A 144179-nucleotide genomic window follows, 5' to 3' on the forward strand; every position below is an offset into this window, starting at 1 on the left:
AAATAAATCCACAACAGAATGGCTTCAAAAAAAAGAAAATCCCCCTTTTGGAGTGGCCCAGTCAAGGCCCAGACCTTAACCCAATAGAGATGCTGTGGAATGACCTCAAGAGAGCCGTTCACACCAGACATCCTAAGAATGTGGCTGAGCTGAAGCAGTTCTGTGAGGAGGAATGGTCTAAAATTCCTTCAGCAATGTTTTGCAGGTCTAATACGCATTTACCGTAAACGCTTGGTTGAGGTTATTGCTGCCAAAAAAGGATCAACCAGTTATTAAATCCAAGGGTTCACTTACCTTTTCCACAGCATGTGAATGCTTAATAGGATGTGTTCAGTGAAGACATATAATTATAATTGTTGGTGTGTTGTTAGCTTAAGCACATTGTTTTTGTCTTTACTTGTGACTTTGATGAAGACAAGATCACATTTTATGACCAATTAATGCAGAAAACCAGCTAACTCCAAAGAGTTCAGAAACTTTTTCTTGTGACTCTATCTATCTATCCATCCATCCATCCATCCATCCATGTCAGGTAAGATAAGGTAAAGGGACAGGGATCTGTCCAGGTGTCCAGTTTTTGTCTAGGTATCAAGTCTAGGCAAGTCTATATACTGTATACTGTAAGAATGAATAATTAATAATTTCTTAGCAATGATAATTGCTATTGCTCATATAATTCAGGATCTGGCACTGTCTGTGTAGGCCTGTATAACCACCGCAGTTTATTCATTAAATATGCCATTGGTATTAGTTGGAGGGTGCACTGATTTTCAGAGTGTAGTAAAGTAAACCACAAACAAAGAGCTTGAGAAAGAATGCTTTGGTCAGTTTAACTCAGCCTCACCTTAAGCTTACTGCCAAAATCACTGAAGGAGAAATTGCGCAAATTAAGTGTTTATTGCATCCTTTTTGTTTGGATGCCATTTGTTTACTCAAATTAAACAAATATAAATATGTACTCTTTATATTAGATTTTGACATTTGAATAATAGTTAACCAAATGTTGACACAAAACAAGTCTATATGTAGCAGGCACAAAAATATACAGGCATACTATAGCACACAAGACATACTGTGTAGGCCTCTGATTACATGTTGTCTATAGATCGGATCAATTTTAAAATGTGACCACGTTATGTAGTAAAGCTAAAGGTTAGGTCGCAGACCTTTGATGAATAACATCTCTATGACAAAGGGTTTCATTCAGATGACAAGATATGGTCATCTATTGACTACATGGTAGAGACAATGATGATTTTTGACCAGTTCCAGTAATTTTAAATGCCTTTTAAATGGCAGTACACATTGATTCAATTTTGGAAAGATGTCAAAGTGTCAAAAATGCATAGTTTAACTGGCTGCTTTATGGCTCTCAATTAATGTAAAGTCCAATAGTCAGCACTGATTGTATGTATTTTAAGTGTGAATAACATTTTGTTAGTTCTTTTGAACACAGGCCTAGGCCTAGAATTGTAAAATTCCTGTATTGCCATGAAAAAAACAAAACAAAATCACACTGTTTTAAACTTACACAGTGAATACAGTGGAGATTATCACCAGAAGCAAGACTCTCAGATTGTACAGCTAGTATCCAAATACTGAACACAACTAATTGATTTCAACTACAGTTCTTCTCCTCTGACATGATGATAATGTCTCAAAACAGTGTACATGACAAGAATGCTTAACCTTTGAGACCCAGAGTCAGGACCCAGGATGTCCACCAATAATTAGTGGCATGCCCTTTCTGTACTGAGAGGTCAGTGGCCTCCCATCGATTGAGAGGAGCTGGTGATTATAGCAGTGTGTGGGAGAGAGATTTCACCAGGCCAGGCATGCGTCTCTGTTGGCCTCGCAACCTCGACCTACTGTCCCAAACAGGAATGTTAATTAGCAGTGTCCACCAGAGGGGGTGACCATGTTCTGACACAGAGGACGTCTACAGAGGGTCCAGTGTAGTCAGCAGAAATAGAACCATTGAGACTTTACAGGACTTTTACAGCCAACTATTAGATATGTCAGAATCCATGATAACTGGGAGATGATTGCATTGGGAGTTCAAATAGTTCACCAAAAAAATAAAATGTCTTTATTTATTCACTTGTATTGTGAATTTATTCATTCATTTATTTATTCACTATGATTTTTAGTGTAACACAAAAAGTAGAATTCATAAATAATCTTCTCACACCCTTTTTTCTGTACAATGTCAGTTTATAGTGACCATGGCTGTCAAGCTCTAAAAAAAAAAAAAAAAAACAGAAATGGAGTACATATCGGGATTATTATAGTTTATATTTTTTAATTAGTTTTTATTTTCAAGTAGTCATTCCAATTTAGTTTAGTTTTTGTTAGTTTGCACTCTTTAACTGTTAGTTTTAGCTACAGCATTTACTATCACTTAAGTATGCTTAATGTCATTACATTTCTTAGTCTTGTGTTAACACTATCTAGTAGCATTTTCATGTCTACTGAAGGCGGATTGTAAATGTTTAAAATTGTATAATAATCTGTGTATCAAAAAATGAAAATTAATTTGAGGTCATTTTTAATTTTATTTTAGACTGTTTTGGAGTTATGAAAAAGTTTTTTTCCAGCCATGTTTGTTCCTATTTTTATTTCAGTTAACAAATTCAGTTTTCATTTTGTTTAAATAACACTGGTACATATGACTCATGCACTATATTCCAAGTGTTCTGAAGCTTTGTGTTGGGAACAGACTGATATTTAAGTTGTCCTTCACTGATAATCTTCCCCTCTGCCAAAGCTCTGAACTCATATTTGCATCAGTGTCAGATTCAAAAATAGCTTTTAAACTCAACACTCCATGTTTAATGTCACTGCTGCTAAATGTCATTGTTTCTCACATGTCATAACCAAATGAATATATAAAATGAAGAATTACATTAGAGAGCTGCAATGGAGGGGAAGATTTTCAGCCAATAACGACTTAAATTTCAGTCTGTTCCTCAAATATAGCTATTGTATGGCTTTAGAAGACTTGGAATATAGCTCATAAGTTGTATGGACTAGTTTTATTGTGTGGTCACTATGAACTTGCGTTAAATGGAAAAGAACTGTGAGAAGATTCTTCAAAAATTCTCCTTTTGGGGGCCTGGGTAGCTCAGCGAGTATTGACGCTGACTACCACCCCTGGAGTCACGAGTTCGAATCCAGGGCATGCTGAGTGACTCCAGCCATGTCTCCTAAGCAACCAAATTGGCTAGGGAGAGTAGAGTCACATGGGGTAACCTCCTCGTGGTCGCCATAATGTGTGGTTCTCGCTCTCGGTGGGGTGCGTGGCAAGTTGTGCGTGGATGTCGCGGAGAATAGCATGGGCCTTCACACGCGCTACGTCTCTGCAGTAACGTGCTCAACGAGCCACTTGATAAGATGCACGGATTCACGGTCTCAGACGCAGAGGCAACTGAGATTTGTCCTCCGCCACCTGGATTGAGGCGAGTCAGTACGCCACCACAAGGACTTAAGAGTGCATTGGGAATTGGGCATTCCAAATTGGAAAAAAAAAGAAAAAAGAAATTATTTTTGTATTTCATGGAGAATATCACAGCATGGGTTTGAAATTACATAAAGTTGAGTTAATAATGTGGGGTGAACTATTTCTTTAACTGTAAATGTTGTTCAGTCCAGCTCCAGACTGAATAAGCTGTGAGTTTGTGCTTGATTTGCACCTGATAAGACCATTGTGACCGGGGGCAGAGTGGCACATACTTCATGCATGTTTGCCTCTCTGTTTCCCGGGCCACACACACTCTTGGTTCTTGAGAGGTTCTTGGCTGGTTAAACTGTGATCCCCGCTCCTGTTAGTCTCACGTGGTTGCCTGTGATGCACACACATTTTTCACACGCTTTGCTCGGAGCTGGACACAGCAGATGCTGTAGTGAGTGGAACAGATAGAGAAAAATATAGTCAATTTAATGCTGTTTAGTGCCCTCTAAAAAACATTATGCTAAATTTGATTAAAAATAAATGTTTTTATTTAATGTTATGATAACAAAATATCATTGCAGAATGCATAGTTTCAAATACTATTATACAGTAGGCATTCAGTATACTGTGCATACTGTGCAGTGTGCTGTACGCTAGTGTTCCATTTGGAACATGGTCTATTAATGGCTAAAGATGGGTGATCCTGTACTTGTATGTGCTACTTTACCACCCAGTGCCCCCTGCTGGCTGGGTTCAGGCGGTAGATATAATGCAATCTACAAGTAATCCATAATAATTCGTTTCCAACCCATACCAACAAGCATAATAATATAACAATCAATTATATGTAAAATTAAGTACAATAATCTTGGTTTATGAAAAATAACATTCATATCAGTAAACAGATGATTACAAAAAGAATACAAACGTCTAGAATAAACAGGAACAAGGTGATACAAATGTGCAATTTATATGATTCAGAGCAAGCATGTAAATATTGATGGGAAACTTTAACTTTAAACTTCAAACTGCTATGTGAGAAAGCAGATGTTTGTTTGCACATGCAATCTGTTAAATATACAATTCAGTGTATAAACTAGAAAATTGGGGAGAGAAATTAAAATTAAACTATTTAGATGCTATTTCATGTGTATATAAATATTTGTCAAAAATATGAATATATATAATCTATTTATAGAAGCTGATACAACATTGTCAGTGATAAACAAGTGACTTTCTCATGGAGGGTTTGGTTACATACAGAATGTATAATATGTTTTTAAATTCATGTACACAACCAACACACATTTGACAGTATAATGTTAAATGTCATGCAAACACCCATGAGATTATCATTGCAAAGTTACAAAAGATGTTCCATGTTTAAAATCTTCTGTAATGATTAAAATACCTGAAATGTCCACTACAAAAAATAATAAACAGTGTTTGACAAGTTCTTAGTCATATATACTGTACATTTACTGTATATATGTTCAAAACTATATAGACACCTGTGTGTCTATATAGACTTGTTGCGCATTTAAAGGAATTTTCAGGGGGAACAATACAAATGAAGCTTAATCAACAGCATTTATGGCATAATTTTAAATACCACAAAAAAATTATTTAGACTCGACCTCATTGTTTAAAAAATACAAATTGCGGTTACGGTAAGGCACTTACAATGGAAGTGAATGGGGCCAGTGCATAAAAGTTACAGTAAACACCATTTCAAAAGTATAGCCACAAGAAACAAACATTATACCTGTTAACATGATATTAGTGTGATAAAATCCCTTACTAATCCAATCTGTGTAAAGTTCAATCCAATATTACAAATTTGTTGTCATGCGGACGTACCGTTGGTTAACCCTGTAATCTACTAAATGCCATAACGCTGGTAAATCCCTGATTTTACCTCACTAAAATCATGTTAACACACCTAATGTTTACATCTTGTGGCTATATTTTTGAAATGATGTATATTTTAATGTTTATGGACTGGTCCCATTCACTTCCATTGTAAGCGCCTTACTGAAACCGTTTTTTTTTTTTTTTATGAATAAGGGATGAGTCAAAATAATTGTTTATGGTAATCAACATTATGCCACAAATGTTGTTAATTGAGTTTAAATGGTTTTGAACACAGAAAACTCCCATTGGCATTAATAGGGAGTTGGTCCTCCATTGTATTCTATAGCATTAAGATTAGTCTTCAGCCAAACCTGTTAATTAGAACGGGATGTCCACATACTTTTGGACTTGTAGTGTATGTAATATAATATTCATGATGCTTTGTGCTTTCTAGCTGCCAGACGACAGCAACAGGTCTGGTTCTTTGCTGTTGTCTGGGTTATTGATGCGTCCCCAACCGGCTGACATCTGAGCCAAATGAGCAGCTCGGAGACTGGCCGGAGACAGTGGCGTTTCAGCGAGGCCTGGTTTCTTGGGTGGGATCGGGGGTGGGTTCCCTCTCTCAGCTCTGGGAATAGTTGGAGACATCATCCCAGAATGGGCCAGGGTGCGGTAATCTGTGCCGAAAGGGGAGCTGTTGGGGGCGGCTGGTTTGCTGGAACCCTGCTGAGTGCTGAAACGACTCAGGGCTTGAGTGACCGTGCTGCGGGCGGCCTGTTTAGAAGAAGCACTGTCTGGTGAAGCTACATTGGCTGCAATGGGAGAGAGGTCACACGCACTAGATGGAGGAGATGGTAAGGCTTGGGTATCAGGATCAGATGTACCTTGGAATTTGTGACGTGCTGCGTGGAAACGTTGGTTGATGCCTGCTTGGTATGCAGCTTGTAGACAGGGCATGTCTGGAGAGATGGCTTGATTTTCTGGTACATTCTCCTTTCTTTGCCTCTCAACATACCGATCTTCTTCTGCTGGAACATGGTGTCCATTCATCTTTGGTTGTGTTTTGTTTGATTTCTCCACAGTTGTCTCAAATGCTCCGTTGCTCATCATTCTCCTCAACTTCTCCAATTCTTCCATTAGCTCCTTGCAACGTGCTTCCTCCTTTCGTAATCTCAGCCCAAGCTGCTCTCTTTCAGTGTCAAACTCGGCCAATAGCTCCTCTCTCCTGGCCTCCATTTGCATAGCCCGCCTCTTTTCTTCCTCTAGCTCCACCCTCAGAGTCTGGCTGGCCACTCGTTCGCGTTCAAGACGATGGCTGAGTTCATTGGCGCGCTGGGACTCCTCGTGTGCGCGGGAGCCGGAGCGTTTGCATTCCCGACTCAGTGCCGTCATGAGCTGTTTATGCTGGACACACTCGTCTTCTAACTGATCGTGTAGCCGTTTGTTCTCCCTCTCCATTCGAGACGTCTTCACCTTCTCAAACTCCAACTAAAGACAAACATAAATTAACGAACCAACTGGAAAAGTTTGAACATGTATTCAGTGACATGAGAAATTATGCTAAGGTCTATTTAAGTATGTAAACTAGAATTTTTCATGGCTTATTTAGCTTAAAATAGTAAGTTATATATCATATTTATCAGTCTCCACACGCTTTTAAAGGGATAGTTCACCCAAAAATGAAAATTCTGTCAACATTTACTTATCCTCATGTTGTTCCAAACCTGTATGACTGTACTTTCTTCCGTGGAAGTCAAAAGATGTTAGGCAGCATGCTTTTTGTCCATACAATGAAAGTGAATAGTGACTGAGGCTAACATTCCAACTTATTTCTCATTTTGTTCTAAAAAAAAAAAAGTAAGTCATACGTGTTTGGAACAATGTAAGGGTGAGTAATCAACGACAGAATTTTCATTTTTAGGTAAACTATACCTTTAAAGGGAGGTACACTTAAAAAAATTATATGAAGATTTTTCGCAATTCAATTTCACAATAAATTTCCATCAAATTAAATTGAGTAATCTTAGGTAGAAACCCCTGATGTTACATTTTACTTTGTAAACGACAATGAGAGTTTTTTGAAAATATTTTTTCCTTGCCATTGTATGAATCATTTTATGTAAAAAAAATAAAAAAAATTCAATACACGCATGAAGTGTTACATTAAATATGTAACCTAAATATGTTAAATATTTACCAACCACTGAGTTGTTGATGACCTTAAATCAAAACAAAAATGTTTTAGATATTTTCATTGGGGTCTAAACAACTTTTGTTGCAAGTTCAAATTTGTTCATATCTAATAAAATTATACCTAATTTGCAAATTTTAAAAGTCACAATACAAAAAATCTTGCTTTATGTCTATTAAAGCAAATGAAAATTTGAGCTCATTCCCCTTCAGTATCTCTGCTATGAAAATGAATACCTGATATACAGGTTTGGGGAGTAACGGAATACATGTAACGGGATTATGTATTTAAAATACAAAATATAAGTAACTGTATTCCACTACAGTTACAATTTAAATCATTTGTAATTAGAATACAGTTACATTCAAAAAGTATTTTGATTACTGAAGAGATTACTTTGCATTTTATTGTCATTTGTTTCATTTAATATTTAGTCCTTTCAGATGGAAAACATTTATACATATAAATGATGCGATCCAAAGTGCATTTGAGCAGCGGTGAAACACTTTCTTATGATGTGTTACATTCATACGAGCAGACAGAGAAGTACGTTTGAAGTAAATTTGGAGCAGAAGAAATAGAAAGAAACCTTGTGTAAACGCTAAGCTAAAATGCTATTTCTAGCCATTTTACATGCACGTTACCAGGCAAGATCATATTTTTTTATCAAGAAAATTCACGTTGGAGCATAATTTCTTTTTTCTAATTTCTAATTTTTGTATTGTTTTTCCTGTAAAAATATCTAAAAATCCTTAAAACAAGATCAATTTGATTTATCTTGTTTTAGAAACAACACTGCATAAGATATTTAGGTTTTTCAGAGAATGTATTTTTAACGTGTATTTTGTCTTACTGTACTGGCAGAGTTTTTAGAGTCAAAACAAGTGAAAAAATCTACCAGTGCTGAAGAAGTAATCCAAAGTATTTAGAATACATAACTGACCTTGAGTAATCTAAAAAAATACGTTACAAATTATATTTTACAGCATGTATTCTGTAATCTGTAGTGGAATACATTTCAAAAGTAACCCTCCCAACCCTGCTGATATAAAGTCTTAAAAGATGTCAACATGCAGTTCTCTGTACCTGCTGCAAGAGGCGCTCTCTCTCCTTCTCCAAGATATAAGTGACATCATCTCCTTCCGCAGTATCTTCAGCATGCCTTCTCTTCTCCTCTTCCAGATCAGCAATAACCTGATACAACCACAAGGGGGCAACGGAATAAGATATACAGGAGTGGCCAAAAATATTGGCACCCTTTGTAAATATGAGAAAAGAAGGCTGTGAAAAAAAATATGCATTGTTTATCCCTTTGACCTTTCATTCAAAAAAACTGAAGTAAACCAATTGAAACGGGGTAAATATTTCATTATTAAATACATATTTTTCTCCAAAATGCATTGGCCATAATTATTGGCACCCTTTTATTCAATTCTTTTTGCAGCCTCCCTTTGCCAAGATAACAGCTCTGAGTCTTCTCTTATAATGCCTAATGAGGTTGGAGAACACCTGGCAAGGGATCTGAGACCATTTCTTCAAACAGAATCTCTACAAATCCTTCAAATTCAGAGGTCTATGTTGGTGGACTCTCCTCTTCAGTTCACCCCACACATTTTCTATGGGGTTCGGGTCAGGGGACTGGGATGGCCATGGCAGAACCTTGATTTTGTGGTCAGTGAACCATTTTTGTGTTGATTTTGATGTTTGATTTGGATCATTGTCCTGCTGGAAGTTCCAACCAGGGCCCATTTTAAGCTTTCTGGCAGAGGCAGCCAGGTTTTTATTTTTTATCTGTTGGTATTTGATAGAGTCCGTGATGCCATGTATCCGAACAAGATGTCCAGGACCTCTGGCGGAAAAACAGTCCCACAAAATTAAAGATCCAGCACCACATTTAACCGTGGGCATTGGGTGGTACTTCATCTATGTGTGCTCCAAACCCATCTCTGGTGTTTGTTGCCAAAAAGCTCTTTTTTTTTTTTTGTTTCATCGGACCATAGAACCTGGTCACATTTGAAGTTCCAGTAGTGTCTGGCAAACTGAAGACGCCTGAGTTTGTTGTTGGATGAGAGCAGAGGCTTTTTTTCTTGAAACCATCCCAAACAACTTGTGGTGATGTAGATGACGTCTGATATTTTTATGTTTATTTTTTTTTAGACTTTCTGACCCCAAGTCCCAACAAATTTCTGCAATTCTCCAGCTGTGATCCCTGGAGATTCTTTGGCCACTTGAACCATCCTCCTCACCGTGCGTGGAGACAATATAGACACACGTCCTTTTCCAGGCCGATTCTGAAGATCTCCAGTTGATTGAAACTTGTTAATAATTGCGCTGATGGTGGAAATTTTCAATGCTTTGGCTATTTTCTTATAGCCACTTCCCATTTTGTGAAGCTCAACAACGTTTTGCCACACATCAGAACAATTTTCTTTAGTCTAACCCACTGTGATTGATGATTAAGGGAATTTGGCCTGTGTGTTACCTTATATTTATATCCCTGTGAAACAGGAAGTCATGACTGAACAATTTCATGTTTCTAGTCACCCTGGTGCACTAAAACATGTAAAATATGAAGGGGAATATACTTCAGATATATTTTACTCATAAGAATTTCTAGGGGCACCAATAATTGTGACCAACGTGTTTTGGAGAAAAATATTTATTTAATAATGAGATATTTCCCCTCTTTCAATTGTTCTACTTCAATTAAAGGTTAGATTTTTGTAAATTTTTTGAATGAAAGATCAAAAGGATAAACAAGGCAGATTTTTTTTCACAGCCTTCTTTTTTCATATTTACCATGGGTGCCAATATTTTAGGCCACAACTGTAGAGACAGCATTAGCCCGCAAAGTGATCCAATCTCACCTTGACCTGCTACGCTGTGCTAAATCCAATTTAAATATTGAATGAGACCAGTGTCAGTATTTGGTGTGATTGGTAATCTGCAGGACTGTGAACATGGCTCACTCTTAACAAAATTAAATAGGAAAATATTAGGGATATAATAAAATATAGATATATCGATTATTGATTGACACGTTATTTTATCTATTTATTTATTTATTTTAAAAAAAATCTTTTTTTGAGGCATCAATATATTAAAATTAGCCGACATTTAAATTTGAAGCCTAATTTGCATGCTTTCCAATTCACATTTCACCTTCTGTTTAACAGTCTGGCATAACAGTGTTGGAAGACCACAAAGGGGTGATATAACATTTACTGTTGTGGGTAGGAAAAGCACAGCCCATCACACACACTGTATTTTAGAGCTCCTAGACACACACAGAACGAGCTGATGTGGTGCAGCAGATGGCAGTCCAAAGTTACGAAGGTTTTTGTACTTCTTCAAGAATTAACTCATGTTGATGAGTTTGCAGGTTAGTGTATGAAACTGTGCAAACTGCACGATTACAAATGGCACCGTTTATTATGCAATTTCTCTGCATGTAGACGTGAATAGTTAGTTTATTCAAGCTGTCAAACCACAAAACGACATACTTGTAAATTAAAATACATTGTGTAGGCTATATAAATGATACATATGCACAATATATCATCCAACAATGGCTCGAGTAAATAATCTTTGTACTTTGATAATGATTTGGACTCCGTGGCACTGCAAAATTTGGCACTGAGCATTGGTGGTGTGTGCGCACCTTTGTAGAAAATAATTGTTACAGATTTTAGAATGCGCCATGTCATCTGCCAGACACGTCCGCTGTGCGACCCCCTTTAAGTTACACTGCCACTCACACTTTACCAAAGTTGTGTTGAGAAAATGTTTGAAAATACAAAGACTATTGTGCAACAATCAGCCCTATTTATATCTCAAAATACAGGTAATGTGGGACAACTTGTAATGGGAACACTTACGTTTTTATATATCATATTTCTTTTTTCTCTGTATAGTTGATATCTTTAGCTATTTAAAATTGTATTGTTTGAGGGGCTAAGTTTGGAATCATATTTTAAAACAACAACAATGGCAAATGATCAGAAAGTGTCCCACTTTACCTGTATTCACCCTATATATCTTCCTGTATATACTCACCCTTCTGTGTCTGCTCTCTACAGCTGCCAACTGTTTCAGCATTTTCTCCTGCATCCTTCTGCAGTGTCCAACCACAAGCTTTAGCACCGCCAAAGGATCTGAGTGAGCCGTGGCCCCACATACCCCGTCTCGTCTCTGGGAGGAACCTCCATCGTCTCCCCTGCCCTGGCCGGAGCTCTGGAGAACCTCGCTGTCTCTCTGCAGGGCCAGAAATGGATCGCTCAGGTTGTATTTGCAATATCGCTCCCACATGTAAGAATCTCTGCGCTGGGCCTATAGCGAGGGAGACAGAAGTAGAAGTTTTTCATATTAAAATGTAAACGTGAGCACTTTTCCAAAACTTTGTGACCAACTTTGCTATCTTCTATTGCCTTCGGAGGAAATAAATTATAACCTCAACCTCAAGTGACTGATTTAAAATGCTCTACATAGGCAACAACTTTGCACAACATGCAAATAGCATTCTTTGTGTGAAGTGCATAAGAGACTCGATTCGACAACTAATTCTGATAAAGTTTGACGTTAGCATGTTGTTAAGCTAACAATAGGATACTGTAAGCTAAGGGACCGTTCAGAACAAACACTAAGAGTGCCTACACACTAGAGTAAATGCTGCATCAGAGAACGCTGCGAATGCATTGATTTCAAAGGGGATGGTGCACTGGAAGGATGGACATGGAAAACGCAAGGGTTTCCGATAGTGAAGCTCAGTCATGCGACCAAAAGTTGAGAACATTTCAACTTTTGCTGCAACGCACTCTGGTGTAGGCATCCGTTGAACAATGAGAATCTCGGAGAGGCGGGACTAACTGTGCTGTGAAATAGAAAAACATTGAGGACAAGCTCAAACATGTGGTGAATTCATTTCCTGTCCTCTATTATCTTTCTCTGTCAGGCTAAAAAGATAGTAATTGTGGAGAGAGAGAGCCTGGAGAACAGTTACAATGCTTACTGGTACATTGTCAAAAATATATATTTTAAATAGCCATCTCTATCCGTGACCATCTCTACCCTCTGTTGTGCATGCCATCCAAATGGACCTTTCACAGTCCCATGCATCCAACGTTCTGTGCTTTCCCTAGTGTGTAAGCGCCCTAAAATATAGATGCAGCGAATATAAATATAAAAGAACGCAGGTGTCTTGAGACACATTTTTAAAAAATGAAGTTCTTTTTATGGTGTCTAAAAAATGTGCCTCTCCTGCGAAACGCACTGAAAAAACAGCAACATGGACGCAAACTTGCGTTCGTTGTGAATGGCCCCTAATGAGCATGAAAATATTGGGTCTATTTATAATTTGATTAAGTTATTTATAATATCAAATATAATCATCAAAAATAGGTATATTTGATGATATACAAGTATATTTTAAATCTATTTCTCTTGGCTCTTTCCACCGTTTTGGATGAAATTTTCAACGGAGCTTTTCGGAGTGCATTCTCTGCGAAAGATACATGCTATTCTGCCTAAGAATTTGGCCGAAACAATGCATCTTAAATGGCAGCATTATGCTGCTACCTACCATTTGGAACAGCCTTTGTGTCTAGAGTGCGCTAATGATGCCCTTAAATGCTGCATAGATAGGCAGCTCAGTAGGTTTTGAAGCAGAGCTTTGGCATTTAATTTTTTTGTATGCAACTAGTGAACTTAATTAGAAGTCTTTAGGAAACATATTTCAACATCAATATGAACATTTTCAGAGAATACTGACAGCTTTCAAGGAAACCTTTGATTTCCAGTTATCCAAAATCTGTTAACTAGATATTAAAAGGAATTTGTGACTTTGTGAGTTTTGTAGCTTCAGTTAAAACAATAACTCTTACAGTCCTTCCAAAGAAGTTTTCATTTCTCTCCCTTACACACAGACACACTCACTCCATACTTGCTTTCGAAACAGGACATGAGATGATACAGAGCATACGACCCTGCCAAAAGCAACATAAACCATTCTCTGAGGCTCAGTATATGACTCTGTTAAGTTCCTGTTATTTGTTGTTTTAAGTGTGGGTTAAGCCAGAAGTCCATATAGGGTTCAAACAATCATTGCAGTCTAGGTAGGGTCAATGGAGGGAATTGGACACCAAAATAAAGTTTCAGCTGAAGTACTTTAATACCTTCCGAAATGATTCTGAACTAAAAAGGCTAATTTTACTCAAAGAAAACAAAGACGAGTGAGCAAATGTGTTGCACATCCAAGAGAAATCTGTGACAGCTATAAAGAGGCTTACCATGCAAGATCCAAGTAAAGTTGACAATGTTGAACCAAGAGCAAAAAAAATAATTTCACATTTTCAGAAAATGTGGTTAGTGCTTACGTATGCAAAAGTTGCTTCCATGATGCTAGAGTGTTGTGGATGGCTGTCAGGGCATTGCTATGAGGTTGCTAAGGTGTTCTGGATCATTGCTAAGTGGATGCTTACTAGCACAAGTCATATGAGCCCACACCCAAGTTTCTAAAATATTATTTCCTAGATATAGCTTTGGTCCCTCCTTCAATGCAAGTCTATGGGATTTTTAGTTTGGGTTTGGGGTTAAACTTAGAAGAAATCGTAATAACATTCATTCATTGTTTATTTTTCTCTATGGAAGTAAATGTCATATGTTTTTGTACGAGCCAACTCTTTTCTTTTCATCTCACCATCTCATACTTTTATTACAAATTATCATGGGACCGGGTTTGCAAACCTCTCCTGAACAACCTGAATGATCCGAGTCATCATTCATGAATGTAGCGCAAATGCTGCGGAGCATGTTACATGCTTAAATTGAATATGTAGTTTAAGGGATTTGTTCAAATCCATAACTCCATGTATGAGCAATAGCAATTGTGATGCTTGTCCTTAGCAAACACCACTAGTTACAAACTTATAAAAAGCTTTCATCAAGATTATATCTTTTGGTTGAAACAAAAGGAGAGGTTTAAGCTAAAACTTGTAGAAAAAGGAGGAATTAAATACTACACCTCATTCATGACATGGTAGGTTTCATGATTCCAGCTGAAAGCTGTGAGAGTTAGAGCTGTTGAAAAATGACTAGACGGCAGGAGGAGGGGCAAATGCACGCAGATGGATATACACTCACTGAGCACTTTTAGGAATACCTTTACACCTACTTATTCATGCACACAAATCTATAGATTTTTCTACAGCATTTCTGTGCATATATATATATATATATATATACACACACACACACACACACACACACACACACAATACACACACACACTCACTTAGCACTTTATTAGGAACACCTGTACACCTACAAGATATCAAAATGTTTTTCTTTATTAGTTCATATGTGCAAATGTACAAAATCAAAGTGCTAAGAAAACACAAACGTTTCTGTCCCAACAGACCCTCTTTAGTGCTCGTCTTGTAACATTTAGTCAATAAAAGACTAAATTTTACAAGAAAATGTTGAGTCTTCTTTTTATTATGCATTTTTATATTTATTATTTGCAAGCGTGTTACACATTATTGACCAATGTGCAAAATTTCCTTAATGTGTGTGACATCATTTTTACCAGTCATTAAGAGAGGTGGATGACTTCTATTTTCAGAGTGTAACTTAATCATTAATGACAGAGGCCAAATTTTGCCTTGTACTTACATTATCAGTATCAAGGGTTAACAAGAGTTAAGTTAGTGGCCTTATGCAACAACACGGATGTTGTCACATGCTTTAATGGGTTTTGCCATTAACAAGTTGGTCTGGCCATTGAACAAAGTCGACACAAAAATATGGCATGGCATTGAGATTTCACGGTCATCACTGAAGCATCTCACCATAAACTGGAAAGAAATAAACACAGTTCATTACATAAATTCCCTGTTTTTGAAAACATCCTGTAAATTGAAAAATATCAAAAGTTAGGCAAGGCGTTTCTGAAGATATGCATCTACGAGCATTTCCAAATAAGTAAGATAAGCATGTTTTTAAAAAGCTTTTTGATCTAAATTTATAGGAAAGTCGAAAGAGAAACAGAAAAAGTGGGGGGAAAGAGGGGAAATGGATTGGTACATGATGCAGTCTGGACTCAAACCTGCAACCTTTTGAGCAGAACAGATCTCTATGTGTAATAGTTACTTGCACGACCCACTCCACCACCTTCAAAAGAAAAATGCTTTCAATGATTTCAGTAGAAAGTTTGTAATATTAAAACGTTTCCCACCGAATCCCTTAACTACGTCTTTTTGTAAATTCCCCTAGTTCACATGGAATAATAACAAACTCAGCTCGAACTCCCAGCATTAGATGTCTACACTGGAGAATCAGACCTGAAAGTCAGTTTACTTAGTCTAGTCCTAAATGAAATATACACTGATGAATCACCTAATACACTCAGTGTTTAAATATTTAAACTACAGTGTGTTGTTAAAGATAAAAGGACTTGAATGAACTTTATTCAAGATAATTGCTCATAAATTGAAGGTAATTTGAGCTCCAAATAAACAACAACTTTACTGCATGTAAAATCTTTTGTCCCACTAGTTAATGGAAGTCAGCTTTCCATTCTAAATTTATGTTGCTTCAGTTGTTACATCCTTATTTTCCTAATAAGTGTGTGTGTGCGTGTTAGTCTAAAAGCTTGAGCAATTATGAGAGCCTTGGGAAGATTAACCCTACTAATTAGTTAAGTCAGCCAGTCTGGTGCCTTGAAACAACATCAATGTGTGTGTGAGTGTGTCTCTATCTGATAGAACAAGATAATTTTCTTAGTGAAGACACTGAGGTTAAGGAGACCAGGGGGATAAATGTAAACAACACACTGACAATGGTGACAATACTACTGGTATCAGTTACCTACACTTCTAACACCCATTATAGCTTTAAAGGGTTAGTTCACCCAAAAGATGAAAATTCTCTCATTTACTCCTCCTCATGCCATCCCAGATTTATGACTTTCTTTCTTCTGAACAAATGAATATTTTTTGAAGACTATTTCAACTCTGTATGTCCATATAAAGTGGCGGTCGCACTACACGTCACACTACACTTCGCACTCCATTCACTCCCATTTAAACACATCCGAACACGGGAGACCGGAAACGCAAGATCATGTAAAGAAATTTCGTACAACATTGCAAACCAAAGTTTAAGCTTGTTGAACCGTGAATTCGTATGACGAGAGAATGCATGACCAATAGAAGATGGAAACATCATATGCTGACCCCTTAGCTCAATACAAAGAATGCATATTTTAAAGCTGCATATTTTATTGTTGCAGGAAAGTGTGTAGACAATATATTTTATTTTGTTTATAATTTATTAATATTTTTTTTGTTTGTTATTTAGCTACACCAGAAGTCCTCCCGCATGACATAATATCCTGGTCCATTGCGTTGTACGAAAAAAATTTGCATGCTCAAGGCCTAGTGTGACCACCCTTTAATACAAGTGAATGGTGACCAAACTTTGAAGCTCCAAAACACTAAGTCAGAATAAAATTAATCCATAAGACTCCAGTGGTTAAATCCTTATCTTCAAGAAATATGATAAGTGTGGGCGAGAAACAGATCAATATTAAAGTCTTTTTTTACAATAAATCTCCACCTTTGACCAGTCCCGACCAGTAGGTGGCGATATGCATGAAGGATGTGAATTGCCAAAAAACAAAAGAAGAATGTGAAAGTGAAAGTGGAGATTTATGGTTAAAAAAAAGAATTTAAGGGGGCCTGGGTAGCTCAGCGAGGATTGACACTGACTACCACCCCTGGAGTCGTGAGTTCGAATCCAGGGTGTGCCGAGTGACTCCAGCCAGGTCTCCTAAGCAACGAATTGGCCCGGTTGCTAGGGAGGGTAGTCACATGGGGCAACCTCCTCATGGTCGCTATAATGTGTGGCTCTCGGTGGGGTGCGTGGTGAGTTGTGTGTGGATGCCACAGAGAATAGCATGAAGCCTCAACTGCGCTACGTCTCCGCAGTAACGCACTCAACAAGACACGTGATAAGATGCGTGGATTGATGGTCTCAGATGCGGAGGTAACTGGGATTCGTCCTCTGTCACCCGGATTGAGGCGAGTCACTACACCACCACGAGGACTTAGAGCGCATTGGGAATTGGGCATTCCAAATTGGGGAGACATTTTTTTTTCACATTCACATTCCTCTTTTGTTTTTGGTGTTTGCATTCTTCGTGCATATCGCCACCTACTTGGCAGAGAGGAGAATTTATGGTAAACTTAAATATTAAATTAAATATTGATAAATATTGATCTGTTTCTCATCCACACCTATCATATCACTTCTGAAGATATGGATTTAACCACTGGAGTCTTATGGATTACGTTTATGCTCACTTATATGCTTTTTGGACCTTCAAAGTTCTGGCCACCCTTCACTTGCATTGTATGGACCTACAGAGCTGAGATATTCTTCTAAGAAAGTCATACACATCTGGGATGGCATGCTGGTGAGTAAATGATCAGAACATTTTCATTTTTGGGTGAACTATCTCTCTTTAATTTGTGTAAATCATGGGCCTTGCTATTAATAAACATTCTTTGACTGGAAACCTGTAAGGAATTTCGCTGGTCATGGAACTTAAAGTTTATTTACATGTAAGTCATGAAACGCAAAAAGTAAAGTTTTCCTTCAAAAGTCAACAGCTGCTAAGGGGCATTAAAAAAGTATGGAAACGATTATTCGAGCAAAACACTGTTTAGTTCCACTGCCTTTTTTCAGAGCAAGCACCAAAAGCAAATAATGAATGGTATTTGTAAGTATGATTTAAGCATGCCTACTGACCATAGGGTACACACCAAAAACTGAGTTATAAAGAGATTGGGGGCTGTTGTGATGTGGCATTTGCTCTCCTGTTTTTTCATTTTTTCTTTGGACTGAATGTGATGGGAAAATAATAAGTAATATGTGTGAGGGTCAGGTTTTGTCTACAATGTGGGAACCAAATGTCCCCACAAGGATAGTAAAACCTGAAATCACCTACATTGTCGAAAATGGCTTCATAAACGTACTAAATAATATATTAATGAAAATCTAAAAATCCAGAAAGCTTTCTGTGATGGTTAGGTTTATGAGAAAGAAAATACCATTAGAGTACCCACCATTATAGAAAAACAAGTGCAGCTATAGTTTATGGACAAATTTGATAGAAAGAGAGAGAGAGAGAGAGCAGAAATGTCATGCTTTAATGACCTCATTCAGAGCAGGCAATGAGTGACAGATTTTAATCCAAGCATGCCAGAACATTGCCCCTAAAAACCATAACGATTTTTAGATGAAATATACAGTTGGGTTAAATATCTATAAGCTATCTACTTAGGAAGTCACTTAAATCACTTAAAAGTGGTTTTAAAAGAATGATTTATACCTCTAAAATCTAAATCTACTTTGTGAGACACACACACAGCATCAGTGCAATGCTTTCAAAATCAGGAATGCAGGAGATAATATCTGTGCAGCCTTCCATAAAGCTACACCACAAAAAAAAAAAACAACAAGCTGTAGAGCACAGATGCCGAGTTTTATTGCCACGCTAACATGATCAGATGAACCAATGGCACTATAATAAAGTTTAAAGCTGACTCTAGACCAAAGAAAATGTGAGGAATAATGTTTTACATGTTTGCGTAAGGCTTTCCAGAGAACAAACAACATTCAAAGTGGATTTCAGAATAAAACCAGGCTTGATCGGAGACCAGGGAACTGGCCTTTGTACCGATGCTGATAATAAGCTCCAAAGGGAAGTTGTCTTGCTTACCGTCTGTCTGATACAGAGCCATCCCTAAAGCCAAAAAAATAGAATCAACTTAAAGGAATACCTATCGTTTGAAAATGAAAACACACGTTGTTCGAAAACCGTATAACTTTTTTTCTTCTTTAAAGCATAAATGAAGGTATGACATGAGGATGAATAAATTAAGACAGATACCATGGTAACATGTACAAAAACTATGGAAATACTATTGTACCATGTACAAAAAACATGGTAATGCCATGGTACTTGTCCGAAAATTATGGTATTACTATGATACCATCTCCAAAAAACATGATATTACCATGGTACATGTCCAAAATCAGTATTACCATGGTACATGCTCAAAAAGCATGGTATTACCATGGTACACGTCCAAAAACTATGAAAGTACAATGATACCACGTAAAAAAAAAATTTTTTTTTTAAAAACATATTACGATGGTACACATCCATCAAAACAGTACTACCATGGTACCATGTCAAAAAACATGGTAATACTATGATACCATCTCCAAAAACAAGGGGTGGCACGGTGGGTAGCACTGTCGCCTCACAGCAAGTTCCCTGGTTCGAAGGTCTCATCCAGGGCCTTTCTGTGTGGAGTCTCCCCGTGTTTGCGTGGGTTTCCTCCGGTTGCTCCGGTTTCCCCCACAGTCCAAAAACATGTAGGTTAAGTGAATTGGAGGTGTGAATGTGTGTATTAGCCCTGTGATGAACTAACCAACTGTTTCCCTGTGGCCCGAGACAGCTGGGATAGGCTCCAGCACTACCCACAACACTATATAGGCTTTAGAAGATGGATGGATGGATGGATGGATGATCAAAAACAGTATTACCATTGTACCATTTACCATGTACCATTATCCCCCCCCCCCCAAAAAAGATGGTGTTACCGTGGTACCATGTTAAAAAAGAAAATTATTACCATGGTACATGTCCAAAAAAAGAGAATTACCATGGTACCATATCCAGAAAAACATAGTATTACCATGGTACATGTCCAAAAACAATGGTATTACTATGATATCATGTCCAAAAAAAAAACATAGTTTTACCATGGTAAACATCCAAATACAGAATTACCATGGTACCATGTTCAAAAAACATGATAATAACCATGGTACATGTCCAAACAAACTATGGTTTTATTATGACACCATGTCCAAAAAACATGGTACTACATTGGTACACAACCAAAAAAAGAGTATTACTATGGTACCATACCTAGAAAAACATGGTATTACCACGGCACATGTTGAAAAACTATGGTATTACCATTGTGCATGTCCAAAAACAATGGTTTTACTATGATACAATCTCCAAAAAACATGGTATTACCATAGTACATGTCCAAAAACAGTATTATCATGGTACCATGTACAAAAAAACATGGTGTTTCCATGGTACATGTCCAAAACCATTGATATTACTATGATACCATGTCTAAAAAACATGGTATTACCATGGTACATGTCCAAAAACAGTATTACCATGGTACCATGTCCAAAAAACATGGTATTACGATGGTACATGTCCAAAAACAGTATTACTATGGTACCATATCCAAAAAACATGGTATTACCATGGTACATGACCAAAAACAAAAGGATTACTATTATACCATGTCCAAAAAACATGGTATTACCATGGGACATGTCCAAAAACTATGATATTACTATGATACCATCTCCAAAAAAAAACATGGTATTATTATGGTACATGTCCAAAAACAATGGTATTGCTATGATACCATCTCCAAGAAACATGGTATTACCATGGTACCATGTACAAAAAACATTGTATTACCATGGCACACGTCCAAAAACTATGGTATTACTATGAAACAATGTAAAAAAAAAAAAAAAAAAAAAGTATTACTATGGTATAATGTACCAAAAAAATGTTATTTCCATGGTACATGTCCAAAATCAGTTTTACCATGATACCATGTCCAAAAAAAAACATGGTACAGACCTTTTTCACATTCCAGGTTTTGGAACACGGAAGTAAACGTTTGCAGGGTAAACTTCAACAGTGGTGAATTGGAGTGAATGGGAGACCACAGCAAATATTATTTTCACTTACCCATTTGCTCCAAGAGCAAAAGAAAAAATCCACTATTACGTTTGAATGACTTTCCAGAAGAGGAAAAAATAGAGAGCGGTGGATTAAGCTAGTCAGATGGGAGAAGATGCCAAATTTACAGTCACTCTCTCAGCAGCTGTAATCAAAACCCCCTTGCAGCTGTGGTAATTCGTTTTTTAAAACTAATTCCAGGGTAATATAACACAAAATATAAATGTTATAAAATGTACACTCAATATTTAAAAAATTGAAAATATAAAAAAATTAGCAAGATTTATCAGTGTAAATAAGGCGGAAACATGTTATCACAGTCTATGAAAAAGGTCTATTGCCATAGTACATGTCCAAAAACAGTATTAACATGGTACAATGTCCAAAAAACATGGTATTATCATGGTACATGTCCAAAAATTGTGATATTACGATGATACATCTCCAAAAAAAATAACATGGTATTACCAACCAAAAACAATGGTATTATCATGCTACTATCGCCAAGAAACATGGTATTACCATGATACCATCTCCAAAACAAAAAAACATGGTATTATTATGGTACATGTCAAAAAACAATGGTATTGCTTTGATACTGTCTCCAAGAAACATAGTATTACCATGTTACATGTCCAAAAACTATGGTATTACTATGATACCATCTCCAAAAAAAAATAAAAAATAAAAATAAAACATGGTATTACCATGGTACATGTCCAAAAACAATGGTATTGCTATGACACCATCTCCAAAAAAACAAAACACACAGTATTACCATGGTACATGTCCAAAAACAGTATTACCATAGTACATGTCCAAAAACAGTATTAACATGGTACAATGTCCAAAAAACATGATATTACCACGGTACGTGTCCAAAAATTATGATATTAGGATGATACATCTCCAAAAAAAATAACATGGTATTACCATCCAAAAACAATGGTATTATTATGATACTATCTCCAAGAAACATGGTATTACCATGATACCATCTCCAAAACAAAAAAACATGGTATTATTATGGTACATGTCCAAAAACAATGGTATTGCTATGATACCATCTCCAAAAAAGAACATGGTATTACCATGGTACATGTCCAAAAACAGATTTACCATGATACCATGTCCAAAAAAACATGGTATAGACCTTTTTCACATTCCAGGTTTTGGAACGTGATAGTAAACGTTTGCAGGGTAAACTTCGACAGCGGTGAATGGGAGTGAATGGGAGACCACAGCAAATATTATTTTCACTTACCCATTTGCTCCAAGAGCAAAAGAAAAAATCCACTATTATGTTTGAATGACTTTCCAGAAGAGGAAAAAAATAGAGAGCGGTGGATTAAGACAGTCAGATGGGAGAAGATGCCAAATTTACAGTCACTCTCTCAGCAGCTGTAATCAAAACCCCCTTGCAGCTGTGGTAATTAGTTTTTTTTAAACTAATTCCAGAGTAATATAACACAAAATATAATGTTATAAAATGTACACTCAATATTTAAAAAATTGAAAATATAAAAAAATTAGCAAGATTTACACTGATAAATAATGCGGAAACGCGTTATCACAGTCTATGAAAAAGGTCTATTACCATGGTACATGTCCAAAAATTATGATAATACGATGATACATCTAAAAAAACAATAATAAAAAAAAAACATTGTATTACCATCCAAAAACAATGGTATTATTATGATACTATCTCCAAGAAACATGGTATTACCATGATACATGTCCAAAAACTATGGTATTACTATGATACCATCTCCAAAAAAACAAAACCTATAGTATTACCATAGTACATGTCCAAAAACAATATTACCATGGCACCATGTACAAAAAACACTGTATTATCATAGCACATGTCCAAAAACTATGGTATTACTATGATACATGTCCAAAAAACAGTATTACTATGGTACCTTGTCCAAAAAACATTGTTTTACACTATGATACTATTTACAGAAAAAAACATGTATTACCATGGCAAATGTACAAACAAAAGTATCACATTTGATAAACAGAAAAAAAAAAAAAAAATAAAATCCATTGTAACACCATGGAAATTTCTTGCATGTATAGCACATTTGGTTGGCTGATTTGTTCAGGTGATTTTAAAGATCTTTCATCTGGCCGTGGTGTACAGAAGTTTCATCCAGGCTGCTGTTACTGCTGTAAGCTGCGTTTGAAAGCCTGGCATCCACCAGTGTGGGATGGGGCCCAGTGACAGTGCTGGAATGTAGTAGGAGTCCCACGGTTAAAATAAAGAAATACAAATTAAAGAGAAAAGGGCTTGACAAAAAAAAAAAAAAAAAAAAAAAAAGGCAAATAATAGTCAGTCTGGTGTAATTAAAGCCCTAGAATGTAGCAAAGTTGGGAATGTAGCAGATAGCAAGACACTAAACTTCAAAAGTACGACAAACCGAGTTTACTTGTATATTTCACTAATGGATTGTTTGGCAATCCAGCATTTAACTGAAAGTAGGTTATTCAGGACTTTACCAATACAAGGACTTTTTTAATACAAGGACTACTCTCATGAAGTCTAAAGAAACAAATACATTTATAGTTTTTACATTTCTCTAAATAAACTGAGCTTTGCCACAGATTAACTGTACATGGAGACTTCTTAGTGTTGAGGTCTAAAGTATTTTAATGTGCTAGTGTGCACAATTGATCTAAGAGGCAGACAGACATCTGGATTTCATTGAGAGATACAGCTACAATGTCTTTCTAGTGTGCAGTGTGGAGCACTGAACCTGTTTAACAGCAAACTAGTCATTATACATCTGTTGAAGCAAGTATTGATAAAATGTCTCATTCACAAGCATTAAAGTGACATAAACAGTACAGGAGTGTATGCCCAGCCTAACAGGGAACATTCCAACAAATTTAATAATGTTACGTAAAGGTTAGGAACAAACGTTGTTAAAATAATGTTAATGGAACATTATTATTACGTTATTAGTGTAGGGCTTTACTGGTTGTTTAGATCAGTGTTACTATCAGAAATAATAAAATTATTTCTTTAGTTATTAATTAATATTTTAATTAATTAATTGAATCTAACTCATTAAAACCTCATATGGGGCTCCAGTAAATGTAGTGCGCCACGTTTAGGAGCGGGTTTGGTTATTAGCAATAATTAATAATTATCAAAGATTATTAAAATCAACAGAACATTGATGAGAATCAATGTTAGCTTTTTTAATCCTTTAAAATCAATAATTATCAAAGATAATCGTTAATTGTTAACATCGATGAAACATTAATTAAAATTAACACTAGCTTATTGATCATTCAAATTCAACAATCATCAAAGATAATTATCAATTATCAAAAATCACTAGAATATTAATAAGGATTAACATTGACGGGGCACCACCCTGGAATCAGGGACTAATCACCAGATAGTAAAACAGTCTCAATATTAGATTGTTTTCTTAGGAAAATCGACATCCGAAGAATATCGATTTTCGGGAAAAAAAAACAATGAATGAAGGTTTGAATCCAAGCACTGACATCCCGTCAGCATGACACAGGCGTATGCAAAACAAACCAAAACACTTCTCTTTGTAATATAAACAAAGTTTATTTATGCAGTAATATCAATTAATAATTAATACAATGCAGTCAATAAACTTCCGACATACAACTACAAACTAAACAGTGATATGATTAGATATGGAAATAAAAATAATCCTATAACACATAAGATGTGTGTGTGTGCGTGTGTGTGTGTGTGTGTGTCAGTGTGGTTAGTACAAAAGAGAGAGAGAGAGAGAGAGAAAGAATAAAGTGACGGCCCTAAAGCCGATTTCCCGATCGTGGGAGAGAAAGCAGCTGTTAGTTTATCGCTCAGAGACGCGGTGGACGGCTCATAAAATTCCCACGTTCTTTGACTCTTTAATGGATAAACTCAGTTTGCCAGTCTCACCCACAATGGCGAAAATGCACAACAGTCCAATTTGGTTGGACCACAATACAGCAAAACAAATTCGTGATAATTAATACCCTGAGTATTAATAATGAGCGGACATGGCGGTCTGTAAACTGTACAAGCAAAAACCTTGAAACACAAGAATAACATGCTATAATATTCTATCTCTGCCCAGACGTAAACCTCTTACTTGAATCACATGAGGATGCAGAATGTGTGTTCATCCGTCCTTTAACTCCGACCCGGTTCCTTGAGGCTTGGGTGATGTCGGGAGGCCGTTTCCTCGCTCTGTCGGCGGGCGGTACGGCTGTTGATTCTCGGTGGGCTGGCGGAGAAATCAGAAATGTCGACTTGATTGACGATGGAAAAGAAATCTTTAATCTCTTCACTTCTGCAGGCAAACGGATGAAGATGCGGATTGCTCGGCGGTCTCCTTCGGATCCGTTAGAGTGTTCGGTTGAACACAGAGTAATCTCAACTCATCCAGCGAGATGGAGATTGTATGGCCACAGTTTCAAGTCGGACGTTACTTCCTTGTGCCACGAGGCTGCACCTGAGAGCAGCGATGAGCTGCGTCTATACACTGTGAACAAAGTTGCTGGAAGCAAATCCTGGAAGCATTTCAGAGGTATTTCTACTCCTGATGATGTCATGGTTTGAGGGACGTTCTGTTGTGTGCCTCATCCAATAGGAGTTGAGAGTTCGATCCTTTAGTGAGCAAGGCTTCATGGGATTTGTAGTCTGTTTTGGACTCCCTGTGTTTGATTTTGGCGCAATTTTTATCAGTAAGATTTACGACTTGGTATGTGGGGGCTTGAGTTAGGTTTTTACGACTGTGTTAGGCCTGCCTTTGCCTTCTATCTGAATACATGAGGCCCAACATTAGTATTCGATATACTTCACAATGTTAGGAAAAAACTTTCACAACTGTTCATACGTCCTTTAAAAAAAATGTTTGTTGCGATTTTATGAGATTAAACTCTGATAAAAAAAGTTGGCAAATTACATTTTCAGAAAGTTTTAACATTTTCAGGAATATTATGCTAACCTTAAAAACAATGTTCTAGTCATGTTGGAATGTTTCGGATTAGTCTAAATTATTTTTTACGGTAATCAACATTATGCCACAAATGCTGTTATTTGAGCTTAACTTGTATTGAACATGGAACATTTCTTTAAGAAATCAAGACATTTTGTGTTCTCACAACCACAATGTAACATTTGGGAAAAAAATTAAGAACATAAATCTGTAAACTGGGTCATGTCCTCAAAAATCACACTTGTTGCAGATTATTGTTTTTCCATTCATTTATTTGTCCTTTTTGTACCATAAATGTATTTAATTTGAATGTTTTCCCATCTAATGTATGCTTTTAAATTAAACTAAATTGACAACTACAAGGTTATGGATTAAAAAAAAAAAAAAAAATCTATATTACTGTCAATATCAAAAAAATCAATATTACTTTTAATAATAAAAGTCTATTACTATTTTTGGCACTCATTCAAGTGGCTTTATCAGTTGAGTATGCAGTAGGATAATGGGAATTCTCAAGAGATTTATTCTCATCATATACCACAAGATCATAAGACCCGCCAATAATGGAGGGAGTTGCCTTCCTAATGGTGTAAATTGGGACTGATGTATGTGTTGGGCAGCTGCATGGGTAAAGTTGCATCAAGAGCACTGTAAGTAGCTCAAACATCTTGAATAAATAAACAAGTCCAGATGCTCCTGAATAAAATGTACATGACACAGGAATGATCCATTTTGTTTCAGTTGTTTGTACTCCGTGTATTGACTGGGGTAGGTTTCTTTTATGTGGTGTGTCAAAACTGTTATGGAGGCAGTTTAGTATTCTTGACAGTTCAGTTGAACAATGCTACAAATTGCTCATATAATGGTACATGAGAAACCAGGATATTAGCACAAGTGTCTGCCCATTTTTTTAGCGGCCTTGGTTCCAGATTGAAGTATTTTTCCCATTCATTTTCTCCAGTAAAATAAATTCTTCAATAAACAGTTCTGAGCCATGAACAAAACCAATCGATTCAAAGATCACAATATTACAAACTTTGATTAGAAGCAAAAAATAAATATGAAATTCTAAAATATTTTTTTTTAAAAAGACAGGTACAAGTGTATGTACTTCAATTCTTTTATGAGCCAATACACTACTTATCCCATGAGGCATTGCAAATGACAAAACTTAAACGATGCTGAAAATGTGAAATGTCGAAACTACAAAAATGTTAAAATATAAACCTACTGACTTACAGTTATTGATTAAAAGTATAAAAACAATATGTTATATGTTTATTGCAATTATTCAGATATATAAATAAAATATGTAAGTAGTCTGAGAGCTTAGGATTATGGGTAGTGTAGTTTTTCAATATAGCCCACTGACTTACTGATGCTAATTGAAAGTGAATATAATCAGTGGCTGAAATTTCACTGCATCCAAGTTACATCGCCTTATATTGATTTCAAAGAAGTATTTAAAGCTAATTAAAGGAATAGTTCACCCAAAAAAGAAAATTTGCTGATACTCACCCTCCAGCCATCCAAGATGTATCCGAGTTTCTTTCTTCATCAAAACAGAATTTAAGACTTTTAGGATTTCATTTCAGGCCTCCTCCTCTAAACAATGCAAGTGAATGGACTGTCAAAAAAATGGAGTACAAAATGCATATTAAGGGTGCATCAAAATAATCCACATGACTCCAGTTGACAAATAAAGGTCTTCTGAACCCAAATGATTGATTCTTTTTAGAAACAAAACAATACTTATATACTTTTTAACTACAAATGTTCGCTTCCGTACATCTCTGTGACACGCGCTCATGAGAGGAATGACGTAAGCTCGTTGGTAAGGTCACAGGTCACATGGAGGAGGAGTAAGGAAGCGTGTCATTGTTTACATTGGGGTTTTTTTCATTATTATTTGGAATTTTTTTTTTTGTTTTTTTATTGTTTTGGACTGTTTTGGCTTGTGAACTGCACAAGTTTCTCTTGTAAACAATAACGTGCATCCTGACTCCTCCTCCACATGACTCGTGACCTTACCAACGAGCTTACGTCATCCCTCATAAGCGCACGTCACAGAGAAGTATGGAAGTGAACATTTGTAGTTAAAAAGTATATAAGTATTGTTTTGTTTCTAAAAATAATCAAGCGTTTGCATTCAGAAGAACTTGATTTATCGACTGGAGTCGTGTGGATTATTTTGATGCACCTTAAATATTAATTTGTCAAAAAATGGAGGACATTCACTTGCATTGTTTAGAGGAGGAGGCCTGAAATGAAATCCTAAAAGTCTTAAATTCTGTTTTGATGAAGAAAGAAACTCAGATACATCTTGGATGGCCTGAGGGTGAGTAAATTATCAGCAAATTTTCATTTTTGGGTGAACTATTCCTTTAAGCTGCAAATGAACCATAGTTTACAAGTATAGCTTTGTACTGCTGCCTGTAAAGGAATTATAAAGAAATATTGGACTAACCCTGAGTGCTTGTATGACAAAGTCTCTGGCCTCCAGCTCCCCTTCAAGCACACTGAAGAGTAGCAGCACATCTCTCTTACTTAAAGCCTCCACGTTCAGTCTCGACTCCTGTAAAGATCATGCAAAACAGAACACTGAGCAAATCAGTGGGCAGAAGATCTAGAAGTAGCGTTTCACCAACACAGAGGTTAAGTTAGTTAAAAGAAACCAGATTTACAGTGCTTATTTATAAAAATCGCGATCAGGGATTCTAATGACCGTAATGGAATCCTATACATTTCGAACAAACAAACTATACACAACATTAAGGGTAAAGTTATGAAACAGGCAGTCATGCATCAATCTTCATTTCTAGTGCAGACCAAACGACTAGTTTGCTGTATAATGGTGTTTTAAAGATGTGCTTGTCTTGATTATACAATGTGCTGCTTATTTAATGTACAGTAATGAACTGAATGCATAAATTTGAAGTCAGTGGTGTAGTCGGGGCCATACGCACATATACGGCATATGCGTACTTTTTTCCCAGGGCTGTTTGCGTATAACAACTTCTAAGGATCAATATTTGCGTATACTCTCGGTATACCCACTAGTTTTGCTGCTTCAGACATCCATAATCTACTGTTTTTAGTTTCCCTTTAACTGTATTGGATGCTGTTTTGTGAAACTGGAGATTCTTTGTTGTAATTGGCGCATTATCACTTGAATTCTACCATTCCCCGCCCCTGACAACCATTGTCACCAGCATCATCAACTCAAGGAATTCATGCCAGTGAGTGGAGAGACAGAGAGTCACCCTCACGCTGAAGCAGTATCAGGTCAAATTAATTAAAGAAATATGCCAAACGTCCTGTAAAATAATCCATATGCAATAATGTTTGTCCCGTATTTTAGCGTCACATACCCAAACTGCTGAGAATATTTCACAAATTGAGAGAAATGGACCTGAAACACACACACCTTTCACATTAGTTGTGTGAGATATCGGATGTTGCTTTGCACGGATGCTACACACTTGACAGAAACAGCTGGGAAAAAGATTAGTGACAATCAGCGCATGTCTTCTGTCGTGTTTTCTGTCAGAAGCAAGATAATTTTGTCGAAGTCATATATTCGAGTGCATGTTAATTGTTTCCCACCACTGGGATTTTAAAACACCAGAAAAAGCACCTATTCATGACATGCCATTACATTTTATTGCATATGTCAGAGCTCGTTCTGGAAGAGAGAGAGAGAGATAAGAAAAACTGCATAAGTGCATTAATTCAAAATAAAAGTACAGTTTTTTTTAGCTTTGAGTTATTTGAAGTTTATAACTCCATTGATTTATTTATGTTTTCCTTTATTTTGTGGTGTTAGTCATATGTGGTCAAGCATAACATGTCTACCCTATTATGGGAATATATATGGGAAATTAATATAATTTTAAAATTTCAATATACAGTATTTATGTTAACAGAAATACAATCATAATTATTAGTTTACAAATATGTTTCCTAGATATCAATCACAGATCATGTAGTGACTCATTTATCCACTGAATGTCCACCCTGTTATTGTCCACGCTGATGCTGCCCATTTAACTGGATGTACATCTTAATTTTTGAGTAATTTAGCTTGACCAGTATGACTAATACAGTCTTTAATATGTCCCTGTAATGATGAAACATAAAGAAACTTGTAAAAGTATGTTTTATTTTTCAAAGGTTTCAAAGCTGGAATGTCACCGAATTGTAGGAATGACCTATTGATGATTTGTACAGAGTTGCAGTTCCGCAGCTCTCTTTACCCAGATTACGCAGTCTACAGTAATAGTAAAGTACAATCTATAGTAACAGACAATACCTCAACCCCCCAAGACATAGTTTGTTGTTCAACCAAAATCCTAATAGTAATCAGAAAAAATTAAGATTTGGTGCATTAAGTCAGACTTTTAATTATAAGCAAGCCCGAAACACACCAGTGACTTTTATTTAGAAACTATAGAGAAGTCAGAAGTTTACATACACTTAGGTTGAAGTCATTAAAACTAATGTTTTAACCACTCCACAGATTTAATATTAGCAAACTAGTTTTGGCAAGTTGTTTAGGACATCTGCTTTGTGTATGACACAAGTGATTTTTCCAACAACTGTTTACAGACAGATTGTTTCACATTTAATTGACTATATCAAAGCTCCAGTGGGACAGAAGTTTACATACACCAAGTTAACTGTGCCTTTAAGCAGCTTGGAAAATTCCAGAAAATTATGTCAAGCCTTTAGACAATTAGCTTCCGATAGGAGGCGTACTTAATTGGAGGTGTACCTGTAGATGTATTTTAAGGCCTGCCTTCAAACTCAGTGCCTCTTTGCCTGACATCATGGGAAAATCAAAAGAAATCAGACAAAAATTTGTGGACCTATACAAGTCTGGTTCATCCTTGGGAGCAATTTCCAAACACCTGAAGGTACCACGTTCATCTGTACAAACATTAGTTTGCAAGTATAAACACCATGGAACCACACAGCCATCATACCGCTCAGGAAGGAGATGCATTCTGTCTCCTAAAGATGAACATAGTTTGGTGCGAAAAGTGCAAATCAATCCCAGAACAGCAGCAATGGACCTTGTGAAGATGCTGGAGGAAACAGGTAGACAAGTATCTATATCCACAGTAAAACGAGTCCTATACCAACATAACCTGAAAGGCTGCTCAGCAAGGAAGAAGCCACTGCTCCAAAACCACAATACAAAATCCAGACTACAGTTTGCAAGTGCACATGGGGACAAAGATCTTACTTTTTGGAGAAATTTCCTCTGGTCTGATGAGACAAAATTTTTACTTTTTGCCCATAATGACCATTGTTCTGTTTGGAGGAAAAAGGGTGAGGCTTGCAAGCTGAAGAACACCATCCCAACCGCGAAGCATGGGGGTCATGTTGTGGGGGTGCTTTGCTGCAGGAGGGTCTGGTGCATTTCACAAAATAGATAGAATCATGAAGAAGGAAAATGATGTGGATATATTGAAGCAACATCTCAAGACATCAGCCAGGAAGTTAAAGCTCGGTTGCAAATGGATCTTCCAAATGGACAATGACTCCAAGCGTACATCCAAAGTTGTGGCAAAATGGCTTAAGGACAAGTCAAGGTATTGGAGTAGCCATCACAATAGCCCTGACCTCAATCTGATAGAAAATTTGTGGGCAGAACTGAAAAAACGTGTGCGAGCAAGGAAGCCTACAAACCTGACTCAGTTACACCAGTTCTATCTGGAGGAATGGGCCAAAATTCCAGTAACTTATTGTGAGAAGCTTGTGGAAGGCTACCTAAAATATTTGACCCAAGTTAAACAATTTAAAGGCAATACTACCAAATACTAACAAATTGTATGTAAAATTCTGACCCACTGGGAATGTGATGAAAGAAATAAAAGCTGAAATAAATCATTCTCTCTCCTATTATTCTGACATTTCACATTCTTAAAATAAAGTAGTGGTCCTAACTGACCTAAGACAGGGAATGTTTTCTTCGATAAAATGTCAGAAATTGTGAAAAACTGAGTTTACGTGTATTTGGCTAAGGTGTATGTAAACTTCTGATTTCAACTGTATATTTAATTATTTACCAAATGAATCTTTTTTTGCCTATATATTCACCAGATGAAGGGTTTTGTATATGTATATATTTCACCTGATAAGGTTTAATGAGGAATAAAGTTTATTATTATTCACAAGATATGAAGTTGGAGACATAACGTATTTACTGACGGGGGACGTTTTCATGTAGTCACATTTTTCTTTGCATGCCCTCGCTTAGATTTAAAACGGTTGATTGTCTAATCAAAATAACATATACATTAAAGTTAGAATAAAAATATGGATGAATATTGTAAATGATGAAAGATTTGGACACAGCAAATCTCAACGATGTCAGTGATTGTTTATATTTCACCTCTAGAGGCCACTGTTGTACTGCAGAACCAAGCTGTGTAGAATCTGAGGAACACGGAGAAATAAAATAAATAAATATCTGCAACTATCAGCAGAGATATTCACCAATAATTAAAAACGCAACTACAGGCACTGATTAATGGGTAAAACCAATATATCTGTCTGCCTCCACACACAAAGCTATTATATGCCTTTAGAAGACTTGGAATATAGCACACAAGTTGTATGAACTACTTTTTTGATTGTTGTTTGCTCATTTTGGAGCTTGATAGTATAAATCAAATCACCACTTTTGGTGTATGGAAAAGAGCACCTCAGACATTTTGCAAAATATCTCCCTTTGTGTTCGAAATCCAAACATCGAAATGTGTAAACCTATCTGGTTGGTTTTCTTTCTGTGCAGTTCAAAGGAAAAAGGCAGATGGAATTTTCTATTTTTTTATTATTATTTTTTTTTGGGGGGGGGGGGGGGGGGGATTTTTCTCCTTTTTCTCCCAATTTGGAATGCCCAATTCCCAGTGCGCTTTTAAGTCCTCGTGGTCGCGTAGTGATTCGCCTCAGTCTGGGTGGCGGAGGACGAATCCCAGTTGCCTCCATGTCTGAGACCGTCAACCCGCGCATCTTATCACGTGGCTTGTTGAGCGTGTTGCCACGGAGACACAGTGCGTGTGGAGGCTTCACGCCATCCACTGCGGCAACCACGCTCAACTCACCACGTGCCCCACCGAGAATGAACCACATTATAGTGATCACGAGGAGGTTACCCCATGTGACTCTACCCTCCCTAGCAACCGGGCCAGTTTGGTTGCTTAGGAGACCTGGCTGGAGTCACTCAGCATGCCCTGAGATTCGAACTAGCGAACTCCGGGGTGATAGCCAGCGTCTTTACCACTGAGCTACCCAGGCCCCACCCCCCTTTTATTCTTATGAATATGAGTCAAAGCATTTGTCATAACATCAAAGCTAAAACAGCATTCTGTGATTTTTCTAAGTGCTGCCTATCAATAGACAGCTTGAGAAAGAGGCTTGTTGGATTGACTTAAATTCCATTCCTAGAAGTCACTTCTAAGTACTCTAAATAGTAAATGTGCACAGAAAACCTTAAACACATCAAATTTCACTTTCCCATATAACTGCGCACACCATGAATGTGTTGACCCAGAGCTGCAAATCTCAACTAAAATAATCTTATGAAACCGAACTTAGCTCTCTTCGCTCTGACCCCACTTTTCTTTTAACGGTGCCTTTAGTTCACGTAGAGATTTGTGCGGTCAGCCAAAGTTTCCACATCATGAAGTCATGAGGACTCGACTCAAGATTGTTATATAACATGCACAGAGACAGAAGACTTCCAGCTACTGTGCTCCAGCTGCAGTTTGTGTCTCGCTTCCACGTCAGAGTTCCCATAAATCACATTACTGTGCTGTACACATCACTTCTACCGAGCATTAACCCACATTAATTAAGACCGTGCCTTTCATCTGTGTCACATGTGCAAACTTCTGTCAAATTTGTTCATCTGACGCAATAAGTATGAATGAAAGCTTTCATGGTTTGTGGTTTACCCATTCAAATAGTGCTAATTTAAAGTGTGCTCCATGCCATACTTCATAGATGTGCTAATTTCATAACTTCACTTTGGCTTTCATAAATCCAAAATAAATTATAAGGTGCATTAGTAGGTACTTTCAACTAAACAATAATGAAATAGATCAAATGTGAAAAAGACTACAAGGTTGGCTGATTTCACATATGTTGTCTCCGTAGCTATCGATACAATGCACCTTATAAAATGTACTTTAAATCATAAAAAGCCATCTTTATCACTTACAAATGAAACATTGTAAATATAACATGACAATATGTCTTTCTTAACAGAATGTTTCATTTGCTGTATTGCCAGTTACACTTGTCTTACTAAACTGCATATTACAGTGGGATAGGAGAAAGTATTTTAACAGAAAATTACCACTTCAGCTTTAAAGATGAATTTATCCTACTAAAATGTAGGATTTAGTATGAACCATTTTGTACATGCGAGGGAAAAAGTAACAGAAACACAATCAAAACACTCTTAAGAGTTTTTTTTATTTTTATAAATCTGTGTTCCTTTCTTTAAGTGCACTTGAGAATTATCCGATGTGTTCTTTACGGTTGACTAATTTGGCATTTCCTTTTTAATGGTGCCCATGCTTCTCTGAATTAAAGGGTGCTTTTGCATTGAACATCAGCCCAAATGCCTCCTTAATTATTCAAAAATGTTCTGAAAGTGCAGTCTTTAAGTCCATGCTTACCCCACATGTCAAAGGGTAATTCACTGAATCCTCAAGCTCCTTGAGAGCTACAAGTTGTCAAAGATGTGTGACTCTATATAATGTAATGTACACTTGCATGGCCCTGTCATGAATTTCAGTTCTTTTAGAAATAAATACTAATAATTCTTAATTTCTAAATTATATAGTATATGTATATATGTGTGCGTATGTATATATATATATATATATATATATATATATATATATATATATATATATATATACACATACATACAATTTAAACTGTCATACTATCATACTAAAGTTCTTTGGAGGAGTGTGTTGACATTTTTCCTAAAAACCTAGTGAGCTGCCTACCTAGACAGCATTTTGGGGCATCATTTGTGCTGACTGGGGACGCATCTGATGCACGAAAATGCTGTCTAGGCAGACAACTCACTATGATTTGAGACAGAGCTTAAAACAAACCTGCAAAACTGTCAAACAAAAAGTTGTTCATTTCGCAAAGAAACTAAAAGGCAGACATTTTTCACGGTAAACAATTAGAGGTTTCGATTATTACAATAAAATATTCTTCTTCGTACAAATCCCCAGTAGAAAATCCCGTCCAATTAGCATTGGCACACTTGTTTACTTGCTTGTGCAGTTGCCTGTATAACTGTTGGCTATTTAAAACTCACAATCTCTTTCAACTATCCAAACTATTCATACAATCTGCATCCTGTTCGTGTACAAATACTTTCTTCTCCTCTCGTGCTTTTAGTCTTCACCTTTCTCTCTATATTCAGGGGAAAATTATTTACCAATATGTTTTATAGATGAAAATTCTTACCGTTGTGGGTGCCATACCAGGTCTGATCGGTTTCCAATATCGCTCATCGAGCAGTACCGTTGTTGAAGATGTGCTTTACCAAAATTCAGCTGCTATGAGGGAACGCGAACGGACATCTTCAACACCCAATGAGGTGAAAGTGTTACCGCACTCTAGCCAATGAGAAGCTAGATAGAGCGGCAGTGGGCGGGACTGAGTAGAAAAAGTTTATAAAATAGGATTCTTTGTGCAGAAGCTACTCAGCCAGCCCCCCTCCCTCAGCTCGCATCACGGCATAATTATTGCACTTTTTTTTTGGACCGATTTTCGTGAAACTCAAAATGTATTGCACTAAGGCCGAGTTATCTAGACAACCAGTAGAAAAAGTCATTTTTAAACGCTGGAAATGTGTAGACAGTCAACTTTCAAGGCTGACCATATTTGGCTTTGAGATAAGCATCCAGAACAGGAGAGGATAAATTAACACAGAAGCTTTGGAGCGTGTCGGGCGAGAAATGCAAGTATGCCACCTCGTGGTGTCTTCTTTGTATCTCTTTCAGTTATTTTTGAAACGTAAGATTTACAGGTGTCCCCAAAAAAGTATTTGGACACTTACAGTAAGCCACATTTTTTAATGTAGGCACGCCATTGCATTAGATAATAAAAATGGTACACCAAGTTGCATTCATTTTAAAGATAGCACAAGCATAGCTGTAAAGCACAAAATAAGTTTGTTAGGTTTTAAATGATAAAATAGACACACTGTTCAATATTAAAGGGATAGTTTACCAAAAATTAAAATTCTCTCATCATTTACTCACCCTCATGCCATCCCAGATGTGTATGACTTAATTTCTTCTGCTGAACACAAATGAAGATTTTTAGCAGAATATCTCAGCTCTGTAGGTCCTTACAATGCAAGTGAATGGTGATCATGCATTTGAAGCTCCAAAGAGATAAAGTCAGCATAACTGTAATCCATCAGACTCCAGTGGTTTGATCAATGTCTTCTGAAGCGATCCAGTTGGTTTTGGGTGAGAACAGACCAAAATATAACTCCTTTTTCACTGAGCTGAGATATTCTTCTAACAATCTTTGTGTTCTGCAGAAGAAAGTCATACACATCTTAGATGGCATGAGAGTGAGTAAATAAGATAATTTTAACTTTTGGGTAAACTAACTCTTAAGGATTAGGGCCATATCTGGTTGTCAAACGAAATGGCAAAAATTGATAGAAAAGTAACATTAGTTCTGAGAAAAGCTCTTGCATCATCTGTTTGCAGATTCCAATTGATTTGATATTTTTTCTATGCAGTGACAATACATTTTTATGTGCCTTAAAAAAATGTTAACAAAAACCCTTCATTAAAAAAATTTATATTACAAATTTCATTCTTCTGATAAATACAGGCATTTCACAAAGCATTGTACTAAACTTACAAAACACAATCCATGATCACAATCCTCTCTAGTAACAAACAATGAAAAGCCAGGCACAGATAAAACTTTACATATCATCATTCCCAATATCCATGTTAAATACAACTTAATATGCATCTCAAAACCAGGGTTTTCAGAAATGAGTGTCTGTACTAACACGCAACAAGAATTTTAAACTGAGTCACTTCCTACAGGTCATTTAGGTTTTCAGGTTCAAAGTTCTGTGCTTCAGCATTCAAGTCTTCTCAAAGGAAATGCGACAGTGAAATAGCACCAGTTTGTTGCGGTTCAGCTATGTTACAAATACTCGCACATGAAGGTAAGAATAATTTACTTGAACATTTATACAGAAGCATCTGGCATGTACAATAAGACAAAATCATACCTACAAAACAACAACAATCATATACTGTACAGTTCATATTGTCTGTGTCAAGCTGTGGGCTTGGTTCTGTTTGGGATGCAGCATTGTTATACCCACAAAATCCAAAGTTTTCTTCTGGGTTCCAGTAAACGTAGTTCTGGCATGTCACTTTTTTATTTCATAATTTATTTAATCCCAAATCACCGATCCATTGCGCTTACGGAATACATGAACCTACCATTTGGTAAAAATCATTATTTGTGCGATTCTTCATAGGTAGTTTTCTGTTTCTGTTTCAGTTCTTGTCTTGAGGAAGTGCAGATTTGGGCTTTAGCCCCAATAGTTTAGAGCCAAAAGACATCTTTATGTCTTTATGTATTATTTTTTATAATAAAACAGTTGTTGTGCAGTTGGAGTGCTGTAGTCAAGTTTAGGTGACATGAAGACACATACTGTACAGTGCACACCTAGACAAATACACAAACTGCCTTTCAAGGCTAGGATTCTTTAAGCATGTTTATGCGAGCAAAGATCTTGAGGGCGGGTCCCAATTTAATATTCATGGCACTCATTAGGTGGTCTTCCTTTAGTAACAGCATGGCCTGTCCGTCAATCTCCTGGGCACGAAACTCATCTGCAATCTCCTGGCAACCTGCAACAATCACAACAATAGTAAGTCACACACTGTACCTCTGTAAATATCATAAATAACTTGATTTGCAAAGAAGATAAGCACCATGAAAGAACATTTAAAAAATAAATTACAACATGTAGTAAATTATTATTATAGAAAATCTTACTTTCATCATAACTTCCACCAAAATAAAAAATATAGCTTTTAAATGGTCAAACACAATAAATAGAGAAATAGCTTTTAAATAGTCAAGAGACAACACAAATTTTCTGTTTTAAATTATAATTCAGTGAACTAATTTAATATTGTGTAACATATTACATTTTCAGCCTGCACTCAAGATATCAGCATCGGACAATGAAAAACCCATGTTGGTCAACCATTACTTTTAATAATCGGACAAACGATGTTTAACAATTTAAGACACAAGGTAAACTTTATTACAGTAAAAAGAAAAATATAGCATAGAGTTTTCATAATAAAGTGCAAAAGTGCCCACCCACTGTTTCAGCTGTTTGTCTTGGTTTCCTATTCATTTCTTTCATTGGCAATTCAAAAAAATCAGTCATAAAAATGTTCTAAACCATGAACCAAACCAACCAGCTCCAAGGTGAATCACAACATTACAAACTTTGATTTGAATCAAAAAAGGATTTGAAAGGGGCCTGGGTAGCTCAGCAAGTATTGACACTGACTACCACCCCTGCAGTCGCGAGTTCGAATCCAGCGTGTGCTGAGAGACTCCAGTCAGGTCTCCTTAGCAACCAAATTGGCCCAGTTGCTAGGGAGGGTAGAGTCACATAGGGTAACCTCCTCGTGGTCATGATTAGTAGTTCTCGCTCTCAATGGGGCGTGTGGTAAGTTGTGCGTGGATCGCAGAGAGTAGCATGAGCCTCCACATGCTGTGAGTCTCCGCGGTGTTATGCACAGCAAGCCACATGATAAGATGCACGGATTGACTATCTCAGAAGCGGAGGCAACTGAGACTTGTCCTCCGCCACCTGGATTGAGGTGAGTAACCGCGCCACCACGAGGACATAGTAAGCAGTGGGAATTGAGCATGCCAAATTGGGGAGAAAAGGGGGGATAAAAAAGAAAGAAAAAGGGATTTGAATTTACCGTAGGATTTACCGTCTTTAATGAAGGAATGAACTACAATCCCATGAAGCAATGACGTAATCAAATAATTTGCTGATTACAAAAAAATAGAATCAACATATTTTAAGTTTATTGCAAAATGTTTAGATATACAGTACAAGTAGTTTGAGAGTGTAGAGAGACATTCACAGTGTGTCATGGAAGTGGGCGGTTGCTTCAGAAATTTTGGCTGCTGTTTATTTGCCATGATTCTCTGATTGGTGGATTCAACCTCAGGATCATGTGTAGAGTAGTTCTTCACCAAGAATTCCATCATTAAACAGGATTTTTAACAAATGGAGCTGAATTATCACAGACTGATAGCTTTAAAAGAAGCATATACCATTGATTAACAACCTTGGAGCTCAAGGTAGGTCTGCCTTTAAAGAGTCTTAAGTTGACGTTCAATTTGACGATTCGCAAATGGAGAAAATGAATGGGATTTTACTTCCGGAATCTTACTGTTGCGCTCTAATACGACAATAACAACTTACCTGGCAAAGAACGAATGAACTCAAACACCTCTTGCACATTCCATTTGGTTGGGTCACATGGCAGGAAATGCTGACTGAGGAGAGGAAGTTCTTCCAGATCATTAGCAGCGACTCCAACTTGAGAGCCGATGGGGCCAGAACTGGCTGCAGAGAGCAGGGAAGTTGCCTCCTCATAACTGGAGATATCCGAACAGGGGCTGGATTCTCCTTGACTCGGCTGTGATGGGAGCGGTGAGGAAACGGATTCTCCCTGAGACTGCTGAGATACAGAGAGCCTCTGGAGAAAGAACAAAACTTTGGATTAAATTATTATTTATTTTTTTTAATTGTGGTTAAATTGTGCACTACAATGCAAAGTAGCTGTTCACCTGCTTCTTGGCCTCTCTGCCTCTGTGACTTTGAGATCTCCTCCTCCACCGATTGGCTGTTTTCGATCTGTCTGGGTGGAACAGACCAATCCGCTTCGTGCAACCGACATTGTACCTGATGAAGAGTGAAATTACAATGGGGACCGATTTTCTGAGCATCACAAAAACCAAAAAAAATTAATTGTCACTTCTTTGGTAATCACACCAGTGAATGAGTAAACACGTTATTTAAATCATTTAAAAACATGGGAAGCTGAAAAGATAATTCTACTAAAAATGCCAGCTCTAGAAGTCCTTGAAGTCAACATTAAATCAAAAATTGTCCCTATTTAGTTTTTTTTATACACATGCCTCCTGGTTTCATTGTGCTCAATGCATGTTATTTAAAAAAAATAATTATATATAATAATAATTATTATATATATATATATAAATAAAATTGTTTGTCTTTGTAATCTTTCATAAAATTGTATTATATTTTTTGACTCTGAAAAGACTTCTTTTTGGTTGATGTCACCAAGCCCTCTTTTTTTTTTTTAACCCCTCTTGATTCTGGAATTTAATGGCCACTTTTCACAATCCAATTAATTCCCAATTAATAAAGCCAAGCTTTGCCCTACATTTTTCCCCTAATAGAATATCCTGTTTCACTTGTAAATACATCAAATTATGGAAGTAAAATGGGTTGTAAATGCAATTTCATGTTGACCTTTATGGTGGAACAAATGTAAAGTATCATAACCATAAAGGAAACACAATTAGACTACTATTTCCTGACTTAATTACCTTTTCGCACACACCATGGAACAGAACCGTTTTGACCTTTTGAACTTGTAGGCGAAATCGACCCATCCACAGAGTTCACAGGTAAGCTTGGGCTCATCAGATTCCTCTTGAACCCTTATATCTGATGAAGAAATGACATTGTATTGCTTATTTCCAACTGATTGTAATGTTTGTTCTTGTAATCTTCAGAATGGTGAAGAATTATGATAAACATATTTACTGCCACACCTTTATTACACAGTTTCAAAGTTCACAAACAGGAAATTCCAATCATCTCTTTCATTCATTCATTCACTAGAGTACATCAGTATCCTAACAATACATGTTTTCAGTCATCACTACTCTTTCAACATTTTATGACACTTATAAAACAGTATTGCATTGTAGAACAAGAATCATTGGCTACAGTACGTGATTGAATGTACTGAAAGAATATTGCACCTTGTTGTCCAGTTTCTTCAGTGTCTGAATTAGTGGCACTGAGGGAATTACTGCTGGCTGTTTTTTCTGGATCTGAGGATAGCTGCATGTCTGGTTTCTTGGGGCTGTCAGCCTGAACCGGAGGCCTCTCCACCTGAGAGAACAGCAGTACATGAGTATTGATATCAGTAATGTCAACTGATTCAATTGAATTTGGAGCAACATACAATATTTTCATCAGTTTTGTTTGATGCTCAATACTGGAAGTCATCAGCACTAATATTTCAGCAATATAAAACCATCCGTAGTGGACAGCGTGTCCAGGGTAAATCTCACAAAGCCGACCAAGAACATGTTTACGGGTCATATTTCACCTTAAAATCATAGATTATTTTTTCCCTTTCATTTTATATATACATGAAGGGTATAGGGTATGAAATTAACGCTTTTGCCCACCAGCCACAGTGGCTGATAAATGTCCAATTTGACTAGCCACTTTGATTTTTCAGACATATATATGTTAATATAATGTTATTATATTAACATATATATTAGATGAGCAAAGTACCCACCACTGTGCATGAACTACCAGCATTTGGCAGGTGTTATTAATATATATATATATATATATATATATATATATATATATATATAAAATTAATTTATATATACACATTTTCATTACAGTAAAATAAATTATAATATAACTTATAATAAATAAATAAATAATGTGCTTAACTGTCATGAAAATAATGCCACAGTGCAAAATAACGACAATGCTACAATTTGCTTAAGTGAAAATATTATTTCCTACTTTATTTTTGTTTCAGGGTGAAATATGAATAGGACATGTCTTCCTGAGATTCATCCCATAAGTGTAATGGGAAATTGGAGTACACTCACGGGGAATGGTTCAGCTCCTTCTTGGATAACAAAGCCCTCGATTACATGCGTGAGGACGTGCGGCTTTACTATGGCTTGAGGCGGCTTGTTCTCGCCGTTTTGTGCCGCGCTTCCCGTCACGGCTGCCGGTGGCGGCTCGTTTGTAGCTCCCGAGGTCATAGACGATGTCACCGGTGCTCCCGCGGGTTCACGCGCAGTCTCCAAGGAACCTAGCAGCAAAGAAAAAAAAGAGACACCCGACTCACTTTAGCAACCACAAAAACAACAACTTCAACATCAGCACCTCAGCGGTCGCAAAAGAAAGACGCGGTAAGAGCTCCCTGGAATATGAAGCGGTACAAATAAAAATGTGCTTATAATGTTGTTTACAAACTTCCCACTCAAAACCTGCATGAAAAACATTGGAACCGCTTACAGTAACTGTTAAAAAAATAAAATAAAAATAAATGTAAAAAAAAATACTCAATTTATATCATCGCACACGCATCCATTACGAGTTGTTCACAGTGTTCCGTCAGCGCTAGTTTTTAATATTTGGTTTATGTATATATGCGTCAGACGGACGGTTTTCACCCATGCGTCGTGTTTTTCACACGGCGTATCAAGGTAGTTTATTTCAGGCCGAACGCGTTCCTGCGCAGGTGCCTTGAGACGCGTTTTGAAAAGCCAATGTTTCTTTGAACTTGGCACGACGTCTAAAAAACGCGGCGCAAAGGTTGAAGACGGCAGTCCAGCGCATGTTTACATTGAAAAACAACTGCAACACAGAGCAGATGGAGGTGTTCTTATAGAAGTCCTCCACACCGTCAGTGCTGTTTTAATTGTTGGTTTATGCACATATGCGTCAGAGGGACGCTTTTCACCCTTGCGTTGCGTCTCATACCATTAGCGTTGCGTTTTGAAGACGGCGTGTCAAGTTAAAAATAGTCTCAACTTTTAAAAAAACAGTGCGTTCCGTTCCATTGCTGTTCTAGGCGCAAGTACATGTCTTGTGTGAACGCCCACTTGCTTGACCATAACTACGCGCATCAAAACAAACACCATGAAAAGATCTTACCAACGAAGCGAAGTAAAAAGTCATTTGCCGGCGGTAAGCTCTTCAATTCCGCCTCAAAACACGAGGGGAGTCTCATTCCCATAGACCTCTTATGCTGATATTAAAGAGAATTTCTAGGCTCCTCCACGCGTGCTGTTCACGCAACATGCAGTGAATGCGCAGCGCCTTTTCTAGAGCTCCACTCCCACGCACAAGCAACTCCACATTCTGCCAGAAAGGCAGGTCACATGACTGTAGTGGTGTAATGCATCTCCAACTGGCTAGTGACAGTTGCTCCCTTTTTTCTTAAAGGTATAATTCACCCAAAAATGACAATTATGTCATTATTAACTAACTATGATGTTGTTCCAAACCCAATTTATCACTTTCCTCTGTAGAACACAAAGGAGATGTTAGGCAGAATGTTTAGGACTGTCATTCTACCTAATATCTCCTTTTGAGTTCCATGGATGAAAGTAAATAATATGGGCTAGTAACCAGGATAAGCACATGCTCACAGAATTTGTATTTTTGAATGAACTATCACTTTAAGAGCTTGACTGAGTAGGCAGCAACTAGCAGTTGCTTTCTGTTTCAGACACAGCCAGCATGGGCAGGTGACCTGGCAGTAGAGCCTGCTGCGCAGGCTGCTGCCAGGCAGTCATGTGACCTGCCAGTTCTGGCTTGTATTTAATGGGAATCGCTCACCTCCATCCTCACACCTTCTTTGCCCCAAAGGAGCATAAACACAAGGCAAATCTGGTTCACCACGTGGGAGTGAGAAGCCATGTATTAGAATGCAGCTGTGGTTATCTAATTCCTTGAATGACCACAAGCCTCTATGTGAGACATACATAATGTTTTGATGTTATGGTCACCACCTCCATTTAATCATGGGTGTTCGATTATTTAAAGCAACAGTTCACCCAAAAAATTAAAATTCTACCATTATTTACTCACCCTCATGTCGTTCCAAACACATATGACTTTCTGTCTCCCGTGGAACACAAACGGAGATGTTAGGCAGAATGTTAGCCTCAGTCACCATTCACTTGCAAAAATATGCAAAAAAGATATAATGAAAGTGAATAGTGACTGAGGCTAACATTCTGCCTGACATCTCCTGTTGTGGTCCACGGAGGAAAGAAAGTCACATGAGTTTGAAACAACATTTTAATTTTTTTGGGTGAACTGTGATGAAAGATTTTGTCTCATATCCCAGCTTCAGCTCAATTTATACTCGGTTAGGCATGAACACTAGGCATCTGCGTACAGGATGCATGACAAATTTCATTTCATTTCAGTGCTCAAGCGCTGAATGTGTAAGACCCGATTTTTCTAACCAGCATACTGTTAACGCATGTGCCTGAAATTGCTTGCACTAATTAGTGGCAACACACGCAAGTGAGTTGCTTTCACAAAGAAGCGCTAGAAGATGTAATCGCTGGTAAACGACAGGAGACGAAGGTGGAAACAACAGTGGATGTGCACATCAAGAGCGCGTGTGTGGGGAGGTCAGGAGAAACATGCATTTGTATAACTCGTGTTTGAAGGAATATAAAGACATATTTATGGGTCTAAACTCCTGAAGAGAAATAGTCCAGTATCTCATAGCAGTTCAAGCGCGCATGTGCCAACCGCCTGAGTACAGTATGGCCGCACAGTCAAATGGAGGATACTTTGAAAGGCTGAGCGTTCGACTGCACGGAGACGCAAAGCGTCGCGTCAAAACTGAAGTATATTTAAGGCTTAAATATGCAGTCAACTATAAATAAGCCATTTATAGGTTGATTTCACCTAAAAGTGTAACACTGGTGCACTATCAAAACATTCTCTATATGTTTGGGTGGCCCATCCTGCCCAACACAGAAACATTGGCTTGACCAATGAGTTTGAGGCGGGACGATCAGTTTGCAAAATCAATGGAAGATGGGAAACATTTTCTGAAATCTGTGAAAACAGAAAACCGTGAATATTTTTGTAACACTGTATGGGTAGCTACTTTGAAAATGTAGCTTCCCAGGCTACTGATACCTTAAAGTAGCTAATGCTGATATAACTTTTTCACTGCTAAAATACTTTCTTATATCCCAGCTCAATATGCAGAGACAACTGTAATTAAGCCATTCATAGGTTAAGTTTCTCGAAAACTGTAAACACTGTGTCTCTGTGGTGCTATAAATATTCCTGTGTTTGTTTTGAGTGACCCGTTTAGACACGCCCCAACAGCATTACTCACCCAGTGGCATTAGTTTGGGGCAGGGCTATTTGTTCGTTCGCTTAACAGCAGATGAGGGGCATATTCAGAAAGCTGTTTTGAAATCATTGTTTTTTTGTGTTGTAGAAATTACATTAGCTTTAGCCACTCTTTTAAACAAGTAGTTAGCTACACTACAAGCTATAAACAAAAAGTATCTAACTACATTGAAACTATTTAAAGAAGAAAATGTTTTTGGATATTTATCTATATTATTTAATTCTGCAATCAGTTATACAATATTACTGTAATAAAAGGGTGACAACATTAAACTGAACATAAATGTATACTTAATATTCACTAAGGGTGCTTTCACACTTGGTTTGACTGCTTGAACTGAACCCCAGTTAGTTTCCTCCCCCTTCCCCTGCCCTGCGAGGCCACAGATGCATTGCAAGAAATGTAAAGAATGTGAGCTGGTCTCTGATGGCGAATTATTTGGAGACAAGCAGGTATGAGAAATGCATTATACCATAATAATTGTGATCGGGAGCCTGCTAATACTCTAATTCTATGTCATCACAAGTGGTTCACATCTGCAATTTGGTTCGATTGCGTTCATATCAGCAGCGAAACGTACCAGAGTTCACATTAACCGTACCCCAGACCAGCTTTCCAAGCGGACTTGGTTACAGTTTCGCGGGTGCTCACCCAGGTTCGGAAAACAGTGTTCACATAATCCAAACGAACCGAACTTTGCCATCATTCAAACCTGGGTGTGCACCAAAAGGTGTGCACCCTAAAAAAGGTAGAACACACCCTTTTTTATATAACTGAATTGAAATATAGTGATAAACAGCAACAATTAACTAAATATTTAGCTTAAAAAAAAGAAGACAAAGTCCCTTTAAGGCTGCGTTGAGCTTAAGATAATCAGTGAATCATTTATGTCAACTAGTTCATTCAAATGAACCATCCAAAAGAACCTACTCACTAAAATGAATTCCCAACACTTAATATTAGGGAATAGTTTATTTTAACCGGTTCATTTACATGAACTGTCAGAAAGAACTGATTCACTTAAATGATTCGGTTTTCCCAGCGCATATGAGAGAGAAAGGATGATTTATGCGAGCGCTACTTTTAGTTAACTACTTCAGCTTTAATGTCTTTATCATTGATGACTGTCTGAATCTTGATAGCCACTGTACCTTGTGTTTGTGATGTAGTGTTAACAGTGTCCACTTTGGATTGTTCAGGGGGGTCAGGGCCCTGTGCCGTAGTGGATGGATTCACTTGTACTGGTGGGCAAATCTCTCTTACCACCAATGACGTGGGCTTATCCTTGTCATCCTGAGCAAGTCTTGAAGCCTAAATAGAGAGACAGAGAGATTGGTTGCTTCATAAACTTCTACATGAGCCATTATGTACAATGGCTACAATGTCTAGTAACACTCAGAGTTCCTTACCTGGGTTTGTGCAGGTTGGATTTGGAGATTGATGGCTGTTAGTTGGACTGGTTGAGCTTTAGCATGGGCCAGAGCCGAGTGTGAGCCATGCTGGCTAAGTGCATTGTGGCTTACAGTTGAATGGAAGATGGTGGCTTGTTGAGCCGATCCCTGGTTGTGCAGTGCTGGTTTGGGCAAAACCGGAATAATCCCTGCTACAGAGGTGGTCTGGGTGGAGCCCTGGATGCCCAATGTGGCTGTCTGTTGGTGGGGCTGGATGGAGACGGTCTGCAGTAACTGTGGCTGTGTTCTGGAGGTGGGTGGAGCTTGGGGTTGAATGACAAACTTATGCGGTTGCTGCTTAATCAGGGCCTGCGGCTGAATTTGGGCATACGCTGGAAGGAGAATCCACAAATGCTTACTATAGCATACGCACACTATACAGACAGTTGCAAATACAAAAGGACAGTTACATGGAATTTCATAGTATCACATCTAGACAATGTCCCCTACAGCTGGCAGAGGACAGATTCCTACTGTATACTGCACAGGGTTCCCATGGTCATGGAAATCTGGAAACCTCAGGGAAATTTATCATTGTGTTTTTAAGACTGTGGAAAGTCATGGAAATTTCTATAATGAATATGTTTTTCTATGTTATCTAGTAATTTTTTATATGTAGCATCATTGTACCATGGTTTCTTTTTTATTTGATTCGCTATTTCATTTGATTTGCTATTTTGAAACTAATTAGGTGTTTAACAGCAACACATGCAGGAAAGTGTTTAAACTTGTGGTCAGGTTAGCAGGAAAACATTCAAGCACACTCACAGGCAAAAACACAAAACCTTAAAGAGTTGGAGACATTTAAGTCACAACCTCAAAAGTTTATGACCAGTAAAAATCTGAAGAACTACAGCAGGCTGGAAAGTTGAGACTAGGTTGTATATATACAAATGTGTGTGTATGTATGTGTTCTTCAATGTGAAAAATACTTGAGTCTTTCTTTCATACTCTTAATGACAAACATAAAAGGTTGAATGAAGGAATGTTCTTCCGTTTTCTGTGAAATGTGTGGGATTGTATGTTCAGATGACGCAATCCTCTGTGCTAACTTTCTCTCATTCTCTCTTTCTCCCGGATGCTCAGAGAGGAGTTGATGAGTTATTCCCTGTAGATTGCAACCTTGGAAAGCCCCGAATGTTCCTGCCTGACTTTTAGTTATATGCAAACTCTCGTAAAAAGAAAAGAGAATCACGCTTTAAGACATACAACCCTCTGTCCACCATTTTTCCTGTGGCAGTCTGCCATCTCCTTTATAATCAATTCAAATTAACACATGAAGAGTGAGATTTGTCATCTATTTTTTTTAATAAACTAATTACTGTATTTGTGTAAAATGTAATTAAATTTAATTGCCTGCCTGTCCATAACTTGCCACCATGACTTTGGAAACCAGTCTGACAACTTTATCAGCATTTACAAATCCATCGCTAAGGTGTTCTGAGTGGTTGTTATGACATTTCTAAGCGGTTACTTACTGCCTAGAGTCAAAAGAATAGTTACTGTGATTTTGCTAAGTGAGACATGTTCATAAATATACATCTTTTTTGGTCCTGGAACAGCATTCCCATCATCCAATCAGACTTTAGTGTTAGGTTCAGGGTTATTATTGGGGTTTAGTTTATGGTTTGGGGCTTGTACATAATTTTTAGCAATGTCATTTCCCTCTATTTTTAGGTGTACTGTAGGTTACGGTTTCAGTAGAATTACCAAAATAGTAACTGATATCTTAGTGAGTACTACATAACAAATTCAACATACTGTTTTGTACTGATTTTGGACCACAAACAATGGAAGTTTAAAGGTGCACTCAATAATTGTTTCCTTATTAAAATAGTTTAACTCCTAAAGACATGAATTGTAATTTTGCAATATATGTATGAAATCATGACCACTCACATTAAAATGAAGACTCCAGTCTTATCAGTAACCTTATAAAAGCTGTTTTATTCTACATTGAGAGGGTCCACACATGGGGGCTGCCATGTTAGAATCACATGACCAGCCAAATACTACTCGCTTAATCTCAGTAACCGTCCTGTTATTTGACACTTTCACTCATTGATTAAAGTAATCATGGCTGACTGTGCATACTAAATTTCTACAATGGCATCTGAAACTGAAAACTATTGATTTTAAATTATGCTGCATCCAAGCCCCTAGGTGTCAGTGTAATCCATGATGACACAAAGACAAAAGTTACTGAGTGCACCTTTAAACAGAACAAAATTTAGTGAAATCTGACTGTCATTTGGAAATTGTATTTTCAGGAAATTACATCTAAGGAGAAAGACTTATTACAGTACAAATCCAATCTCTTAGATTGCAAATATTAGACAAACTCTTTCCAGTATCCACATCCTCATGATATTCAAGTTTCCAGTACCAATGATTAGCTGGACAATTTTGAAAGCAAACACAATATCTTCTTGGTTGTGGGTGCCATTTAGTTATCAGGATAACAAAAGATGGGTTTCCAGATCCATCATAATACACATCACAACAAGCAAAGCAGCTCTCTAGAGCTCACTGCCATCGCAACCAAGCACATTCATCCTAACACACACATCAGGTGTCTGTTTACTCTCCACTGAGACTGAATTGGACTCTCTCATACACACTTGTTCATGGCAGAATAAGCTTAATTCATTGTGTTTTTGCCATTTGTGTACATACAAAGTAAAAAGTGAGATATACCTAGCACCTCTGACTAATGATTTTTTTCAGTGTGAATTGGCATGTGAATTAAATTGAAGTGTGTAACTTTTCTGGTGTTAAAATACTTTCTTCTATCCCAACGTAATATGCAGAGACAATTGCAGTAACCCAGTGATAATTACACATGTTATTACACACTTAAACATATAACATATTCCACAGCTTTAAGATATCATTCAGTACCCTAGAATATCCAAGTATAAATGTGCATGCGTATAAATATAAAGAAATATACACTCACTGAGCACTTTATTAGTAATAACTTGTAAATTTACTTATTTATGTGATTATCTAATCAACCAATCGTGTGGCAGCAGTGCAATGCATAAAATAATCAGATATGGGTCAGGAGCTTCAGTTAATGTTCACATCAACCATCAGAATGGGGAAAAAATTTGATCTCAGTGATTTGGACCGTGGCATGATTGTTGGTGCCAGACGAGCTGGTTTGAGAATTTCTGTAACTGCTGATCTCCTGGGATTTTCACGCACAACAGTCTCTAGAGTTTACCCAGAAACAAAAACCAAAAACATCCAGTGAATGGCAGTTCTGCAGATGGAAATGCCTTGTTGATGAGAGTTATCAACGGAGAATGGGTAGACTGGTTCGAGCTGACAGAAAGGCTACTGTAACTCAGATAACCACTCTGTACAACTGTAGTGAGCAGAATAGCATCTCAGAATGCACAACAAGTCGAACCTTGAGGCAGATGGGCTACAACAGCAGAAGACCACATCAGGAACTTTATTGGGACCATAGTGTTCCTAATAAAGTGTAAAGTGAATGTAGTTCTTGCATTGCACTTGATTTTAACCATGCATTATTTTGCATTTCCAATTGATGTACTCAACAAACAGCACATTTTTACTTGCACTTGTTAAGAATTAATTTCCAATCTTGTGGGTAAAAAATCTGGGTAAAGATCTTCTGCTTAAACGTAACTAAAAACATATCGTGTAGTAGTCACTACAAGCTGTGGCACGCCCAGGTACCCATTTATAAATGTGCGTGATAATTGCACTGTGTTACCAGTTATGATTAGAGACCTATGGAATGATGGATGGTGTGCATGTCAGATGTTGACTGGCACAGAAAGATTCATTTGAAAAAGTGTGTGCCCTTTAAAGGCCATGCATGCTTTAATGCACCTGAGCATAATCCATAGACTTAGGTGGAATTCTCCATTCTTTGCTACTTAGTGTGTGACATGATGAGCTGACAGGTGAAGCCGTGTCTTCTTAGAGTGCACATTATGTCAGAAAAAATTTGTGTTTAAGTAACATGAACCTTTCACAGGCCAAATGTGCAAAAACATACAACAATTTTTGGATCAGTTTCGATAATAGGTCCAAAAGCTTAGTGGCAATATTACTTTAGCTCAAATATCAAAGCTATGCCAGAAACACTGTTTGGTAAATATACTAGAAGTAACTAGTATATTCATTGTGGAGCATTTATCAATTTAAAGGAATATTCTGGGTTCATTACAAGTTAAGCTCAATTGACAACCTTTGCGGCATTATGTTGATACCACACAAATTGATTTCGACTCGTCCCTCCTTTTCTTTTAAAAAAGCAAAAATCAAAGTTACAGTGAGGCACTTACAATGGAAGTGAATGGGGCCAATTTTTAGAGGGTTTAAAGGCAGAAATGTGAAGCTTATAATTTCACAAAAGCACTTACATTAATTCTTCTGTTAAAACTTGAGTATTATTTGAGCTGTAAAGTTGTTCAAATAGTCATTTTTGCAGGATTACTGCAGTACATTGTCATAGCAACGAAGTAAAATAGTGAGTTAAAAATAGTAACATTTTGAAATAGTAAGTATTTTAATGTTTACGGATTGGCCCCATTCACTTCCATTGTAAGTGTCTCACTTTAACCCATATTTTTTTTATTTATTTATTTATTTATTTATTTATTTTTAAAGTAGGGACGAGTCCAAATAAATTTTTGTGGTAATCAACATTATGCCACAAATGCTGTCGATTGAGCTTAACTTGTATTAAACCCAGAATATTCCTTTTATTTACATGTGTATGCGCATTAGCTGGACCAACCTGAAAAATACAGTATAGGCTGGGAGTGAGTTTACCTGGTGTGATTAAAGGATGGGAACTTCGACTCATGTTCACTGCTTTCATCTCTGTTGGTCCTTCACTCTCTCCTTTCTTCACGCCATCAGAGGAAGCAGTGTTCAAGTTACCTTTTCCGGCACCAGTGCTGGAGGTACCCTGGCTAGGCGTCTTTATGAGCGGGGTGGGCTGAATGGAGATGGGGGTCTGCTTTAAACTCAGTGCCTGGAGGCCCAAAGACTGAGAGGAGGAAGACGACCCCTGCTGGTTGCGCAGGGCAAGGTTCTGCACCTTTGAAAGACAAAACATTTAAAGGCAAAGTTCAACCAAAACTGACAATTCTTTCATTATTTACTAACCCTTTTGTTGTTCCAACCCTATTTGAATTTCTTATGTGGAACACAAAAGGAGATGTTAGACAAAATATGAGTCTCAGTCACTATTTACGTTCATTGCATCTTTTTAAATGCAATTAATGTGAATGGTGACTGAGACTTACATTCTTCCTAACATTTCCTTTTTGTGTTCCATGAATGAAAGAAAGGTTTGGAGCATCATTAGGGTGAATAAATGAAATAATTTTAATTTTTCTTTATTTTTTAATATTTTGTGATATAATTCCCTAGACCAAAATCCTAAAGGAATGTGTACAGGATTCCTATAGGAATTTTCATCACAATTTGGAACAAATCATAAAGAATCCTTCAAGAATCAAATTAAATATTTTATAAATTTTATTTTAAAAAGGCCACATTCACACTAATAAGATTTTGTTTAAAAATGCATTGATTTTGCAACATTTACACCTCTAATCCACACAAGAGCAGCATTTTCCTCAAAAAAGGGAGCATCTCTATTACCACATTTTTTTGGAAAATGATGATGTTTGTTTATATACAGACAGTGTGTGTACCTGTGCTGAGGCAGACTGTGCGTTATTGGTTGCATTAGTGTCAGACTGTAGAGCCGTTACTGTAGCTGTTGGAGCAAGAATAAGCTGGGAGGACAGAGGGACAGCTCGACCCAAACTCCGCGCTACATGCACAAGATTACTCTGCTGAGCCTAAAACAATCACACACATAAAACATATTAACAAAGATATTCATCATTGCCATATCCTTTGAGAAACTGTCTTATCATGCATTAGGTAAATAAATGCAATTTCACTAGTATGAGAATGTTGATCTAGAATCTTTGCTGGAAAATCAAGCTAAAACCCTTAAAAGTTAAAGAACATGAGGATCAAAAATCATTAAAAAAAAAATCATGCACCCCCCAAAAATGTAGAAATACAGCTGCAAAACCAAAAAATATTTAAATGAAAACACGCAACAAAGTTGGCATACTGTTGCTCCCACATAAATGATGATAGCTTGTAGCTTGAAACGTCACGTTTGTTTATTTGTCTCTTGGTGAGCTAATTAAATTAAAGGCAGGGGTGTAAAGTAATTGAGTAAAAATACTTCAGTATTATACTTAAGTATTTATTTTGGGGTGGGGGGGGGTCTGTGTAGCTCAGCGAGTATTGATGCTGATTAGACAGTTTTTATGCTGCCTTTATATGTTTTTTGAGCTTCAAAGTTTTGGACCCTGTTGACATGCATTGTATGGACCTAGAGAGCTGAGATATTCTTCTAAAAATCTTTGTGTTCAGCAGAAGAAAGAAAGTCATACACATCTGGGATGGCATGAAGGTGAGTAAATGATGAAAATAAACATTTTTGGGTGAACTATCCCTTTAATGTGGGAGCAACAGTGTGCCGACTTCGTTGTGTGATTTCAAAGAACATGATGATCCCTCAGAAAATGTATTTATTGCTTTTTTCATATTAACACATTGGGGCTCAAATAATACATTTTCATGGTTTTTCTAAATGTTGCTTTTATTTTCAATTGTATAGCTTGTATCCCTCATGGTCATCCTGGTTGAACTGGTTGACCATCTTGACAACCTGATGCTTTTATACAGCAATTAAGACATTTGCTATAGACCCTTTTCACAGACTGTGATGACACATTTCCGCCTTAAATTAGCAGGGTAAATCTATTAATAACATTTGTAATGTTTTCAATAAATCTGGAATCTTTCTCTCTTCTGACTGCCATTAGAAGTCATGGAAAGGTAATAGTACATTTTTTCTTTTGCTGTAGGAGCAAACGGGAACGCACTTTTTTTTTCTATGGTCTCCCATTTACTCATATAAATGTTTACCCTGCTATAGTTTTACTTCCAAACCCAGAAATGTGAAAAGGATCCATCTGAGAGAATTATAAACAGCATAGACAATTGTGTTTGTGGATCTGCAGGTGCACTGACCATCTGTGCACGCAGGTACATCTGAGCTTGGCTGGCAGTTAGGGTGGAGCTGGAGGCGTTGCCTAGCAATACAGCTTGCTGGGAGATTCCAGAGGGGGTGGAGTTTACGCTCTGAGCACGACTGATCAACTGAGCAGCAGCAGGGGAGGTGGTTAAATTAATCTGTGGGAATAAGAGAGACACAGGTGTGACATTATGTAGCCTCAGTGGCTTGAATATGATGTCACATGTAAAAACAGAAAAGAAAAACATAAGACATTGACATAAGACAAAGTCCTATTTACAGTTATGTAAAAACATCTCCAATCTACTTGCATGGGAACATACCAAAATCTCCAAAACCGTGTGCTAAGCTTATGTTTTACAGTAATCAATAGAAGTCAATAAAACAAGACAAAAGTGTATCAAATTTTGGTTCTTTAGCTTCATTCAGTCAAATTTTTATTTTTTATTTTTTAGGTTGGTCAAGCATGTGCATTCTTGGGTAAGGACTGTCAGAACTACCATTGAGGCTCTTTCAACCCTTAAATGCATAGGAATTTCACCAAACAATCTTACATATTGCACGTATATCTATCACAAATGGATCTACAAAATGCACAGATAGTTTAATATTTTCTAAATATTTTTAAGACAATTAGAAAATAATAGAATAAAATATATTTTGATGTTTTATTTTTCATATACCAAACAGATAATGCAACAAATCTAGAACAGGATTTATTACTTTCACACTGAAATTTCATGAGACCGAACTGGCTGTCAAACACATATTGAACTACACATAAAACATAAGATACACAAGTATTTTTTCAGGCACTTATTGAGTCTAAATAGATGCAAAACTTAATTTCAGTAGTACACCCAAATGTCAATAGTCATATCATACTGTTCATGTGTTGTACTTGCTATAGTTTACTTCCATGTTGTTTCTTTATCAAACAGCAATGTCAAATGTAAACCAAGTCAATCACTGAATCAGCACCACCTTGAGTGAGAAATAATATTATGTATGTGTATGTGCATATGGGATACTGATTATTCACCACTGTTGCACAGAAAATTGTGAATTTTACTAGATGTGTGGGCATAACTCAAAAGAAATGGATGAGGTACAGAGAGTGGAATGAGGTCCCAGGCCACAAAACACATGAGAGATGTTTCGCATTGTGATTTCTCTTTCTTTTTTTAGATTTTCTCCCCAATTTGGAATGCCCAATTCCCAATGTGCTCAAAGTCCTCGTGGTGGCGCAGCGACTCGCCTCAATTCGGGTGGCGGAGGACAAAACGAGACCATCAATCCGCGTATCTTATCACGTGGTTTGTTGAGCGTGTTACCACAGAGACATAGCACGTGTGGAGGCTTCACGCTACTCCCTGCGGCATCCACGCGCCCCACCGAGAGCGAACCACATTATAGCGACCACGAGGAGGTTACCCCATGTGACTCTCCCTAGCAACCAGGCCAATTTGGTTGCTTAGGAGACCTGGATGGAGTCACTCAGCACGTCCTGGATTTGAACTCACAACTCCAGGGGTGGTAGTCAGCGTCTTTACTCACTGAGCTACCCAGGCCCCCGTGATTTCTCTTTCTTCATATCTTCTATCCCAGCTAATTTATTTACAAAATATCTTACTGTGGTTTGAGATGCCCCACTCTGGGTAGATGAGGTGCCATTCTGGTTTGAACTCTGCCTACCGGCTGCCAAACTGGCCTGAGAGGGAGAAAACATGGCAAAGTTGTGAGAAATGTATCCATTTCAGTATAAAGTGTGTTCGGGTGCAGTTAGTATGTTTATCCCTGCTGAAGTGGACAGCTTAGACCAATTTGGACCAGCATCCATTTTTAGATTAGTCTTGGAACTGGTTTTAGATAGGAAAAAACCAGCATGAAAGTGCCAACCAAAATCTCTCTTACTGGTCAATAAAATGCCATTTTCGCTGGGCTTGGCTGTTTCAGAAGGGATGTGTGTGAAGTATCCATACTAAACCACCTGCTGCACTGCTGCTAGACTCTGCAGTTGTGCTGTGCTCAGGTGTTGCTGCTGCAGGGCTGCCGTTTGCAGCATCAGATGCTGCTGTTGAGCTGCATACATCTGCTGCAGGTACTGCGCCGCTGTGCTGGGCTGCCTGTGAAGAGCCTGCTGGATCACCTGCCATTCAAACACACATGACAGAAATCACTTTAATATTTTGAAAAATTTCTCCATGGCAGCAGTGAGATTAAATGGAGAGGAAATGGAAACGTTTGCTTAAGCTTCTCATATTTTTCTCCTCAGAAATAGACCGTAATCTCTCAACAAAGTCACAAATTTCTCAGTCTTAATACTGTTTTTAACAATATTGCATTTGTTTCCTTGTGGTTAGGAAATGAACTGAAAGTAACGCACTTGAAACAGAAGCAGTTTATATCCCATTCTATTGTTGATTTTCTCTTTCTGTATCGCTAAATGTCAGAATTTATGTTAAATTTTATGAACGTTAATAGATTGATATTATGTTTCTAGAGGCTCATTATTACATGCATGATGACAGGTTCACGATGAAAAGAGTGTTTGTAGACAAGCAATTACACACTGACATTTACATAGGATAATAGTTAGATTTCATGGCATTTTATTAATTTTATGACCACCAAACAATTTACAAATAAGACGTGGTGACAAGTACAATGTCCGATTTGTTAGATTTTACTCTAACATTCAAAACTTCTACACAAATTCAGATTTAGTATTTCCATACTTTGAAACTAATCTTTCATAGCAATGATTGAAAGGCATGTTAACATAAATTAAATTCAACACATACCAGTGATCAGCGTAAAAGCTTGTTGTGAAATATTAATGATGAGCTAGTATCTGATAACAGCATAACAAAAGGAATTCAAACCAAAATCAAAACAAGATGCCAAAATACCTCCACAAATAGGCTATTACAGCCAAAAGCAGACCTTCGAAGCTATTCAAACAGCACTTTCAGCGTATATTCGATGTATAGGACAGCAAATTTTCCTGCAATAACATCTCTGTCTAGCACGTCTCGTCTGCTTCCATTTGTCTCACACTTTATGTCCTCAATGAACTGCCCACAACCGCACAGTTGCTTGGCAACAGACATCCTGACCCCTGGTCTTGTCGTGAGTAAAGTACAGCATGAACTGAATGCTCCCTGTATAAACCAGTAATGCTAACTGTATGTGATAATGCACTTACAGTATGCTGTGTGTTATAAAGAAGTCCTAATAAAACACCAAAAGTATTCTTATTGGAATTTCTGTCACAATTTGGACCTAATTCTAAAGTATTCTAATATACATTTTTATATATGATAACAGCCAAAAACAAAACCAAAATAGAATCAAATTCCCATGTAGTGCATTTAAAGGAATTTCAAGAAAACTGTCATTTTTTTTAAAACTCCCAAGTTAAGATGTACAAGTAGGGAGAGGTCAAAATCAAGATCTTTGCCCCTGTTTGGAGGAAAGATGCTGTGTAGTTACATCCACAACAAACGATCACAATCCACTAAAAAAAGACAGCAGAGATTTGATTGTGAAGCTTAGATATCTTCACTGTTTTTTCCTCTCTAACTGCAGTTCCTAAGCATACCAGCAGATGTCAGCATAGACTAATTATTACACATTTAAATGTGTGTGGGGGGGGGGAAGCTAAAAAAAAATGCAGTGTGCTTATTCACTGCAGTTTGACAATTAAAAAGGTAGTGTTCATAAACAAACAGTATTACACAATCTCTATGCTTTTAAGAATTCAGTTGTTTATATATTTAGCATATAGACAACTTAAGATAAATATAAAAAAAAATGTAAAGGTGCACTATGTATTTTTTTTTTACCACATATAGCAATTAATAGTACTTTTGCCAGATGTTTTCTGGTCTATAAAAAGCAGTTTTTTTTTTCTTCTCTACATTCTACAAGTTTCATCAATGACAGTAGTTACCAAAAACGTGCTTTTGTGTGATGCTACATTAACGCCAATGAGTGTCACTAAAGCCCAAGAAGACCACTGTCGTATTGGCAGGCAAAACATCAAAGCAAGAGAGAAAAAAACCTTAGAGCACCTGAAAAATGTGTCTTTCATGGCTCTTTTAAGTGGTCATGTTTAATGTTCATGTGTGTGATCTGCACCTGTACAGTCTGTCTGTCAGGTATGCTGCTGTATACTGATATCTGTGAAATGGCTTGTCTTCCACTGCTCGTACTGCTCGTGCTGGTGGAGCTGGCAGTGGAGGCACCGGTGCTGCCTGTGGAGTTTGTGTTGGTGGTACTGGTGCCCGTGTTGCTGCTACTGGCACTGGAGGCAGGTGTGTTCTGCTCACCCTCCATTGTGCCCCCCCGATGCCTGACCTTTGAACCTCGACCACCCCGCTGCCACACTCGACGCAAGCTGAGAGAGAGAAAGAGAGAGAGAGAGAAAATAAGAGTTTTAAATTGCCCGTAAAATTCTCTCATCATTTACTCACCTTCATGCCATCCCAGATGTGTATGACTTTCTTTTACTGAACACAAAGATTTTTAGAAGAATATTTAAGCTCTGTAGGTCCATACAATGAAAGTAAATGGTGGCCAGAACTTTGGAGCTCCAAAAATCTTTTAAAGGTAGCATAAAAAGTAATCCATACAACTCTAGTGGTTAAATCCATGTCTTCTGAAGAGATAGGATAGGTGTGGGTGAGAACAATATCAATATTTAAGTCCTGTTTTCTTATAAATACTCCTCCCTGCCCAGTAAGTGGCGATATGCACAAAGAATTTTACATTCTTTGTAAAACGCCAAAATCAAAATAAGAAGAATGTGGAAGTGAAAGTGAAAGTGGAGATTTACATTAAAACTGAATTAAATATTGATCTGTTTCTCACCCACACCTATCATACTGCTTCTGAAGACATGGATTTAACCACTGGAGGCTTATGGATTATTTTTATGCTGCCTTTGTGCTTTTTGGACCGTCAAAGTTCTGATCACCATTCACTTGCATTCTATGGACCAACAGAGCTGAAATTAAAAAAAAAAAAAAAAATTCTCAGTGTTCAGCAGAAGAAAGTAAGTCATAGACATCTGGGCTGGCATGAAGGCAAGTACATGAAAATTTTGAGTGATGAGAAATAGATTAAAAAATCTATTGTGGCGGTACCATGGTATAGTCATGGAATCAGATGGTAATACCATGGTACTTTGATATATAGCATGGCACTGAATGATTACCATATTTATGTACCATGGTATTTACAAGGAACTTATACCATGGTACAATCATGGTGCATGGCCTAAAACACATGGCATTAACAAACAAATAAAAAAATAAAAAACATTGTAATATAACTATTTGACATAATAATACCATGGTATTCTTTTAACTATTATGTGACTGAATATATTAATCATTTTGTTCCACAGTATACAAAGCACCATGGTATTACCATCTGATACCATCATTGTACCATGATATCAATCAACACAGTGCTTTTTCTGAGAGGCTAGACATAAGCAGCAGAGCAAAAGACAAATGTATTTATGAAAGGTTTGAGCTGGTCGCCTGTGACATAAACACCATTTTATACACATACATGTTTGAAAAATCACTATTGTATTTCTTCGAGTTCCTACCAAGATTGTGGAGACTGAATTTGAGTGCAAAATTTCAGTAAAAATTATTTTCTCAGAGGTCTCTTATCACCAAATAAATGGCTATAGAAGATGGATTATTAGACGGTGAGCCTGTATACAAGCACAATAATATGATGATAACTACCAAAAATCAGTATTATAAAGCAGTTTCACAAACAATTGTGCTTGTTGGTCTGCAGGTGTACTCACAACACAAAATTTGACAGTTTAAGAAAAGCATGTTTACATGAGATTTTAAATCATCTGGTTATTCTCTGCTTTTGATGGCAAAATGTAAACTGGCACGCGCACGACACTTGCGCACACTGGATAAGCCAGTAAGAGTGCCGATACAGGTGTTTACATGCAACGCGAAATTGGGGTAACAGGCAAAACTCTACCCGTGTCGATCAGTTTATGCTTAAATTTCATCACATTTACTATGGACTATAGTTCCACTTAGTTTGACAAACAAAAATGTTAGACCTTATCAGACAGTACTTGTTATGTCTTAAAACCTAACGAAAATCTTTTTGTGAATAAATGCCATTCGGTTTGATATTTTCTTTTTTTTTTTACCCAATTTGGAATGCCCAATTCCCAATGCGCTTTTAAGTCCTCGTGGTCGTGTAGTGATTCACCTCAATCCGGGTGGCGGAGGATGAATCCCAGCTGCCTCCGCGTCTGAGACCGTCAACCCACGCATCTTATCATATGGCTTGTTGAGCGCGTTGCCACGGAGACATAGTGCATGTGGAGGCTTCACGCCATCCACCGCGGCATCCACGCCCAACTCACCACACGCCCCACCGAGAACGAACCACATTATGGCGAAGAGGAGGTTACCCCATGTGACTCTACCCTCCCTAGCAACAGGCCAATTTGGTTGCTTTGGAGACCTGGCTGGAGTCACTCAGCACGCCCTGGGATTCGAGCTAGCGAACTCCAGGGGTGGTAGCCAGCATCTTTTACCACTGAGCTACCCAGCCCCTCCCACGGTTTGATATTTTCTAATCTAATGCAGTGATATTTTTTGGGGCCAAAATGCTTTTTGAGTAATTGAGTTAAGTGTAACTGTAGATGTAATGTATCACCAGAAATTCATATTTCTGTTCATCCCATCATGCTAGCATTAAACCATGTAATTATAGCTAATCAAGGCTAACGGATGGAAAATAGGTGCCTAGACTGAGGGGCCATCCATCTAAACATGATCACTTGAGTCGCCATAGGGCGGCTTTTAACTGCAGTGTTGTTTAAATGTCTTCTCTATTTCCCACTTCCTATTTCTCTCTCTTTCTTTTGGGGTTTGCTATTCAGGGGGAGAAAGTGGTAATTGGATTGAGATGGGACAGAAAGAGGGTGGGGGGGGGGGGTTGTTGTAAAGGGAAGTGTGGCATGGTTTCAATTATACTCATTTAATTACTCACACACGTGGTCGAGAACCACTAACCCAACACACACACACACACACACCACCCCCACCTCAAAATCCCTGAGTCTAGATCTGTTTATTATGCCAAGAGATGGTGTAATATTCATGATCCCTCCCCCTAAAGACATTTCCTGCACTCCAAAGAATTAATTGAGTTTGGGCATTTAAATTAAATAAACTAAATATAAGTCCTGAGCCTCATTAATATGCATTAATGGATGGACCATAGGGACATCTGTGTGAGAACATCGTAACAAAATTAGAGAAGTATTAAACGTTGCATAAGAGCAGAAAAAGGCTTGCTTTTGCATACGTATATTTGAGGATTTTAAAAGTGTTCGGTACATTTGTCACGGCTTTGTTTGGAATGTCGGAACATGTAGATTTTTGCTGATTACCCTGATTTCGTGTTTTCGTGTAAACACCTTTTCTGGCGTTCTTACCAGCTTATCCAATGTGCGCAAGTGTTGTGCACATGCCTGTTAACGTTCTGACATTAAAAGCACAGAATAGTGGGGGCCTGGGTAGCTCAGTGGTAAAGACGCTGGCTACCACCCCTGGAGTTTGCTAGCTCGCTAGTTCAAATCCCAGGGCATGCTGAGTGACTCCAGCCAGGTCTCCTAAGCAACCAAATTGGCCCGGTTGCTAGGGAGGGTAGAGTCACATGGGGTAACCTCCTCGTTGACGCTATAATGTGGTTCATTCTTGGTGGGGCGCGTGGGGGAATTGAGCGTGGATGCCGCCAGGCAGGATGACGCCAGGAATAGCATGTCTCCGTGGCAACGTGCTCAACAAGCCACATGATAAGATGCGCAGGTTGACGGTCTCAGATGCGGAGGCAACTGAGATTCGTCCTCCGCCACCCGGATTGAGGCGAGTCACTACGCAACCACGAGGACTTTAAAGCACATTGGGAATTGGGCATTCCAAATTGGTTTAAAATTAGGTTAAAAATCCTAACCCTAGGATTTCAAAGTCTCATGTAAACGCAGTTTTCTTGCGTTGTTGGATTGAAGTCGATTTGTGGTAGCTATCAGCGTATTGGTGTGCATATAATGCACTCATTGTTGTCACAGTTCCTCATTACGTTAAAACGTGTTTAATCTATGAAACAAAAAAAAATTTTTTTTGCAAATTTGTGCAAAAACAATTATTAACTTTTGGCAGCTCGATTAAATAATTATGTAAAAGGAGTTTTTTTTTTAAAACGGCAGTTGATATTGTGGCCAGTTCGTAATACTGGAAACAAAACGTCAAGTCGAGCGTTGTGGGCAGTGTTGGACAAGTTCTTTAAAAATAGTAATCTACTACACATTCATAAATATTTCACTAAAATTGTAATAAGATTACTTTACTAATTACAACCCCAATTCCAAAACCGTTGGGACAGTATGAAAAATGCTAATAAAAACAAAAAAGGAGTGATTTGTAAATTATATTCACCCTTTGCTATTTTGAAAGCACTACAACTACACATTATATAATGGTTTACCTTGTGAATTCATGGTTTTTTGTTTTTTTAAAATGTACTGTAATTTCAGTTGATTGCAACACTCTCCAAAAAAGTTCAGACGGGCAATTTAAGACTAATAACAATTTGACGAGTTGAAATAACAAGGCGATGTGAAACAGGAGGCAATTGTGTCATAATACTGTATACTGTATAAGGAGGCTCCAAAAACAGCCTAGTCCTTCAAGAGCAAGGATCATTAAAGACTTGTCAATTTGCCAACAGGTGCTTCAGCAAATAATCCAGCACTTTGAGAACAATGTTCCCCAAAGACAAATTGGAAGGATTTTGGGCATTTCACCCTCTACAGTCCACAATATAGTTAAAAGATTCAAGGAATCTGGTCAAATCTCAGTGCGTAAAGGGCAAGATGAAAACCACTTCTGAATGTGCGTGATCTCTGATCCCTCAGACGTCACTGTCTTAGAAAACATCATTCTTCTGTAATGCATATCATGAACATGGGCTTGGGATGACTTAAGTAAACCTTTGTTAGTCAACACCACTCACCGCTGCATCCACAGATGCAAGTTAAGACTTCACTATGCAAAGCAGAAGCCCTACATCAACACTGTCCAGAAGCGCTGGCGATTTCTCTGGGCTCTGTCTCATCTTAGATGGAAAGTAGAACAGTGGAACGGTGTTTTTTGGTCCAAAGATTCCAGATTTCAAAAAGTTTTTGAAAAACACAGCCGTTGTGTTATCCGGGCCAAAGAGGAAAATAACCATCCAAGCTGTTATTAGCATCAGGTCCAAAAGTCAGTGTCTGTATGGGCCAGGGGTGTGTCAGTGCCCATGGCAAGGGTAACTCGCACATCTGTGAGAACACCATGAATGTAGACAGATATGTAAAAATTTTGGAGCAACATATACTGCCATCCAGCACAGTCTTTTCCAGGGACGTCCCTGCATTTTCCAGCATGACAACTTCAAACCACATACTACCGGATTTCAAGTGCATGGCTGTGTGGGCAGAGAGTGTGGGTGCTAGACTGGCCTGCCGGCAGTCCTGACCTGTCTCCAATTGAGAATGTGTGGTGCATTATGAAGCACACCATATGGCAATGAAGACCCTGTACAACTGTGTAGCTAAAGATCTACATAATGGATGAATGGGGGAAAATTCCACTTTCTAAACTTAAACTTGTGTCTTCAGTGCCCAAATGCTTAATAAATGTTGATACAGTGGAAAACATTCTACTGTCCGAACTTTTTTAAAGCATGTTGCAATCATCTGATTTGAAATTACTGCACATTTAAAAAAAAAAAACATTCACAGGTTAAAACATCATATCATGTTTAGTTGTAATGCTTTCAATATAGCAAAGGGTGAATATAAAAGTCATACACTCTGCATCTCACATTTCCCTTTCACAATGTCTTGCCCAAATAAAAATACTCCAATTATTCATAAATAATATTGTATGTGTTTATAATTTTATGGTAAACGTAAAAAAAACAAAAAACTTTTTTTTTGTTGTCCTAAATTTGTAAACATGTAATTCTGGTTGTGTTCACTCTACCTCACTTTGAAAAGACTCATTTTATTCCACTAGGGGGCAGAAGGCACTAGAAAAAAAATTCTCTATCACATTCCATCACAATATACAGATCTGAAATGTAGGTGGTGCTCTAATGCATTTTAGCCGTCACCGATGTGCTCGTCCATAGACATTCAGTCTAATTTTCAGTTCAAGCACCACCCTTGTTGTTGCATTGAATATCCTAGCTTAAAATTACCATCAGTAGTCGAAAACATTTTTTCTGATGAATTGTTTTGCATGCTTTTCCTTCTGGATGGCATATTTTGTTCTGGACATCTAAAATATAACATTGGATTATTCAGCCAAGCCAGCTCACAGACAAGTAAACAATGGCTCATTTTTTAGAGAACTTCCTAAGGAAAAAGCAGAAATAAAGTTTTTAGCTATTTGGGGCTTACAGCAGCAGTTATCGGAGCATAAAGAGACTTTTATCTTTGATGACTTTCGAACTGTGGTATTAGGGTAACAGAATTAACTGTACAGTCACATTCATGAGAGTGAGAGCTTTCATTTGATATTTCACATGTCCGTTTATTTATTTTTTTATTTTATTAATTTTTTATCCCCTTTTTTCCCATTTTGGAATGCCCAATTCCCACTACTGAGTAGGTCCTTGTGGTGGTGTGGTTACTCACCTCAATCCGGGAGGCGGAGGACAAGTCTCAGTTGCCTCCACTTCTGAGACAGTCAATCCGCGCATCTTATCATGTGGCTCGTTGTGCATGACACCGCAGAGACACCCAGCATGTGGAGGGTCATGCTACTCTCCGCAATCCACGCACAACTCACCACGTGCCCCAATGAGAGCGAGAACCACTAATTGCGACCACAAGGAGGCTTCCCCATGTGACTCTACACTCCCTAGCAACCGGGCCAATTTGGCTGCTTAGGAGACCTGGCTGGAGTCACTCAGCACACCCTGGATTCGAACTCGCGACTCCAGGGATGGTGGTCAGCGTCAATACTCTCTGAGCTACCCAGGCCCCTGACTTGTCCATTTATGTGCTATGTGAAGGACTTTTATTTTTATTTAAATATTTCTACCCCATTACCTCTGTGGGGCGCTAATTTTCAATGCAAATTATTTGAGGCCTTATTTTGTTGTTTCATGTAACAAATGCAGAAGTGATGGTTGTCTCTAAAAAGTTCAGATTCTAAGCTTTCAAATGATACCTCATATGCCTCATTTGTGTATACGTAGACTAACAATTTAAGTGTAAACTATTTGTATTTGGATTATACCCAACACTGGTTGTGGGATATAGTATCCCTTGCAATGTGCTTTGGTTGTATACTGCACATTTTGGCAATTATGCAGTAGGTCAGCTGAATTTTTTAATTATACAGAAAATTTGCATAGGCTACTGTGCACAGTATGCATACTACATACACAAATGTTTTAGTCCCTCTCACATGCAAATAACCTCTATTTAACCCATTTCAACCTTCTCAAACGTTACCAGCCGTGTTCCATAATAAAAACCAGAGCATGTTATGGCATAAATGCATTCATACATCCAGCATCAAAGCCAGAATGGTTCATATTTAGCACTCGAGTGGGTCTGCTAATGAGAGGAAAGCTGTTATGTTGAATCCAAGACCCGGGGCCCCTCAGTCCAACCAGCCATATGCAACCATCCAATCAGATGTTCAGAGGTCAAAAAGGTTTGCAACAACATGAAGGTAAGTAAATGTTGATGGAATTGTCATATTTGGGTGAACTATCCCTTTAAGAGACATCCCGGTTATCTCCCAGACAAAGCCCAGCTCCTACCTTTTCTGAGGGGCAGTACGAGCTCCGGTCGGCCCCGTGGTGTGCCCCATCCCTCAGGACCCCGAAGCTTCTTTGTCTGGTGTGCGAGTGCACCCCAATCCTCCGATAATGCTTGTATCCACCTTCCCAGTTGCCACGCACAGACACACTCTCTGTTTCTGTTTCTGTCTCTGTCTCCCTCTCTCTCTCTCTCTTTCTCTCTCTCTCAACGCACGCATGCAAGCCCCCCCATCCCCCCCGGTTCTGTGGTTTCCTAGCGACAGCCAACTGGGGGTGCCTTTTATAGCCCCCTTGCAGAGCTGCATGTTGGGACAATTGGCTCCCCTCTAATGAGGGTGATGGTAATGATTTTTTATCCCCCTCTATAAGCAACCAAAAAAAGAAGGAAAAGACTTATGGTGAGCATACTAGATGGGCATGTCAAACTTTACATGGATGTTTAAAATGATTTCAGAAATAAAAACATAAATAATGATGTTCCAGGGTCTCATTATAAGTGGTGCTTGCCAAGGCAAACATCATTATCGCTCATACTTAGGTTTAGGGATTTGAACAATCCCCTAACACCATGTATTAAAATGAGATGTGTAAGTTGTCCTGCACTGTTTGTGCTATAGACATGAATGATTACTCAAATCATGGGGATTGCTGAAAAGAGGTGTGATATTACTTTTCTAGCAATCCAACTTAAAAATTTTGCCTGGCAGATGATAAAATGGGTGAACAAAATCCATAAACTTACATTTAAAAGGGGTCCCGATCCATATCTAGGGACAAGAATATCATTCAGACTTGAGAGAGGGCTCTTTGGACTTGGGCAAACCAACCATCAAAAATACCACTCTAATCACCAAGCAGTACTCTAACAACCACCCAGAACACCCTATAGCAAATGCATAGCAGCACACTACTCAGAAGCACCACTCACATTTTCCTCAGAAAAATGAAGAAATCTAGTCATTTGTACTTATTATTCATCCACTGAAAATTATGGTGCATACGATTATGACTTTCACACAGTGGATGATAAAATGGGTAACAACAAAAGTCCTGTAGACAGACATTGATCCTCCTTCAATGTCTGTCTACGGATTTTTGTTGTTGCCAATTTTATGTCCACCGGGAAAAAGTCATAATCATATCCCGAGCCATTTAAGGACCAGAATATCAGAGACTTGGCGCGGGTTCAGTTGACATGAACCAGTAAGCAACCACCCAGAACACCCTAGAAACCACCTAGCAACTAACTATGCAGAACAATCTGTAAACCACCTAACAACCACCACGAATGCCCTTGAAACCACCTTGCAACCACCCACAACACCCTAGTAACAACCAGAACACTTTGGAAACCACCTAGCAACCAACCACAGTACCCTGGAAACATCCTTGCAACCACCCAAAAACACCCTAGTAACCACCAGAACACTTTGGAAACCACCTAGCAACAATTCACAACACCCTAAAAACCACCCAGAACACCCAAGAAACCACCCAGCAACCACCTACAACACCCTAGAAACCACCAGAACACTTTGGAAACTACCTAGCAACCACCCACAACACCCTAGTAACCACCAGAACACTTTGGAAACCACCTAGCAACCACCCACAAAACCCTGGAAACCACCCAGAACACCCTAGAAACCACCTAGCAACTATGCAGAACATTTTGGCAACCACCTAACAACCACCACGAACACCCAAAAAGAACAACTAGCAACCACCAAAACACTTTGGAAACCACCAAGCAACCAACCAAGTCAAGTAATTTTTATTTGTATAGCTCCCCTCCCAAACATAATCATTTCAAAGCAGCTTTACAGAAAATCATGCATTAACACCTAGCAAATCATTACCAACCACCTAGCAATCACCCAAACACCTTAGAAACCACATAGGAAACACTCACAACACCCTAGAAACTACCTAGCAACCACCCAAACACCCCAGAAACCACATAGCAACCACTCACAACACCCTAGAAACTACCCAACTCACTAGAAACCACATACTGTAGCAACTACTCACAACACCCTAAAAACATGGCAACCAACCAGAACACTCTTGAAACAACCAAAAACACCCAGAACGCCCTAGAAACCACCCAGAAACCATCCTGAACACCCTAGAAACAACCGCAAACACCCTAGACACCACATAGCAACCACCCAGAACACCCTAGGAATCACCTAGCAACTACCAACAACATCCTAGAAACCACTTAGCAACCCCCTGAGCATCATAGAAACCATCTAGCAACCATCCACAACACCCTAGACACCATCCACAACACCCTAGAAACCACCTAGCAGCCATCCAAAACTCCCAGCATCATGGCGATGACCTTAGCATGGACATGCACCAATCGCATTTCCAGAAAATGATTTTTTTATTTTTTTATTATTAAAGGCAACACCAAGGACAGATGTTGTAAAATGGGAATCCACTGCAGTTCACAGTCTTGTTTGATTAAGTGTTTTGTGCTGATAAGGCCCCCCCCCTTAATAATCAGTAATTAGAGCATCACTTAGCAAAGGGTAAATACCCCCAACTGCGGTAGAAATCACAATCAAACCTCACGCTTATAAAAAACAGACCACATGCAGATAGTATGTTATTCAGATTAAAAAAGAAGCACACTTTACAAAAAGAATAGCATTTGGGAACTGCTTAAAAGGATAGCTCATCCAAAAAAACAAAAATTCTGTCATCATTTACTCACCCTGTTTTTCCAAACCCCTCTGACTTTCTTTCTTCCATGAAACACAAAAGGAGATGTCAGGCAGTAAGTAAGCCGCTGTCACCATTCACTTTCACTGCATCTTTTCTGCATAAAATGAAAGTGAATGGTGACTGAGGCCTGGTGTTATTCTGTCTATCATCTCCTTTTGTATTTCACGGAAGTAAGAAAGTCAAACGGGTTTGGACTATTCCTTTAAATCTGGGCATCAACCCACAACAACACATTATTTGGGTCATTTCTAAAAGACCTGACTAAATTGAAAATACATATATAAGAGAGACTCCTGACCTTGGAGGAGGAGAGGAGGATGCCATTGTCATAAAAGTAAATTGAGGTACTTATGTGTGTAATATCTGATCGTGACTGTGTTATTTTGAAATGTACTCCATCTGTATTCGCTCATATATTGATTGCGCACAGGCGGGCATGAACATCATTGATTGCAATCTGCTGCTTATTAGCATATAGATTAGCTTTTGATGGGGCCAAGTAAATTAAGTTGGAACAGAATGAACAGAGAAGGTTAGAGAAGCGATGAAAATGAAACAAGGAAGGGAAAGTAAAAATAGCATGAAGAGACGGAATGGATGGAAAGGATGGGAAGACTGACACAAATAAGACATACAGTGTATGATATATTATATAAACAGTAAATATACTAATATATATATATATATATATATATACATACATATATACATATATATATACATACATACATACATACATACATACATACATACATACATACATACACACACACACACACACACACACACACACACACACACACACACACACACACACACACACTATATACTGTATATACACTGTTGAGCGTGAAAATCCCAGGAGATCAGCAGTTACAGAAATACTCAAACCAGCCAATCTGGCACCAACAATCATGCCATGGTCCAAATAACTGAGATCACATTTTTTCCCCATTCTGATGGATGATGTGGACATTAACTGAAGCTCCTGACCCGTATCTGCATGATTTTATGCACTGTACTGTTGCCACACGATTGGCTGATTAGATAGTCTCATGGATGTTTGTTGGTGCTAGACGGGCACACACACACACACACACACAAATATATACATACACACACAGACATACTGTATATATCTATACATATACATATATAAGTTACAGATACTGTGTGTTTTAGTTACATACCTGTATATAAGTAATTTATACAGTATGTGTAATGTTTATAAATACATAATCGAAACACTCAAATGTAACATCGGTAATAACTCAAAGAATACATTCGCAGAGGCACGTTACTTTTACTTTGTTTTTACAGTTATAACTTTACAATTTATCATAAATCAAATCAAATCATTTAATTAATTAACTGTTATTTCTTCTTCAAAATTTACTTATGTTTTTGTGTGGTCTTTGAGTCTGGTTTGGTTGCAAGATTTCAAGAAAATCTATGTTGTTCCTTTCTGTATGAATTTATTGACTAATATTATTATGTATACATATTTCACAAAATAGAGCTTATTCATGTACTGTTACCACCTTTATAATTAAACAGCATAATTGTTATGAATGTAACATTGCCCTTTGTGTACTTCTAGTCTAATAGTATCGATTTGAGTAAATTATAAATTCAGTTGATGCTGGTAAAGACTGCTAATATTTCAAAGGTGTTTAAGGCAAAATTTCCAAGCTTTAGGCTTAATATTTTCTGAATAAATGAGCAAAAAGGACTTCCCGTCCTGTTGTACGAAATCTCCACTGCTCAATCCATTCCTACTCTACACTGATGTTTTTCACCTTCCCTCCCTTTTTTCTTCCATTGCTGAATGTGATCCATCCATTCAGAAGACAGGATGGAATAACTAGAGGATAAAGAGAATTGACCAAGAGGATGAAAAAAGAAACAGGGATATAGATGTGGCCATATAAGACAGAGAGGTTAATCAGAGATGATGGGACGAGAGTAGAATAAAGAGAAGGATGAGAAAGGAAAAGACATGGACAGGAGGTGAATGAGGCAGTAAACCTGGCAGGGATGGGATGAGATGGGGGTGCTGCTGTCTGTCTGGTCTGGGTCTGATCCATATTAGTTACTCACTCATTCACTCACCATGAAATGAGTGGGGGGCAGGGAAATGAGGCAGGGGTGGGCCGCCAATAGGAGCGACAGTGGGGGGCATTGAGAATAGAGCATTGAGAGGTGGAGGAATGTTGATTTCATGGTGTCTCACACATCACTAAATTTGGACTCAATTAAAGCATTTCATCGACTGCTGTAAAAGTCCTATTAAACCCCTGTCTGTCAATGTTACATATCCTGAGCTCTGTATAAAGGCTTTTGTTGTTGATGTTATCATACGATGGAGGTTAACCCATAGAGACAGTATCTTATCAATTCATTTGCAATTTTGTCCCACGAGTGCTTTTATTTGCCTGCATTTTAGTTAACACTAGGAATAGCCAGATACACTTAAAATTTTAAGTTATGGCCCGATATAATTATGGCCAAAACAAATAACAGAATAATTACTGTAATATTATGGTCGATATTATAACTGTAAAAAAAAATGTTACTGCCCAAAATTGTGATGGCATTGCACTAACTAAATACTAAATAAATACATACAATAAATACATAAATAAAATAAAAACATATGTTTAAATCAATTATTTAAAATAAATAAATAAAATATACATGTTCACATGGAAATCCCTGGAAAACAACACAAGTTGGATCTAAAGTCATATTTTCACACAGTTTATTCTTCCGAAAGAAGAAAGTCTTCAGTTGAAAGCTGCAATAATAAGAAAAAATGGTGTCCAATCCTATCAATCTATATGCATTTGTATCTAAATGGCCCAAACAACCAACTGAAGCCATATAACACTTGCTGGTTGGTTCTGCTTGACTAATGGCAGCCTGACAGTAGAAAATCTCAGCGTAACCCCATTCACCTTTATTCTATCTCTCTCTTTTTTCATCCTCCTCTGAGACTCAGTTAATTGGTGTACCTTAGGCACACCATTCTGTGTCAGTAGAGCCGCTCTGGCCCCAGACAGACATTCCCAAGTGACTCTGTATTCCTGAGCAGTGCCGCAGCATCAATGCAGCCGAGATGGATTAACTCTCCTTGAGAAGGCTTTGAATATAGTACACTGATGATGTCCACTAAGATGGGTTACTGAGGGGCCCCTCATACTTATTAATGGGAAGGAGGATATGAATGATATAATGAGCACCTCTGGAACCCCAAACCGTATTATGATTTTTGTATAAAAAAAAATAAAATAAAAAAAACTATGGAACTGCTTGTGTGTAAATTCATTCATTCATTTGTATGGCTATGTATGGGCTGGGTCATATATTGAATTTTCAAAATTGCATTTACTGGTAATGATTTAACTATAATTTAGCATCATTGTGAATATCGTGATCATTTTAATGCACTTTTAAGACCTTTAAGTTTCTTAACGACATGTTTTGATAGTGTCTCTGATTTAAACTTCAGAAACAAAAATTGTTTTGGAGTTGGTTAGTTCGATTCATTTCCGTGCATCTGTTCCAACTGTCCGTTCCAATTAATCGATTCAAATATCAATTATTTGTTTGCATCATAACTCAAAAATGGTAATATTTTTCAGTATATGAATTGTTCGACTGTATTGGTGCACAAAAATGTAAATGATTAAAATCATAGATTTTGTGAAAAATGGTGTGGGAAAACAAGCTTTATTATAACTTTATTATATAATTTATAAAAATGTAATTTATCTTATATCAATAGTATAATATAGATAATATAATATAATTGTGTTTATTGTTACATTAAACATTTTGAATCGACTTTGCTACATTGGATGTTTGGTTGAAACTATGGGTTCTCTGATTTAATTTTTATTTTATTTCTTTAAATCAAGCAATTTTTTAAAGCCCCTTCAGAGCAAAAAAATATTAACATGAAGATATTACGGAGCACCTTAGAGGACAAGATGGGAATTTATTTTTCTGAAACAGTTTTGTTCCCTCGCAATAAATTTACCATGGTTTTACTATGGTAACCATATTTTAACCATGATATTCGTAGTGAAACTATAGTGATAATACAGGAAAACAAAAACTTTGGTAATAAAAATCATAATTTTGTGGTTATTATGGTTTTACTATACAAATAACAGTTTAACTATGGTTTTACTGTAGTAATTCAGTAGACTGTAGTAACCATAGTTTTTGGTGAAAATAATTTTTCTATAGTAATATTGTAGTAACCATGACTGTTGGCGGAAACAATTGTTTTACTATAGTAATACTGTAGTAACTATGAAAAGCAAGTAACCATGTTTTTTGGTGGAAACCATGGTTTTAATACAGTATACTGTATCCATATAGTAACCATATTTTTACTATAGATTAACCATGGTAATTCTTGTGGTTACTATGGTTTTTCTAAAAACCATGGTTTTTACTACAAATACCATTCTAACCAAAAAATGATCATTTTTATTACCATAATTTTCATTTTCCTGGATTATTACTATGGTTTTACTAAGAATATCAAGGTTAAAATATGGTTACTACATTAAAACCATGGTAAATTTATTGCGATTGAACGTAAAACTATTGCGAGGGCACGAAAAACTATTTCAGAAAAAAAATTCCCAACCTGACATCTAAGGGACTTCGTAAGATATACTGTACATTTTCAAAAGGCTGAAATATATTACGATTTTTAGCTATAGTCTATATTGCAAGCCATAAATGGCCAACATACTATCATTTACCTCATTTACCTTAAACATACAGATAAAATTAAACTGTGAAGTTGCACTTGTAGTTTAATCCAAGGACATTTAGTATGAGGCAGTTTTGTTAAAAAGTCCCAGTTAAAAAATAAAACTGTCCTGCCAAAAAAAAAAAAAAACAGTTCTGCTGAAAAATTGTGATGGCACTGCTTGCTTTCCAAGCACATGTCCCTGTCTGCGATACAAAACCAGTGATTTGTGGAAAGTGTTTGAAAAATACAGTGTGTGCTCTTGTATAAAGTCTCCTGTCAGAGTGTCAGAATGCTACAAAGCAGAACACCTCTGTGAGGAGAGTGGAGAATGTAAACATCAGGACAGGAAGACACCTGTCACTGAGACAGTCTTTTAAGAACATCATGTGGACATCTAGTCATGTCAGTGAATCTGGGAGCATATACAGGGCTTAACATTTAGATTTTAAAAAAAAAGAAAAAAAAAAAAAAAAAACAATAGTTCAGATTTGTACTTGCCCAAGGCAATATTTCTACCAGTCCCACCACATAAAATGATAAAAAGATAAATGTAATTTTTGATTACATTTTTTTTTTATCCCTACAAGGGAAATTTCTTGACAACATATTTTAATACTTTGTGTAAAAAAGAAATACAATTATATTTTTCATTAAACAATTTTTTTTTTTACAACAAAAGTTACAACAATATACAATAATTCGATTTTTACGCAATATGTAGAAATTGCAAGAATGATTTGTGTTAGCCTTGGAATCAGCAGTTAGAATGGGTTAATTCATAAGTTACTGTATGCCATTGTTTTCCCTCCAAAGTGTGTTTATGAATGTACAATATGGTTGTCATTACAGTGCAATTGTATACTTATATTTTCAGACTCCCAAATGTTTTTATTTTGACATTGTTTTTATGTAAATAAAAGGTACATTTCTAGTTTCAATTTTTTTTTTTACTTCAGACCTTTGTTTTGTTGGACATAAAAAAAAACTAGCTTCATACCATGTGATCCACATCTGGTTTTCAATCAATGAAAATGGGTCAAATTAAACAAATTTCAAATGGAGCCTCATCAAGAGCCCCATATCTCTAGGATTTAACCATACAGGCCCTGAAAAATGAAGATACAAAAAGGAAAGTTTGATCAGAAACAGAATCTAAAAATACATTTCATACTTCTGGAGTTATAGGCAATCCATCTTCTTTTTTTTTACTCATATCATTGGCATATATTTCAACAAGGAGTGCTGAAGTCAACTGATTTAAGTAATGCACCTAACGATCTCTGTGTAAAAATAATGACGCTGTGACAATTCTAATATTATTTTTTACCTGTATTTTTGCTCCAAAATCATAGGCAAAAATTGTCATATTGATCCCCTTATACAAAATAATGGATTACTCCGTAAATATTGATCCATTACGTTTACAGTTTTGGTTTTTCTTAATATTTATGTTTATTTTTCTTCTGAAAAAGTATGTGCAAATTCAGAAATTTCAGCCTAGGAAGTTTCTGAAATTTGGTTGCTTTGACATGTAATAACCCATAACAATATACATATTGAACACATAACAATGTTCAATTCATTACTATAAAACCAAATGCTTTCAGGCTGCAAACCGAAACTCTCTCACACTTGCCCTGGGCCATCCTTATTGTTGAACCCTATACTTCTTTAATTAGACTGCATTATAGGAGATTTCATCTATGGGGACAGTTTGGACTGTACCGACCAACACTTTTAGGCACATAAACTTACATTTACACATTGATGGATCTGTCTTCGAGTTAAAACTGAGACACTTGAAGTCCTAATTCCTTTTAGTAATCTGCACATTAGGCTCCCAGTGCAATTAACCTTCAGTCCCACTCCCAAGAATTCTGGGTCATTGCACAAAGGAGGGAGATGGTTTATTTAATAAAAGCCCTTTAAGGCAGCCTGAGAAAGAGCTGCTGGATTAAAGGATGGATGGATAAGCAGATAGATTCTTTCACAGACTGTATTTAGTGAAACTTGGAAATTATTATTGCTCATACTTAGAGTTAAGTATTTAAACAAACCTCTAACACTAAGTATTAAACCTTGACACATAACTCACTCCACACCGTATATGCTACAGACATGACATCTCAAATCATGCGGCTTGTTGAGGAAAGATGTTTTATTACTTTTCTAAGCAATATGACTTAATTTTTGCCTGGCAGATGATAAAACTGGTGAAAAAAATCCCATAGACTTGTCAAGCCAAATCTAGGGACCAGAATATCATAGAGATTTGGGGGTGAGCACTTTTGACTTGGCCTAATTCTGTAAGCATTACAGTAAAGCACATAGCAATAAACAAGAACACCATATGAACCACTTAGCAATGCCCTAGCAACCACCTAGAACACCCTAGCAACCGCATAGCAATGCCCTGGCGACCACCCATAGTACCCCAGCATTGTGGTAGTGAGTTTTGACCGCGCAAAACTCACCACCACCAATGCTGGTGTACTATGGGTGGTCGCCAGGGCGTTCAATCACCAATCACATTTTCTTCAGAAAATGTAAAATATTGTTTACATTTGTTGCTCTAAATCTATATTGGCAACTATGAAGTTGTTACCTGATTTTAGTCGCTGTTAAGGCTGTAACCACCACATAAGCCTCATTTCCACTATCGGGCCAAATTAGGGCGTGCTAGTGCGTGCCAGGGCCAGTTTTGTTCCCACTGTCACTTCCAGGGCTTCACTGTGCCACCTCAGGGACTTCTCAGGGCCAATGGCCTCTAGCCTGCCGATTAACCTTGGGCCAAACAAGGCCGACTGGGGATTGAGGCGGGGTCAATGTCAAAGGTGGAGTTTCGCCAAACTTGGCAGGTTGTGTATGAAGCACACAACGGTACATGTTTGGGGAAAAAAATTTAAATGCGGGCACAGTACAACTCCGTTAAAATGCACAATGGACAAAGTGGTGCCCACAGAAAGAACTTTCCATGGTTTGAGATCCTGGACAATGTGCTGGGACATCGTCCCGTTAGTGGAGAAACCACTCGGGACACCATGGCAGCTACAGTCTGTGAGTTGTCAATGCTAACTTATCTTGCTAGCTTGCTAATGTTTACAAACCATATAAATGCAATATTCTAGATAATGTGATGCCTCAGCTTGAGCTACACTCTTGCTTGCGAAATGGGCAGGGTGTGTAACGTTGGCACCAGTGTGGCGTATTAAGGGCGGTTTTAGGGCAACGCTGCGGGGCTATTGGCCTGATGGTGAGAACGCAGATCGAATTTGGTCTCGCAGCTCGAGGTCCGAGGCTCTTGGCCCCGGCTGGCCAGTTGATAGCCCAGGCTTGCACTACACCAATAGTGGAAAAGCGGCTATTGAGGGAGACCCCACAGTATGCACTATAGTGGCCGATCAGAATAGGTTTTTTCAATGACCAAATCTTAAACTTTTACATTTAGTCTCACCAATCTTGATGGCAGTGGAGAATTCTCAGGGCCAGCAAAGCCTTCTCTGCTGGCCTAACATGTCAAATAAATAAATATTTTTCATCCTTTCATTCTCAATCACCTTTTGCCTATGTATTTTTAATCGCTTTCCACTCTTAATTAATCTACAAACAAATAGACAAGAACGAAAAGTTTATCCAGTCAGAATTTATTCCTTGATGCTTACAAGTGAAGTGTGACAACTGTTTCACAAATCGCATGCCAGAAGTAGCGCATGAGTTTGAGCTCCACCCCCTCAGGCCTTCAGAATTTCCACAGAATCCCTCAACAGTGCAAGTATAGACATCTAAAGTCAGATTATCAGATTCATCAGCCAGTCAGATTGATTTATTTGTTCCTGGTGGATGTGATCTTTAGGATATGTCCCGGTCGAGGCCTTCTAGCTGTCCTTGAGTGACGCAATCATGCTTTAAGTGATGTACGTAACTTGAAAGCGAAGAGAGCGAGATCTTGCTGACGAGTCGGCTGTCATTACTGCCGCTATCGCCATTGAGAAAGGGATCCTTATGGATTTACAAACCTGAGATGTTCTGCATGACCATGTGATTGCTTAATTTATTAAACAGGAAAGGAGGGCTGATTTTCACTTCAAGTAAATTGATAAGTGCTTTTTGCATTGTTATAGCAAAATCAGGAGTTTAAGTGTAAATTAGGCTGCTTGAGCATTCAGTGTCGGATCAAGTTTTGAAAAGTAGTGCTGCGTTCCATTCAACTCGGAAAGTTGGATTTTACAACTTCCTACTAGGAAAAGTGCAATGGAATGCATCTTTAAGTCAGAATTACAACTTGTAGGCTCCTGCAGAAATTATCAACATGATGTCACACAAACATGTGGACACTCAGGGAGATAAACAAAGTAAGTGACAAACATTCACTTTAAGTAATATCGATAAATGAGTTCATTTCCACATTACAAGATATTAAAGCTGTTTAACAAACGCCTGCAGAAACAGGTGTATAAAACATTATAATCTATTTTGATAATCGTACACCTGAAGCACAAATGCTAGCACTGCAGCATTGTTTATCAGTTGGGTTGCTAGGAGACATCTCTAATAAGAGTCAAACTCCTGCTAAGCTAACGGAAGCGTTGGAGTTCCGAATATCGGGGAATGGAATGCATTTATGGTCGGAGATATCAAGTAAGAATATCCCATATCCAACTTGAATGGAACGCAGCATAACCGTGTACCCTGATGAAACAAAATTTATTGCAAGCAACATTTAAATCACAAATATTATTAGATAGATTTTTCCAGGTTATATAGACCTCCTTGGTAGATTCATATGAAAAATTATGATTTTTGAATGTCTGTTCAGGAGACGTTCATCTCACAAAACAGTCATGCTGCAGTTAAAATTAGGCTTGCTTGAGTGTTAAGTGTCATTTCAAGTTCTGGCTTTCGTGCGTGGACATGTTTTTAAAATGTCAACTGGTATTACTAGTTATCTGTGACATAATGTATGACGCCCAAAGGCATAGGGTGTCTTATTCATTGTGAAACTGTGTTTTCTTAATGGCATGAATCACACTGAAGGCCTAGACTTTTAATGCACAGCCTGCCTCTGCTTGATGGGATCACTTTAGAATAACCAATCACTTTGAACTTTTCTTCAACTTGAAGAAAACAAAAATCTGTCCCATCAGGTAACAGGGGAAATCACAGGGTGATATTTCCCCTCAGGAAATCTTTTTTTTGCAGGTGGTGATATATACAATATACCAGTGGCGTACAGTCAGCCGCTTCAGAGAAAGGGTGACATAAATGGAGACAGAAAAATAATTTAAAATATGAAATGTTCTTTCCCCTGTTTTTTTTTTTTATTTTTATTTTTTTTTATGCTTTTAATAATAACTAAATCCAATAAAATACAGTAATGTACAACTTCAAAAACAACTTAAAATTTCTGTATACTACTACAAATATTTTTGCATCGTTTCTCCTGTTTGACGGAGTGTAAGTACTCTGTGGCAGCCAATCAAAATGACTAATTTCACAGTGTAGCTCTAAGTTATTGTGTCCCCCTTAACAGGTGATTTTGAAGGGTTGTGTAATTAATTCGTATTAGCAGAGTGACGGCAAATCTGACCAGTCAAATGCATTATTTTCACCTTGGGGGCTGGCCATCAGGAGTCTGGACCTTCACAGCTCCAAGAAAAAGGGTTACGCATTGAACTTGGAAAGTTTCCCAGCTGCAGTTGCATCTCTACCCAAGTCTATCGGCGAACAGTATGACATGTCCCCAGCTACAGACAAGCAGTCCGTTCAATTCAGGAAGATGGATTTTCTAACTTCCAACTAGAAAAAGTGCAATCGAATGCCACTTGAAGTTGGCCTTCCATCTTGGAAACTCGTGCCTAAATCTTCAATTCCGATTTCACCGAGATGCAGGTGCGTGATGTCACACAAAAATGTCGGCACCCAGGGAGATGTACTAAGTTAGAGATAAATGTGTTAAAGGGGTTCCTGGTTTTTGCACTGAACACCACTGCAATATACTATTAACCAGGCCTTCATCATTTATTTTTGGCAATTTTCAAATTACCTTTCAAATTCAAATACTGTTTAAGCCTTGTTCCAGACCCTGAATTTCAATATGAAACTATGAAAATCCATTATAAAACTACAATCCATTATAAAAATACAAATTATTACATGCTTTAAACTACAATAATCTAAACAAAGAGTGAAATAAACCATATAACTAAACCAATAAACCATTAAATATTTATTGTGAAAACATGTCTATATATATTCTATACAGGTATATCTACCTATCTATCTACACTACCATTCAAAAGTTTGGGGTCACTTGCCTGAAATGTTTCTCATGATCTTAAAAACCTTTGATCTTAAGGCGTATGCTTAAATGTTTGAAATTAGTTTTGTAGACAAAAATATAATTGTGCCAACATATTAATTTAATTACAAAACTAAAATTTTATTAAAAAAAAAACGTTTTTGAAATGGATGACTTAGACCGAATAATTAAGAAAAGCAGCCACTAAGTGCCTAGCATATAGATGGGAACTCCTTCAATACTGTTTAAAAAGCAACCCAGGGTGATACCTCAAGAAGTTGGTTGAGAAAATGCCAAGAGTACATGTCTGCCAAATCTAGGCAAAGTGGCCACTTTGAAGATGCTAAAATATAACATAGTTTTGATTTATTTTTGATTTTTTAGTCACAACATAATTCCCATATTTCCATTTCTATTATTCCATAGTTGTGATGACTTTACTATTATTCTAAAATGTGAAAAAAATAAAATAAATAAGAATAAGTGACCCTAAACTTTTAAACGGTAGTGTATATGACATCATATATAGACAAGTAAGGACTATAGATAGAGCAAAAGCTTTGCCATAATCTTCGCCATGATTTACTACAGTGTAAATGATCAATTCAATGTGAAAATTAAATTACCTGATCACATCCTATAGTTTTCTATGCACGCAAGACCAAACTCAAAGCAAGTGGCTGCATCATAATTCCACGAGTTTGAATGAAACTTAAGTGTTTTGGAGTCTGCAGATCAGAACATTCTGGATTTAATAAGATGCAGACATTTTTGTGACGAGATCTGGTTTAGAGCAATTCATGCTTCTCATTTTTGTCCAGCTGTGTTGTTATTTGGCTTGAATCACCAACTTGGAACTACTAAAGACCAGCACACTTTAAACACACATATGCACGCACGCACATGCACGCAATCATCCAATTGCACTGTGGTCTGGCGCACTCATTCACATGGTATCCATTCTGTATTATCTGGTCTAATGTGGGTCACACAGAATGCCAAGGGCACAATGACCTGACCCTGACCCCAGACTCTACCCTCATAGGCGTTTCACACACACAGATGCACACAAGTACAGTACCTGACCTTCCAAGGAATATCATTCAGATACTCCATTTTCAAGGCCTACCTTGTAACCACAAAATGTTTTATCCTTTATAAAGCCTGATAATATTGCTATTGTCCTACAGATTTGGAGTAAATCTCAAGTAAGAGTTGTGTTTTGTGTTGTAGAATTCAGATACACCAAACTCGTCTCTGTACACATAGACATGCTAAAGAACACCAGGTTTTGTGCTTTGAGTAGGATTTCTATGTAAATACAAAGGCATTTGCATACACAGGTTTGCCAACAGCAGGTCAGGGTTCTCATATCCACATTGTCGTTCCTCAAACTGTCAAATCTGGGCTGGCTTATTTGAAACGGGTCTGGAAGCATGCAGTAAGAAAACAAAAACATTCACTCTTCCTAATTCCTTCCTACCTACATTTAAAACCACAAGAAAGAAGGGATTTCACAACATGCACATAAATTAGGCCTACCTTAAGCTTCGGCTTTGCCTTTCCTTTACTAGGATTGGATTTCGCCCTTCTTTCCTTGCTATCCTACACCATTTCTGGGTTGTGTGTGTGTCGTGATCTTTACCGCAGACCAGAGAGAGAGAGAAAGTGTGGGGAATCTAGGCATTAGCGTTCCAAAGGTCACATGTGACATGGATTCAGCCAATCACAGCATGATGTGTGTAGTCATGCCCCTCCCCCTTATTCTTAAATCCCTCCTCTGCTTCTTGTTCTGTCAGTCTACCAGAACCATGGCAACACAAAGGGCTTTTATGTCTCTATGGGATCTAATGGTACCTTGCTTGAAATGCATCCTGTAAAAGTTTACTGATGAAATTAACAAAAGCAATCAAGAAGGTTTTATATGTTTGCTAAAAAATAAATAAATAAAACAATAGTGTAAAATAAGTCATTTTTTGTCCTGTGAAAGCATAGCCTTTTGTCAAACGTATACCTAATGTAGTTCTTGACTTCTAAATAAAAAATACATTAAATAATGAATACGCAATCCTATAATCATGGAAAAGACTCCAGGACTTTTTTGAAATTACATTAAAATGCTATAATTTTATAAAAATTAAATGCTTATAATATTGGCTGAGTGACCATATATATATATATATATATATATATATATATATATATATATATATATATATATATATATATATATATATATGGATGAAGATATATATATATATATATATATTCACTTATTAATTTCCTAATATTTCTAACTATATAACTATTTCAGGAAGATTTATGTGAATAGATAACATAGGCCTATATTACACCGTCTGTATGACATTGTATTGTCTAATTCTGATTAAGCAATTTTCCTTTTTAGAACATCTGCTTTGCAATTTATTTCGCAATCAATTATTTGTGATAAAGACTGGTTAATATCTTTTGGACAGCTGGAAAAAGTGTAGGATGGGCTCTGTGTAGGCAATCAAAGGGTTTAAAGGGTAATAAAGGAGTGACCAGAACCATATCTATAGACAAGCAGGCATTTGCAATAAACCCCTTAAATTAAGGAAACCCCTAGTGACAATACACTTAAAATTATAATTAAGGGTTTTCCTAACTTAACATGTTTGTGTCAGAAATGATGGGACAAAAGATCCAAGAGCGGAGGCAGTGGCGATTGTAGGGGGTGGCCTGTGGTGGCCTGGGCCACCCCTGAAATCTCATTAGCCACTCTGTGGCCACCCCAGGACTGATTGGTAGTTCATCATGTTCATCAACACAAGAACGAAGAACCAATAGAAACACCTGTCAATCAAAGATGACATCTCAGGTCATTTGTTGATTTAGAGCCACACTGACCCAGGGTCAGTTTTATATTTCTGACCATTATAGTAGTGGGGGGACTGAAGCTGTTTGAACTGATCTTTAATCAGTGGGGGGAGGGGCAGGCCACGGGTGGCCAGGCAGGTGCCACAGGTCACGGGCAGCGGGTGCCAGGTCTGGAGTATAAATGGTCGGTCAGAAGCACGAAGCTGACACGAGCTAGCGTCTACCTCCAACATCCAATGAGTTGACGACGTCGATTTGTGGTCAAAAAGAAAGCTATTATTTGAGAGGTATGTTCATCTAATCTAACGTTTAATTTATCCCAAATTTCCATGTGAATGTGAAAACATGTTTTTCATTGTTACAGTAGCTAGGTTAAAGAGTAAGCTAGACCCTACACCACATTCAACATATTATCTTTATATTGACATGAAATATTAAATGCCATGTTTTCTGATTTAATGACGGAGGTGTGTAAAGCGTATTACAGATGTATATGTTCAATAGCTGAAGTTATATATATGGCTAACCTGTGTGTTTGTGCTGTGACTGTACTTTAAGTCTTTACATGAGTTATTTATGAGCTCTTTATGTGTATTATTGGTCAGTCAGACCAATAAAATCTTCAAAGTTTTTATACCTTATTTGACATTTTAAATATGCAGAGGCAGGGCAAATTGCACTTAAATGATGCAAATGATTTAACTAACTATTTTATTTGGTAATATTCAAAGTAATTGAAGCTATCAGAACATGTGGAAAATAAACCTGAGTAGACAATGTAAGTTTTGTTTTTTACTGTATTCAGAGCTCAAACAGCAATTTTGGGGTTTCCAGACAGACACCTATAAGCCCTAGTAGCCAATTTCACACACTGATTTGTACCCAATTTAACAATATTTCTGCTGGACAGTGCAGTTATAGCTAATAAATGAATGAATAATTGATTGAATGATTGATTGAATTGCGCCTCAATCAGTTATCACCTGTACTGGTATCTTTTTATGATTATACACTATACCTGATGTTATACGCAGATTAATTCTCTACAATGAGAATAGCTCTTAAAAATGTGTAACTGACTTTTCCTAAACAATTACTGATTTAAAAATGGATGTTATGTTAAAATAACCAGAGATTCCCAGAAACTGTAATAGGTTGAAATAGAACAGGAATAGAAAACTGTCAAATGTCAAAACAACAGTCTGATATTGAGTACAAACAATTCAGTGAATGCTAACATGAGTTTAAGAATTCATTTATTCTACATGTGTAGATGTTGAAGCAAAGCAATGCGATATTTACACATTTTGATCATGTGCCATTCATAAAGGTTCTCCCGGTATCGCCACCCCACACTAGGTCTGTGCCCCATCTTGGCCACCCCAGTAAAAATGTCCTGGATACGCCACTGTGCGGAGGCAAGGAACATTTTATTACATAAACACAGCTTAAGCTGGTGAAGCGTCAAAGAGAGTGTGTTCGTAGGCTTGTGGGTGTAGTGGAAGTGTAGAGCGTGGATCCACGAGGAAACCTCTGAAGAGTAGTGTGTTCGTACGTTTGTGTGTATCATGGTAGTGTGTGGAGCAGATCCAGTGCAGTGAGGTAATCGCTGAGGGAAACTCAGGAGAAGCGTCTAGGGAAGTGAGGAAACAGGCTGGAAGGTAACCATAAGCCAGGTGCACACAGCGCAGTCTGGCTACCAATACAAAGAACAAGATACAGGACTGACTAAGGCAGAGGGAGAGAGTGGTAAGTAACTGGACTCAAAGAACAACTGAGCCACGAACACAAAACAGAGTGAGGTAGATTTAGGCAGGGAACTTGCTCGCAGAAAGTTGGAATGATCAGCGTTCCCATGGAAACAATCATGGTTCCCACGGCAACGCTGATTACGCGAGCCAGTGACACCTGAATCAATCGAGGAAACATGTAAACACAAACAGGAACAAACCAGCGACAGTAACCCCCCCCCCCACCCCTCTCAGGGACGCCTCTTGGCGTACCAAGAAGAGTTACCATGATCAAGATGGAACCGATCGATGAGGGCGCGGTCCAGAATGTCCCGAACCGGGACCCAGTATTTCTCCTCAGGACCATAACCCTCCCAGTCTACCAGGTACTGAACCCCTCTGCCCTTGCACCTGACGTCAAGTAACCGTTTAACGGAATAAGCTGGGGTGCCCTCCACCAGGCAAGACGACAACCAGACCTTCTGCCCGCAGACGTAAGCTGGAAGTTTAGACCGGTGGCGGTCTGCCGACCTCTTAATGCAAGCGTCAGTCAGGAGGAGGGCTTCTCTGGCTATCCAACAGGTGCGACGGCACCGTTGAATAAAGGCGTGTGCAGACGGGACCTGGGTGTCAGGTTTTTGGGCAGGGAACAGAGGGGGCTGGTAACCTAGGCAACACTGGAAAGGCGATAGCCCTGTAGATGATGACGGAAAGGAATTGTGGGCATACTTGACCCAGGCCAAATGAGAGCTCAAAGACAGATTCCAGGAAGCAACACAATGCAGGGTCTTTTCAAGCTCTTGATTCACCCGCTCCGCCTGCCCATTAGTCTGGGGATGGAACCCAGAGGACAGACTTACAGTAGCCCCCAGCTGTCGGCAGAATTCTGCCCAAAACTGTGACACGAACTGGGGTCCCCTGCCAGAAACCACATCGACCAGGAGGCCATAAATGCGGAAGACGTGATTAATGAAGTCAACCGCTGTCTCCCTCGCTGAAGGTGATTTGGGGAGGGGAATGAAATGGGCCACCTTCGAAAACAGTCCACCACGGTCATGATGACCGTGTTGCCATGGGATGGGGGAAGACCAGTGACAAAATCCATGGCAACGTGGGACCAGGGTCTCGAAGGGACTGACAGCAGTTGGAGGAGCCCGGCCGGAGGCTGACAAGAAGTCTTGTTAGAAGCACAAAAAGGGCAAGCGGACACAAACCAGCAGACTCACCGAGACCGTGACAGTTTGTTGCAAGTGGGCTCAGTCTTCAAGGTGGCTTGGGCCAGTAAACAACCACCCAGAACATACCAACAACCACTTAAAAATGACCTAGAAACAATCTAGAAACAACCCTAGCAACCATCTATCAACACCCTAGCAACCACCCAAAACATCTTAGCAGAACACCCTAACAACCTTCTAGCAACTGCCAAAAACAACCTAGCAACCATCTATCAATGCCCTAGCAACCACTCATAAAACCCTGGAAACCATCTAGCAAAACACTAGCAACCACCCAGAACATCCTAGCAACCATCTAGCAATGCCTTAGCAACCACCCAAAACACACTGGCAACCATCGAGCAAAACCCTAGCAACCACCCAGAACACCATATCTAGAAATGCACTAACACCATCCTAGAACACCCTAGCAACCACCCAAAACATACTAGCAACCATCTATCATTTCCCTAGCAACCACCCAAAACACCCTAGCAACCATCTATCAATTACTTGCAACCACCTAGCAACCACCAAAAAACATCCTAGCAACTATCTATCAATGCCCTTACAACCACCTAGCAACCACCCAAAACACACTAGCAACCATCTTTCAATGCCCTTGCAACCACCAGAACACCCTAGAAACCATCTATCAACACCCTAGCAACCACCCAAAACATCCTAGCAACCATCTATCATTGCCCAAGCAACCACCCAAAACACACTAGCAACCATCTAGCAATGCCTTAGAAACCACCCAGAACACCTTTGCAACCATCTAGCATCGCCCTAGCAACATCCAAGAACACCCTAGCAACCACCCAAAACATACTAGCAACCATCTATCATTTCCCTAGCAACCACCCAAAACACCCTAGCAACCATCTATCAATTACTTGCAACCACTTAGCAACCACCAAAAAACATCCTAGCAACTATCTATCAATGCCCTTACAACCACCTAGCAACCACCCAAAACACACTAGCAACCATCTTTCAATGCCCTTGCAAGCACCCAGAACACCCTAGAAACCATCTATCAACACCCTAGCAACCACCCAAAACATCCTAGCAACCATCTATCATTGCCCAAGCAACCACCCAAAACACCCTAGCAACCATCTATCAATGCCCTTGCAACCAGTTCGCAACCACCAAAAACACCCTAGCAACCATCTCTCAACACCCTTGCATCCAGAACACCCAAACAACCATTTAATAACAAACTAGAAACAATTTAGAACACCCTAGCAACCATCTATCTACGCCCTTGCAACCACCCAAATTACCCTAGCAACTATCTAGCAATGCCCTAGAAACCACCCAGAACATGCTTGCAACCATCTAGCAACGCCCTAGCAACCACCCAGAACACCCTGGCAACCATCTAGCAAAACAATATCAACCACCCAGAACACCCTAGCTAGAAATGCACTAGCAAGCAACATCCTATAACACCCTAGCAACAACCCAAAACATCCTAGCACCCATCTAACATTGCCCAAGCAACCACCCAAAACACACTAGCAACCATCTAGCAATGCTTTAGAAACCACCCAGAAGACCCTTGCAACCATCTAGCATCGCCCTAGCAACATCCTAGAACACCCTAGCAACCACCCAAAACATGCTAGCAACCATCTATCATTGACCTAGCAACCACCCAAAACACCCTAGCAACCATCTCTCAATGCCCTTGTATCCAGAACACCCAAACAACCATTTAACAACAAACTAGAAACAATCTAGAACACCCTAGCAACCATCTATCAACACCGTTGCAACCACCCAGATTACCCTAGCAACTATCTAGCAACGCCCTAGAAACCAACCAGAACACACTTGCAACCATCTAGCAACGCCCTAGCAACCACCCACAACACCCTAGCAACCATCTATCAACGCCCTTGCAACCAGTTCGCAACCACCCAAAACACCCTAGCAACCATCTCTCAATGCCCTTGCATCCAGAACACCCAAACAACCATTTAACAACAAACTAGAAACAATCTAGAACACCCTAGCAACCATCTATCAACACCCTTGCAACTACTTAGCAACCACCCAAAACACCTTAGCAACCATCTAACAAAGCCCTACAAACCACCCAGAAAACCTTTGCAACCATCTAGCAATGCCCAGCAACCACACAGATCACCCTTGCAACCATCTAGCAATGCCCAGCAACCACCCAGGACACCATCGCAACCATCTAGCAATGCCCTAGAAACCACCCAGAACACCCTTGCAACCATCTAGCAATGCCATAGCTAGCAACCACCCAAAACACCCATGCAACCATCTAGCAACGCCCTAGCAACCACACAGAACACCCTGGCAACCATCTAGCAAAACAATAGCAAACACCCAAAACATCCTAGCAACCATCTATACCTTTTTTTTTTTTTTTTTCTGAAAAAGTAAAAATCTAGTTTCTATTAAAAATGGTTTTGATTTAGATTAGGGCAAAGCAGATGGGCTCAAGAATTTCCACTGACAAATAAATATTGATTGTAAATAAGTCAAGTTTGTGTATCCAAGCTTTTCCTTCTAATATAACAGTCGATATGTATTAGGTAGCAACATAACTGTATTGTCCAATCTCTAGAATCATATTTGGAATCATTTATTTTCATTTGTCATTTTGGACTACAATCCATGTCTCTATCTAGCATCAATTGTCTGATATTCGGAAATTGTTGTATTCATCATAATGATCATTCTAAATAATTAATCTGTAATATGACTTATCTAGTTTGACTAGCATTTAATTATCTGATCCCCAACAGCTCCCCTGATACCCTGCTTCCAGACACAGTTACCCACTGACTTAACTTGTTTTCCAGTAAAACAGTAATTCCCATAAGCCCCGCTGCGGAGAACCAGAGGCATCCGGTGGTATATCACATGTCACCTCATCGGTGGATTTCATGGCCGTCACTCTGTAGAGCAATGGACCTCCAAATTGACATGAGCATCATATTATGTGGGTGTGTAATAGAGTATGAATAATTCATGGGCAAGAAGATGAAATATTTATGTGGAGTCCCTCTGTGCCACTGATGTCCTATTGTTAATGCCTGCAATTGTTTGTGTGATACCCTGAGTATCTTCTTTAGATGAATCTAGGGAGCATAATGAGCTTTCAGTTTAGATTGAGGGTTTAATTGTTATTAATTTTTGATTGATATTCATTTTTGATTAGCTAGTTAAATAAATATATATATATATATATATATATATATATATAAAAAAAAAGAAACAAGAGCATTCGGTTGAACTATTGAAAGCACAGGTCTATAACATCCTCCAAATGGTAAGTCAGTATGTCATCACCTCATTTAACCTCAGAGGAAAGAGGTCAGTTAACCACTGACGGAGATCAAAGCTACAGTACTCAAAGTGATCAGCCATTCATTGGAAATAAAGGAAGTCCCAGTATATTTAGCAAAGAGCTTGTCTGCACTGTATATTATTTAACATTTTTATCAGTTTTTCATATGTTGAATAGGGGTGGTGGTGGAATGTGTACAGTGGACTGTTGTGATAGCAAAAGTAGGTCAGGGTAAGAACATTTTTAACTTTGTTGTGACTGCCATCTAGTGGTCCTAAGCATATTTATATTGTAAAACTAGGGGCTATTCTCAAAAGATTGTATGCTGTCTGTATGTGGTATTCATATGCATGAATGTTTTTTTGTGATATAATAATAATAATATAAAATAATATATTGTATTATATTATATTACTTATAAAATTCTTAATAAAAATAAACTAATTAAAATACAACAAATATATGTTGCACATTTATTGTACTATAATAATGATAACAAATGTTATTATATTACGTTATACTATATTATTATTTTAAAGTAAATAAAATTTAAGTAATTAAAATATAATCGATTTTCTTGTACCAGATTCCTGCTAAAATTATATATATATATATATATATATATATATATATAGTGTGTGTGTGTGTGTGTGTGTGTGTGTGTGTGTGTGTGTGTGTGTATACAGCTCTGGAAAAACTTAAGAGACCACTGCAAAATTATCAGTTTCTCTGGATTTACTATTTATAGGAATGTGTTTGAGTATAATGAACATTTCTCCCAAATTCCAAATAAAAATATTGTCATTTAGAGCATTTATTTGCAGAAAATGACAACTGGTCAAAATAACAAAAAAATGATGCAGTGTTTTTAGACCTTGAATAATGCAAAGAAAACAAGTTCATGTTAATTTTTAAACAACACTACACTAATGTTTTAACTTAGGAATCAATATTTGATTTCAGAAATCAATATTTGGTGGAATAACCCTGATTTTCTATCACAGCTTTCATGCGTCTTGGCATGCTCTCTACCAGTCTTTCACATTGCTGTTGGGTGACTTTATGCCATTCTTGGCGCAAACATTCAAGCAGCTCGGCTTTGTTTGATGGCTTGTGGCCACCCATCTTCCTCTTGATCATATTCCAGAGGTTTTCAATGGGGTTCAGGTCTGGAGATTGGGCTGGCCATGACAGGGTCTTGATTCAGTGGTCCTCCATCCACACTTTGATTGACCTGGCTGTGTGGCATGGAGCATTGTCCTGCTGGAAAAACCAATCCTCAGAGTTGGGGAACGTTGTCAGAGCAGAAGGAAGCAAGCCAGCTTCCAACCAGCTCCGAGGTGAATCACAACATTACAAACATTGATTTCAAGCAAAAAACAATTTGAAGGTACTACAAAGGTACCATCTTTCATGAGGGCACATACAATCCCATGAAGCATTGCGAACGACGTAATCAATTAAAAACCAAAGGAAATATTTAAAACTATTGATTTTAGGTTGTTGATTATAAGTATACAAACAATTTAGTTTACGTTTATTGCAACATATTCTGATATATACTAATAAAAAAGTAGTTTGAGGGTGAAGAAATACAGACTTTAATGCATTTCTCAGAGTGTGTCATGAAAATGTGTGCGGTCTCTCCAAGGTGTTTCTTGCTGGCTTTTTTCACAGGCTAGCTTGGCCGTAGTTCTGTGATTGGTGGATCTTTCACTGCTGTACCACAGGTCGGGTAGTGTAGTTGTTTACCAGGAATTCCGCTATTAAACTCGATTTTTAAACAATGACGTTGACATAACGCTGAATGATGACTTCAACATAAGCATATACCATGGATTTACAACCTCGAAGCTCAAGGTAGGTCTGTCTTTAAAAGTTTATAAGTTATTGTTAAAAATCTATTTGTCTATGGAAAAACTGAATGAGATTTTATCTTTCGGAACCCGACTGGTGCGCTCTATTGGAAAGGAGGCTATGGAATGCCGGAACTAGAACGAAAAAATACAGTTTCTGCTCAGAAAGAACCGAAATAAAAAACATCTAGTTTTTAGTCCCTGCTACACACTAACATTATCAGCAAGTATAAATGCTGATTAGGGTCAGATTGAAAATGGCAAATCACTGGGGCACACATAAAACATTCGGTTTATGGTTATGATTTACTGTGGCTTAGTATCCCACCTGTCTCACAGTATATTTAACTGCTGTGCTGCTGCCAGGATGAGCTTATACATTCAACCCAGATTTTATGGTTTTAAACTCCACTGACCTGTTTCACCATAGGCATGTTTGATACCAATTTTTTTTTTCTATTTTCAAAACATTTGCATTGATACATTTTGTTTTCTTGCTGCTGTCATGCTTTTCTTCAATTGTCTGTACACTACCCTGAGTCATTGTGACAGGTCTGTGAAAGTGCCATCATTCAAACTGCACAAGGGCAGTTGACATAACATGTCATGCAGTAACAGCAGTGTCGTGCAACTGCAATGAGATTATGGTGTTTTAATAGTAGGGATTTTGATTCATCCCAATCCGTTTACCAAAGAGATTCGTTCAGTCACCATTTCTAGAGATCATTATGCCAGTAGGTGGCGACAAATGAGCGTCTTTGGGTACGTTTACATGACAACGATGTACTAAAAACTGAAAAGTTTTTCCTTTGCCTTTTTTAAAAGTTTCGCGTACAGACGACAACGTTGTCAAAAATGATCCCCGTTCACATGGATCCGCGAAAACGACTAAAAACGCTGTATTATGGGGCCTGGGAAGCTCAGTGGTAAAAGACGCTGGCTACCACCCCTGAAGTTCGCTAGTTTGAATCCCAGGGCGTGCTGAGTGACTCCAGCCAGGTCTCCTAAGCAACCAAATTGACCCGGTTGCTCGGGAGGGTAGAGTCACATGGGGTAACCTCCTTGTGGTCTATAATGTGGTTCGTTCTCGGTGGGGCGCGTGGTGAGTTGAGCGTGGATGCCGCAGTGGATGGAGTGAAGCCTCCACACGCGCTATGTCTCTGTGGCGACGCGCTCAACACGTGATAAGATGCGCGGGTTGATGGTCTCAGACACGGAGGCAACTGGGATTCATCCTCCGCCACCAGGATTAAGGCGAATCACTACGCGACCACGATGACTTAAAAGCGCACTGGGAATTGGGTATTCCAAATTGGGTGAAAAAGAAAAAAAGAAAAAAAAAAAACAAGAAAAAAAACCCAAAAACGCTGTATTATGCATGCCAGGCCAATAGTTGGCGATGTCACTTTGTAAAGAAACACTATGCGCCTGCGCACATAAGCATTCTTCCACAGAGTGGTGAATACTAACAATGAAGATGGCGAAAGCCTCGAACAATTTTGTCTGGACGGACGATGAGGTTGCTTTATTACTACAATTACTTTGCTGGAGAAGCGTCAATAAACTCAAAATCTTGAGCAGCACAAACACAGTCCTGTAGTCCGTCATTGAAGTGTCTCGCGCGTTGTTTTGAAGTACTCGCGCGCATGCCTATAGACTTAACTCTCTAGATTATTCAATAAACTCTGCTCATTTTTACCATCACTTCGTCTCCTGCCTTCTGTATTCCCCCTGCTGACTCTTGGGCTGGTAGGAGAGTGAGTTAACATATCAAGCTGTTGATGTTGACTGGTTTTGGATATCAGACAGAACTCTGATATATGGATATCTTCTGACGGAGAGAGAGGTCTTGTGTACACTGGATCTAACATGCATTTTCACTGCCTCATGTTTTCATATTCTAAGCATATCATTGAATACTGTACATGGCATCACATCTCTGTCTATAGGCTATATACATAAGCGGTGGGTGAATGAATTGCAGGGTAAAGGTACATCAAATAAAATTAAGTAAATAAATAAATAACATTTAAAATACAAATACATTTTTCCCATCTGAATCCATACTGCCTACTGTACAATGTTTACACTCCATACAAAACACTCCAAATGAATAAATTGTTGATTATTGTTATTTGCACAGACACCAGTATTCATATTGATAATTATACATCTCAGATTGATGCCTATCAATCTATCATTCATTATATAACACGTAATACGCTTGCGCAAGACGTCATCATTTTCACAAATTCGCATTTTTGTATGTTTACACGGAGACGATAACGGCATCGTTTTCAAAAATGTGCACTTTGAAACCCGTTTTCAAAAGTTTGCATTTTCAGGCCCCAAAACGCTGTTGTCGTGTAAACGAACGGCCAAAACGCATAAAACGTTTTTAGTTGAAAACGTCGTATAAACGGCCCCTTTATAAGTAAATCGTTTCTAGTCGTTTACAACCAAAACAACCAAAGTGAATAATAGCAATTCGTTCACTTTAAAGATTTGTTCAACAACACTGACTCATTCACGATCTAAGCCCTAGTCTAGTGTATAGGATACACTCAAGTGAAACGAAAAATTGTGTTCCAAGGTGCTCGCAGTAACAGTTTAAAACCTGTGAAGCTAATAAGCCATATGATTAAAAAAACAGATAAAACAGTTGACTTTTTCCACCATAAAGAGTCAGCGTTGCAAAAAAAAAAAAAAAAAAAACTATCCTTGTCGATCGGATTATTCTTAAACCATTTAAGACCTTACACCGATAAAAGAAAATCAGTTTATGACGACGAGGCTGTGAGGGATAGAGGTACAGCCTCTTCAATGGGTTGTACAGTTGTTTAAAGTGTTATTAGATTGTTCTGCTGAAGGAACATTGAAAAAATATCTTTCTTAGAACATTCAGTAGACAAAAAAACTCCAGACAACATTAGTCGTGGAAAATTAGATGTGATCTAGGAGCTTTTTGATAGCTTTATACAGTGCATGTCATTGAAGAGACCGTAAAGAGCCACGATATACTTGTACATTTACATTTAGTCATTTAGCAGACACTTTTATCCAAAGCGAACATAGCAAGCAATTTGTCATACAACGTTCAACAACATCTGCAGTGTTGTACTGCCAAGGTCTCAATGTGGCTGGAGTAGTATAGGTGCTAGCCCAGAAGACAGAAGTATTTTTGTGTGTGCGTGTGTACAATAAGTGCAAAATGTTCACACAAAATCGAAGAACGAACAGGTGTGACGTCATTTAGAACAAAATCTGTCCAAAAAGAAGGTGTTTTTGCGTTCGTTTCGGTGGTTCAAAACAGCTCACCTTAGCAAAACTCCTTATTGGCTGTTAACACTTTCTTACTGCCATTGGTCCACATCATCGGTAGGTGTGACCTAGAGCTCCACCTACTTTAAGGCTGAAAGCTTTTATGTTGTTCAGTCAGTCAATATGAACACACCAGCATGCAGTTATTAGCGAGCTGGTGCAAATTGACCTTAATCTTTACGATCATTTGCATAAAGACATTTTCCAAGGACATGTCATGCCTTTTTTTGTTTAATTAGTCAAAAGGAATCAAATCTACTCAAATACTCTTCAGTGCCCATTCTCTCATTTGTTTTAGATGCTGCTTCACTCGTGCCTTCTGCGGTTAAAGCCGTTCACACATCTGCCTATAGTAAGTTATGCCTATCATCATTCTTTTGTCTGTATTTTTCCTATTAACACTCTTTTATACGCCAGTCTTTGCAGTTGTAACAATGTCATCATAAATTACAATAACAGAGTGTAATCGGTGCAAATTATGACCGCCAATAGCATGTTAGTGCAACAGCATCATGAATTCAGAATGTAAACAAGACAAATTGTGCATTTTCTACTACATATATACAGAGATTATTTAGCAGAGATGGGCCACTTCTATAAAAATGAATGGGAGAAATTGGAACGCCAACGGCAGCCAAAGGTCAACGGATGTAGAAAGGAAGTCCCACCTTATAGGTGAAAGAGCCAATCACCTTTTAGATACAGACATCGCCTGTCAATCAACAACATGCATGTGCATTAGCTATGCAAGCCAAGAAAGTTGCATTTTTTTAGCGTAATCTGAGGTAAAGAAGCACCGTTTATGATAACAGTGTTGTCAGATTTTACTGCTGATTCGAAATATGTCCTTTGGTCGTAATCTTGACCAACCGTTTAAGAGATTCTGTCTTTTCCCATTCAAGTAGATAGGAGCTGCACTGGCATAACTGGAAATAGCCTCCCGAGAGCGTTCCAAAGATGGCCGCCAGTGGACTGACTTGCTAGAAAGACTTCGATATATATTACTTTAAATCATGATCGAGTGGTTAAAAAAGCATCTTTTACTGATCTAGTGTGAGTTCTACTCATAGAATGAGGCAAAAAGTAATCGATAACACATATTAATGTCATATTAGTTTGTGTATTATTACATATATAGTCTTGAGCGTCCTCATTTTAAATGTACTTCTAAATGCCACCCACAGCAATTTGGCGGCTGTCTGAATGTTTGTAAACAGTAGACCGTTTCTCGGCTGTTTAGAACATTTTTTACCCCTGAACGTATTACAAAGTACTACTCCGGAAATAAATCGGGGCCTTAAGTTTGTCCCTCACAGCCTCATTTTCATTCCCGTAAAAAATCAAAGATGGCGCTACTGTGAATAAGGTCTATGTCAAGAATGCCACATCACACCAAAGGACCATTTTCTGTAAGTGACTTGCGAAATGCAACTGGATGATTTAAAATGGTGAAAAAAAATATCGAAGCAATAGTGATAGTCACAACATCTAAAAACATTTAAAATCTTAATTTTCAAACAAAGTCATGTCTTGATGTTTATGTAATTTTTCAAGCAATGCTTACAGTGTAACTGCTGAAACTACATCAAACAGGGAAATTGTAGTGTGACAGGTAATCTGGCAGTGACTGGTAAGCTCCTCCCTTTACTGGCTGCGGGTATTATGGGTTGGTTGGCATTGCTGTGCCCTTTGATGGCCTGGCAGAGCAACTTGCGAAATACCAAACATGTGACAGAGAAAAGATTATCACAAGACGGTCACAAATGGTGACCTATTATTTATGTGTTAGTCTATACTCTATGTAAGGTATGTGCAGACGATAAGTGTGTGACAAAGATAAAACAGATGTAAGATAGAGTGGCAGAAAGACTGTGAGTGGGTGGTGATATTGTGTGAATCAAAGGTTGAAGATGAAGTCTGCAGCTTTTGATGGCAGCTCTGTTCATCTAAATGAGGCATATTTAAAAAAAAACTGCATTCTCCCACAAGAGGGCGTGCATAGGTTCTTTGCATAGTTTGGCAAAGTTAACCAAAACTCTATCCAGTTACTTACTGAAGCTGTAATCAGATTTGGTAAAACATTTTGTTTTGTTTTTTAATGCATGAAACATAAAATATATCAGTTGGAGAAAAAAAGAAAGCCTTTTTGGTGCCATAAAGATTTTGCTTTGTGACATTACAGTTATTTTATATTAAGCACATCCCAATTTTTTCCTTTTGATTTTGGTTTTATTTTCTTTATGCAAACACAATTTCTTTTTTCTGATTCCCTGTTTTGATCTTCTTTGAGAGAATCTTTTTTTCTGAAAAGGACGCACTGAGGCTTTGCATGACTTTTGTCATATCTATCAGACAACTCCTATTCTTTTCTTAATCATGAGCATTTGTGTTTGTGACAAGTGCACGTAGCAGATTCATACTTTGAAATGTCACTCTTAGCCACAAACTAAGAAAAGCATTCTCCTACTTTCATCTAGCATCAAGCCTTAACCACTTCCTGTCATCTGTCACCGAGTTAGTCGAGCAAGAGATGCTGTACGTATATTAACTAACAAGTTAAATGTTATTCATCTGAAATCTGTAATGCAAATATTATATAGGCCTACACAGTATGATTTCCATAAACTCATTTAAATCTTTAATACCTCTGTCAGTCCAGTTCTTTCTTTGCACTCAGTGATGAAAAAATAGGCCTGTCCATTTTGCCTGACATTAGATTATTTGCACATCATTGTATGGAAGATGCAACTTGCATTAATTTCTTTATACATTACAGACAAGGTTAAAATGCCATTTTTGTATCATAAATTGTGAAACATATATGACCAACATATTTCACAGCTTTTCATATTGTTAAAGAAAGGGATTAAAATGTTAAACCATGGTAAATCAGTTAAAATAGTTTTATGAAATACAATTAGTTTATACTAAATAATATTAATAAAACAAGGAAAAAAGTAAAACAACATAAACATTTTGTAAAATTATTTGAAATTGTTTTTTTTAACCTTATGAAGATTCAAAATTTGAAAGTTAACTTCCTGCAGGCAATGTCAGATGCATTCGCTGAAATAAACATTATATATATATATATATATATATATATATATATATATATATATATATATATATATATATATATATATATATATTATTTTTCTTATTACAATATTTAAACTCTCAAAAGCAGTGTGGACTGCTCTTTGATTTGGATTGTCACTGAGTATGTATATTTACATAGAAATCCTTAGTTCTTCTTTCTCATTGTTACTTGTTTATTTATCTAGATAGACGACTGACTCGTGATCTGTTCAGTCAGGATATTTAGTCTAAGTGACCATGCTGTTCCCTTTTCCTTGTGCCTTGAATGGCCATTACAAACATCAAAAGCACCTTCATCTTTGCATAGCGACTGTTTCCACGTGGGATTTGGTAACCATTTACACTGATGTGGAGAGGAGGATCCCATTAGTGAGAAGTTTACTTGGTTTTCACTGACCAAAGTTAATCAAGTTAATCAAATAAAGTGGCCAAAATAATGCAAAATTAAACACTTAAGAAAGCCCATTAGTTTGGGAACTGATTATCTGGTAATACACATGGTAGTGGAGACTGGGGCTAGTTGTCACAATTTTCTCAGGGTAGAGTTATTTTTGATAGTCACATTCTGTACAGGCACATGCCTTAAAGATTTAACTACAAAAAAAAAACTACTGAACCACCTTTTATTGCCCAAAAAAAAAAAAAAAAAAAAAAAAAAAAATATATATATATATATATTTGCAGCTCTTTTTACACAAGTTGACCTTTTAGTGACAACATGCACTAAGGCATGTTGTCTCACTATATAGGGCAAGTTGTCACAGTAAGAAACTAATGACACTGATTTGACAAGAATACATGTTTGAAAGTTGAGTAAATATAAAATGGAGATAAACATTTAAAATATAAAGTTAAAAAAATCCATCTTATCATCTGTATTTAAATGAATTGTGGGCTTATTAATGGGTTTTTTTCTAAACTGAAACAGTAAAACAAATATGCAACACAAAACAATTAATGAAACAACAAAAATGGAAAAGATAACATACACAAATATCAAACCTTTGTTTTGGCCAACAGAAATTATAAATTAATAATAAATTAACATAACATAAAATGTTAACATATTGCCCCAATATATGAATGTGACAGCTTATCACAACCTTACATAAAAAAATAAATAAAATAAAATAAAATATCCTAACAGCACAGTTCAAACTTTTGGTTAAATTCTACTTTCATAATAAAGGCCCATTGTGTGGTACCCAGTGTGGTTTTATTGTATTCCATTCATTTTCACTTTTGAGACCATAACTGGTTTCTGTCGAAGAAATAAAACAGAGAAGAGAAAGTATGCATTCCATGTGGGCACTGTAAGGAAAAGATTTCATGACCTTGAAAGACAAAATGAAATAATTAAATGGAGAATAAATAAAGGACCTGCTGGCTTTGGACACAAGAGAGAAGATCCTGCTGTACCTGTGGAACCACATACTCCACACTGAAGAACTGGCACCAGTGTGCCCACTAAACAAAGTTGCCAGTGTGCCTACTCAACAAAGAGCAAAGAGTGTTTGTGTGGCCAGTTATGAGCCAATATAAAAATTTATGCCTCTATGATGTATCAAACATCTCTAGCTTGCATCTGGATGTCAAGTCTGGAAATGCAGTGTCACATTTTCTAAGTGTTAATGTGGAAAAGAACACATTTATTAATGCATTCACCCTCTCTACGCTTAAGCAGGGACCAATAAGCAAGCACAGTCTCACTTTGAATGCTGTCAAACTCTTCGTGGAGTCTTTTGAATCAGTCACTTGGCAGATGTTCAAAGTTCTGAATGTGAAAAACGTTGCCTAGATACTACTTAGTCTCTTTTTTGAAAGTTGTGTGTGTGTGTGTGTGTGAGAGAGAGAGAGAGAGAGAGAGAGAGAGATTAAATGTGTTCAAAAAAACTATTCCCCTCATCAAAATGGTTCATAGTTCTATTACAGTGCTGCACATTTGCGCTGTGGTGGTTGAAAGAAACATCAACAGGGCTTGGTTTTATTTTTTTCATTTCTGTTTCTCGAGTTTTCTTTTTCACTTTCTATGTCACCAGAAAGTGTGCCTCTATGTCCTCAGATGACCTCAGTTTACATCATTGAAAGATACAGTATGTTTTGGGTAACGTAGTATGCAATTTTAATATGCAGAGAGCACAAACATCAACATATAAATATTAGGGTAAAATAAGTGTAACAAAGCAAATAAGTGTATGCAATAAAAAAGGAAATCACCTGTGTGAAATTATAAGATCTAAGTGGTACTGTAGGTACATTGGGTGGGGACAGGGGGATTTGTGGTTTCAAAGTATCTTTCAGTAACTTAGTATCTAGACATAGTTTATTTATTTTTTATTTTTTTGTATCTGTTAGTGGTTACAAAAGCTGAAACAGATAACTAATAAGTTTGTGCACGTTAAGTCCAGGTGAGATTTTAATTTCCACAAAGCAAAGCCATAATAGCTAACAACTGCTGAACACCCCACTAACAAAGAGGTTAAGAAAGCAGAATGATAAACGATGCTGCTACAAAAAGTAAACTTTTCCAGTCAGCTGATTTTGACTGAAGCCGGGCTGTTGCAAAAGGGCTTTTAACATTTTCCGTACCTTTACAAGGCAGGATAAACCGTAATAACGGGCTGTGGTTAGCACTTCAGTGACTGAGTGCATTGCTGTCTCATTCAAATTCCAGTTTAAACAAATAGATGTGAGATGGCACAGAATGGGATGTGCCGTAAGAGGGCAGCCGCAGCAGCCTAAGAGACGTGTGTGCTTGCAGGCAGGCACGTACGCTAGTAAGGTTTGGCTTTCAGTGTGTGTCAGCGTGAGTGTATTTACTTCCCTAATAGTGGGAATTAGGTTTAGGTAGAAAGAAAGAGAGTGTTTGTGTGTGTGATCATGTATAAAAGAGAGAGAATGAGAAAGAGGATAAAGAAACACAATTTACAAGTTTAATATAAAAAGTTTGTTTTGCTAAATCATTATTACAAATAACACAAACTGTAAAAGAAAAATAAGGTGCCAGTAATTGTCGTATAATCATAACAATACCAAATTTTTATGCAAGAGTGTTGCTGTGCATTTGTTAAATTGGACTGAGTGTTTTTTGGTGCATTGCTGTGAGGTTGCTAGGGTGTTCTGGGTGGTTTGCTGACAAAAGGAGGAGATGCCAGGCGATATCGGGGTTGTAACAAAAGTAGAGTGAGAGAGAGAGAGAGATGTGAGGAGTGGCACACACCTTCACGTGCTTGTAAAGCTAAACCAGATCATGATTGCAAACAAACACTCACGAATAATTAAATCCAGTTGAAAGGCCAGCTTTCTACACGAGACACAGTGACACTTGATGACTCAAATCATAATGTATGCAACTTCCTGTATAATTACAGACTACTCTACCATCATTAACTTGATCTACATTTTCTGGAATGTCCACATGTTTAAAAAAACATGTTACAAAAACATTCTATTTACTAGTGGACTGCTAATATATTGATAATGAAAGCTGATAAATGTATACTATTTGTCCTATGCCTGTCTAAATTGTACTCAACTGTCTTTCCAAAATGTAGTAAGAGATTATACTTCTGTCAAACTGTTCTGATGAAAATGGTCTTCAAATGTTAGACTTATGCTCTGCAGCTGGACAAGACATATAGACTCTGGATAAATGGATACATAAAATTGGAATTCTCAATCAACTATATGTCAGCTCTTAATTACAAATAGACCTATTTTTTAAAATGTGTTTAGTCTGACTATGTGTGCTTTGATATAAACAGTTTGTTCTGACTCCAAAGTGCTTTCTATAGACTGAGCTACTACTGTATAGTACTCTGAATCTCCAGTGGTTTAAAAACACCACGCTTTAGGTAAATGCTGAGTGACAGCTTGTTTTTATATTGTGCCCAGTTGCAGGGAATAGCTGGAGTGGCAGATGCTTAATTGGACATAATGAAAGCCGGAGGGGATGGTGCCTGCATGACTATGTTCAACTGTTGATCTCCGTTTGATCTGTTACCATTTTTGCTCATTTAGGTCTATTGAAACCAGACATAGCTTGGGCATGCCATAAGGGTTTTCTTCAACATCAAGATTTTAGCTTAAGTGTATATTTTGAGATTCTGCAGCTGCTCATGACTTCTTTTACGTTTTTCATCATTTTAATCACCTTTTCTCAATGCATTTTAATGGTTCTGTTTAAATTGTCCTCTCAATTATTATGAGGTCATAAAAATTACATGCACAATAATTTAACACAATAAAAAGTAACTTTTAGTTGCCTTTACTCATTTTAACTTGAATTTTAAAGTGTATTCTGAACTTAAATGGATAGTTCACCCAAAAATAAAAATTCTCTCATCATTTACTCACCCTCATGCCATCCCAGATGTGTATGACTTTCTTTCCTCTGCTAAACACAATTGAAGATTTTAAAAGAAAATATCTGCTCTGTAGGTCCTCACAATGCAAGTGAATGGGTACCAATATTTTGAAGCTCAAAAAAGCACATAAATGCAGCATAAAAGTAATTATACAACTCCAGTGGATAAATCCATATCTTCAGAAGTGCTATGATAGTTGGGGTGAGAAAAAAATCTATATTTAAGTCCTTTTTTACTATAAATTCTCCTCCCTTCCCAGTATGTGGCGATATGCACGAAGAACATGAATCGCCAAAAACACAAGAAGAAGAATGTGAAAATGAAAGAGGAGATTTATATTAAACAAAGACTTAAATATTGATCTGTTTCTCACCCACACCTATCATATCACTTCAGAAGACATGGATTAAACCACTGGAGTCGTATGGTTTACTTTTATGATGACTTTATATACTTTTGGAGCTTCAAAGTTTTGGTACCCATTAATTTGCATTTTTCATTTGTGTTCAGCAGAAGTCATCAACTAAATTAATTTGAATCATTATCGACTATTATTTTCTAAGTTCTACTTCAAAACTATTACTGTATTATACTGTAGAATATTACTGTAACAAACTGCAGTCATTTGTATATAGTACAATTTTATGATATATACAGAACAGACTATATCGACTATATTAAAGTTGTTAAATATTATTACATTATATTAACCCCACTTAACTGTAGCACATTTCTATAATTTTACAGTAAATTTGACAAAAACAAAAAAAATTATTCTAAAATACTTTGAATTCCAGGAGGCTGTCAGGTTTCTTGTTCAATTTACAGTACTGTAAATGGAAAAACGTGTGTGTGTACTCATGTAATGTCCAAAAGACCAATTCTTTTAAAACAACAAGTAGTTTTTAGTATGTTTTAGCTACAGTATTAGAAAAAAACATAGGCAGTTAAATTTTTTTAGATTTCCCTTTTTCCAGTAACTGGTTAGTGTCTACAGTAAAAGCTGTTTAGAATTCCATCAGCCAATAGAATTATTAGTCGAAACCATGGCTACATTATAAGAGTCCGGCTTCTACCTATTTAATGTCAGGTAGGATGGATCTCTGTAGCCGCCCAGCCAAGAATGGGTAACGACGTACTGTATCTCACCCTTTCAGGCAATTGAATTGTGCAAGTCTTTTATAAAAGAATCCATGGAGACCATTATAATGCTCCATGGGTTTAGCATTGAAGCTTTGCATTTAAAAATGAACGACAGAGCCAAGACATTGATGCTTGTTGATGTTGATGAGACAAAGATGTTTACAGAAGCCTTTCTATGCAAGTTGTAGCCAAGAAAAATGCCACTTTACCCAATAAAATGCCCATGGGTGCCCACACCAAAGAAACCATGGGAAAATCCATAAAAGGGTTGAGCATTTACAATTGTCCCCTATATTTTGTACTGTCCCCCTTGTAATTCCCCTTTTTCATTATTATAAGATTAAATCTAGCCTGTAAACCCCTCTCAATCAATCAAAGTGGGGCCCGGGGTCTCGAGGGATTGCAAGTCATTGAACTACCTGTCTCCACACATGAAGATTTGTGAATCATAGTGAAGAATCTGTAGAATTGAGTCCCTAGACACAAAGATCCCAATGAATTTAAATGCTTCAGTGATCCTTGTCACTAAATCGAGTGTATTTATTTGTACATGTTGGACGTGTGTGTGAATTTAGAGTAGTTTGTTCCAGGGGCTTTGCATACCCAATAGCTCTTCTTTCTCACATCTGAGTGAATAGAAGAAGCTCTGTAAAATCACATTAGTTACTTTCCTTGTGTGAAAATTGGTACACTTTACAGGATATTCTCAACTGAGCCCCTTAGATTCAATTACCTTAGTAATTCACAAACTTAAATACCTGTAAATGCTCTAAGACACAAAAGCCTGCAATAACAGTATTGATACCCCAGCCACTTTATATATAGTCACCTATAGTCTTCCCTGAAGGTTAATATTGCTCTTTCAGTCAACCACTTTGTACCATCTTTAACAGTTCAGGCCCTGTTTGCTGCAGACATGTGTCAATTGACTATTTACTCCACTGTTGCTCTGTTGCCTCGCTGTTTTACACACTGACCAAAACTGAAGAAACATCCTTTTGGGTTCAACATTACAGAATGCCTGTGGTGACAGATGTCAGCTGATTCTGAAACTGGATAAGGAATGTGGTTATAGTATTCTCAATCCAGTTTCTGCCCTGTTTTTGCTTTCCAAAATAATACTACTAGTAGATTGTAAATGAGGGCCTCTAAACCATTATTCAACCATATTTGATGGGGGTGGGATGGACAGTTATCCCATCAACATGCACTACCCGCTCAGCTTTCGCGGTTGTGCGCTGTCTCCGTGTTTATATCCGCGTCTCCCGCTGAACGCGTTTAGATGTGCTCTATGAAATAGACTTTTTGTGACCCAACCCCCCCCCCTCCCCCCAAAGATGGCTGCCAGTGGACTGACTTGCTAAAAAGACTTTGGCTTAACTTGTATTGAACCCAGAACATTCCTTTAACACTATGGATCTGCTTCTGAATTTCCATCCGTCCAAAAGAAATAAGTGTCAGTAATTTCACGGACACAACTACGAAACAAGATTTAACAGTAATTTCTTACAATAAAATACTGTTTTCAGAATTTTACTGTAAAGTCAATGCAGGCTAGGTCATTTTCTGTCACAACACAACAAATTATGTCTGAATATCGTACTGCATTATGGAAAAATGGTGTTTCGTTTGAAGTCACCATTATGGTGTTTAATGTTCCCTTTGAATGGGACCTTCTCTTATTTATTTAAATTAAATGACTACTATTTGGTGGAACACAATTTACGTACTGTATTGTATGGGGGAAATAGTCAATTTAGTGGTTGACTTTATGTCAGGTATAAACTACACCATATGATGCATTAGAAAGTAAAGAAATAGTATCATTTATAATAACAATGAGGAAGTGATGTTTGCAAAGCTAGGCTATAATATGGCTGATTTTATCGCTCATTAACTTTTTATCATGAGTTGTCAGTCAGGAACACAAGACATCAACACTCATCATACAAAACTCAACAATGGTGACAATTAACAAACTCTGTAGATAAAATATATATATATATATATATATATATATATATATATATATATATATATATATATATATATATATATATGATCATTGTGATTCTACAACACAGCACTGCTACATTACAGTAATTTATTGGTCCTTTTCACTATACAGTTGTCTTTTATTTGTAATACATTGTAGAAATACTACTGTAAAATATACTGTAAGTAATGCAACTAGTAGCCAGGAATTTACTGTAAACGCACACTAAAATGTGTTACAGTGTGCAGTTAGACTCAAGCAAGGATATCTCATAGACTTGCTCCTAACTGCCTCGAAACAACTGACCATCCTTCAAAGATATGACAAAATGAACCAGACAGACTTTACTGACTAGTTCTTCCTCAGAAGCAGCCTGATAACTTGTAAACAAAACTTTTTTCCCTTGTAGACTGATAAGAGCCCATGCATCATTCACCCAGACCCAGACTGTTGGCGTGCCGTCTGAGATTAGTATTGCACACTGGTCATCCCATCGTTATTATGACTTTTCCTTTTTAATCAATCAACAATTACACATCAGTTGTAAAGCTATATTGTAGGCATGACAGTATTGCATCATCTGGACACATCCTGAGTGGCGAGTCATTGATATAGTAGCTGAAGCCAGCCTTTATTGTGTGTTGTCATCATGTGTCACTTTAATTTCCTCATGGTAACACTATGGCAGTAAAACATTCAGACATCTTTTTATTGTTAACAAGAAATCCTATGGCCACTTACTGAGGCCTTGGGAGAGGCTTTGCTTGAGCAAGAATTTCCATTGTTTGGTAGCTCAGAACCATAACAAATCTTAAAGGTGAAATTAAAACAGTGACTATTTGCACTAGGTGTAAACAGCACCTGCCACACAGCGCAGCTATTTACACTCAAATAGTCTTGTAGAAACTCACAAAATGAAGACAAACTGCACCCCTAGTGTCACTGAAGTGGTGTAGGGTGTAACATCGGTGTGGATGTACTTTTCTCGTGCGGACAACACTGGTTCTAATCCGCCTTTTGCCCCACTTTCTCTTATCCTGTTTTCTATATCCACTCTCAATATTTCCTTTAATACAACTTATAATAATAAATAAAATGAATATAAAGGTTGATTTCCTTGCAGTGATTTTGTCACGGTGAAGGTTGGGGTGTTGAGAGAAAGGTTTGATCAGGGTAAAATCAACCATGGTTTTTCTAGTAATATTGTAGTAATCATGTTTTTTTTTTTTTTTTTTTTTTTGCAGAAGCCATAGTTTTACTGCAATTAACCATGGTGTTAATACAGTAATATGGTGTTAATATAGCAACCATGTTTAATTCTGTGGTTACTGTGATTTTACCACAAAATACAATGGTGATACTATGGTTACTGTAGTAAAACAATGGTTAATTTTTGTAACGGAAGGTTAGGGTTCGGTTTAGGGGTAGGGGTTGATGTAGGGTGTCTGTGGGACTCTTAATAAACACAAACACACTGCAGTGATGCCCCTATACTGTATGTTTTTATATAATTAGTTTAAATAGTATCTTCCACTATTTGCACTGGGGTAAAAATAGCACCTGACACTATTTGCAGTTAATGCAAAAAGATGCTTTTGATTGCTATCTACACTTAGTGCAAATATCCTCTGCCAAATTAAAAAAGGTGTTTTTTTTTTTTTTTTTTTTCTATGTTAAAATACTTTTTCATATCCCTTATTCATTGCTGTGTTTGTTTGGGCATCCTGACCAGCCTTAGATAGCTACAGTGGTGCATCCAATTTCAATTTAAAATCCATTTGCGTTTCATTTTATTCTAACACTGTTGATCTTATTTGCATGGAATAGTTGTGCAATATTCACAAACACGTTGTTTAAGTAATCTCTTTAGTAATAAAAAAAAGCCTTGAAAAGTTTCTCATTTTAAAATATGAGTAACAAAATTACCACTTGCACATTGACAATAAAACATCTTTCAAAAACATTAAATAAATGTAATTGTATATTTTCACTATCCACATAGTTTAGATTCTTCATTTCTGGTATTTTGAGCTACTTTAACATACGCAAATTTCTGTGTTAGCATTCCATTAACCAGTGGATCTTCTATACAGTCAAATATCTTGTGAGAATTTTATGTGCTACAATGTAATGCTACATATACTTAAACTATAAGACTTCGTTTATTTCCATTTAGGTGGTGGTGAAAGTCCCCTCTTAGGGTGATTCTCTGTGTTGGCTCAAAGTAAATCCCTTGATGCTATGTAGAGATTAGTAGCTCTGAAATTTTATTTGCAGTATTTTCAAACTTAGCCTTCCCTCTGTGATACTTTAACCATAAAGACTTGGGACGGAAATGTGCCTCTAATACAGAAGATCTTTGAATTAAGTACAGATATATAAATCCTGCTTTGATAAAATAATAATAATAATAAATAAATAAATAAATAAATAAATAAATAAATAAATAAAAAGCCTATAAAGGAATGGCAAAACTGGTGCTTTGCTTTTCTGGGGAATAGCCAAAAAGAAACAATGGCAAAAGACAAAATTTTGTGTCAGATTCAACTGGCAATAGTTGCAAACCATTTCAAAACTCAATAAAAATATTTCCAGAATAGATGAATTAGACTTTTCACAACATCAAAAGCAGCCATATATAAACTCATACTTCCCCACTCCATTTAATAATTTGAGATAAATATTCGTCATCTTGCAAATATATTGTGATATTACCTTAGCATAAATAACTGAGGCTTCTGAGACATCATATTAAATTACTGATCCTAGCATCCTTCAAATATCAGGAGGACTTGAACTGCAATGTGAAACTAGGAAACCAAAAAACCACAAAACAAAACTACTTTGTTGAAAAATGATGCCTCCATAAGACCTGAAATTCCTCCACATTAGTCTTATTATGTAATATGCCACTTAGCACATTTCCAGTAAATACTTATTGCAAATCCTCTATTCAACTTGTAAAAACAAGTGCAATAGGCTTAGAAGTGGAGCATCGACCTTGGTGACCCTAAATGAAAGGTAGAAAAAGGGTGATATAACAAATAATTTTCAATTAAATAAAAAAAGAGAAACATGCAAAAAGAGAAGCACTTTAACATGTGGACTTTTGGACCTCAGTGTATATTTGTATACTAAGGTGTAAGTATGGTTGGTGTAGGCTAATACCTGAGTTTGTCACGATCAGAGAATGAGGCTCAGGACCCAAATGCAGTGAAAATAAAGAGGGAATTTGTTAATACAAAATAAATAAAAAACAAACCAAAACTCCCACAAGGGGGAAAAAACAAACATAAACTACCCCGAAGGGGAAAAGCACAAAGTAAAAAATCCAGGCAGGGAAAACAGAGAACAGGACCGACCAGACTGGGCTGCGGGAACCGGGGTAGGAGGAAACAGACCGACTGACAGGACCGTCGTGTGAGGAACAAACAGACTGGAAACAAGACAAACTGGCACTGGACAGCAAACACGAGGAGACTAAAACAGGAAGAGAAATCAACAGGTTAACAAGACAGGGTAGGGGGAGTCACGTGACGCCATGCGAGGTTCGAACGTGTGAACGGCGAGCTCTGCGCACTTTGCTAGTTTTGATACTTTTAATGATATAAACCGGTGAGCTTCTATACACACTGATCCATAACTGTTCAAGGAAGACAATATGTCAAAGAATTTGCTTGACATAACAGGCCATAAGCTGGAAATTGAGCAAGCTCACAGGGTCCCGGCTCGGCGATCCGCTGAGGGAGACGGGCTCCGATCAATTCTGGCCAAATTTCTGAGATCATCCGATAAAGATTTCATGTTACGCTAGGCAAGGAGTAAAGGAAGGCTTTCTTGGAAGAACCACAGCATTTTCTTGTTCCCAGACCTTGTGAATTCGACAAGAGAAAAAAGTGATCGATTTAAGGAATGCAAGAAACTTCTACATCAATGGAAGGTCGGTTTTCAGAATCAGAATCAGAATCAGAATGAGCTTTATTGCCAAGTATGCTTACACATACAAGGAATTTCTCTTGGTGACAGGAGCTTCCAGTGTACAACCATACAAAACAATACAAAAACAGCAGCAAGACATAGATAATAATAATAAAAAATAAAAAATAAAAAATAATTATACACATACGTACAGACACACACATACATACATACATACACATGGGTAGTGCAAATCTAATACAATCTGTTATGTACAGTGCAAATACAAATCTGTTATGTACAGTGCAAATGTTTTTTAATTTTTATTTTTATTTTTTATTTTTTCCCAGAGGAATGAAATGGCAGAAGAGGTTGGATGTGTTGGATAAATATAAGAAAGACTAAACTGTGTATTGCACATTGTTATTGCTCAATGGGGCAATTTAACTGTTCATGAGATGGATAGCCTGAGGGAAAAAAACTGTTCCTGTGCCTGACGGTTCTGGTGCTCAGAGCTCTGAAGGTCGGCCAGAAGGCAACAGTTCAAAAAGGTAGTGGGCAGGGTGAGTGGGGTCCAGAGTGATTTTTCCAGCCTTTTTCCTCACTCTGGAAGTGTATAGTTCTTGAAGGGGGGGGGGGGGCAACCAATAATCCTCTCAGCAGTCCGAACTGTCCTTTGTAGTCTTCTGATGTCTGATTTCGTAGCTGAACCAAACCAGACAGTTACTGAAGTGCAGAGGACAGACTCAATGACTGGTGAGTAGAACTGTATCAGCAGCGCCTGTGGCAGGTTGAACTTCCTCAGCTGGCGAAGGAAGTACAACCTCTGCTGGGCCTTTTTCACAATGGAGTCAATGTGGGTCTCCCACTTCAGGTCCTATGAGACGGTAGTGCCCAGGAACCTGAATAACTTCACTGCTGCCACAGTGCTGTTTAGAATGGTGAGGGGGGTCAGTGTTGGGGTGTTCCTCCTAAAATCCACAATCATCTCCACCATTTTGTGCGTGTTCAGCTCAAGGTTGTTTTGACTGCACCAGACAGCCAGCTGTTTAACCTCCCTTCTGTATGCAGACTCATCGTCATCTCGGATGAGGCCGATGACAGTGATGTCATCTGCAGACTTCAGGAGCTTGACAGAGGGGTCCTTGGCGATGCAGTCATTGTGTAGAGGGAGAAGAGTAGTGGGGAGAGCACACATCCCTGGGGGGCACCAATGCTGATTGTACAATTGCTGGAAGTGAGTTTCCCCTGTCTCACAAGCTGCTGCCTGTCTGTCAGAAAGCTGGTAATCCACTGACAGATAGACAAGGGAAAAGAGAGTTGGTGTAATTTATTCTGGAGTATAGCTGGGATGATGGTGTTGAAGCCGAATTTAAGTCCACAAAAAGGATCCTTGCATATGTCCCTGGTGTGTGTGTATATATATATATATATATAGATAGATAGATAGATAGATAGATAGATTTTCTTTCATTTATTTATTTTTTGTGTGCTGGTTCCGCTAGAGGCTGGAGTTTGTTTTGTGGAGGAACACACCTTCGGGACAGTTATGTGGATGAATCTACACGTTCTTGTGTTTATCCCGCCTATTGGCTGGAGTTTGTTTTATAAATTATCTTGTCGCAGGGGCTCTCGCAGGCATACATGGACTGTTTGAGTTTAGAAGGATGGACGCTGGTTGGTGCTGTCGTGTGCGGGATTAATGTGCATGTTTTTCTTTTTTCTGTTTATTTGGTTCGGGGGGAAGTTTGGGGTTTGATTGTTGCACAAATGTGGAATGTGGTCTTTATAATTTTATTTTTGACACACAATCTATTTTTTCTAACATGTCAAAATGTCAAATGTTAGTATGAGTGGATTGTCTCTCTTCACATGGAATGTGAATAGGTTGGGGAAACGCATCTTTCCCTGCAGGAAGCTGAAAAATTTGGGAAGATATGGGTTTGACATGTTTTCTTTAGTGCTGGCTCAAGTAAGAGCAGGGGAGTCTTTTCACTGATAAGGAAGCATCTACAATTCAAATGTCTCAAACAGATTAAAGAAAAGTCATTACTGTTTTAGCAGAAATGCAAGGGCAAAGTTTGATTTTGGCTAATATTTACGCACCTAACGCTGATGATCGGGGCTTTTTTTATAGATCTTGAAGGGATGTTGCAAGCCGCTGGCACCCCTCATGATATAATTTTGGGAGGAGACTTAAATCTATTGATGGACTCAGTCCTTGATCATATTGAAGTAAAAGTGTATAAGCCCCCTAGAGCAACACTGACACTTAAAAATCTTGGTCTTACAGATATTTGGAGACTTTTGAACCCATCCGGTAGGGACTATACATATTTTTCATCAGTCCATAAGATTTATTCTAGAACAGTTTTTTTGTTTTTATATCTAAGTCCCTCATTTCATCCGTTGTTGATTGTTCAATTGGAAACATTTTAGTCTCAGATCACACCACATTATTGCCACATACGGAGAAAAAGAAATCATATAATTGGTGCTTTAATGTATCCCTTTTGCAAAATCCTGAATTCCAACAAATGTTAAAGGCTGAAATCAGTGTAGGATGGTTTGGGAGGCACTTAAGGCAGTTCTTAGGGATCGGATCATACAGTTTGCCTCGTTCATAAAAAAATCCAAGGCACGAGAACTCGTGGATGGGAATATTAAAAGTGCCAAGGCAGAGCTGAAGCGCCGAATGTCGTCTTATGGCCTCGGAGAATTGACCCGATTGAAATACAGATATAATACTATTTTGTCGCGGAAGGTGGAGTTTTGGCTATTCAGGGCAAAGTCATACTTTGAGTCCGGGGACAAAGCAGGGAAGCTTTTGGCTAGATATATAAAGCAGAGAGAGTCTTTTTCTACCATTCCCTCAGTGAAATCTGCTGGTGGTGAAATTTTTACCTCGGCCATTAATATTAATAATGCTTTTAAAGAATTCTATTTTGATCTATATAGCTCCACGTCTTCGTCTACTGATGAAGATATAGAAACTTTGTGGAACCATTAGAACTCCCTAAACTGACGACTGAGCAAAAAATTTTCTTGATTCTGAGATAACCTTGGAGGAGCTAGGGGAGGTAATTAAGGCCTTAACTACCGTCCAATTTCCCTGATCCAGCTAGACGTAAAAATATTGTCAAAAATTCTGGCTAACCGATTAAGTAAAGTTATGACATCTCTTATAGATATAGATCAGGTGGGGTTTATTCGGGGCCGCTTCTCTTCTGATAACAGTAGGCGTTTCATCAATATCATGTGGTCAGTGGCGAATGATCAGACTCACCTGACACCGAAAAGGCGTTTGATATGGTAGAATGGGATTATCTTTTTACGATTTTGATATATACGGGTTCGGGAATACTTTTATTGGATGGATTAAGTTACTTTATAGACACCCAGTAGCGGCGGTACAAACAAATGGATTAATTTCAGATTATTTTACTCTGGATATGGGCACCTGGCAGGGTTGCCCTCTTTCCCCATTATTGTTCTGTCTTGCCCTGGAACCATTAGCAGCCACGATAAGAAGGGAAGATGATTTTCCAGGGGTGGTGGCGGAAGGTATGGCGCATAAGCTTTTGCTTTACGCTGATGATATTTTATTATTACCCTATTAGATCTATGCCTTGCTTCCACAGAATTATTAATTCCTTTTCTAAGTTCTCAGATACAGATTCAATTGGTCTAAATCCAAAGCTTTGGCTCTGACAGCGTACTGCCCAGTAACAGCTTTTCAGCCAGGCGCCTTCCAATGGCCCAAACATGGCATTAAGTATTTGGGCATTTTATTCCCAGCAAATTTGTCTGATTTAGTTAGAGTTAATTTTGACGAATAATTGTATATTAACTTTTTTTTTTGTGTGTATTCTTATATGTGACCACAGGGGTGTTCGTTAGGGGTCAGAGTGGGTTTGGTGATTGAGAAGGGGGAGGGGTAAAAGTGGGAGTTAAATGTTGATTCAATGTGTATATATGTTGTGTTTTTCTTTGTTATATATCAGTGAATCAATAAAAAATGTTAATTGGAAACAAGAGAGGGCAGGTGTGACTAATAAACGAATAATGGGCAAACAAGGAGTATGACATATGACGTAAGATAGAGAGACATGTGGCAATACAGAACAAAGCCAAAACAAAGCCACGTGCTCTCACAAGACAACAAAACACCCGAATGGCATGCGTGCACATCGCCATGACAATAAGGCAATATACGCCCATGCCAACCAACAAAACAAGATGAGAGAATACGTAGCAATGGCCAACAAAGGGATGCCACGCATTCTTACACTAAACGAAACCTGAGTGTACATCGCGAGGCAAACGCCACGCGATGCACGCAACAGGCGACAAAAACAAGACAGGACACCTGTGCGAGAGTTCGGTCACACACACACCCAACACCTTAGACCGAAGTGACCGAACCTCAGCACAACATGAAGAGAGCTCGCGACTCGGGTGCGCAACGCAAGCGTGACGCGAGGTGCTCCCGTCTTCGCGAGACAGACAAACTATTGACACAAGTGCATGCTGCCAAGATGACATAAGCGCGATGCACCCACGTCAGTAACAGACAGACATGGAGCATGAGTGTCCGGATCCTGACACAGACTTAATCCGAACCAGACAGGAAGTCAGGATACATACACCGTGCTCCCGACATGAAACAAGACAGACCGAAGAGCGCAAGGCAGGGAATACAACCGAAACTGCATGCTCACACAAAGACATGGGATGATGATGCTCAATGAATGTTATTGTACACCTAATGATAAATCTGTCATGGTCCTGTCAGACAAAAACCCAGACTGACAGAGTGACAGGACCATGACAGATTTATCATTAGGTGTACAATAACATTTAATAGCTTCTAAGGTTTAATTTTCTTTTCATTCATTGCATTTTTTTAAAGGGTGCTGAAGTCTTTAGTAAATCTGCTATTGCTCAGGATTAACCAATGCCCTGCACTGGTTGCATTAACAAACCCATGAGACATGCTGAACTTTCTCCAATTGGCCTAAATAGAGGCCGTGACTCAGCACATTGAAAGGCTGGGCAAAACTTGCAAAGAGGGCATTGGGTGTTTCAGTCCTGTTGAAGCATGCTTGCCAGTTCTGCAATCAATGTATCAGATTTCACAGCTAAGAAAAACCCTGCACGTACTGTTCTAGTGACAAAATGTAATATTAGTGCAGTGAAGTTGAGATTGCCAGTAAGAAGGACATAGGGCCTACGATGGCAATGCATTAGTTGACCTGGGCTGTGTTTCCCAAAAGCATTGTAAGCTTAAAGGAATAGTTCACCCAAAAATTAACATTTGCTGATAATTTACTCACCCTCAGGCCATCCAAGATGTATCTGAGTTTCTTTCTTCATCAAAACAGAATTTGAAATGTTTAGGATTTAATTTCAGGCCTCCTCCTTTAAACAATCCAAGTGAATGTACTCCATATTTTTGACGGTCCAAAATGCATATTTAGGGTGCATCAAAATAATCCACATGACTCCAGTCAACAAATAATGTTCTTTCGAACCCAAACGATTTATTATTTTTAGGAACAAGACAATACTTATATACTTTTTAACTACAAATTTTAGCTTCCGTACATCTCTGTGACACGCGCAAATGTTCATTTTTGGGTGAACTATTCCTTTAAGTTGATCGTAGAGACCATTAGTGCCAATGGTTTCTACAATCTACTTAGGCTTACGATGATTTTGGGAAAAGCAGCCCTGACCTGTTGCTGGATTTAAATTACATAAAGAAACACTGACCAGACTATTTAGCGGGCACACAGTCCCTGAGGAAAGTGACCAATGATGATATTTGAGTGGGTATTAGTTTTGGGACAACTGACGCATAATGGGTCCATGGACTTGTTTTGTAAACATCAAGATTTTAGATTAAAATGTACAGTTTATGAATGTTTAAGGGAATCTTAGGTCTTGTGACTGGTCCCCAGTTTTTCACCATCTTTAATCATGTTTATGCCTTCGCTAGTTAATTTTAAATGATAAATGAGTTTTAAAAGTACAAATATTCCATGAAGTCTCTAAATTATTAAAGAATTAGAACAATTCTGTTTAAAATAGTTTTAGATGGAGTAGCATGTCACACTGCAGGACGTGCCCAAATCAAATCACTTTTATTGTCACACAACCATATACACAAGTGCAATAGTGGTTGAAAGTCTTGGGTGCAGTTCCGAGCAACATAGCAGTCATGACAGTGATAATAAAGTTCTCACTTAGGAGATACACATCCCTAAAATATTTCATGTCAACTACCCTTTGACAGCTGAAAAGGATGGATGAGATTTTAGTCTGTCCTTGACCGCCCAGATTTTTTGTCACTGAGACAGAATGGCTTGACGCCAAAACTTATTCAACTATATAATCTTTTGGCACCTACTGCACATTGTTTAAGTTCTAAATTAGGCAGTTGCTCAATTCATACTGGGTGTTTAGTTTATATGCCCATATCAAATTTATGAAGAGCATGAATTCCTATGTTCCATTTCTTTTTTGTGTGTTTATGGCACACCCATCCTCCTTTGTGATCCAAAAGCCCTTTCTTTAATTCAGAAAGAAAAACTGCTATTACATCTGATAACCGACGACTGATCTCACAGTGAAATTGGAAACACTGCCCCCAGTGGTCAAAGTGGTACGTTTTGCATATGGGCATGTGTAAGCTAAGTGTATCTGGTTGCATCCAAAAACTGTAAGATGATGAAAATAAGATGCTTTTCAAACTGTTCTGAGACCAGTTTCCTAAGAGTTTCATTCATTCAAAAACACTACTGGTCAAGCCATTAACTGATAAGGCAGCAAGGCAGCAGCATATGTTTTCGGATGCAGCCAATGTCTGCTTCCCGCAAGACGTCAAGGAACACCCACTACAGGACACGCCCACTCAAAGTAACGCCCTCCTTGGATCATAAAGTGAATCTACTGGCTAAAAGAACTATTAATATCCTATGGAATTGCTGTATGATTCATGCTGTCTTAACTGTATAAATATGTCACATATTATTAAGAAATTAAAATGTTCTCTGTTCTGTTTTCTCCAGTTAGCTCACAATCTAGCTGGTTAGCCTATTAGCTAAGCATACCGCTGACTTCTTTCTCCTCACAGTTGCTACCTTGTTATTTGGTGGTATGATTGTATTTAATAGAACTTTTAAGTTGCGGTATATTTAATAATTTTACAAACTTTTTAAATTTTTTAATCTTTGTGATTATTGTTAGATTTAGGGGTAGGTGTAGGTGTAGGGTTGCTGCGGGACTCAACAAACATAAACACAACAAACACAGTGTATGAATGTGACATCCAACTGTTGCAAGACTCAAGATTTTCACTGGTTATTTAAAGGGTGGCGTAACTTGTTGTAGGCATGCCTTGTAGTTGGCGTGTCTTGTACTAGTCTGGCAGGATGCAGACATACCCATATCGTGTAAGCTCCATTTTCTGGGTGTAATGTCCACAGAGGGGTGCCAAAAGTGAGTTGTAAAGCTATTTGTTTTCAGCCGTACAGGCTGTAATACAGTGAAGAGAAATGCATATTTTATATACTAAATCATCTATAAACCAAATCCTAACCATCAGTCAAGTAAAAATGTAATGTCTGATGGAAAATTGCAATCTCTGAACCCCGCTCGTTACTGATTATGCGCACGCGATTACTTCCTGGTTTCAACGTGGGATCCAAATTCTGGTCACGCCACTGGGGTAGGTAACCACCTTGGAGCTGATGCAAATATATGGCATGGCATGATATGGTATTAGGGAGGCCAGCAGGGGGTGCTCACCCTGCGGTCTGTGTGGGTCCTAATACCACAGTATAGTGACGGGGACACTATACTGTAAAAAAGCACCATCTTTCGGATGAGACGTTAAACCGAAGTCCTGACACTCTTTGGTCATTAAAAATCCCAGGGCACTTCTTGTAAAGAGTAGGGGTATAACCCCGGTGTCCTGGACAAAATACCCCCAATTGGCCCTTATTTATCATGGCCTTCTAATAATCTCCATCCTTGAATTGGCTACATCACTCTACACTCCTCTCCACCAATAGTTAGTGTGTGGTGGACATTCTGGTGCACTATGGCTGCTGTCACATGATCCAGGTGGATGCTGCACACTGGTGGTGATTGAGGAGATTCCCCCTATACTATGTAAAGCACTTTGAATGCCTAGAAAAGCGCTATATAAATTTAAAGAATTATTATTATTATATGGCCCTTGTCAGTGAGTCTGCATAATGTGGCCGATCCTAGAGTACTAGAGCTCTCGGAAATAACGTGCTGACTTCCTGTGTGATCATTTTGCCAATGATATGGAAATGTTTCAAAGTGAAGGTAAGATTTCCCTAACTCTATAAAACTGTAAATACTCAGTGAAATGGCTTGATGTGTGCAGTTTTTTTTTCCCTGTTTTGTTGTGTTTCCTGTTGAAACAGGAACTTGATTCATGACATATGGAATGGCCTGTCCATTTTTTTTTTTAAATAGGCTTTAGTTTACATCACAGTTGAGAAGCATGATTTGGTACTGGGGGAGGGACATTATCATTCTAGAGAGCATTTGATTGGGCAAAATCACTGTTGTGCCGAATAATTCATCAGTATTTTTGGTCCATTTCCCCAGAAGGCAAACACTTTAAATTTATATCTGTTGGAAGGCTATTTTGTCAACTTTAAGCAGTACACAAGCATATACATGGCATATGTTAGGGCTTTAAACCAAAAATCAGTTATTAAGGATTCTCTCAAATGTTATTTGTGAGAACTGATCTTAGAGTTCTCGTTTGACTTTGCAGTTTTAACACAGTGTTCCGAACACAGTGTTCAGAACCACTTCTTGGTCATTAACACCTGATTGCTAACTAAACTCTATATTTGCTTTCCTGAGTGTCTCAATAATGAATAAGTGATATGGCTTGGGGGTAAAAGGTCAAGTGAGGAGCACCCTAATGCATATTTGTGCATGCATCATACATCCTGGACATTTTAATTTCTGTTGCATAACATTCCTTATGAACTGCAATCATGCTGACTTGCACACTTTTTAATATCCAGCACTGAAACCACATTCATTATACTGAAGCTTATTCTGAGTGTAATGATTTAGGCACAGATTTTAATTAAAAATTAGACTTAGTAGACAGAATATATTTTGACAGATATTTTTCCATGTTTTCTTCCACTATGTATTTCTAGACACCCTCTCTTGGAGATGTGAGATAGACCTTTGGACATTGTTTCGTAATAAACCTCCTCTTTGTGGTGTTTGTGTTCCCCAGAAGACCTGAACCCAGGCCGGACTTAAACCTGTGGGGGTCCCATGACTGCGTATTCTAGCATAGTTGAAGGAAACCCACCTGATTGGATGCAAGGTGTGATTATTTGTCAGTTGTAACATGATGTCGTAAGATGCATCCTATTGTCCAGTTTCCTTATTCATACATACAGGACATTTTTCTCAGTCAATGAAACTTTGTGTCTCCTGGGACTTTAAAAATTTAGGGGTAGACTTACCAAAAACCCAAACACCCATTTTAGAGTGTCGATATGATATTACCAAAGTATTGGAAATTCTGTAGTAAAAACATTACATCTTGATGTTAAAAATATTCTTGATAAACAGCATCGATCATTTTTCACCTATTGGACAATAGAACAGGCTAAAACTCATAGACTTACATTGAAGGAGGGAAACAAGTCATATCTTGGGACCAGAATATTATAGAGAGCTGGGCTCTTTTGACATGGTCCAGTAAACAACCACACAGAGCACCCTAGCATCCGCATAGCAACAGGCTAAAAACCACTCAGAACACTTTAGTAAATGCATAGCAATGCCCTGGCAATCACCTACAACACGCTAGCATCATGGCTGTGACTTTTGCATGGGCAGGCACCACTCACACTTTCTTCACAAAATGTTAAAATCTAGTGTTGACCTTCTGTTGTTTGACAGAGAGGATGAAATGTGAGGATCGGTTCATGTAAAGCTGAGTGCTATTATTTACTTAAGACTGTAAACATACCTACGGTATTAAGATTCTCTGAAATTCACAGCTCCCCTTAACCAAACTTCCCCATTTTGAATCAAGTACATAGTGGAAATGGTTGCTAGTAGGTGCGGTTGCTACACACTATGGAATGAGTGTAAATGCTCTCTAAGCACATTAGTGGAACTAAAGCCCACATTTGTTAGCACCTTACGTGCAGAAGTCCACAAAACCTGCCAAGAGGGTGTATGGCTACTTGCTCTGCCTTCGACAGATTCACTATGGTGTTTTAATGAATGGGGCCAACACACCACTGCATGTTGCCTCCAAAAGGAAATCCAAACAGAAACAGATTTAAGGAACAGTCATATGGATGACTAACACAAAATGTTGTATCTAAAAATGTTGCTGATCTTCACGCTGCTGAACTGTCATCATGCTATTCAAACTACATGTGACTACACATTATGTTTGCAACATAAATAATAACAAAAAGCCATGGTTTTAACATCCTTGTGAGGTTATTATTTTTTAGATTATTCTGAAAATTCACACTAAAGACTAGCTGGAGGCATAGCCATTTTTATATTAATATCCAAAACCTTAAAAATTCATGACATTATTTATAAATGCAATAAACAAAACCTTCAAATAAATATTGGGTCCCACTTTATATTAGATGTCTTTAACAACTATGTACTTACATTAAAATACATAATAACTACATGTTGTTCTGCAAAACTCTCACAAGATCCACTTTTGGTGCTGCTGAGGTTGCGGTATGGGTAAGGGTTTTGGGAAAGGGTTGGGGTAGGTTAGGTTTAGGGGTTAAGGTTTAGGGAAAGGGTTGTGGTAGGGTTAGGTTGGGGTAAGGTTAACAGTGTACTTAAGTGTAATTACAGATATAATTTAATGCAGGTACTTAAAATGAAAATATAATGCAATAACGAGTATTTACATAGCAATAAATGCTTAAGTACATTTAAAGACATCTAATTTAAAGTGGGTAAAAATATTGCTTACCTTATTTATTTTGTGTGTTTAAGAGTTTAACATGTGACTTTGTCTACTACTAAATACTACTTTATTTATGTCAACATGTATTAGTAATAGAAGTACTATTAGCAGTTGGCTGTGGAATGTTGAAATTCCGGTTCTGCAACATGCAGTATTCACTCTTTCATTTTGATTTACAATTAGATGTTCCACAGATCCAAATTAAAGAATAGAATTAAAGGAATATTTCACCCCTGTCCTTTTTAAAGCTTAACAAACATTGATCACTGCTACTTTCATTGTATAGAAAAGAGCCGTATAACCATTCTTCAGAATAACTCCTTTTGAGTTCTGCGGAAGAAAGTCATATGAGTTTGAAATGACATGAAGGTAAAAATAACAGAATTTGTATTTTTGGGCGAACTGTTCCTTTAAAATCTGTTATGCTGAAGTCTATAAATTAAAATGTATTCGTATGCTAATATTTTTATTTGTTATTTGTTTTATTTGTCTTCCTGTAGTTGTTTCGGTGCTTGGTTCACTTCATTTATGCACCTCCGAACTATTGAAATGACGAACATCCTAAAGCTGCCATGCTTATTATTTTTTTTATGTCACAATGTCTGCTGATTTTATAACATCCATCGTCGATTGTTCACAAATGTCTGTTTTTGTTTTTCTTAGAATATCAAAAGAATTTAACAATGAGACAAAAGGTGCACATTTTTTTCTACCTTGTGTCAGTCTTTTCTCATTTGTGCGTAGTTTTGATTATTGTTCGAATGCGTGGATGTTTCCTGCTCTTGCAGGTTGATTATTTTGCTTCCCTTTGCTTGTGCGATAAGCAGATACTTCCCCACCAGTTTAAACAAAACCAGTGTGTTGTAATGAGTTGTTACGTATTACCCCCTCTCTCATCTCTTGCATTTTCCCACGATCCTAAGTGAATTGTCTGTAGAAGGGAGACATAGGGACACAATCGGTCTTTGAGCTTCTCATCAAATACTGCTTCAGTGTGACTACAAATCTCGTGGTTTAATCACTGATCCAGTATCCCGGGTCCTAAAATCGCTTGGCACTTTTAGGTAGCTCGCCCAGTTCATAGTTAACTGGACACCTGTTTCCTCTCTTGTCAGAATATGTCTTTGCACATGTGATCCTGCCGTACTGTAACTCTGATAATTCTTTCAGGTGTGAAGGGTTTTATTTTTTTATTACATTATAAATATATTTATTTTGATACATTATAAAAATGTGTCTAGCCAATTAAATTTTTTATATATACACTAAATAAAAACAATTCTGTAACTTAAACTAGTGGAAAATATTTGCAATCTAATGTGCTTTCTACATGTCCTTATAAAAAAAAAAAAAAAGAAAAAAAAGTTAAGCTATTCTAAAATTATAGGGTGATAATTTGTAACAAAACAACTGTTTTTTTAACAATTGGCATCTGTATTAATCTCCATTAGCTCACTGCTCTGCTTCTCCTTCCTGTAGTCCCCCATGCTGTACCCAGACTTCTCTGTCCCACCAGTAACTTACTATTGTTTTCATTAGATTTCAAAGGAATAAGACATGAAAGTTCTTTGGAACAAAGAAATTTTATCATCTTCTTGTCTTCTATTGTGATTATGCAAACAGTTGTAGGTTGTTTTCTTTTTCTTTTTGCACTCCCTCTTCTTACTTCCTTGAATGCTTAAAAATAACAAAGCAAAACTTTTTTTAAAGGTCAGCATTTGGCTCACATGCTCTTTCCTAAAAAATGGCAGGGTCTTTCTAAATACATTCTTAAAATTTAATTCAAAAAATTTGCCACTTAAATTGCTGTAAGTTAAAAGATATCACTGTATAAAATTATTATTATAATAATGCAGTAAAATTATTTAAGCATTTTTCTTATTTTATTTTTTTTTATTTTTTAGCAATTTAGAATTCGATTAGTATTACAAATGATCATTGTCAAGCAATTTCAGTAGTATTTCAAAAAATAATTTGGAATCACTGGGGTTTTATGAAATATTCCTTAAAATGTAAAATTAGTAAAAAAAAAACAAACAAACAAAAAACAATAATAATTAATAATTCTTAAAAGATCAAACTCATTCTAACTCATCACGGTCTCCCAATAGAATCGTGACATAGTTAATCTTATCAGAAATATATATATATATATATATATATATATATATATATATATATATATATATATATATATATATATATATATATATATATATATATGATTGTCTTTTTAAGACTGATACTCGTTTTGTGTATGTGTGCGCGCCCTAATGTCGTCACTCCTGCGTAGCCAATCACAGAGCAGATGTCAGTCCAACCCCCATACACACCCGACATTGTTGCGTCATACTTATTAACTCGTCGACCCCAGACGGACACCATCTCAGACTCACCTGGTCCTGCTGATAACACAGGTTCTGTAGAAGTAGACCAGATAAGAAAGACAAGAAGAAAAACTTTTGTCAGGGAGTTTAGAATTATGAGCTCATGAGATATATCTGAAGGCATTTACAAGGCTACATCTAACTCGGCGAAGTTTTATTTATTTATTTAATAACTTATTTATTATTTATTGTAATTTTCTTATTTACATGTGTGTGGCTGTTCCGAGGAAAACCGAGGACAACAGAAGACGTTTTAGTTGAGATAACGCGCGTCGGGACGTCATCGAACATTTTGACAAGACACGATGGAGGGAGGAAAGGTAACTCAAAAAACTATTTTATTTTTTTTTCATTCAAAATGCAATAATAGTTAAACAAAGAGGGAAATACATTACCTGGAAAAAATATATACTTTTGTTTAACTTTTTGTAAATGTGGGTGTAGACCCATATCTCGCGAGCCCTCATCGCGAGCTTCATAAAGTTGACAAACTAGTTTAGTAACAATTGACCCAAATAAACCCGTAACACATGTGGAGAGTAGTCACACGGGGATCTGATTTGTGATGAGGTCACATCATTGCGTTAAAGTTCCCTAAAGAATGTCTGGTGTTGGTGGTTTTCGTCAGTCAATGCCGGGAACTCGTTTAAGGCTTTGTCTCAGAACCTAGCGAGCCGCCTACCTAGACGGCATTTTTGGGAATCACCGGTTGTCTGCATACGCGTTCTCTGGCTGTAATGACTAACTAGGTATTGTTTAGGTAGGTAATGCTGTTCAGGTAGATATCAGTGTTTCAGATGATAGCGAGCTGTCCTTTAACAGCATTTTTGAGCATCATTGCGCCTATGACGCCCAAAAATGCTAATAAGTTATGCAGCTGAGTGAATCGTGGTGTACGTGCCCATTTCATCATACCGGTATATTGTCTGTGGTCGCCAACCTTTTTTTTCTTATACAGCTTTTTTCCCTTCTTTTTTTCATAATAACTGTTTGCTTATAATTTAGTATAATAATATAATAATTATAATACACGTATTAACAGTTTCTAGTGTTTTATAACAAATATCAGCCATTAGTGTAATTACAAGCATGGCTTATTTAAATATATAATATTATATTTGTAGAAATACAATTAAATATATAATAAGATATTGTGTGTATTAGACTGAATAAGTGGTAAATATATATATGGGTGGCCTCTTAAAAAAAATTATAATTATCACTCATTTAGAAAAGCTCCATCAGTCTCTACATGTTATTTGTGGGCACATTCCAAACCAGTGACTAATACTGAGCTAGAGACTTATACGTGACTAGTAGGCTGTTATACATGGCTAACCTAACCACTGATGTGTGATCAGCCTTGATAGATCAAATGTCTTCCCGATTCTCTGAACTCAGCCTTTTATTTTTTATTTTTTTTTGTGCCCTTTACAGTAGAAGACATAAAAAAGTAATAATAAAGAAATTTTAAAGTTGAACGTCAGTGCAGAAATTTGTGGAATGTATTCCTTATTTCAGTTAGCACCTAAAGCACCTAAAAGAAAATAAAAATTTGCCTAAAATTAAATCCAGCTGCACTGTAAGCCCAGACAAGTTCATTTAGAGTAACATTTTATGGCAACTTTTTGCCCTAAAGAAGTTCATTTTTATGAGGTAAAGAATTTGCGTTGACTCAACTTAAATTGGTTGTGTTATATTTCTGCTTTGACTTAAGGTGCATTGATATATAAATATGATTTTTTCTTTCCAACTTAAGAAGTTTGATTTATGTCATTTACTTGACCTGTTTTGTTCAAATAACTAAATATAATCAATTAATCAATTAAACGTGTTTCATGTGAAGCACACACAGTACAACTTTTGTTGTAACACTGAACATAAAAATGTACGAGCATCTTGCAAAGCAAATGCAGCATGCGATATCTAGTCAGGGAGGCACATAGACCTCAACATTTGACACACAAACCTCAGTAATAGTGACAATCAACAAACATCATTAAGTAAAAAGATTATCTCTGAACATCACCACACAACAATTCACTAACAGTAATGATGAAAACAACAGCAAAGATAAAGTATGCAAACAGCAAAACGTAAGCCTATACCAATAAACATAAAAATGTATTCATGCCGCAATGCATGCTGGGAGCTGGCAAATCAGTAACATTTTTCAATATTTAATAGTTTGTTCAGACAACTTTGTTAAGCTAATTGGGGCAACGTTTATGGTGATATTGTTCGTCTAACTTATGTTTAGATTCAAAGTAATTTACATTTCTTGCGATAAATGGTGTGAAGTTACCTGGCACCGAATGTACAGTTGAAGTCAGAAGTTTACATACACCTTAGCCAAATACATTTAAACTCAGTTTTTCACAGTTCCTGACATTTAATCGTAGAAAACATTCCCTGTTTTAAGTCAGTTAGGATCACTATTTTAAGAATGTGAAATGTCAAATAATAGTAGAGAGAATGATTTTTTTAAGCTTTTATTTCTTTCATATTCCCAGTGGGTCAGAAGTTTACATACGCTTTCAATTGTTTAACTTGGATCAAACGTTTTGGGTAGTTGCTGGAATTTTGGCCCATTCCTCCAGACAGAACTGGTGTAACTGAGTCAGGTTTGTAGGTCTCTCCAATACCTTGACTTTGTTGTCCTTAAGCCATTTTGCCACAACATTGGAGGTATGCTTGGGGTCATTGTCCATTTGGAAGACCCATTTACGACCAAGCTTTAACTTCCTGGCTGATGTCTTGAGATGTTGCATCAATATATCCACATAATTTCCCTTCCTCATGATGCCATCTATTTTGTGAAGTGCACCAGTCCCTCCTGCAGCAAAGCACCCCCACAACATGATGCAGCCACCCCCATGATTCACGGTTGGGATGGTGTTCTTCGACTTGCAAGCCTCACCCTTTTTCCTCCAAACATATCAATGGTCATTATGGCCAAACAGTTCAATTTTTGTTTCATCAGACCACAGGACATTTCTCCAAAAAGTAAGATCTTTGTCCCCATGTGCATTTGCAAACTGTAGTCTGGTTTTTTAATAGCGGTTTTGGAGCAGTGGCTTTTTCCAGCAGCCTTTCAGGTTATGTTGATATAGGATTTGATTTACTGTGGATATAGATACTTGTCTACCTGTTTCCTCCAGCATCTTCACAAGGTCCTTTGCTGTTGTTCTGGGATTGATTTGCACTTTTTGCCCCAAACTACGTTCATCTCTAGGAGACAGAATGCGTCTCCTTCCTGAGCGGTATGATGGCTGCGTGGTCCCATGGTGTTTATACTTGCATATTGTTGTTTGTACAGATGAACGTGGTACCTTCAGGCATTTGGAAATTGCTCCCAAGGATGAACCAGCCTTGTGGAGGTCCACAATTCTTTTTCTGAGCTCTTGGCTGATTTCTGTTGATTTTTCCCATGATGTCAAGCAAAGAGGCACTGAGTTTGAAGGTTAGCCTTAAAATACCGCCAATTGACTCCAATTAGCCTATCAGAAGCTAATTGGCTAATTGCCAAAAGGTTTGACATCATTTTCTGGAATTTTCCAAGCTTCTTAAAAGCACAGTTAACTTAGTGTATGTAAACTTCTGACCCACTGGAATTGTGATATAGTCAATTAAAAGTGAAACAATCTGTCTGTAAATAATTGTTGGAAAAATTACTTGTGTCCTGCACAAAGAAGATGTCCTAAACGACTTGCCAAAACTATAGTTTGCTAATATTAAATCTGTGGAGTGGTTAAAAAATTAGTTTTAATGACTTCAACCTAAGTGTATGTAAACTTCTGACTTCAACTGTAGTTGATTGAACATATGTTTTTGAGTTTCGGTTGCAAATACGCTTGCTAATTTAACTTAAATACTTTATACACATTTATACAATGACAACTTAACATGTTAATTTGACTTTAAAGTGTTAAGTTGTGTCAACTCAAAAATAGATTCAAAGTTATTTAAATCTTTTGGCACCAAATGTTGCCTGGCACCAAATGTAGTTGATTGAACATGTGTTTTTGAGTTGAGGTGGCAAATACACTTGTTAATTCAACCACACACAGTCGTGTGCCTGACTAATGCCAAAGAAACGTGCACATGTGTTGTTTGGTATTAAGACAACCCTCGTGCTTCAGCTTTTCATAGACTTTGAGGGTGAGGTTTATATGTTATGACTGACCATTGAACGGACATATTTGGTTATTTCCAAGACTACTTTAACAAAAGCTGGTTGTTTAAGTACATCTGAAGGCTCAATGAACAGAAAAGATTATCTAAAATGCATTTGTCACCTGTGTATTGTGTGGCTAGACAGCAGAACAACACCTGTCAGTCACCTGTCAGGTTATGTCACCTGCCCTATGTTTGCAGGGAGGGCACTGCCCCCCCCCCTCCTCTCTCTCTCTCTCTCTCTCTCTCTCTCTCTCTCTCTTTCTCCAGCCACCTTGTCTTGCAAAACAGGGGTAAAGCTTCAAAACATGGCTCAGACCCTGAAAAAATAATGAGCATCTGCAAAATCATGTAATTGGGGCAGGTGTACAGTTGACCTACACTTTATCAAGTAGAACTAACAAGCTTTGAGCGAAAAACACAATTGGCAAGGAAACTGACATTCTGAGCTTTTGATAAAGATAAAACCTGATTTTAAAGCAAATTTGTCAGTAGGCTTAAGCTTAATTCAATTTTTCTTTCTGAAGACAGACCTTCTTTATTTTCACCAATGCATGACTGCTTCCCAAGTATGTTACTGTCAATTCAGCCTAATGAGATCTAATAAGGGATTTCTAAGCAAAACAGGATTATGGAATGATAGAATCTAAAGTGCCATGGCAGTAATTCATTTCCTTGAAAAATCAAGGCCAAATCTATGCAGTGTTGCAATGCCAAACGTTTGATAGGGAGGGCAGGACTTTAGTTGAGGTCATTTACTGCAGATTACATTATTGTAATTGTTTGTAAAACTGGGATGTTAAAGGAATATTCCGGGTTCAATACAAGTTAAGCTCAATTAACAGTATTTGTGGCATAATGTTGATTACAACACAAAACAATTTTGACTCGTCCCTCCTTTTCTTAAAAAAACAAAAAACAAAAAAAACGAGGTTACAGTGAGGCACTTACAATGGAAGTGAATGGGGCCAATTTTTGAATGGTTTAAAGACAGAAACGTGAAGCTTATAATTTTATAAAAGCACTTACATTAATTCTTCTGTTAAAACTTGTGTATTATTTGAGCTGTAAAGGTGTTTAAATCGTCATTTTAGGGTTTGATGACAATGACATTGCATCAACTTGGCAACAAAGTTGTAAAATTGTCTATAACTTTACACAGAAGAGGTTAGCAAGCGATGCTATCACACTAAAATCATGTTAACACATATTGTTTACGTCTTGTGGCTATACTTTTGAAATAGTACATATTTTAATGTTTACAGATTGGCCCCATTCACTTACATTGTAAGTTCCTCACTGTAATCCCAGTTTTTTTTTTTTTTTTTTTAAAGAAAAGGAAGGGCAAGTCAAAAATATTTTTTGTGGTAATCAATACTATGCCACCAAAGCTGTCGATCAAGCTTAACTTGAATTGAACCTGAAATATTCCTTTAAATCCTAGTTGGGTTGTGCTTTTCTAGTGAAGGAACAGTGTTGTAGGGACAGACATAAAGTTATTAAGTAAATGATTAGCGCTTTAAAAAAAAACTAGTAATATGTTTGCAATGTGTTATAAGTTCAAAGTAAACATTTTGATTCAAATACGGTCTGGTTACATCATGATATTAGTGGACTGGCTCCCAGACATTACTAAACTAGAAACTCACAGAAAGAGGCTAGAAAAAGAAGACATGCCAGTCATGGCATCATCCTGAGAGGGAGGGAGAAAGAGAGAGAAGCAAAAATACATCTTTGTCTGTGTTGCAGAGCTCCTCTATTTGAGTACTCTCCAGACAGTTCAGTAAAACAGCTTTTCTTCCTCATGTTCCTGGCCCAAATGCCCCCTTAAAGTATTTTGACACTTAAAATTTTGTATGAATTTCATTGCATACATAACAAAAGCTCACATAGATGGTCCCAGTAGAGGAACCACAGGTGTAGTTCATCACATTTATATGCAAAGTGCTTGAAAAGTGTGTTTGCGCTATCTTTCTTTAAAATAAATGCAATACGCTTTGATATTTTGTTATTCATGTAAACAGGTGTTGCTCATATGCCAAGCTTTCACTTATAACTTCACTACTTAGAGGAGGCGATTATCTGTCAAACGAGACCACACACAAGATAATTGGATGCATAGATCATTAGATAATTGATACGAAGCACAATGTGCACACAGCACATAATGTGCTATCTGGCTAAAAACACATTAGCTTTTCTAAATTAGGTGACGTCTTCGGAAATGATGTAGCATCATGGAACGCTTAAACCAACCTGATTGGGTTCAGATCATTGCAAAAATCATCAGGTCTTTTCATGGAACGGCTCTCATGAGCTAGTCCTGCTGCTCATCGAAAGTCTCAGTTAGCAGTAGAGATACTCCGCTTATGTGCTTGTATGTGTGGAGCCGGTGTTGTAGCCGGCTGCTTTTAGGAGCTCCTTGGCTCACACTCATGCGCTCTGTTTTTAGCAGATTACAGCGAGCAGAGCGCTAATTCGCTTCATACAGACTACATATTCATTTAATTAAGTAGCAGCCATTTGCAGTTTAATAATCACTTTGAGTCACGTTGCGACCGGCTTTTCCGGAGGTGAAAACTTCTGTAGGGTGTGTCTACAGCATTTGCACACTGCTGTCACGCGTAACTGACTTATTAGAAAATGTATACTGTGCTGATTAATTATGCAGGAAATATTAAACATGAGCATATACTGTATCTGTGATTATTAGAAGAAACTGATTGGAATATCTGGCTAAATACAACAAAACTGGTGACATTAACAAGCCTGTAGTCTTATATTACTCTTGAATTAAAAATATCGACAATCTTTTCACATTATGTGATTTTATGTTCCGAAACACGGGGCTCAACACAATTTCCCGCTCTCGCTCTGCTCAAATCATAATCAAAAGCTGCTCGTTTCTCTTTTGCATGGGTAAATAAACACTCGACAGCATAAAGAGCTTGAGAAAAACATGCATCAGTCCAAACGCAACAGCCAGCATTATCTGAAGTTGTGAAACACGTCTAATTTTTCTGCCGTCTTCTCTTGACTAGCATACAGGTCAGACACAGGCCGTTTTATAGTAGGTAAAATACGCTGTAATTTGTACCGGCGCAGGAACGCTAAGTCCGGGAAAAGTACTGACATGACTGATTCGCACTGGTTTAAAATGACTGAGAACTGAGAAGCTCTGGTAACTATTACATTACCCCACCTCCCCATATAAAACTAATCCCATCCGAATAGGGCTTAATACTACTATAACTACTACTACTAATAATACATCAATAGTAATTGTAATATTTAAGCAATATCTCAAACTTAAGATGCTCTGTTATGCAGCACTTTATTTGACAAAAATAACTCCAATGCTGTATTTTGGATTATGCTGTGAGGTTCTGAATAAATACACCTCATTTGATAAAAATAATACAATATTATGTTTCAATTTAATTGTCCTATTTTCATTTGATTAAAGTTCTGATTAAATGTATTTATTTAGACACAATTTTATGATAACTTTTAAATTAACTGTTGATATGGATTTCAGAAAAAAAAAACAGGCATCAGTATCGGTGAGCAGTGAAAATCGGTACTCGTTCTAAAAAATAAAAAAAAGTGGTATGAGGACATCCCTAGTTAGCAGTAATTATATGAGCCGGCTCTTTTAATTGAATCAAATAGACTTATGAATCAGTTGGAGCTGCTTGAATTAATTGACTCACTCCAAATAAACCAAGAACTGTTACTGTGTTATGTGTATTTAAGACTCATGAAACTCATGAGAGTTACTCACTGGTCGTTCATATGACAACATGTAGTTTAAAATACAAATTTAGTTTTGTTGTAATAAGTGATTCTGAAAAATTATTCTAAATGGACTATCTGGCAATTAAATATTTCATAAATAATAAAACAAGACAATTCTTTAAAAAGCAGTTCACTTTTAAACATGCTTACAGTATTGTTTATTTGTCTCTCATGTCTGTAAAATCCACTTGTAAAATGTAAAAATAAAAAATAATAAAAATGGACGATAAGAAATCTAACTGGCTGGTATATGTTTTCATCTACCAGCCACCTTGGCTGGTGGGCTAAAATGTTAATTTCGGACCCTGTATGCCACTGAAACAGGAAATCTTAAAAACACCCTCAGAGCTTAAGGGGTTAACAGGAGGAAGCATTGTCTCACTGACTATTAATGCGTTTATAAGGAAATACAGTGCCATGCACTTTTCAGTGTGCCTTCTAAGAAAAGGTTTGTGTTCCTTCATCAATTCGGCGTTGTTCTAACTGCGGTCTTTCTGAGTATGAGCATCAACACATTGTTTCCTTCAGTACCTCCTGAAAGACAAAAGCATACACACACATAAGCACTACAGTTGCAGAGTTGATTAGATAAAGATATACAGTAGATCTTCACGCCATTGGTTTTTATTGCCGTTAACAAGGCAGTAATGTTAGAGTACTTACAATGGTGTTGCTGTCGTTAAGGTGGTAATTTTTAGTTTTGAGTGTTATTGCACCTAGTTTATGATGTGTATTTAGAGAGCACACTGTAAAATGTTTTACCCAGTTACCTAAAAAATTTGCTTTATGCTATAACATCTAAATTAGGCTTACTGTTTTATTCTAGCCAAAAATGCTGAATTAATCAGAATAAATCAGGTTACACTAACAAAAGTAATTTTCAGGGTAAGATCAGGTAGAAATAGCTCCTAAATGTAACAACAACACGTTTTCACTTTTTACAGTCTACACACCATCATATGCACACAAATACACATTCTTGGCATCAGCTGGAGTCCAAAATCTCAGAAAAATTTAGATTTCTTAAGCAGTGTGGAGATCGGCTCAAATTTGTTACGTAAATCTGAAGGGCCCAAAATAAAAAAATAAAAACCCTCTGAGCTTTTTAGTGAATAGCAAATTTTATTTGCATGCTAGTTTGGTTGCACCAACAAAGCTGGGTCCATGTGCAAACACATATGCCCTAGTAACCAGCAAATATAGATGTTTACAGTCATTTTAAATATAAAAATGTCTATCCATATTTGACTGTTATCAGCATACAAAAAGGCATCATATTATATTGCACATATATACAGTCCTTTGCATATTGTTATTATAATAAAAAAGCATTAAAAGTCTATGAACTAACCTTCACTCCTAGCTTAATATGCTGACACACAATGAAAAGACAAGTCACAATATGTGTGCTGGGAGCACAAATGTTTTTCTGTCTCTAAGTCAACTGTCGATGTACAATGCGTGACTGTTTATGGTGTGACCGTCGAGTATTCCAAGAAAGAGAGAGAATGATAAAACTACAAATATCCATAATACACTATTCTTATGTGGTTAATTGTCTAGCCTGCCCAATATCCTATATCCAATATCCTACAATTTACAGCACACACTGTAAACTTTACAATCGTGTTTGTAAGTTTGTTATGCACGATTTGTTCAACGACAGAAGGGGGCTTAGCCAATTCTACACTGTAAAAATGTTGTCAAATAACCTTAAGAATGTACTTCATGTGATAACATCTAAATTAACTGGTTTATTAAGTCAAAACTAATACCTGAATACACCAACAAAAGTAATTTTAGAGTCAGATCAGGTAGAAGGAAATATCTCTTTAAGGGAACACATATCTACTTTTTACAGTGTAGTTATCCATGTGTTCTGTTTTAATGTAGTTGCATGTGTTGATTTTATGTTGTGAGCAAGTATCCATTGAAAGTCTTGTAACTAGACATGTCTGCTTGGTAATACAGGGTAAAGGCAGGAATCTGACAGAGGAATGTTTCATAGATAAACTTACGCCCTCCCCTCGAGTAAGACGTCAAAACTTCCATATTTAGAGAGTTCTCGAAGCTTTCATCTTCCTTAAAGTGATACAGACACTTTTCTCGGCTCTGCTTTAAACTCTGTTTGCAATCAGAATGCATGTTACAATTGTAGGAAGGATGTAGTTAACTTCTCTGGGAAGTTGGCTTGGACAAGGCTAGTGTTTATAGCCTTTTCATGTGTATGGGTTATCAAATTTAATTGTAAAAAGCAACCGTACAAAATAAATGATCCATTTGACTGAAGATATTAAGTTCATAAACTATTGAATGAATGTTTAAAAAATCTCTTCATTCGACCTCTCATGAGCTTTGTGTGTGTAAATGTATCATCCTGTTCCAGGGCTTGTTAAACAGCCTAGTCATGAACTTGTTGAATTGTTTTTATAATGCTTGTTTGCTCTGTGAATGTAGTAAAGATGTGTCCACTTCCCACCCCTTTTCAGCTCTTGCGTCTTGGGCAGAAGAGTGTATGCATGTGTGTAGAAAATGAAAGGAGTACACACATTCAAAGCACAACTCTTTTCTAAAATTTAATCTCTTTCTCATCTGCACTTTTTATAGTGGAGGAATTCAGGCACTTAAAAAAATTCAGACTGGAGGGGATTTGTTTACAATCTCATGGAGACAGACAGCATACTAAATACTAGCTCTAATATGAACAGCATGCCATTTAAAGCAACTTTTAACTCAGAGAACAACTTTTTGCAGGTGAACTTTTATTTGAAGGTGAAGTGTGTAATTTTTTCAATTGTAAAATATTTTCTTATATACCAGCTTAATGTGCACAGACAACTACAAGCATCAAGGTTCAATGTGTTCTGCATTCTGAGATGCTATTCTGCTCACTACAGTTGTACAGAGTGGTTATCTGAGTTACCGTAGTCTTCCTGTCAGTTTGAACCAGTCTGGCCATTCTTCGTTGACCTCTTTCATCAGTCTGCCGCTCACTGGATGTTTTTGGTTTTTGGCACCATTCTGAGTAAACTCTAGAGACTGTTGTGTGTAAAAATCCTAGGAGATCAGCTGTTACAGAAAGACTCAAACCAGCCCGTCTGGCACCAACAATCATGCCACGGTCGAAATCACTGAGATCACATTTTTTCCCGATTCTGATGGTTGATGTGAACATTAACTGAAGCTCCTGACCTGTATCTACATGATTGACTGATTAGTTAATCGCATGAATAAGTAGGTGTACAGATGTTCAGAATAAAGTGCTCGGTGAGTGTATTTGCAATCCTCTTCGGGTCACGCTAATAGCGCAAAAAATACACCGATCAGCCACAACATTAAAACCACCTGCCTAATATCATGTAGGTCCCCTTCGTGCCACCAGTACAACTCTGAACTGTCGAGGCATGGACTCCACAAGACCTCTGATGTTGTTCTGTGGTATCTGGCACCAAGACATTAGCAACAGATCCTTTAAGTCCTGTAAATTGCGAGGTGGGGCCTCCATGGATCGGACTTGTTGGTCCAGGACATCCCATAGATGCTCAGTCAGATTGAGATCTGGGGAATTTGGAGGCCAAGTCAACACCTTGAACTCTTTGTGTTGTACCTCAAACCATTCCTGAACAATTTTTGCAGTGTGGCAGGGTGCATTATCCTGCTTGAAAGAGGCCACTGCCATCAGGGTATACCGTTGCCATGAAGGGGTTTACATGGTCTGCAACAATCTTTAGGTTGGTGGTACGTGTCAAAGTAACATCCACATGAATGCCAGGACCCAAGGTTTCCCAGCAGAACAATACCCAGAGTATCATACTGCCTCTGCCGGCCTGCCTTCTTCCCATGATGCATCCTGCTGCCATCTCTTCCCCAGGTAAACGACGCACACACATCTGGCCGTCCATGTGATCTTAAGAAAACATGATTCATCAGACCAGGCCACCTTCTTCCATTACTCCATGGTCCAGTTCTGACGCTCACGTGCCCATTGTAGGCACTTTTGGCGGTGGACGGGGTCATCATAGGCACTCTGACCAGTCTGCAGCTACACAGCCCCATACGCAGTAAGCTGCAATGCACTGTGTGTTCTGACACCTTTCTGTCATGGCCAGCATTACGTTTTTCAGCAATTAGTGCTATAGTAGTTCTTCTGTGGGATCGGACCAGACGGGCTAGCCTTCGCTCCCAACGCACATCAATGAGCCTTGGGCTCTGTCCCTGTCGCCAGTTCACCGGTTGTCCTTCCTTGGACCACTTTTGGTAGGTACTAACTACTGCATACTCACCCACAAGACCTGCCATTTTGGAGATGCTCTGACCCAGTCGTCTAGCCATCACAATTTGACCCTGGTCAAAGTCGCTCAGATCCTTACGCTTGCCAATTTTTCCTGCTTCCAACACATGAAATTCAAGAACTGATTGTTCACTTGCTGCCTAATGTATCCCACCCCTTGACAGGTGCCATTGTAACGAGATAATAAATGTTATTCACTTCACCTGTCAGTGATTTTAATGTTGTGGCTGATCAGTGTACATACTGCACCTTTAAGTTACAGTAGAGTAGAGTGAAGTAGAGTAAACTTTATTTTAAGGTGTGCTTGAGGCTCACAAGCTAGTGACGCAATGGCATTATCTAGGCTTAAGCTCTTCATCAAACTTTCATATTTGTAAAGCTGTCAAAGACTTGAATTATGTTGCTATGGTCATGTGCTTCTTTGAACAAAGAACTAAACACCGGGGGTGGGGCCTGGGTAGCTCAGTGAGTAAAGATGCTGACTACCACCCCTGGAGTCACGAGTTTGAATCCAGGGTGTGCTGAGTGACTCCAGCCAGGTCTCCTAAGCAACTAAATTTGCCCAGTTGCTAGGGAGGGTAGAGTCACATGGGGTAACCTCCTCGTGGTCGCTATAATGTGGTTTGCTATCGGTGGGGTGCGTGGTGAGTTGTGCGTGGATGCCGCGGAGAATAGCGTGAAGCCTCCACACACGCTATGTCTCCGTGTCTCAGACGCGGAGGCAACTGAGATTTGTCCTCCGCCACCCGGATTGAGGCAAGTCATTACGCCACCATAAGGACTTAGAGCGCATTGGGAATTGGGCATTCCAAACTGGGGAGAAAAAAAGAACTAAACATCAATTTGCCCTACTAGTGTTCAGCTTTTTTCCGTGGCATTGGCAAACAGGTTTTAAAGCGGCCATGCTGGAATGGATGGGTAGCTTCACGGCATGTGGAAGAAAATGTCTATCCCAAGTCTTTTTGTGGGATTAATCCAATTCAGTGATTTCTGAAATAACAGGAGCCTGGACAATGACAGTACTAACTGCTGGCCTTATGCAAACCCTTTCTTTTTAGGTACTCATTCTCAGTAAACTACAATACATTTTTCCATAAATTCTCCCACAGACCTGTATCACAGTCTTTCACAAGTTCAAGTTTGGTCACTGCAGTCCCCAGGAAACTTGTTTCAGGTTAAGAGACACTTCCACTCAGATATCAACCAAACGCGGGTGGTTAATGCTGAATACAAATAAAGTCAAAGTGCATGACTATGTATGTTTTCTTTACTACAATTAGCGATGCACAGATAACGACATTTTGGCCTATATGCTAGCCAATAATTATTGTATTCGGATGGCCCTTAATCCATATGAAGGCTGATTTTAAAATCAAAACAGTGTTCATACTAAAGGTCTATAATTAAGTTTATAATTAGTTATACAGTAGCTACAATATGTCTATAATTATGTCTTCAATGTGCAATAGAAACAATGGATTTAGTACTTTTAAAACCTGGTATAGTAGAAAAGTATGCTGTTTAAATAGGACAAAGTAAGCCCTTGTATTATTGACTTCCAATATTGGCCCAATCAGATTAAGTATAATAAATAATTTTGACCGAATACAATATGGTCACTGATATATTAGGAAACAACAATATTACCACACAATAATTTCATTAAATGAGCTTTCAGTTCCCTTTAACCTCCAAGGATTTGTATATTGCAGACAGATTGCATCACATTTCATCCAGTCATTTTCAGAACTTAGTCTAACAGCAAATATTGTTTGTTTTTGAATGAGGAAAGTTATTAATTCTTTAAGCATATCCCTTAGAGGTATTGAATTATATCTTTCAAACCTGAGAAATTGTAAAAAAAAACAAAAAAAACAAAAAAAAACAGCAGGTTATTTGTGCAAATCATTTTTTTCTGTTGTATTAAAAGAGAAGGAAATGCTTGTTATTTTGCGCAATATTAATCTGTTATGTCCCAACATGATGGGGGTTTCTGGAAATGTGGAATACCATAGATGGAACATAAATATATATTGTGGTTGCAGTTTTTTATATACAGTAAAAATTCTTAGACAAAGGACCCTTATAAAGCTTTGTTTGCCAAGGCCGTTTTCTGGTATCCCACAGGATGTTCCCATTGTTATTTGCGTGAAGCTTGTGGTCATCATAGCTGTGGCCTAACAGTTGGCGCAGGTGCTTTGATATGTTAAGCTGTGGTGCTCTTATGGGTGAAGTGAGTTCAAGTCAAGATGTTCTGCCAATTTCCTCAAAGTGTAGGAAAAATAAGGAGGATGCTTAGAGTGTAGCTTTTAGATGTGCTGTCTTTCCTTTTTGAGGTTCTTATAAGACAATGACAGAGAGAAATAATGGACTTTCAAAATGTTCCAGTGTGTACCAAAAAATGACTCATCGATCTCTGTTTTATTTCTCCCTCAACAGCAACTGACCTTTCCGCTGATGCTGGCCGTGGGGACAGCTGTGATTGGCTCTCTCCAGTTCGGCTACAACACAGGTGTCATCAATGCCCCGCAAAATGTGAGCACAGAGTACACACATACTGTATATGCATTAAACACAACCACGCAAAGCATTCAAACCTGCTCATCAAACCCTTAAAGATTTCACTCATAGTAATGTACCAATTTATGTCCTCGGATCAAAAATACACTAATATTCCTCAAGTAGATTTGAAAGATCTCTTCACAAATTTTGAACAATGCTGGTACAGAGCTTTTCAGTCTTAGAGACAACCTTTTCACTGTTCATCTCAAAGTCCCAGATGTGTCCTTGCACTTTGATATTATCAAAACGCTACCTACTCACTCATTTATGGTAATGTATGGATGCAGCTGTTTCCAAATCCAAGTCTGTCAGTGGACATATAAACATAGCGCAAATGCTACATTCAATTGCACGTTGAACGTATTTTCAGCTTGTTAAATTCCATGCTGCAAAAATCATCAGTATGTTTTTCTTGTTTTTCAGTAAAGATATATAAACATCCTTAAAACAAGATACATTTTCTTGAGAAGCAAAATTGTGTAAGACTTGTTTTCAGAGAATGTATCTTGAAAAAAGTTTATTTTTCTTATTCCATTGGCAAATTGTTCCTTTTTTTAAAGCATTAGGCACTAAAATTTGTTACATTTATGCACAAGAAGAAAACAATTTGTCAATGAAAAATAAGCTTAATTTAACCTACTGAGACCTGAGTGTGACTGCTGTGTGCAGTTTCCATTCCCCTTTTTGATTCGTAACTAGTAACCCCTAAGAAACCTGCAAAAATAATATATATTTGAATATAATTTTTTTTAGACCATGTAGTTTTCCTAAAAAATGATGTCCACATATGTGGACAGTGGGACTAAGTTGTGGAATTTTAAATAATACAAAGCTATGTTTATTATTTTTCCAGGAGTGTTGGTTATTCATGTTTTTGAGACGTTACAGATATTACATCAGAAATTAGCATAAATAAGTCTGATTCAGTGCAATGCCAGCATCTTCCAATCACTGCCAACCTTGTTAAAATAAAATTTTGCATGAAATAATTCTGAATCTACGTACTGATTACCAATGTCCCATATCTACCAAACATGTTGAGTTGTCCAAACATCATCTTTAGCCTGAAACTGAACTTTTAATTTTAGATGTTAGGAGTGAATGCACTTGGCTGTATAGGAAAGCTATAGAATGCTCCCTTGCACCCTAATTGGGGAATGAGTTAAACTCCAGTGTGTTGTCTGTTTTCACTGGTCTCAGAACTGCTTGAAATGCACCTTATTTTCATCCTAACTCTGTGTACAGCCTCTGAAAGCAACAATTTCTAGCTTTTGGATGCATCCATTGATTCTCAGTTTCACGGGATATTTTAAGTAAATTTGCCTATAGTCCACGTACGTGGTCATTGTGTTTAACAGCATGCCGATTCTTCATTTTGCCTTTCATCTACATATTATAAGTCAGTTTGGACAAAAATCATCTGCTAAATGACAAGTACCTTATTGACTAACTGCCTCACCTAACTGCTAATCAGATGTAGGTTGTGACCTTATTAAATCTATTATATCTATTATGTTCTGGGACATGGTGTTGGTCATTTTGCACATAGCACAGCTTGTTCAGACATTTAGAGAGAGAGTGAGATCGGGGGAAAGTTTGTTGGACTTGGGGCCAGTTTTGCTTATGTGAATGAAGCTTTTCTGACTTTTAGACACTGGATCGAGTGTATAGATTCTGTACCTCCACTTATACTCATAATCCTCTTCCTGCTTTGAGACCCTGAGCAGAATCTGGCTCACTAATATAAATCAAAAAGAGAGTGATTTGTTTTGAACCTTTTCCATAATCAAGCTGAAGTCATTTATTAGAGGTACTTGCTGAGGCAAGCATCATTATTAATATTGCTCATATTTAGGGTTAGAGATATTTAAAAACACCTAACTTTAAGTATTAAACTTTGTTCGCAACTCATCCTGTACATTTCTTCTCAAAGTTTATGAAGTGTTTGAACTAGCATAAACTTCTAATTACTAACCTACATTTTTAACCACTGAGCTGCCAACAATCAGTCTATTTGTTTGTGTTGCATGTTTGCGTTGCTAATGGTTGTAGCAATAGTTTTATCACATGTGGGAGAGCCACAACTAGGGCAACATGTTATGTGGGTTTGATGCAGACCTTCTCTAAAAATAATCATTTCGATAAGATCAGCGCACCCTCAAGGGCTCCTTGTCCACAGACTTCCCTTACTGAGATACACACACAAATCACCAAAGTCATACTGTGTTACAAGACTTAATCTATCTTGAAACTCCTCTATGAATGGATGATATGATTGTGACCAGGTGAATTTTTGCTGCACCTTGCTACAAAAAATTAAAATTGTGTTTCTCAAATTGCAAAATGTTTAAGTGCTTAGTGTTTTTGATAAGGTATTTCATATCAGATTACTTTCATTATGAAAGTACTTCATGCAGAAAATATATCAGATAAAAACACATTGAAAATCGTAAAATAGATAAAAAATAAAAGTCACCCATGCTAAATAAAGCACATAGGTAGATATTTAATGGAAAAAACAGATATTTAAATGGTCGAGGAATAAAAATCTATTCATGTTAAAAAGTTTAATACTTATTAGAATGAAGAGTTACTAAAACGATTTACATTTGTGTTAAGATTACATCTTTACTAGGGATGCATCGATGTATCGACCACCAGTATTAATCATCCATCGATATTTATCGGCCAATTACTGACCAAATTAAAACCATCGGCAAATCGGTTTTAAGCATGAAAATGCAGATATGAAAAACTGATGGTTCATTTATAATTAATCATTATTATAATTAACACACTTTGTAAAAACTCTTTGAATTCAAATGCACAATCCAGAAATAACGATAGCCACAGAATGTAGAAGGGCTGGCACTCCTAAGAACATGTAATATTTAATTATAACAATTCTCGTTCTCGTGACAGTTGTGAAAGCAGCACTTACCTACACATGATGAGGTAAAACCATCCAAAATACTTTGAAACAAGCAAACTGAGACATTAGTATGGTATCCATTAAGGCTGCAAAATTGATTGAGTTAAAACTGAAATCACAATATGGTCTTGTGCAATTACGAAAGCTTGAAAGGCTGTGTTTAAAAATAGACTACAATCAGTGCTTCTGTCAGCAATGTGTAAGCAAGCGGCGCCCTCTAGCGGTCTGGATAGCATTTTCCAGAAGTGCAAAAATGTTTCAAAGTACAAAATAATCTTCACATCAATCATAATGCTTTGATATTGAGATATTTTTCAATATTTAAAAAAAAACTTATCTTCTATTTATTTTTTATTGTGGCTGTCTTTAAAAAAAATTGGCCTGTGATGTGTTTAACAGATCCAATCAATATAATGTTCAATGGAAATTATATATTGTTAGAAAAAAAAAAGCTTTTGTACCTCTTTTACATTTTTAAAACATAATTGCTGAGCAAATAGTGATCTGATGACAAAAATAAGGTATTGGGCAGTAGTTTTTTGTTCAAATCAGTATCCATTTCCATAAAAATAAAAAAACACCACAGCGTTGTGTAACAGGTTTGTATAATAAGTGGTTGAGCCCTCAGGCACATGACTTGAACCATGCCTGATATTTAGGTGATGCTGATGCACTAAAGGGCTTTCGGCATACATGAGGTGTCAGACAGCTGACAGCGAGGGAGGGAGAGAGAGAGAGAGAGAGAGAGAGGAAGAGGAAGTAGTAACAGATGATTTGCTTGGTGACCTTCATAATGACATCAGTGGATCATTCAGAAGAAATTAACTTATTTTTGGTGACTGGCAGAGAACTAAGAGGGAAAAAGAGAGAGAGTACATTCCTTTTAAAACAACCAGGACTCTATTAGGGTTAGCTATGGACAGTCCGTGTTCATAAACACTAGTATGTCACGTAGTGCAGAGATATTGTCGAAACCTGACTCCCTCAGTCAACTTCATTCCATCATAAAACCTTGTTACTGAGCACATCAGTGCACCATCTGCTGGACAAAAGTTTTCATTACAGCATAAACCTGCAGCCTAAGGAGCATATTGGTAGAAAATATTTATGTCTGAGTGTCAAGTAGTATAATATAATATAACTGAAACATGCTAAACTGCTTTCTTAAATTTATAACAAAGAACACTTTGTTAAGGCAACACAAAAAGGTAAAAATCTTGTTTATTCTAAATGATAAATGTTTCCTAGTACATATATTGAGAGAATGTTGAATTATGCAGTCTGTCATAATGTTGAGACATATTTATGTAATGACTGATAACTGTATATGTGTGTTTTAGATCATTGAGGCGTTCTACAATGAGACATGGTATGATCGATATCAGGAGCCAATCTCTAAAACAACCATTACCACCCTGTGGTCTCTGTCTGTGGCCATCTTCTCTGTGGGCGGCATCGTTGGATCTTTCTCTGTCGGGCTGTTTGTCAACCGCTTTGGAAGGTAAAACACAGATAACGTGACCATTGATATTGTTTCAACATTAAATGTACACAATAATCTATAATATTAAAAGCATAGTTCACCCAAAAATGAACATTATGTCAGTTACTCACCCTTGTATTGTTTCAGAACTGAATGACTTTCTTTCACGGAACAGAAAAGGAGATGTTAAGCAGAATGTTCAGTCTAGGTCACCATTCAATTTCACTTTTTGGAGAAAATATGCAATAAAAGTGAATTGTGAGTAAGGCTGTCATTCTACCTACCATATCCCTTCGTGTTCCAGGGAAGAAAGAAAGTCATACTGGTTTGACACAACGTGAGGGTGAGTAAAAGATGACTGAATTTTTGTTTTTGAGTGAACTATCCCTATATAGTATTTCTATAATAATTGCTTACAAGATGATCATTTGATACCTTGTTATGCTGTGTGAACTATTCACAGTCTAGATAACTTAAGGTTATTGGATGGTTTCGATGTTTGGTAATCGTTCTAACTAGCCCTATTTTTCTCATTCCCTCTTTCTCTCATTTTAGGAGGAACTCTATGCTCATGGCTAATGTCCTGGCATTCATCGCCGCAGCATTGATGGGTTTCTCTAAGATAGGGGCTTCCTGGGAGATGTTGATTATTGGACGGTTCGTGGTGGGCCTTTACTCTGGTCTATCCACTGGTTTTGTGCCCATGTATGTTGGTGAGGTGGCCCCCACAGCCCTCAGAGGAGCCCTGGGCACCCTTCATCAGCTGGGCATCGTTACTGGCATCCTCATGGCACAGGTACTCTTAAATGTTGGACATTTGAAAGAATTCTCAAAATGGCTCATATTTAAGCAAGACACAAAGTTGTAGCTTATTTTCTGTGAGCATAGTGTTTAATGGTTGACTGAATGGCAGATGCCATTACCGACACCTAGAGAGTAGGGAGGCCAGTAGCCAATATATATATATATATATATATATATATATATATATATAATTATAATGATAAAGTTGTCAGTAGATTTTGGAATTGAAACAAGGAGGATTGAACACTTCTGTTAATCAGCCAGTTGGACTCCGTTATTAAAGGAATATTCCAGGTTCAATACAAGTTAAGCTCAATCAACAGCATTTGTGGCACAATGTTGATTCAGACAAAAGTTAATTTTGACTCGTCCCTCCTTTTATTTGAACAAAAGCTAAATTCTGGGTAACACTTACAATGGATGTGAATGGCGCCAATCCGTAAATGTTAAAATACTCACTGTTTCAGAAGTATAGCCACAAAATGTAAACAGTATGCATGTTAACATGATTTTAGTGTGATAAAATCACTTACTAACCTTTTCTGTGTAAAATTGTCCACTTTTACAACTTCGTTGCCATGACAACATAACGCTTTAAACACTAAAATCCTAAACGACCGTAAAAACGACAATTTAAGCAACTTTACAGCTCAAATAACACACGATTTTTAACAGAAGAATTACTGTAAGTGCTTTTATAAAATTATTAGCTTCTCATTTCTGCCTTTAAACCCTCCAAAATTTGGCCCCATTCACTTCCATTGTAAGTGCCTCACTGTAACCTTGATATTTGCATTTTATTTTTAAATTTTTTTATAGGAGGGACGAGACTAAATAATTTTTTTGTGGTAATCAACATTATGCCACAAATGCTGCCAGCTGATCTTAACTTGTATATAACCCGGAATATTCCTTTATCTTAAAAAGGCCTAATGTCGGACAATGAATCAGCTTGTCCGATATTTTGGTCTGTCACTAATTGTATTTGGGGTCTGATCTAGTAGTTCCCATTGGACCCATTGAGGTTTCTGCGATTTCAGCCACATATTTTATCTTTTGGGTTTTTCTCCATAATTTTATGTTTAGTCTGAGGTCTGTAATGATGTAAATTCTGTTTGTGTGGTGTAGATCTTTGGTATGGATGTTATCATGGGTAATGCCACCCTGTGGCCATTCCTCTTGGGCTTTACCTTCATCCCTGCACTGCTGCAGTGCTGTTTACTGCCCTTCTGCCCCGAGAGCCCTCGATTCCTCCTCATCATCCGCAACGAGGAGAACAAAGCCAAAGCAGGTGAGCACAGCCTGATTATACACAGGACCTAAATTTTCAGATATATATCGAGCAGTGGACACAGTGGAGTGCCTTCTTAAATGTAAATGACCATATTTATGTCTGTTTAGTGCTAAAGAAACTGCGTGGAATGACAGATGTGGGCGCAGACATGCAGGAAATGAAAGAGGAGAGCAGACAGATGATGAGGGAGAAGAAAGTGACCATCCCGGAACTGTTCCGCTCTCCACTCTACAGACAGCCCATCATGGTAGCCATCATGCTCCAACTGTCCCAGCAGCTGTCTGGAATCAATGCAGTGAGTCCTCATTTACACAGAGAGAAATACAAATCTCAAATTAGATCAGTTGTTTCTCCTAGTGCGCAATGAGATTAAATGGACATCAAACGGAGACTTTGGTTGAAGTCTCTTGCTTCTCCTGAAGCAACAGTGTCTCAAACTGTGCTCAGATTTGCCAAGACACAAAAGTCTGTGATCAAAAGACAGGGATTTCAATATGAACTCAAACATTTCTCATCCAATTCTTCCAAATTATCTGAGCTGCAAGGCTTTCCACATTCTTTATGTAGCTCTTTACTCTTACTTTATGTCAAAAATGGTCTCATTTGTTTCTATTTGTATTTATTTTGTAAGGTATTTTAGGAGAAGCACCTGAC

The 144179-nt window shown here is 37.6% G+C and overlaps 3 protein-coding genes across 5 annotated transcripts in view; 1 reads left to right on the forward strand and 2 right to left on the reverse strand.

The window, feature by feature from the left end:
* Positions 1 to 3982: 3982 nt before the first annotated feature.
* Positions 3983 to 35980, reverse strand: LOC127446542 (CTTNBP2 N-terminal-like protein). Its single transcript, XM_051707536.1, has 5 exons — positions 35841 to 35980; positions 28801 to 28908; positions 11553 to 11825; positions 8583 to 8690; positions 3983 to 6793 (listed from the first exon to the last, which is right to left on the reverse strand). Exons 1-5 carry the CDS (start codon positions 35853 to 35855, stop codon positions 5756 to 5758), a joined length of 1542 nt encoding a protein of 513 aa, XP_051563496.1. The 5' UTR covers positions 35856 to 35980; the 3' UTR covers positions 3983 to 5755.
* Positions 35981 to 36436: 456 nt separating this feature from the next.
* On the reverse strand, positions 36437 to 81570 carry LOC127446464 (polyhomeotic-like protein 2). 2 transcript variants are annotated; one of them, XM_051707399.1, is made up of 15 exons: positions 81463 to 81570; positions 58370 to 58628; positions 56217 to 56375; positions 55860 to 55937; positions 54223 to 54384; positions 52818 to 52967; positions 51925 to 52195; positions 47068 to 47441; positions 46810 to 46969; positions 42366 to 42574; positions 41484 to 41616; positions 41043 to 41163; positions 40257 to 40371; positions 39889 to 40165; positions 36437 to 38275 (listed from the first exon to the last, which is right to left on the reverse strand). In XM_051707399.1, the coding sequence occupies exons 2-15, from the start codon at positions 58565 to 58567 to the stop codon at positions 38121 to 38123; spliced, it is 2562 nt and encodes an 853-aa protein (XP_051563359.1). In that variant the 5' UTR covers positions 58568 to 58628; positions 81463 to 81570; the 3' UTR covers positions 36437 to 38120. The 2 variants fall into 2 exon arrangements, with proteins under 2 accessions (XP_051563359.1, XP_051563358.1); XM_051707398.1 differs by lacking the exon at positions 81463 to 81570 and adding an exon at positions 66113 to 66333.
* A 40594-nt stretch (positions 81571 to 122164) lies between these two features.
* LOC127446250 (solute carrier family 2, facilitated glucose transporter member 1-like) overlaps positions 122165 to 144179 on the forward strand; it is a 26102-nt gene continuing 4087 nt past the window's right edge. For both annotated transcript variants that reach the window (XM_051707010.1, XM_051707011.1), the window contains exons 1-6: positions 122165 to 122505; positions 136890 to 136985; positions 141285 to 141445; positions 141983 to 142223; positions 143360 to 143522; positions 143633 to 143820. In XM_051707010.1, coding sequence (XP_051562970.1) covers positions 122491 to 122505; positions 136890 to 136985; positions 141285 to 141445; positions 141983 to 142223; positions 143360 to 143522; positions 143633 to 143820 — 864 coding nt within the window. In that variant the 5' untranslated portion in view covers positions 122165 to 122490. The remainder of the gene's footprint in view (positions 122506 to 136889; positions 136986 to 141284; positions 141446 to 141982; positions 142224 to 143359; positions 143523 to 143632; positions 143821 to 144179) is intronic.

The sequence above is a fragment of the Myxocyprinus asiaticus genome, chromosome 9, assembly GCF_019703515.2.
Source record: "Myxocyprinus asiaticus isolate MX2 ecotype Aquarium Trade chromosome 9, UBuf_Myxa_2, whole genome shotgun sequence".
NCBI classification, from domain to species: domain Eukaryota; kingdom Metazoa; phylum Chordata; class Actinopteri; order Cypriniformes; family Catostomidae; genus Myxocyprinus; species Myxocyprinus asiaticus.

Excerpts from the sequence above, each read along its gene's own strand:
- LOC127446464 (XM_051707398.1), bottom strand. The coding sequence starts at position 66,162 with ATGGGGCACACCACGGGGCCGACCGGAGCTCGTACTGCCCCTCAGAAA. Across the intron at positions 56,376-58,369 it reads CTGACAGACAGACTGTACAG|GTGATCCAGCAGGCTCTTCA; the intron begins GTGCAGATCACA and ends TTTGAATGGCAG. Across the intron at positions 41,617-42,365 it reads AAGGAGCTGAACCATTCCCC|GTGGAGAGGCCTCCGGTTCA; the intron begins GTGAGTGTACTC and ends CTGTTCTCTCAG.
- LOC127446542 (XM_051707536.1), bottom strand. Across the intron at positions 11,826-28,800 it reads TTGTCATACAAGCACTCAGG|GCCCAGCGCAGAGATTCTTA; the intron begins GTTAGTCCAATA and ends CCCTCGCTATAG. Across the intron at positions 8,691-11,552 it reads TAGAGAGCAGACACAGAAGG|GTTATTGCTGATCTGGAAGA; the intron begins GTGAGTATATAC and ends TGGTTGTATCAG.